This window comes from Phyllopteryx taeniolatus, chromosome 20 (genome assembly GCF_024500385.1).
Source record: "Phyllopteryx taeniolatus isolate TA_2022b chromosome 20, UOR_Ptae_1.2, whole genome shotgun sequence".
Classification (NCBI taxonomy): domain Eukaryota; kingdom Metazoa; phylum Chordata; class Actinopteri; order Syngnathiformes; family Syngnathidae; genus Phyllopteryx; species Phyllopteryx taeniolatus.
Window position 1 is genome coordinate 7,817,425 of NC_084521.1, and position 144,179 is coordinate 7,961,603.

At 39.4% G+C, this 144,179-nt stretch overlaps 1 protein-coding gene and 1 long non-coding RNA gene across 5 annotated transcripts; one reads left to right on the forward strand and one right to left on the reverse strand.

Annotated features, from left to right (window-relative positions):
- The first annotated feature begins 57,689 nt into the window (after window positions 1-57,689).
- On the forward strand, window positions 57,690-67,852 carry LOC133469977 (uncharacterized). The gene is made up of 3 exons (XR_009785827.1): window positions 57,690-57,869; window positions 67,374-67,586; window positions 67,689-67,852. It is a non-coding gene; the product is annotated as an uncharacterized LOC133469977 (long non-coding RNA).
- A 16,931-nt stretch (window positions 67,853-84,783) lies between these two features.
- LOC133470265 (polypyrimidine tract-binding protein 2-like) lies at window positions 84,784-99,012 on the reverse strand. Of its 4 annotated transcripts, none has more exons than XM_061758434.1 (15): window positions 98,853-99,012; window positions 97,538-97,565; window positions 94,235-94,273; window positions 93,350-93,410; window positions 92,829-93,001; window positions 92,088-92,228; window positions 91,790-91,945; window positions 90,946-91,056; window positions 90,648-90,843; window positions 89,863-89,978; window positions 88,356-88,389; window positions 87,753-87,845; window positions 86,394-86,610; window positions 86,147-86,224; window positions 84,784-86,063 (listed from the first exon to the last, which is right to left on the reverse strand). In XM_061758434.1, exons 1-15 carry the CDS (start codon window positions 98,858-98,860, stop codon window positions 85,934-85,936), a joined length of 1,581 nt encoding a protein of 526 aa, XP_061614418.1. In that variant the 5' UTR covers window positions 98,861-99,012; the 3' UTR covers window positions 84,784-85,933. The 4 variants fall into 4 exon arrangements, with proteins under 4 accessions (XP_061614418.1, XP_061614417.1, XP_061614420.1 ...); XM_061758433.1 differs by having other exon boundaries at window positions 90,636-90,843; window positions 98,853-99,011; XM_061758436.1 differs by lacking the exon at window positions 94,235-94,273 and having other exon boundaries at window positions 98,853-99,011.
- Window positions 99,013-144,179: the final 45,167 nt, after the last annotated feature.

The following is a 144,179-nucleotide window of genomic DNA, read 5'->3' on the forward strand; positions in this document are numbered from 1 at the left end:
TACACAACGAATGGATTCGTCGATGGCGTGCTGCGCGTTGCTAAGTGCGGTGCGAAAAGGCCTTCCGGGTGCAACAAAATGATGCACAACAAGTAAGTAAAACATAACTATTTTTATGAAGTATTACCTCCCTGTGATTGGCCAGGGACCAGTTCAGGGTGCACCCCGCCTCTCGCCCAAAGATAGCGAGGATAGGGTCCAGCACGCCCGCAACCTTTGTGAGGATAAAGCGGTACAGAAAATGGATGGATGGATATTACCTCTGAAAAACACTTTCCAGTCTTCTTTTGTTCAATGTTCTCAGTAGTAGTAAACTGCATAATAACTAGTATAATTCCAAATTGGCTACTTTCCCCCCTACGATGTTCACAGTGTGATACGCTGAAAAGACATGCATTTGTGGTCAGAGGTTTGCATACACCCATCACGGGCATGGATGTCATTCGTTTTGGGCTTTTAATTATTTATTTGAACCGTGTGTAAGTGTAAATTAAATTTGGATTTTGTCTAATCAGAACGAAGATGTCAGGTACAGGCTCAAATACATACATCCCCACTGATATTTGGTTAAATGTCTCTCAGCCAGTTTCTACTCGACCAGGTCTTTTTTTTGTGTGTGGTAGCAAGCAAAAAAGCCTCTGGCATAGTTTCGGCTCAACCAGTCCTGTTTATTTCAAATTGGCTGGTTTCCTGGCACGGAGCCAGCTTTTAAGCAGCACCCACAAATGTTCAATAGGGTTGAAGACAGGTTTTGGGAAGAGTTTTACTATATAAATGAAAACTACTTGAGAAGCATCTATGTTGCATATAATCAACCAACTTCTGACACCCTGTCATTCCCGTCCTGGATGATTAAAAAAAAAATACAAAATTCTTTGCATTTATTAAAGACACTAATGTGAAGCCAAATTGATTCATAAAGCACTTTCGACTTTACTTTTTTTTTAATTAAATGATAGTTGTTGAACAAAGTGCTGCACAAAAAGAATAAAACAGATTTCATAAAAGATGAGGCACAAAATCAACCACACTGTAGAACTAAAAACACACACTGACAGACAAGATGATGAAAACCAACAACTAGTGCTAAGTTTGAAAGCCAAAGAATAAAAGTATGTTTTAAGTATTATTTAAAATCATTTATTCTGGAAAAGGGTGGCGTGCCCTCTCCAGGTCGGGATGAGATCCTGCCTCAAGTGGAGGAGTTCAAGTATCTTGGGGTCTTGTTCACAAGTGAGGGAAGAATGGAATGGGAGATCGACAGGCGGATCGGTGCAGCGTCTGCAGTGATCCGGACTTTGTATCGAGTCGTTGTGGTAAAGAAGGAGCTAAGCCGAAAGGCGAAGCTCTCGATTTACCATTCGATCTTCATTCCTACCCTCACCTATGGTCACGAGCTGTGGGTCATGACGGAAAGAACAAGATCCCGGATACGAGCGGCCGAAATGAGTTTCTTCTGCAGGGTGTCCGGGCTCTCCCTTAGAGATAGGGTGAGAAGCTCGGTCATCCGGGAGGATCTCAGAGTAGAGCTGCTGCTCCTCCACATCGACAGGAGCCAGATGAGGTGGCTGGGGCATCTGATTCGGATGCCTTCCGGAAGCCTCCCTGGTGAGGTGTTCCGGGCACGTCCCATCGGGAGGAGACCCCGGGGACGACCCAGGACACGCTGGAGAGACTACGTCCTTCGGCAGGCTTGGGAACGCCTCAGGATCCCCCCGGAAGAGCTGGATGAAGAGGCGTCCCTGGTAAAAAGCTACTGCCCCCACGACCCGACCTCGGATAAGCGGTAGAAAATGGATGGATGGATGGATATTCTGGGAACATTTCCGATGTAAATTGGTAGTTAATTACACAGTTTTGGAGTGGCAATTGAGAAGGCAGAACAACTTCTGAGCTGACGGCAGGCCTTTGGGAGAACTAAAAGCATTTGGTCTACTGACCTGAGCGAACAAGAGCATGAGTGGAGCATGTATGCCATGTAGAGAGTTGCAAAACCAAATGAGGAAACAAAAAGGACGGAAATGACAGGAAGCCAGAACTGGAGGGAACTGTTTTGTTCATAGCTACCTGTTAGAAATTGAATGTACTAGCTGAAGGGCAACCTAGCAATAGTGTTCTTTTTTTCAAAGGCAATTAGGAACCCAAAAGCCAAGTACACAATTACCGAATTAGAACATTTGAGAGACCCCACAAATTAGGGGGTGGGGGGGGGTGGGAGGAGTGTGTGTTCTTCCAGCTCTGGTGTGGTGTGCTCGAGCCACAGGGCAGCTAGACTGCCCAAAAATACCAAGAAATAGTAAGAGCAGTAGAAGAAACCGAAGAAGCTTTGCTAGTTGCTATCTTGTCTGGTAATTACATTGCCATTACAAACTCTATCATTGTGAATGACTTGGGAGATATGTCAGACAAAACACCCAACACAGTTTGTTAATCCTCTATTTGTGTTCAGAAACAGCGCAAGCTTCAAATCTTTTGCGAAAGCATCTGATCAGATGGCAACCCTGCAGTGCTCACAGCCCTTAGGGAGCATGTTTGATAGTACTGACATAATATTCCATGTGCGCTGTTAGTTACAATTTGAATTCATTCATAAAGTAATTTAGCTAACACACCAAAAAATGCTTCAGATCACAGAATATCGGAGTATTGCTACAAGTTGTAAATGTGTGTATATAATAGCCAGTGTTATACTGTAGTTCTGCTGGCTCTCTCCATATCACACATTTCTTTAGAAATTGATTTTTGCCTACTTTTTTTTTTCAACCAGTATTGTTTGGCAGCTTAGTTATGCAGTGTAGTGAATCTGTATGCCTTATCATGCCAGAAAAGGTTTGCTGTGCACCAGGGGAGTTTGATATACTCCCTCTGTTGAAGTTTGTATTGAGATTAATATTTATTGGAAATGCCGTCAACACGACAAGAAACACTATACGAAAGCAATAATGACATTAGACAGACCAATTTAAAATGTTAGTTAACAATACGCTTAAGGACACTGTGGTGGCAGAAAAGTAATTGATTACTGCTAACCTAAACTGAAATACTGAAAAAAAAACAAAAAAAAAAAAACTTGTGTTTGGGGCTGTGCTGCCTGATATACCCCCAAAAATGTTTAGAGTTACTTTTGAGTTTCCTTCATAAAAAATAATATAGCAGAACCTGTGGGTAAGGGGGATAAATCGAATGGATTAGTTATACTGAGAGAACAGAGATCACAAGACAGCCTGTTGGCCACTCCTTGTTGAGGCATACTGCTGATTCATGGACCCCAAAAACAGACTCAATACAAAAGGCAATAGAAATAAAATTTAATGAACTAAGCGAGCACGAAACACATAAAAGACAATCATGATCATGCAACAAAACCAGGTCAACAAAGGGAATAACAAACTAAATAACTAAATACAGAATACGAGTCACAGCAAAAGTATGACGTCTAAACAGAAATGGAACACAGGATCTATTTGATTAGATTAGAAAGACAAAAGACAACGTAACCAAGGTACAGTATTTAGTTTTAGTACAACAAATTATACTAACCGATACAGAAAAACTGGTACATTTTAGTAAACTTGGAAGACAATGGTGGCAAGCAATGAACAAACAGAATAAAGTGGAATACTCTGTCGCTGTCCTCCTGCAACAATTGAGCTTAAATATCCCGCTGTTTGAAACCAGCTGCAGGTGTGTCGTCGGAAACTCCGCCCACCAGCGATTACCATGGAGACTGAGGAAACAGAAAAGGCAACGAAACAGGCAGGCACAAACATAGGAATGTGACATTTCTAAAGGGACAGACTGGGAACCCAATCTCAATCATCAAGTTTGTGGAAGTAAATTTCTCATAGGTATGTATTAAATGTTTGGTTGGGTTGTCTTTGAGTAATCAAGTGAAACATAATCACAGGCCTGAATTCTTTTGGGCCCCTTGGCATTAATTTCATTTGAAAAGAAATGACCATTTTGTTAATCAATGGAGCGCTTGCAGGTATTTTGAGGGCTCTATTTACACTTTGATCATGTTAACTAAGTCTGAACTTCCATTACATCTATTCCTTAATCAACTTGGCAGGCATTTCGTCTCCCTGATTCGAAGCAATTTACCTTATGTAATATCTTCTTTTCGACTGACAACACATTCAAACCACAGTGGTAGAGAAGAAGGCAAAATTATCCTTTGATAATTTACCCTGTTTTCTCAATCACTCTGCCTTGGTCAAATGGCATAGAAGGGTTTGTTTACTAGTGGTGCCATCAGAAATCGTTACGGCAGCCACCCGGAGTTTTGTGCAACATCACAATGAAATGACCGATAGGAGTTTCATTTGATCTCTGTGTGGACTGGGAAGACAGTGCTACACCCTGTGAAGAAGGGACACAACAAGTGTTGTTCAAATTAATTTGAATCCAAATGAGAGGACAGTCAAGCAAGTAAAAGGCATCACAAGGAATCTGTATCGGAGACTGACCCTGTACGGGGCTACCATTTGACGCCATTCCATGTGTCCTGTAGCTTTATGTTTGGTGCAGGGATAATGATTGCCAGTTGGAGATCTGATGATCACAGTAACATGGTGGAAGGTGGTTGGTCATTAGGCTCATGCAGCCTGACTTCAGGGCCTGCAAGGCAAGCTCAGTACCACCGTCCTGACTGTGCCTGCACAGCAACTCTGGATACCTCTTCTGCATGTGTGGCGGTGTTGATTCACTAGCATGTCTCCCCAGACACACGCCTGTGGGATTTAAATGCATGGAGGAGCATCAATAATTAGCTCTCTGAGTCATAATCAAATGAAATGGTGGGGAGGGATTCAAACTCATAATTATTAGAGAACTGGATGCAGGAGTCATGGGCACCAGAAAGAGAAAAGTAGTTTTCCATTTTTCAGATTGGTAAATGTATCAAATTAGTGCGAGAGATTTTAAATATCTTTAAATGTCTTTCAATTTTAAATTTCCTTTTTCGTGTTTCTGTCCTATTTTTAAATTTTTCGGCAAAGTCGCGGTGTTTAAAAGGTCCTCTTTGGTGACCTCAGTAATTAGCCTCTGCTCTTTGCAGATGATGCCAGGAAAGGTCCCTGAACTTGTGTGCGTATTCAAGAATTTCCAGCAGGGCGGAGTTTGCCTTGCTTCATTGCACGGCTTGGTCTCAGGAATTGAAAAAAAAAAAAAAAAAAAAAAAAAAAAAAAAAAAAAGAAAAGAAACGAAAAATCAAGATACTAACACTGTTGACCCTACAGTTCACCTACCATCTTGATAAAGTAGAGGATTACTCGGTAGCCCTGGCCCTGCAGCACACTTTACGACACCTGGCATGCACACTCCACACTCCAGAATACTTTTCCTGGATTGAAGTTCTGTGTTCATCGCCATTCACCAGGTGAATGTGAAGCTGACCTCGACATCCTGACTGCCATCCCATGAATGTTTTCTGTTTTTACTGATAGACCACAGGTAGTGAAGATTGGAGGAAAAGCCTCAGCTGAGCTCACAGTCAGCACCTGCTCATCAAAGGGGTACTGCCTCAGCCCAAACCTCTTCAACCTCTATGCACATTACTGTCTCAACCCGGGATGACACAGTTGTCCTTAAGTACGCTAATAACAAACTGTGTGTGAGGCAGACTGTAGAGGAGAAGACAATGACCTTACAAAACAAGGGAGTTCGTTACAGACTTAAGGAGACCCCTGTCTGCATCCTCTCATCATCGAAGGTATTGAAGTGGAAAGGGTAGACAGCCACAAATTCTTCGGCTGCGTATTGTCACCCAACTGGAGTTGGTCGGCACACAATGCTGCCTTGAGGGAAAAGGCCCAGAGGTGGCATTACTTCAGCAGGTTGCTCAGGAAGGCAGGTCTGAGCTGTAGCCACTCATATTGGTCTATAGGGGATTGGTGAAGAGCATCCTCACTTCTGGAATCCTTGTCTGGTATGAAAACATCACCCAAGCAGAGAGAAAGGCTCTCCAGAGGGTTGTTAATACTGTAGAGAGAATAAACATAGATGATGTTCCTTCCATACACAATTTATAAACAAAGCAATGTAAGAAAATGGACTTCAACATAAATCAAAGACACTAGATCACTTTCTACTCAGGTCCAAACATTCTGAATATAACCTGAGGAAAAAGAGAGCAGACAGCTATCACCATAGGACACTCTTCCAGAACATTTTCTTTTCTGCCTCAATCAGGCTGATGACTAACAACTAAAAAGCAACTGGACTCGTGGAATCATTTCACAGCCACATGTGAAAACAAAAGAAACAACAACAACAAAAAACTATGCATGCGATACTAGTGCCTTAGTCTTTTGGGCAATATATGCTGACCATTCAATTTCTTTCCACATTTTAGTTATTTCATCGGGTACACTTGCTATTTAATTATTTACTGTGTATATGAATAATTTTTTCCACTTTTATATAGTAGACTTCTCCATTCTCCTTGGCTCTTTTAGCTTAGCTAAAAAGACATCCTGTGTACATATGGGAGTAAAGTTATGGTCTTGAGTTCCATGGTCCAATAAGGATTCGATCATCAGATTGATACTATGTGCTGCTGCATAGACAATAAGGAGACTAGTTTCTTGGCCAGATTATTTAACTCTGGTTTTCAGCAAAAGTTAAAAAGAAGGACTTGGAGAGGTCTCTACTTCAAATCAAGGGTAGACATATATAATGGTGGTATCCTATACGAGGACAAACGGCGACGTCGCCATTCTCACCGGGTCATCAGGTAAGTTGACCACCTCTCTTATATTTTTCAATTGATTGTGCATTCCAAAAAATATAACATCAAACTGGTTACATTTCGTCTTTGGGATGAATGTAGTGAGCAGGGGGCATGTCTTTAGGCAGAGATGCGATGGGGCGGGTCTGGGTAGTGAGTTAGGCTACTTTCAAAAATCTTGTTAGCAGTTTGAAAATTTGCAAACTTTACCTTTAACACAGGAGTTTGACATATTCCCCTCTTTCATTATTCGTATTGTGATGGATATTTATTGGTAATGCAGCCTGGCAGAGCAAGGTTTAAGGAGGGAGAGACAGAGAGCAAAGAGAGAACAAAGAAAAACCAACAGACAACAATATCAGCACAACAACAGTATGTGTCATATTACATAAGTGTTAGATTGGATCTGGAAAGGACAGGACAAGTGAGCCAAGCAGTGTGGTGGGAGTGGCAATGCAGTGCCAATACCTCTGTCAAGAATTCGAGTGCAAAGGAGAGGACAGTCCAGGAATAGGCGAACACGCAAAAATGCAGGGGAACACCGTATCCTATAGTTCATCCTGTTTATCTTGTGTGTTTGCTGCTGATTATCCCTCACTCCTCCACTACTGCCAGGAGGGGAGGTAAATTGCCCTGATGCTGCTCTTTTGATGATTATGGTCCACCCAAAACACTGGTTTCTTGGGAAGAATTAATTCAACAGAAAGGACTGTGTCAACTGTGGGTCATATGATCAATATGAGTGAAGCTCTCTTGAAGGCCAGGCACTAATGAGACTACTGGAATAGCAAACTCATCTTTTAGTTGTTTCCTTCTGGAGTCCACTTGACAGTTACTCAAGTACACAATGGCCTGCTCACATGATGAATTCAACACCGTCACCGAACTAGGTAAAGATCAGTGATATTACTGAATATGACAAGAAAAAGAGTAATATAGTCCAATGGTCCCCAACCACTTGTCTCCTGAGAAATTTAACCATACTTTCAAGCCCTTGCAACACATCAGATTACTTTTATTTTGGAAAATGGGTCTCTGTCTAGCCTTACTGATCGTATCGTGGTACATTTGCCTGACGCAGCGTGGGTTCATTTTCCACTCAATGACGGAGTAAATGTGAGCGTGAATAATTGTCTGTCTCTATATGTGCCCTGCGACTGACTGGTGACCACGATGTAATCCGCCTTTTGCTCGAAGTCAACTGGTATAAGCTCCAGCCCCCCGTGACCCTGAGTAGGATAAGCAGGTATAAAAAAACGGATGGATGGCTGTGCGTCCTTTCAGCCCCAGTAAGCTCACAAGCTCAACATACAACAAAAATGACCAAAAACAAATCTTGCTTATGAGCGTCTTTAATAGGGATAGAAAGTAGGTTTTTTGCCTTTCTTAATAATTGGTGCATTTAAAAGGAAAATACCAAGTCCTTATTACAGCCTGAGATTCACCTGTTCCAAGTCTAGCAACGCATATAATACAAACACGGCACAAACGAGCGTTATTGTTTACTATCAGAGATGTAGATCTAGAGATGTTCTGCATTCATATTTGTAATAATTTGATATTTTGAAAATTTCCTTGTCTGTGTAATGGTTACTATTATTCACAGACAGTTCAGTATTCAGTTCTGGACATATTCACTGTCAAAAGGTGTCAATTGTGTTTTATAGTACTTTTTGATCTGATGATTCAAAAATGTTTAATGATAAATAATCACGCAACACTGAACTGTGTCACAATTGTCTTATTGTTGAGTTCCACTATGCTGTACTGGTGTATTGCTAGATAGCTTCAAAGCTGAATAGAGTTGCTGTTTTCTTGTCTTGGTGCCCCCAGTAGAACACTTGTCTGTCATTATCCAGATGCTGAACAGATCTACACCCTCCCATCTCTGTTTTGACACAGTGCCATCATTTCTGTCTCTTTCACCAAACTGTGCCAACTGTTTATAACCATCTGAAATCCACTGAGGTGTTGCCATCTTTTGGTAAAACTATGGTATGAATCCCTTGATCTCTACAACAAACCAGTAAAGCAAGGAGGGATGAATGAGAAATTGATATGGAGACAGCATATAAAGTAGAACTCCCAAATTGAAGAAAACTCTATGGCCGATCTTTGGGTCCCACTTTCTGACACCAAACGTAGACTTTCTGCCAGGAGTGTGACCATGTAAAGGGAAGCTCGATACATAAACTACTGACCACTTGAATACAACTGATGATGTATAGGCAGACTAATGGCCCAGCTGTCCTCTAAGCCCTTTTGTCCGTTGTTCATAACTGAATTTGAAAAACAGCAGCCAAACTTGAAATGAACACAATCAGTCGTCAGCTCTCAAATGGACTTTCCATCAGGTTCGTAACATTTCTTTTTACATTTTTTTTTATTTCATCAGTCCATCAAACATTTTGAGGCTCGTCTCTGTCCTCTCTGTCTTTTCAGGCAAATTCCAGTTTCTGATCAGTAATTATGTCATTAATGAGGAAAACTTTGTAGTTGGGCAATTATGCAGCAAAACGCAAGCTGTGTTCTTGGCAGAGTTGATGGGAGCAGGAGGGGTTATGCAGTCCACATAGATTAGAAATTGCCTGTGAGCATGCAATGTTTGCTGCGATGGTGACATTTTTGCACAGCAGAGGCCCAGTTGGAGAGCACGGTGCAGATCACAAGACCAGAGAAAGCAAGTACGTAACGGCTCACCCTGTGAATATAGCGCTGGAGAAAGAGGGATAGTACACCTCAACATGACATGCACCGTTAGTTTTGGATCATTAGTGGCAGCAGTGGATGCGACAAGCTGATCTGGATTTTCACCGTAAAAACATACTAATATCAAGTTCATTTTAAAATTTTGCTCATAGTTAAATGAAGATCCTTCTCAGTTTATAAGGTTTATAATGTGCCTGGATATTTCAAGTAACTTACTCCTCCTGCTGATGAGCGAGCCAGGTTTTCCTGTCACACCAGTCTGTTTAATGAGTTGGCAGTGTATAGGCTTGCCTACATTTCTATATTTATTTGCGCCAATCCTTGATGTACTCTGTGCACCAGAATTTATTTAACATGGTGCGCTTGTGTTCATGCTGTGACTTTATTCAATTCACTGCGATAGCAGGAGGTCAGGAACTGCAGCGAGTCTGCCTTATACTGAGCAAATACAAAAACAGTTGGTAAGGTGTAGTTTTTCGAATTGAGATTCCGTCCTTTTTTGTCCAACTGTCAGCATTCAATTCAGATGGTTGCTAATAACTTGTGACAGAGGACGGAGTCGTCGCTAAGAATGACTGTAACCAAATTATTTGTATTTATTTATTTGTATAATCATTGTGAGTGGGTTTCCAAGAATGTCCAACATACTCTAGATTGGTGAGATTTATCATTACATGAAAAACAAATAGTTGTTGTTGGTAGATGGTACGGTCCAGTGGAATGTATAAAGTCCAACAGAATCCATTCTGTGACGTTGATCGACTTCGAGTTCTTTTCAATTCACAAAAATGTTTTACCACTGAGATCAATTATGATACAGTATATGCTGAACCCTTTGTTCCAGAATCCAAAGGACTTAAATTTTTTTTTTTTTTTTTAAAGTTTTAATTTAGATCCAATTAAATTTAGGATCATGTTCCCCTTTTGGGAAGCATGGGAAATTATCAAATTTCACTTAATTTGTCAGAAAAGTATTTATCAATTACAAATATATCTTTTGCTGATTATATACAGTATGCTAGCGATGTATATTGACAGGAAGAATAATTAAATGCTCTTCCATGAGATGGCAGAAGATAAAATGTATCTATCCATGTGTTGCCCTTCATAGAACAGAATTAGTCAGCTTTGGTCTTGTTAATTAAAAAACACCCAGATTTCCAACTGAATAAGTCAATTTCTGATTAAATTGAGACGCAGTCGTCGTTGCTTCAGTATTCATAAGTTGTGTGACATTTTTGTTTTTTGTGGTGTACCATGAGAATTTATTTATTTATTTTTTTTAAATCAAAATGGGTGGCTTGGCTCAAATAAGGTTGGGGAAACATTGCTTTTAATGCTAACCAGCAAAGCACGTCATTCGCCCACAATTTATTGATCTGCAGAGATCCCGCAAAATGGCCACATCAGAGCTGTAATACCAACAATACCATTTGCGAAAACAACTGGCAGGCATATTCTATTATCAAGTTAATATTATGAATCTCCATTATAGAATATCAGGATGGTAACCAGGTGACACCCAATCTCACGATTAGGAGTCACAGTGTTTCATCATTTGTACAATTTAGAACTGCAAAATACATTACTATTTTTTTTTTTATAACAAGACCAGACCAGAACCAGCCTTTATCAGGAGCACGTAAGAAACAGACTGGTGGCTAGTAGACTGCAGTATCAGGAGAAGTGTTAATTTTTCGACCACCTGGTGTTTCGCAAATGGGCACTAATGGCTTGATGAGATGAACAACCCCTTTGGTCTGGGTTTTGGGACGCATTTAGGCAATGTTGGCAGTTTCAAGGCTCCCAGAGCTCATTGTAAAGAACTGTTCATTGCGAGAGGGATATACTGTGAGTTTCATGCCCTTTGGTTTCATTTCTTATATTATTCTTTTTCCCTTTTTTCTCTCACAATCTTTATCAGTAAATTCGGTTGCCTGAGTGAATAAATAGAGATACAGTGTAAATAGAGTTATTGTGCCTCATCCATGAACTTTAATTCTAATTTAAGTCAAAATTAATACTACATTTAGATGGAAAGTCTCTGCAGAGAGTTTCTAAGATGAAAGCTGAATTATTCCACATTGAGATGGAGACTTCAATTCTCTTTTGGTGTTTTGTCTTTGTGGCTTTTGATGATAGTCAGTCGGTGCCAAGTGGTAATTTGTGAGCAATGTCCTTGACAGATGCTGCTTTGTTTTTCATATCAACAAAGCAACAATCTCTCCTAGTACATTGCACATTTTCCCCTGTAGTGACTCATTGGAAGACAGGCAAATCTTCGCTGCTTTCAGTTAAAATGTCCCCTACTGGAAATGAGAGGAATAAATCACTGTGCAAGGCTGGCACCAACATGCCTGCTGTGTCACATCAGCTTAAATTTTTTACAACATGGAAGCAGAGCAGCAGGCTCGTTGACACTTTCCAGCCTGGGAGACACTGTTTGTCAACCACTTATATCCATTTTTAATGAGCTCTCAACCATGATAGAGTGTAATTTCACCTCCAGGACCGGGTGATACTATTTACTGTTAACGAGAAACAGCAAAGCAATGGCTAAATTCTTCCTGTTTGGATGGCTTATGAGAGTAAGAGTTTTTTTATGACATGCATTAAGAATTTATACAGAGATAGCTTGATAGACAGATGGATAGATTGATTGCTTGACTGATTCCTGGTACAGTACTTTCTTCTTTTCGAAGGCCTGTTCGCAGCCTATCTTCCTTGGGGCAGACAGTAAATTTGCTGAGAATGAGCTTTACCAATTCAGGCCGTAGTACAACATCCCATCTTAGGGTTGTTGCTGGAACTGCAGTCTTTTTCCAGGTCGACCTTCATATCCCATGATCGGGCCTTTTTGTTGCAGGTTGTTCCGTTTAGTTGTGGCTTTTCTTCTTCCCCAACAAATCATATTAATGGCGTCATTTCCATGTACATGGCTCCTGCTCCCGGGTGTTTGGAAGTGTTAAGAGCACCTTGTCATGTTGCCACCTGTACCTTCCTTGGGTGAATGCTGCTTTGCACCCTGCCAGGATGTGTGCCATGGTGCCCCGTTGCCACATATTTATATCATCCTCTGATAATGCATTATACTCATTATAATCCCTCAAGGGAAAATTCAAACTCACACTCTGCTGTCTATTTTTGTTGTAAACCACACACACAACATATTCACACCATACAGGCATGTGAGAAGAGATGTCAGAGTGAACTGGGCACGCAAACAGTGCTGCACATTTTGAGCTGCGGGGATTGGGGATGGTTTCTTGCTCAGGATTATCAGCAAACGGACTAGCATCTCCAACAACTAGTGGCCAAACCCCACTGAACTGACATGAAAGTGCGCCGTACGGGAGCTAGTTTTCACGAGTCGGTCGCCGACCGTCATGCACTTGTTTTGTCGCCCTTCAAAAAATTGGATCGCGAGTGAACGGCTTCGCAATGTCAAAGATATACAGTGTAAGAGCCAATCAAAAATGTAAAAATACTTCCATTGCAGCGTGACAGTAGACATGTATTGCTCAATTGCTTGACGCGCAGGTGTCGGCAACTTTTCTTTTTTTTTTAAAGATGGTCCACTGTAGTTGTACGAAGACAGAAGAGACTATTACTAAAAAAAAAAAAAAAACACTCCAAAAAAATAATTTGTATTTGGTTACAAACACTTACTAAAACTGCATCAAGCCTGTGGCCAATTGAACAAACTTTTGCATTCTTCTTTTGTGATGTTTTTTTCAGGTTTTTACTGAGAAAGTATAAAATCCCTCTCCTCTGTCACCAGATCAACTCCTTTGTTGATTTAGTGGTGTGTTTTGGGTCAAGTTGTGTATCACATATTAATGCAAATACCTTGAAATAAAATCTTAAATGTTAATCTCTTCTCTCATATGGTAATATCAAGACCCAATGTTTTTGGTCTACAGCAAAATTAAGGAATTGGTCTCACTGTTCCACTACATTAGGAGGGAAGTTTAGATATTGTAAATATATATATATAATGTTTTTTTTTTTTTTTAAACCAAATCTGCTGCAGCTACATGTACATGGTCATGACAAACAGTGCACAGTATGCTGCACTGTGATTGATGAAAGCTTGTCAAATCCTAACTTTGAGGGATATGTGTCTATCCTGGCTAATTCTGGAATTAAGAACACCGATAAACTCTCCAAACCGGCTCTTTTATGTCATCACAAACAAGCCACCTCCTCCTCTCAATGGTGTGGTCTCGTTTTCAAAGTAAACCCTTTGGGGGACTTCTCACCAGGGTGGCTGGTGATCTCGACACCTGCCTTTGCTACTGTTGTTTTTCCCATTCCTCGTTGTGTAGCTTTTCAGTTAGTAAAAGCCTTGACAAGTCTTCGTCCTACGTTTTTTTAGTGGTATAAATACAATCAATTACTTAGTCTCTGTCACTGCCATTAAAGGATGGAAAACAACACTCCCTGGCTCGTGTCCATCAGCAAATTTTGTCACTTGGTGCCATCTGCAGTGTTGTTTTTAGCTGTCACAGCAAAACCAATTATAACCTTCTCCTAACCAGTCTGAAAATGAAAGTGATTAAAAGCAGCTGTTTGCTTGACGAGCACCCCCAGCCCCTGGCAGAGCTGGCAGTAAAGCCCTGCAAACATCACTTTCCACTAATTGACTTTGTTTATAAGGGATGTTAAGTCAGGGAACTTGTAGGTGTAAGTAACCTTCAAAAATACATGCATGCTGCTCGCTATTGTGTGAAGCATCCACACTAATGTGGAATGAGGCAATCTGTGTAAACAGTGGGGAAACTTAAGCGCTAGTACACACACACGCACACACTAACAACACAGACATAATTTCTTGTTAAACTTCTTTTTGAGAACGTCCTTTCAATTTGCACCGTTTCTTGTGCTCTTGTACTTTCTTTTGCCTTTTTATTGGGGACTTTTACATTGTTTAATTCTGCTGTTTTTAGTTTGTATAAATTCATCTTTTTTTTTTCTTTTACACCTGAACCCCTGCCTTGCCTTCTCCTCTCAGCTTTTCAGTCCTAGCGAGCTACGAACCCAGCGAGAAGCACGTGGCATCAGACACCCTAAACCCAACAAAAAACACTTCACTTTTTAATTGCTCAAGGAACTGAATTCGCGGCACGGTGAGCTACTGGTTAGAGCGTCTGCCTCACAGTTCTGAGGACCAGGGTTCAATCCCCGCCCCCGCCTGTGTGGAGTTTGCATGTTCTCCCCGTGCCTGCGTGGGTTTTCTCCGGGCACTCCGGTTTCCTCCCACATCCCCCCCCAAAAAACCATGCATGGTAGGTTAATTGACAACTCTAAATTGCCCGTAGGTGTGAATGTGAGTGTGAATGGTTGTTTGTTTGTATGCGCCCTGCGATTGGCTGGCGACCAGTTCAGGGTGTACCCCGCCTCCTGCCCGATGACAGCTGGGATAGGCTCCAGCACGCCCGCGACCCTAGTGAGGAGAAGCGGCTCAGAAAATGGATGGATGGATATTACCTCTGAAAAACACTTTCCAGTCTTCTTGGGATATCGCACAAGACCTTTGAGTCATAACTTTCCAGAAAATTTGGGCTGAAGTCCACATTGTATTTAATGAAGTCAAAACATGTCATGATATTGAACAGTCCACTGAGTATATGCTCACTTGATTTATACCTTCTTGGCAAAACTAGTTGTTTGGTTTCATTACACACTGTGCACTAATTTGTGATGATAACCATACAGTATAGTATATAGTTATTTTGTGAAAATATTTGCTTAATTAAGTGGTTAAGAAAATTCGACTCTGCCTGCCCTACAAAGAGAAAGTAGAGGCATCGTTAGCTACAGGTTAAACTATTGAGATATCAATTGTGCCCTCTAAAAGGGCACGCCTACATTCCCAAGTCAATCAGTGCAAAGAAATTTATAATGTATCTTCAATTGTAACAATGTGAAAACTTCAAAATCAATATAAATAACAGCTGATGTAAGAGGAGGATAGTTGTGCAGTTAGGGCAAAGATGAAATGTAGTCAAAAACAAACAAAATAATCATAAATAACAGCCATGGATCAGTGGAGCAGATGAGGATAACAATAAGCCAATCAAGCCGCGGCGGCTTGGCAAGCCTGCGGAAACAGGCCTCCTGAACGCTCTGCTTCTCGTTCTTTTTCCTCATCGCGTGCACGAGTGAGTGTGCATCTCACACTCAATTCTCCACCGATGATCAACAACAAAATGTAAAGAGCAGTCGCTGCTTTACATAATAACGGCCACCATTTGATAACTGACATATACTCAAATGTTAGCTTTTGGACGTGGGTGATGTCTGTATTTATGTTTGCCAATGTGTCCGCTGCGTATGCCGCATGCATGGATTGACTTAATGATCATTCGTATCATGAACATTTCTTCAATAAAAGTCATGTTGCTGTTTTTTTGAGAGTATTGCAATCTTTTTTACTGACACCTAAATTGGAACTGCAGATTTAAAGAGAAAACTCTCCTTATCTTTACAGGTGATGAAACTTGGAACAATGTTACATTTACAAAGCTTGAAGGCTAATTGTTTGGCTATTATATCCAGCATAAATCAGGCTCTTGTGATTTTGCTATGATTATAACAGGATATTTATGATCTTGTTTCTGTACTACTTCTAATTAATGTTACATAATTAACAGAGGGATTATTTTTGTGTTTGTTAGCTAATCTGAGTAGCCAGATCATAGTGAACTTGCCCATGCAACACCCCGAGTGGATTATAGAATGCGCAAATTAAAAAAAAAAAAAACTAGTTCCTGATCATGTGGCCACTAACCGCCGCAACACTGTCTTGAACTATGCATGTGATTTTGCTCCATCCTCAGAGACTGCAGCAGCTGTCATTGTTGATAGTTTGTGAATACAACCAGGAGGCTTCGTGGTGGTGCAAGGATCTGAAGTGCCAATTAATTTTGATGAAGAAAAAGCTTGTCTGGGCCTAGTGCAAACCACAGCTACACAAGTATGAGCTGTGTCAGAAAACAACAACAACAACAACAAAAACTGCACCGCTGATAATATTCCAATGTTTTGGAACTGACGTGAGAGGAGGCCAGTCGAGTAGCTCAGACCTCTCTTGGAGTTTTAAACATGATTTTGTTCTCGTTTATCTTTTCTTCTACGAAAGTGTACGGAGCCCCTAAAGGGACATGGAAAAAAAAGAACCAAAAAAAACTCATTCGAACGAGAGAGCTTCTCATTCATTATTTGTTTTCCATGTCCCTCCGTACAAGTGTGTATTATTATTATTATTATTATTAATACTAAGCCACTACCGGTCCCCATGGGAGGGTTGCGTTAGGAAGGGCATCTGCCGTAGAAACTGTGCCAAACAAATCATACGAGTGACGTGCTGTGGCGGCCCCTGATTGGGCAAGCCGAATGTCACAACAACAACAACTTGTCAATGTCCACACTTTCGAGCCATGGTAAGTTTTGGCTCGTTTAACTGGTAACAGCTCAGTCTAGTGACTTCGACGGTGTGAAAGTAAAGAAACGGGATGTTCTGGTGCTTTTTTCAAAATGGTACATTCGGCCCGCCTCTTTGAACGCATGCCACTCGCTCTCAACATAACTGGTGGCATACGCCTGTCTTCTTCCCACTGGTGGTACAACAGCCACAATTGTGCCACTCTTTAATCAGCATATCGAAAGACTTTGATCAGGATACATTGGACAGTACCCTAAATTGACCAGTTTATATGACATTGTCATAAATTAAGGATCCCCTCTTTTATTTTAAGATTTTTATTTCCTAATTTTTTTATATTCTATACAACACAAACAGAAGTAGCATTTTACTGAAACAATACAAAGTACTGCTTTTGTGTAAAGATAAAAAAAAATCAATAGTGAGCACAATAGAGTTCATCTTTAGGGTAGAGCGCCTGACAATAGGTCCAGTTCTCAAGAGGCCAGTTGGGAAAAGTAATTGGCCAACCCTGGCAAAGATCATTAGCCGAGTTTACACTGCCAATACAGCGTAGCAGATTACACGCGAGTGGGTGGCAACAACAAAGTCTGTGGCACATAATAACTTTGTACGAACTGGATCAACAATACGTAGCAAGTTGATGCATTTACAGAGAGAACAAAAGGAAAGAACTGAGCTTACCCTCACAGCGTGAGACATGGGATTAGTCTGTATTATTTCGACCCCAGAAAAAAACATTGTGGTCATTCACATAGTATAACAATAAATGCTATTTCTTAGAATGCAATGTACAATTTAGCCTCACATAATCTTGAATTTTCAAACCTTAATTGGCAAGTTAGTACAGGTTTTACAGTTTTAGCATCCTTTAGAATTGCGTGTTATAACAAAGCAAAACAACAATAACAATGCACAAGAAGACGGGGATCTGCTCACACTAAAGAGTTATCATTACATTTTAAATGTAAAATGTTTTGGACTTTTTGACTCTCCAGTGAAATAGCTTAAAAAGCATATACTCTACTCAGATAGAGTTAGGGATATTTGGCTTTCAGATGAAATTTAATGATGAACCTATAATGCACTAAGTATTAGTGCTGAATTTCATTTGACCTTCTCCAAACTTTCAAATGCATGTCCAAATGTTCATTGTATCAGTACCTTTGCAGTACCAGTACGTCTCTAACAAGGAGTTGAGCGGTAAGATAAACAACAGGTGTTTTGCTTTGCTTTTCATTGGAACTATAAGGTCACGCGACACATTCCTTCAATAATCAGCCAGTCTTTTCAATTAGTATGACGTTTATCACGGCGTTGTGATTGCTTTTGTAATGATGTCACTGGTGCATAATGAGAAACGAGGTGGCATGCCGTGAACAACACCATGTGACAAGCTTGCTGCTTCTCTTTCCTCATTTTTGAAGGGAACCAACAACAATAACAACAAAGAAAATAACAGGCCGTATTAGAAATGGTTGGGGGCCTCTTTTCACCATGACCGAGCTGTCAAAATTGAAATGTTTTCTCTGATCACCTTTTCCTAGCTGTCAACCCCTTACACGTAACATGGCTTGGTTTAAAAAGGGTGTCAGTATAGAATGAGTAATTTCCGTTTCCATGATTACACGCAATATATATATATATATATATGTATATATATATATATATATATATATGAGAGTGATAGATGCAGGTCCTGGAGATGACGCCTTTCGCATGCCTTTTACCATGTATGAAATGTATTTAGCATCTAATCAAGGGGTGTCAACTGATTGTAGTTCAGGGGCTACATACAGATTAATTTGATGTCAAGTGTTCCGGACCATAATTACTTCAAAGTTAGCGTTTTTTCTTTGTTTTAATGCAAAGCAATACAAGCCCATTAGGAACATCTTTATGCTTTTACAAAATTTTAGGAAAATTTGCAGTTTGCTTTGTGCATTACAAAAGATTATAGTGACTGTATATAAAAGCAGAACATTTTAAGTCAGAGGTATTTGGAACAGAAAAATGTAGAATCGCCCTCAAAACCAGATTGACTAGCGGACTGTACAAACTAGTCTGACCAATTTTAAATGTACAAGAAAGAAAGTGATCACCTTTCCTGTAAATGTATAAACGTTATACATTACACGCACATAAAATGTACTCTTCCTCGCTTTCTCAAGCTATCAGAAGTCAGGACTCAGCCTATATACATTCACGGCCTCACAGACAGGTGGAAATTATAGAACTTCAACACACCACCTCGTGTAACTGGTCGGTACAGTATTTTTTAAATTCATCCCGCAAGCCGCATTGAACCCCTAGTGGCCCATATGGTTGACACGAATGCAATGGTGATTCATTTTATGTTGCAAAATGTAAGATGTTGAAGTAAGACATATAATGTGTTGTGTGTGATATGTAACATATTAAAGGTAAGGTACTTAAGTTATTTGTAACATCAACACCAAAATGTATTCTCTGCATTTTTTTTTTTTTTTTCGAACCACCACAGAGGGGCAGAGGGGAGGTTAACTATTTTCTCAGCAAAACATTTGCTTTCCTTTTGCCATCAAGTGCAGTAGTTAGGAAGATAAAATAGTGACAGCAAAGACAATTCATATTTGACCAGAGCAGTCGATTTTAATGATATGATAATTTGACTATGTCAATACAAAGTAACGGTGATTATTAGTGTCCAATGAGACCACAATTTTAATTTGAGTAAGTTAATTTTCAGTCACAATCTAATGAGCACACAGACAGTCAGGATCAAGTTCTGACATGATATTGTCTACACTGTTAAGAACGATTTTAGGATGCTAAAGTTAAAACAAATTCCAGTTGTACATGACGTCGAGGAGTTGCAGACTGTGTCATAGCGTGAGTCATCACACCCCGCGATGCACAATTTGCAAACCTGGAAGACTTCTTTCAGCATGAGAATCAAACATGGCCACCGGCATTCTCTGATGACCTACTCCACCTCAGAGAAAGCCCAAGGTGTAGTTTTTGATAGAGCTGCCATTAATCAGCTAATTAAACCCGGATGAATATGCAAAACGTATTCATTCCACGTGTGTCTTGGCAGGTATTTGGCATATTACGTGTGAATGTCATTTTGGAATACTTACTAAATGATTCTATTAAAGGCACTGCAAGAGCCAAGCGTGGAAAGGGTATATGGGAGAAACAGTGGGCCTCTTTGGAACTTCTAATCTAACTTTATACTTTCTTTATTCAGCCTTTGTGGAAAATGTCATTGGGTTAAAGTGAGCTTAAAAGATGCACTTGTTTTTATAAATGAATTTGACGCACGGAAGACGCCCATGAAGAAGTGTGGCACATGCTGCAAGGCATGGCTTCCACCGCATATTGAGCGGCACAATTCTGTGGGGCAAAACGTAAGCGCTGACCAAGTATCTCATTACCTCGAGGTACAAGGACTCTCTGTTCAATTTCTTTGATATATTCGGTATACTGGAAATTATCTGTCTAACAATGTAACCTGGCAAATGTTTTTTTGCAACAAAATAATGCAATCCAAAAAGGAGGCTGTAGACTGTGAAGGAGAACGAAAGAGAAAATACTTAATAAAGAACTTATGTTTTAATACAGCTTTTCTCACTTTTAATTGTCTGTAAATTATATGTGGCTTTGCAAACATAAAACAGCAGCTGTAGGATAGTCGAAGCATTCCATGCCAGTTACCACTATCATCAGAATAAATATTTCAGTTGGCCAATACCAGATTCACTTAATACCGTCGTATTCGGCAATGAGTGCATCAAGTGTGATGCATTTTTAACTAAATGAAAAATAGTGAAGCAATGCCACACCACTATCTCAAAATTGTAATGTCTTCCGCTACTTTCACCAAAACAAGTGCAGGATGCTAAAGTATGACATTTGACTTCAATACAGCCTTTAACAACATAACAAGACCAAAGGAAAAGATGATTATATTAGTAGGCCAACGTTCCAAATTTTTCACGAAATAAAAAATTAACAATTGTTTTTTTTTTTTTTTTTTTTTTTTTAATAGCTTTGTAGATTCAAATTAAAAGTGTGTTTCTAAAAAAGCAACACATTATCGACAGCCTGGCCTCCTACAGAAGACGTAATTTTGACAAATATTTATACTGTATATATTTTCCATTCCGTATATGGCGCAAAATAAGCGAAGCCACCATTTTGTTGGTCCCCAGCACTTTATGTACGCTTTCTGGGTAATATGGGTATCCCAGTAGCTCATGGTCACCATATGTTATAATGTCAGCATAGGTAGTTTGAAGGCTTGCGCATGTGTAAAGTAGCACATACCAAGTGATTAAACTGAAAGAACACAGTACATGACTAATTAGTGTAATTTCCATTTAAATAAGTCTAATTGCATCAGCAGGTAATTAGGCTTTCAGCTTGCACAGCTGTTGTTGTTTATAAAGTTTCACAGTCGGTAGGAAGATGTACAGGAGTTGAGGACGATAGAGAAGTAAAGTACGGTGGTATGGGGAACATTTGTAAAAATAAAACAAATGTACAAAATGTAAATCACAAACTCTGACTCTGGGAAAAAAATGCTGTTAGTATTTAGAAATACAATTGTATTTCTAAATTTGAAATATTGATATACAGAACATATAACCTAGACACAATTTGAATTCATTATGTGTTGGTTGTATTTGTAGTAGTTTACATTATACACAGCAGGTAGAGTAGATAATGACTAAAAATCTTTCATTCTTTTTCAGCATTTATTTGTTAAACTTTCATCACTTCAGGATTATAGAGTGTACGTAGAAACAATGTGTGCAAATGAATTGGAGTTCACGCTTCTAATTGCTCACGCTGTTAGAGTTTTACTTTCACGCATGCGACGTTTGTTAAAGCGCAACCACAACAACAATAACAGGAACTGGCCTCTCACACTTCAATAACTTCACACACACACAAAAAAACATGTAATGCCTGAATAGAGAGGAGGGGGAAGACAAGTGGTTAAACAGAACCTATTGTTTTGCAAGTAATATGTGATTTTTACTACTATTTACAAATGCAGTTGAGTGAAAGACAGCACTGCTGATGACATAGTCGAATTAACAGCTAAACACTCCTGCTCACTGGCTCACTTATTTAATCCAACACACACTTGTATCATCAGAGTGTATGACATCTTTAACATAAAAAGGAGCTTGAAAGCTTTCTTTTTGAATTTTGATTGGTTGACTGCCGTTTGACTTTCTCACAGTTGAAATCACATTACTTTGGCATTTGAAGCTGGAACTCAACTCAGTTATTTTCTTTCCCTCAAACGTTTGTCACTCCTATCAGAACTTTAAGAAGTTTTCCAAACTTACTATAGTTGCAGTAGGGGTTACAATGTTTTAACTGCGTCAATAGGAACTGAGGTCTTACCCACTTGCCTAACTGGTTTCAGAAGTGCTAAATTGCTAAAACAAAGAAGCAAAGGGCCTTTGTTGTGCACATGCTCCGGGGACAGCATGTGTACACTGAGCTGTAAACAGCTGGATGGTCTGACATTGGATGGATGCACCCAAAGATGCAGCCTAAAGTACCCGAACCCTGTCAGTCCAGAAGTGACAATTTCTTTGAGTTGTTGTTGCACGCTCCCACAGCCCTACTCAGTGGGACCGTAGACCCCAGTGTTGTGGAACAGGTGATCTGCTCATTGTGCTGGTATTCGGAGCTTTGCTCCACAAATTCAAAATGCTCAAAACATTTCTGAATTTGTGTCCATCGGCGTGCTGTTCTGCACTTACTGTTAAACAACAGTAGCGCTAATTAACATAATTTAACTACACACAGTTTCTCAGCCAATGACTTGGCAGCTAGGCCGGCCGAGCAGAGTTATTAGTTTTGTCCATGCAAAAAGGAAACTACACACACAATTAACGACATACAGGAGCAGTGTGCATGATCTTATGCTGGTTGGGTTAAAAGCGCCTGGGGCGATTCATTTTAATTTCATTCTGAACCACTCGGCCACTTGGCCCAATGGAATACAGGTTATCATATAAAATATTTTTTGGGAAGATCAATGTTTGAATAAAAAGCAGATAGCATCTCTACCATGAATGAGGGAATTTTATAATTTATTATTTATTTATTTTGTTATTTTTTTTCATTTGTGCTGTGCGGTACGGTAGACGACCGGTTAGAGCGTCAGCCTCACAGTTCTGAGAACCAGGGTTCAATCCCCGGAACCCGCCTGTGTGAAGTTTGCATGTTCTCCCTGTGCCTGCGGGGGTTTTCTCCGGGCACTCCGGTTTTCCTCACTTTTGTGCCTTAGGCTGCCCACAGTAAAAAGCCACTCAAAAGAATGCAGTTTTGTCGCACAATGAATTCAGAATCCAGCTCACAAAGCTTCTGATACTTAAATAAGATTTTTTTTTCTACCCTAATATAGACAAAGAATCATATTACATTCATATCAACGGGCAATGGAGCTTCTCCAATTATGTGACGATGCATGGTTTAGGATTGTGGGACAAAAGCGTATTTCCCAGAGTAAACCTACGGGCAAGCGTGGTGATAACATGCAAACTCCTGTCGATTATAAGGCTGTATTTTCCTTTTCACTTTATGTGCTTAATCCTACACACAAACGCACATGATGGAAAACATGAACTGTGGTCGAGGTAATTAACGTTATGTAAAGTGGAAACTCCAAAGTCAACAGCAATCTTTATATTTGCCACAAAGACTGACAAGCCTCCTGTCCCCAAGCTAAGTCCTTAAAAGAAACTGCTAACACAGGTGTGTTATACCGGCGCTGATTACTATATTATTATGATATGAGATTATTCATTCATCCTCCGTTCCGCTTATACTCACTTGGATCGCGGGGATATGAGATTATTCTTCTAATATTTTTCTTTCAGATTATGTTAACGTTGACCTGTTAAAAACCTGCAGATGCTGTCAGTTAATTAACAGAATTGCTAATTAGTACTTTCATCGAGCTGAAATGAATGCTTGTGTGTGTGTTGCGTCGATACATACTGTACGTTTGAAACCTGCATGCATTATAGTCGTGTTGGAGTAAGTTTTCATAACTGCATTGCATTTAATCAGGACTGCATTGTGCAACTCTATTCATCCTCGCCCTTTGCTCCAGTGTGTGCTTTCCATGTTCACCAATGTGATGGGGTGAATGCAGAGGACATGTTTCATTCATACGCATGTAAAAAAGTGAATTAATGACAATTAAAAATGATACAGCGGTCACTTTAATAACACATTTGACATTACATTTTGATATGATAACCCTTTTAGGCATTATTAAGGAACAAAACTAACCTAACTAAAAAAAGTGCATAGATTTTTTTCTTTATTATAGCCCCTGTAATGTGCTGTACTCTCGGTCTGAATTCATTCAACTCTGACAAGTGTACAATATATATTGGCAAAAGACAGAGGAAAGACATCTATTCACGGATCTCACTTATACACAAATCCAGAATCCAAATGTCTATTGCTTGTCACTAAAGCCCAGTTTGGTACAATACACAATATTTTGCATTTCCACTGTTGAAAGTTGGAAAGGGTCCCAAAATACCATTTCTACACTCTACTATAATATATCTTTATATAAAATATCTTTCATTGGGGTATCAGCCAAAGTGGTATGGTGTGGTAGTACAGTCCATGATGCAGCTAGCGATATTGCTGTCAATTGATCGGTTGTCAATTTCGTGCTGAGAGGAACAGGAAGGAATGGTAAGAACACAAGCAATACTGGGGGTTGTTATAGATAATGTCCAATTTTTGGAGCTGCGCACATCTGGCATGATATCATACGAAGTACTTTTCTGTTAGAAAATAATACAACTAATGCTTACTTGTTGATTTAAACAGCAACAAGAACAAAATAAAGCACACTTGAGTTATATGCGTACTGCAATGAACTACATTTGGAACTGGGAACATGTTGCATTCCTAATAACTGGAAATAGTCTGTCACATACAGTACATTGCTTCCATCGAAAACAAGAATAGTTTAATTTTGAATAAGCCTTTGTGGATTGTGTGAGTAGAAAATTAAGTTCACTTCAGTTGATCAGGTTTTAGGCGTGTGTATGTGTTGGAAGAGAATGAGTAAATGTTCAGAATGTGACGGGCTATAGGATGCAGTTCCATTTACTCACTTTCTGGTTGGGTGGGTATCCAAGTGATGTGTGAAGAAACGTGTACCAAAGAAGATGCAACGTCGCAAAAGCTTAAAGAAAGTGCACACATTTTAACACAGGCGCAGGCAACAACTTCTAATCCCATGCAAAGCAAGAACAATGAACATACTGAGTTCATATATGACCACTGCTTCGAAAAGAAATGCCAGTTTTAAGGATGACTATTTCAGAAAGGATTGGAAATTAGATACAGTATATAAGAAAGTGGCAAAAGACAGATTTCTTGCAGTTTCATAGAGGAAAACACTTCTTCATGGAATCATCGCATAGGGGCCGGTGAAAGTAAACGTCTTTGCCACCTCGTCGACTTCCCGTCTTCTGATCAAAGTCTGTTCACGGGTGTAAATTAGCTCATCCTCCATTGCCAGCCAACTTATCATTTCCGTTCCCACTCCCTGCCAGACCAACGCTCCTACTCCGGCAGCTCATCACACCTGGTCCACTGTTCCTGTTCCCGTTTGGCGGATGGAATCATGTCAGTCCTTCACAGTCAGGCACGCAAGTGTGACTAGTGTCAGTGTACCGTAATGAGTTCCAATTTGACTTCAGTCATTCTTGGCTCTTTGTCATTCATTTTCTGTCCCCGTGCTGCCATAAGTGTTTCTTTGTTCATGTCAGTTATCTGTACTTCCTGAAGCTTTTTTTGGTTTCCTTTTTGAAAGCTGTCTTTGAACTTTGCCTCTGTCTGCATTTGCGTCCTCCATACCTCAAGGCAACAACTACCATGACACTAACCAGTCGCTTGCAATCAACCGATCAATCTCTACCTCGTCAGAGCATGATTGCAAATGGTCAACAGTACTTTATTACATGCTAGCAATGTGTCACTCAAATTTGCGTGCTGTGCAGCATAAAGGCTATGCTACATTTTCTGGAAGAAGCTGATTTGCCTAGCTGTAAAGATGGCAGCAAATGTCTGGGAATTTTGTCTGCCTTCATTAATCATCTTTTATTGACGAAAAGTCAATTTCGAGCGTCACTACACTAGCAGTCACATTAAGTTTACTGTGCCAAAAGCGCGCCCAGTGTTCCCATAAGATGAATAATTAAAGCTCACCAGCTACTGTTTTACAAGTCAGTGGTTAATTAAGAATATGTCTGAAGCCGAGTTGTCATTTCACATGGTCTATTTAACATCAGCATTGGAGAATTGTGTAAAGAGGCGATTACCTCAACTCTCATTCAGAAGTTAGTTGCCATAACACATGGAGTACAGACTACACTGGATGTGTATTCTGTGTGTATTTCTTACTCGGTGCAGCAAAGAGTGGGGCTAGTAACCAGCACTTTTATAGTCTGACTGACACTTTTCGACTGTATGAGAACCATGAACCTAAATACAATCGTATGGCTGCAGACAGCCATCACACTAAACTGATGGGGGAGGGGTGGGGGGGGGGGGAATGGGCTCAACAGTTTCTATTATTTTAAGGACTATATTTGTAGATTACACAAACAAAGAGACGCTGTACAAACAAATATATATGGGGATTCATAGTGTCCATAATAGCATGTTTTTCCATTTGTAATCAATGATAGATATGACGTTTCTGGTCTGTTAAGATGTTCGGAGTTGAGCAGGTTGTTGAGGTGTGAGAATGCATTGCAGTGGTTCTACCACGTTAATTTGTCACAGGCAGAAGGAAAAACTTTGGGGAAAGACTTGAAGTTGTTGATAAAGAACAGTTGTTTGTTTAGGAGGTATGCCCCTTTAAAGAACAGTGCAGCAGATGTTGAAGTAGAGTTCTAGTAGGAAGAGAGTATCGTGCCGTTGATGGTGAAGCTGCAATGAGGTCGAGGATCGTGTAAGGCAGTCTAGCCAAGACATCCCAAATATATTTTCTCAGACTGACTCAACTGATGTTTTTATGCCTTTCAAACTATGTGGCAATTTCTACCACTGGGATACTACCCAAACTGAACCAACAACCAGGGTGATCGAAGAGAGTTTGTCTCTCAACCCGAACGAGGTGGGTTTGATTCTCTGCAGTCCAGTCTAAATATCCGTGAGTGAGATACTGAACTCCTATCCGCTCCTGCTGCTGCATCATCATCAGATGATTTTTTTATTCGTTCATCTGTCTTTGAGTAGCACCATAACCACAAGAACCATGCAGATCTCTAAATGGATATTTTGTGGCCTTTTTGCTGTAGTACTAATGCAGCTCCGACCGGAAACAAATTCCTTGTCTTTTTAACATACTTGGCCAATGAAGCAGATTCTGAGTTTAAGTGACATGATTATGACCTCACATGTGACCTACTTTGCTTTTAATAATTCGACAAACATCTTTCTAATATTGGCTTAGGTTACAGAGACCCATATAACAAAGCTCTTTCCAGTGTCATCTCTTTCTATTAGCATTTGGTTTTCTGCTCTGAATGTCTGAATAGAGAAATGTGACATGTTTCAGAGAGCCAATTGATTTTTCTCAAGGCTTTCCGCTATTAATGAGCAACAACAAAACAGCAAAACAAAAAATGCCTGTGATATCTTACATTTGCTTGTGCAGTGCCAGTGTTTTATTTGTCAGACTGGAGAGATGAAAGAACTGTGGTTTTCAAATCAGCTTTTCCTTCTTTTCAGTTAGTGTCCCTTATAGTCTTAGTAGAAGTGCCACATAGGGCAGTCCACAAGGGTTCCTTCACGAAGAAATGCATATTAATGAATGGTTACAACAATGCTTATGTATGTGTGTGTGTGTGTGTGTGAGAGAGAGAGTGATACATGAAAATTGTCATGACATGACAATTATCCATTCATCTGTCCAGCCAGCTTGATTTACTAAAGGTTTGCAGGAGCAAAAACATGCGATAACTAGATTGCTCACACAAATACATGTGGAAGCTAACCTATAACTGGGTGCACCCAGGATTGCCTCTGCCAAACGCATTACTGTGAACTGCCTCGCGCAGGTCAGGAGGAGTACACAGAACCAGATTGATTTGGCACGCATAATGTGATTTAGCAAAACAGAGATGAATTGCTATGGCCGATTTTGGGTCTTTAAATACCTCGTCTAAAAGTCAGGTGCAAACGGCATCGCTGGTCATAAGCATGATGAGCGGCAACGGGGGTGAACAGATCTTTTCCGCTTGTGTAAACATTTTTAAAACGCAAGAAGCAAAAATTGCCGTGACATGGTGTCTGTTCAGCAATGCAAAAAATTAGCTTCTGAATAAGCTAAGAGCTGACTTATGACTGACAAAAGTCTTTTCAACTCTGTATTTATTATATCTAAGTCATTTCAGCGCAATAATTGTCAGGTGCAAGCATTTTATTTTATTTTTTTTTGTCAATCAAAACAACAGAAGCACAACATCTGCAAAAAGCAGGGACACAATACTGAGGTCACCAAACTGGACCCATGCAACTTCTTAGCTGCACCTAGAAATTCTGTCCATAAAGATTCTTAACAGAATCGGTGCCAATGGGCAGCCTTGTTGAAGTTCAACACGCACTGGAAACAAATCTGACTTACGGACCAAAATCTTAAACCAGTTTTACAGCGACCGAACGGTCCGTATCGGGGCTCCCCATACTTGTGGAGAACTCCGAAAGAAACCCCCGATGAACACCGTCGAATGCCTCTTCTAAGTCCACCAACCGCATGTACTGGAGTCTGGGCAACTTCTATGCACCCTCCAGGGTGAATGATGCTGAGGGAGTGGCGCTGGTCCAAATCGGAGTAGTGCTTAGTGCAAAGGGAAACTTACACAGAGACTTCTAAGATGTAAAATGATTGCACTCTACTCACACTCGTTAAATAAATTGATTTCACTTCGTTCTCTGGTTTTGCAGAATCGCAAAGATACAATATATGGTTTAAACTCAGTAGAGTTGGCACTTCTCAGTTACAGTCAAATGTATTGCGTGTACATGTGCATTACAATTAGTGTATGTGTGTATTTGTCCGACCCATAGACACTTCCACAAATGAGAGTTTGTGTGACTGCAATTTTGTGGATGTAAAAAAGGCTTGAAGCCTTCCGACCATTAGGCTGTACAGACAGGATTTCCAGATGCTGTCCAGTTATCTCCATGGATACATATCATTAGTGGAAGTCGTTAGGTTCCTGTTAGCCAAGGTCTCTTGGTGGAGATAACAAGATTCAGCCTGAAATGAGACCCTGAATGGTCTAATATACGGTTGTTCGTCTGAAAGCTTGCGCAAAACCTCGGAAAAACACACACAAGGTTTCCAGAATATGAATTTAAAGGTCACCTCTTACTCAAAATCCCCTTAAAATTACAAAATATGGTATATACAAATGCAGCAAGTGAATGAAATGCCACCACCCAATGAAAGGTTAATACAGCAGCTGCCCTAAATTAACAACACTGTACTTACCAAAATATATATATATATTTTTTTGTTTTGTTTCTGTAATGGTTAATATAGAAGCTCTTTAACCAAAATGATGTTTAATGCTAAAATAGAATTACTGTTGTCATTCATGAATTTTGAAATGGACTGTTTTACAAAAAAATAATAATAATAATAATAAAGTCCATTATTATTTCTTAATAAGGATGTCAAATTATAGTTATTTACTTGCTTTTACTGAAGAGAAAAAAGTTTTAGTGGTTGATTGTTATGCTTGATTGTTTCTGACTTCTCAGATTAGCCCAACGAGCCAGCATAAAAAGGTACATTCAGTTTGAAATTGCTCATTCCTGTATGAAATGCCAAAAGCTGAGACCTCATGGAAATTGAAACTGGTTAATGGGGGCGCGAGGTTGCCGCCCCATTACCTTTAATAATACAAAAGCTAAAATAAAAAAAAGAATAATAAGAAAAATATTTCAATATACTGTATATGTACTTTATATCTATTTTTAGATGATGATGATGATCAATATTGTGAAGTCAATGCTGAATAAAATTGAGTGCTGCCTGATTAGTGACGCATTTCTGGTCTGGGGCGCACAAATGTTTACCCATTGACTCTCTTTAAAAGAGACATTCGCAGTGCCGACATTACATCCAACAAAGTACGGCTCAAGCTTTACGCACGCAACACTTTGGCTTGCGTGTTTAGTGGCGTGTCAACCTCCGGTCGAGTCAAGTTCGTCGAAGTTCACTCGCTATGTGCTGGAACTATTTCAAGTTACTGTGAATGACATTTCTAAGAATTGTCTGCAGCACAACTTTTCAAATTAAACATAAAAAGGGTTTCAAGTTTAACATCTCATATCTTTTCAAGTTTGAATGCAAACATTAGTTGTGTGTGTGGATGAATTTGTGTAACTTAAACACGTGGTTTCTTTTCTTGTTTAGGTCATAGTGCAGTACTAAAAAAGCCCATACCTGAAGTACAATTTGAGCATTCAAGCCAGGGTTCAGTAGAATGTGAGCACTTAGATGGTTAGCTTTGGTAAGGTTACGGTACTTTATGTATAGTGTATGTTACAATGTGATTTGTACTTTATTCCACATTATAAGGAATACACGAATGAATGGCGAAAGCTCACAGAAAGAAGATCAGTTTTCGAAATGTATAGAGAACGGAATGAAAGATGAACTGAAACATTATTTTTGACAGCAGGCTCTGCTGCTACAGTGTCAAAGAGGAAATGAGAGTGATTTTACATTATTGAGAGCAATTTGTTCACTGACCGCTGACTCAAATGTCCCCAGCTTACCAGCCATTCTAAATTGTACTGACATTCTTAGAAGTGATTCTAGCAGACACCAGTAAAGTAGAGAGCACTTTTACACATGGTACTTGAGCCCTGTAAAATTTTACATATATACAGCATGAAACCCTTTGGCATTTCCTGGATTTCTGCATAAATTGGTCATAAACAGGTGAAAGGATTTTCATGGAAGTAGTAACAATCCTTTTCTTAATCAATTGTATTTTTACAGAACACACTGTATAACAAATGTGATGTGCATGATGGAAAAAGTATGTGAACCTTTGGATTTATTAACTGGTTGAGCCATTTCCTTTAGTTGCATTTTTGGACCATTTCTTTTGGCAAATGTTTCAATTTTCTTCAGATATCAGGCGTGAATCGCTCTCTTGAGGTCAAAGCACAGCATCTCAGTCGGGTGAGATCAGGACTGGGCCACATCAGAAGGCCTAATTTATTCTGATCCAATGTCCTTTGGGTTTTTGTCCTGTTACATCACCCATCATCTGCTTAGCTTCAATTAGCAGACAGGTGGTCTGACAGTCTACAAAAAGTCCTGATAAACTTGCAAATTCTCTCTTTTATTAATGGCAGAAGTGCTTCCAAGCAGAGAAGTCCCAAACCATGATGCTACCTTTACAATATTTCACAGATTTATATGTTGGTATGCTGTGCTTTTTCCCTCCACACACAGCATTTTGTGTTCCGTCCAAACAAATCAACTTTGATTTCATCTGCCCACACAGTAGTTTGCCAAAGGTACTGTGGAAACTGCAGGTGCTTTTTTTGTTGTTGCAAACTTCAAACTTGTAGTAATGTTTTTGGGACAAAATTGGCTCCCTCCAAAAATGTCAAGCCGCTCGCACAATTGGACAGTGCGTTATGGGCACACTCTAAATCGGGGGGAGCTCTCAGAGTGGGATTGGCCATGTTCACGAATAGCGCAGGCTGCGCTGTATTCCTGTGTGTCACCCACCGAATAGTGCCCCCACTATACATCGCTGGCAAAGCTATATTTGCAATTGATAAAGAAATCATTTTTAAACAAATTAAGAGAAACACGACACCCCTGCAGAGCTTTCAGCACACATTAGGGTGCCGGTTGGGAATCACTGCACTGAAAACCCCAGTTTTTTTGTAGTCAATCCAGACAACAAAAGGTTTTTCCGCACCTTTTTACCAACCAAAACACTCGGAAAGGCCAACTTCACTATTATCAGCTCTGGGTCTCCCAAATCCTAATTTCTTTCTGGGAGACAGAAAAACATAAGATTGCATCAGGTTTCACAATTAACTACTTATTGGGAGAACTGACACGAACATGACCTTTACTTCACTGAAAGCTGTGTCTGCCTCTCGGGACCAACTATAATAATTGCCGTAAGCTTGAGTAGTGTGGCAAAGAAAATAAAAAATAAAACAAATGCTGTGACTTTTGAATGCTGTTACAGTTGTGTCCTTTTTTACCTATTTTTGTGTGAAAAGTACTTTCCTTTTACAATAAACATTTGATGTAAATAAAATGAGGCAGATTTCAACGGATATAGCAGGCAAACACTGACATACCCATAACAAACATTACATACCCTGACACAAGCCCTTTGTGTTTTTGGCCTTGCTTAAAATCATGTCGATATTAAGAAAGAGAGCCAATGTACGTCTTTCTACAGCAGTGTAGCGGTATATTATGTGGTGGAGATGAGTGTGTTGCTCAGGGGGAGAGGGGGGGGGGGAAAGTGGTAAAACAGATAAAAAGAATAATCGTTAAATCAGTTGGGTCTCCCGGCAAATGTACCTGTCTTTGTGAAGTTTTTATTGTTTTAATATTGCTTGCATTGCAACAGATTTGTCCTGATCTTGTGAAATTATAAATATTGATTTTTGCAAAGGGAGCTGGTATTAAACTCATAAAGGGAATTCATCTTTTTTCAATTCTAATGGCTCCTGATATAAAAAGCATTTAACTGTCATGTGGAAAATGACGATCAGTGTTGATATTGAATTATCTACTCAGCTTCTGAAAAGAAAGATGATTGGCTGAGGGTGTTTACAGACTCAGTGTTTATATTTTTCCTTTTTTTTAAAAAAAAATGGAAATGACTTTAAAATCTCGAGCTAATACCCATTTCTGACTTGATTGTGAGTCTTATTCATAGTAATAACAATAGCAGCAATCAAGATTTACAATTGTGGTTCTATGCACATGTACGTAAAAAAAGCATGTACAACACTAACAGACTGAGCATGGATATAAAGACTTCAATTATTTCAACAAAAAGTATCAGAAACATCCAAACACAAGTCACATAAAGAATACCCAGGTATGCTGATCACTCAAATTAAACATGACCAAAAAAAAGACAATATATTGCTAACAATACATAAGGTCAATAATATGCTAATCTAATTCTAATGTGATTTACACATGTAAATACAATTGGTATGTTTTTACATTTAAAAAAAGAAATCTAATTTAATTTTGACATCTATGAAGTACTAAGTAATAATCCAAACTTATTTAAAGGACTTGATTACATTAACATTAAATTAGTTAATTTGGGCACCACCTTGGAACCACAAATAGCCACTGATTGTTGGTTGTTGTCATTCGTATAAATAGGATGTCTCTGTGTCTTGTGTTAGATGGGTTATTGTTTTCTTCTTCTTCTTCATTAATTTCACTGACTTAATTCTGATTGCTCACTGTAGGAACAGCCCCCTGTGACCGTTTGTGAAGATTTTTTTTAAGATGTACTTGTGTTAAAATAAATCAGGTTGTATTTTCCAGACCCACTTCATCTTGTTTTTTTTTGTTTTTTTTAATGTAATACTGGCTGGTTTCTGTGTACATCTGAATCTACGGTGACTCAAAAGCCCCCATAATTGAAACAGTTGGATGTGATCTCAGATTTTGAATGGAGCACATTTGTTTAAATGTTTGCCCAGTGACAAATTGTGTATGGTGTGGCCATGTGGCACTGAGACTGACATGGCTAGAATAAGATATGGCCTTAATTGGAATTTGGATACAGAAAAATGAATGAGGTGGCAACTGGTGAAATAGTTATTAATCAGTCACCAAGCTGATCACAGCCATGGACATTTTGCTGTAGGGGCAGGAGCGACAACAAAGTGGCTGGGTCCATATTTGTTCCAGTGGGGCTTGAAAACCCTCAAGCCTTCCTCCCAGCCTTCAAAAATTCCTCGATGAGGCCCTCCAAAGTGGAAAAACACAATATGCTTCAGATACCTGTACCTCATATCACTAACTGATTGGACAAAAACAGACTGCAATGGAGAGTAGGGATTGTAGATAAAATAAATAAATAAAAAGTGGTCCTCTTATCTTCTCTTGAGAACTTGCACCCTGCAAGAATTGGGAGTAAGCAGGCAAAATTCTGTTGGACTTATCCCACCTTTTCCAACTCCTTCCCTCTGGTAGGCTTGAAAACCGTACACCAAAACCACCAGGAACACAAGCACCATTCTCATGTTTAGGTATTATTTCCTTGTTTTTTTAATCAACAGTAATACATTTTGGCTTCCCAATAACACAATCAGGAGCAGTTTTTAGTTTGTTTGGAACCATAACTGAGGGCCAATTTAGAGCAAAAAAAACAAAAAAAGACTAAACTAAACTAAAACTAAGATATCTGCAATGTGTGATCCATTGAGCTAATGCGGTTTACGCGGCATGAGAAAAAGCACAACTGGGCCTTTCGCGGCCATGCCAAGGCTGTTCGAGAACTGAAAATAGTGTGAGAAATGAGGTCATGTTTTTTCTTCTAAAATGTTATTCAAAACTGGATTATGTGGACTGCGATTGGCTGGCGACCAGTTCGGGATGTACCGCACCGCTCGCCCGAAGACAGCTGGGATGGGCTCCAGCACGCCCGCGACCCTTGCGAGGAAAAGCGGTTGGGAAAACGGATGGATGAAAGTGTAAAGTTGGTAGTTCTAAAACAGAGGTTCCATTGTACATGCATGGATTGGGCAGGTCACATGTGCCATGTGACCTAAGGTGCCCGAGAGGTGGTTGGCATAGGTGGAATAGTGGGCGGAGGCTTGTGGGCCGTTGCCCGGTGGTGCGCTCCCTTCGCCACCTACCTCACTTTTTTTTTTTTTTTTTTCATCATTACCAATAGTATAACTACTGTTATTATTATTCCCACATTACAATTTGGATAATTTTTTTTAAAACTCCACCTCTTCATCTACGTTGATTACTCAGTTGTGTATACACCCACTTACACCCACACACAATCACATTCACAAATGTTTGTGCATTTATTTTCTTGTCGCACTGTTATTACTCCACAATAACAACAACAAAAAAAGAACCTGCTTGGCGAATAAAGATGATTCACATCAGTGTTGTGGAAGTCTCTGTGTGAGCCACACAAGCTTCACTCAACCCATCCAACCATATCTTTTTGAGCTATTGTGTACACTAGGGCACAATCATGTAATCATTTTATTCCACTTGTCCAGTGTATTTCAAATACTCCAATTCTGTGTTCTATCATTCCCAGAGGCCTCCTTGATTCATCGTTAAAGCAAGTGTTTTCGTGGCATCAAATGCAGGTACACTATATCTCGTCGTAGGACTTTATAGCGTCAACATGGACGCCATGCAGTTCACGGTCAGGTAGCAGACTCATTTGAAGCAAAGTACTGGTAATTATTTGTTGATTAATAAGATGGTAATTGGTAGTAATTAGACGTAGGATATGGTAATTCTTAATCGCTTCAATGTATAAAAGCACTATAGTTAAAAGTAATCTTTTAAAAAAAAAAAAAAAGGCTAACTTGTATTGCATCTGTAACTGCTTGCTCTTCAGTTTCAAAATGAACAGAATTGTAAAAAAAACATCTCACTTCACTGTTGACAGTTTGAACTGCGTTGAGGGTGACTGATTTAATTTGACACGGTTGATTTGCCCGTGTACATTGATGTATCTTAATTACAATTGAGGTGCAACCACAAGCATTAATGTGCTTGCATGAGTCTGGGTATGCTTACATTTGTTAGACTGCACCTGCTTTGCTCTGATCCCAGCTCTCTCACTCACGAACAATTTCTCCACAGCCGCACGTGCCCCGCTCACTCTCAGAAATGGAAGCACTTGTGCGTGACATTCTTCCTCTGAGCACTCTGCAGTCAAATCAGAAATGAATCGATCAGCCAAGTGTGGTTCAACATTTCTATCCACCCATATCTTGGGGTTTACTGATAGCACTGTTTCATCCAGCTTCAAATTAACTGAGCTCATCCACTTTAAAGGATGAATTACGCATTTTTTGCACGATTTAAAACAGTTTCCAGTTGTCCTAGTAACATGTATTTTACCAAAAGCCTCCAAGGATGTAGACGTATAGACATGTTTTTACTGGATATTTCTTGCCATGGTATACAGGAAGTCCTCGAGTTACAACATACTCGACCTACGACGTTTCGACTTTACGACGCCCGTGCCTCGTCCGCCATTTTGTCCCAGCACCATAGTGTTTCTGCTTAGCTAGTGTATAGTGCTTGTCTGTGTTTGTGCGCCGGGAGTATTTATGCCTTTTTCACACTCTCAGCAGTAATGGTAAGTATAGCATCTTATTTTTTTATTTTAATGTATTTATACGAAGTGTTAACCTTTCCTGCTATAGTAACGCAGGGGTAAACTCCCTTCTCTCGTTGCACAGCTGAGCTGGGTGGCGGCAACAATAAAGGCACGAAGCACCGATTTGCTGCTTTAATGGCTTTATTAGCTCCTCTGCACATTCAACGTCAACGGGTCCTCCGCTAATCGCTACTCTTACCTGGTCGCCGTCACTACACTTGCTACTGTACACACTCGCACTGACACGCACTCCTTACTCCTTCACAGTCCCGCCGGACGACGCCTGTGCAGTCCCGTCTCACTCACACATCGACGCACACGGCCACACACACTGAGCTTGCTGTCACAATCACGTGGGACAATACCCATAACAGAAGTATTTTGACGTAAATTTCGACTTTAACGGTGAAATCCGACTTACGCGGAAATTCAGGTTACGTCGCCAGCGTAGGAATGGAACTCCTGTATATAAATAAATACATAAATCTCTGTTTCGGCAAATTATTTGAACAATAAACATGAAGATGGGAGTGAGGGATGCAGAGGAGTCCATTGAGCGGACAGTCCAGATGTAGGGGTTGAGCAGGTTGGATTGGTACTGAAGGGGAAGGACACGGTGGGACTTATAGGTGAGGAGGAGAATTCTGTATGTGATGCGGGACTTGGTGGGTGAGGACCGTGGCAGCAGAGCTTTGGACTTATAAGAGCCTGCCCAGGTTATTTTTTTTAGCAGCCCTGTAACAGGACACCGTTGCAGCAGTCTAGATGGGTGGAGATGAAAAAGCATGGATAAGTCTTTCAGCAATTGGGCCAGGGAGTGAGGAGCAGTCTGGCGATGTTTTTGAGATAAAATAAGGTAGACTTGGTGACCGATTTGATCTGGGACTGGACTGAGACCGTGGAGTCCATGATCACTCCCAGGTTGCAGGCCTCAGGGGATGGTGAAATGGTGGACTTGTCGATAGAGAGGAGCGGCTCTCCAACCTTCCCGAGCAATGCCTTGGGGGCGACAACCATAAGCTCTGTTTTATTGCTGTGGCGCTGGAGGGGGTTGTATGTCATGCAGGTTTTTATTTCATATAGGTGGTTGAGGAGAGACTCGGGGAGGGGGGGGGGGAGATGGCTAGAGGTTTGTCTGCTAAGGCTCTGAATTCAGAGAAAATTCAAGAACTGAAAGGACTTGACCCATATCAACACACTGCAACCTATCTACTGCTATATGAATGCTGAATTTTCTGGAAGTGTTTTTGTTTTCCTTAGTCAACATGTCATCTGCCGGATGTTGAAAATGTTACTTGCTCCTCAGAACTATCAAAAGTATCAACAAGTGAATAAAAATGAAAAACAAACGAAACTCCTCGACTCAGGGCATGGCCATGTTTGCCCTTTTACAATGCTGCTGGAACACTGATAGGTTGAAAAAGATAAGAAACATTATGCCAAAAAACAGACAAACATTCAAAGAACTGTAGGCTTTACTGGGCACACAACCATAAAAAAAAAAACACTGGGCAAAAAAGGCATCCATGGGACAGTTCCAAAGTAAAAACTCCTGCTGACCAAAAAGAACCAGTCTCATAAAACATCTTGACGATTCCCAAGACTTTTGGAGACAATTCTGTCTGTCTGACAAGACATAAGACAAAAATGATTTGAAAGGTGAACAGCCTGATACATCTGGCTTAAAAACAGCTCAGCATTTGATAAAAAGAACATCACGCCTACAGTCAAATATGGTGAAGGGAGAGTGATGGTCTAGGGCTGCTTTGCGACTGTAGGACTTGGTCGACATGCTCTGATAATTGCAACACTGAAATCTACTGTCTACCAGAAAATCCTGCAGGTGAATATCCGGCCATCAGATTGTGCCCTTAAGATCAAGCGCACTTGTGGTATGAGGCAGGACAACAACCTGAAACATATCAGCAAATCCACCTCTGAATGGCTCAAACAAACCAAAATGAAGATTTTGCCGTGGCCAAGTCAAAGTCTGAACTCAAATCCATTTGAAATGCTGTGCTATGACTGGGCTGTTGGCAGTTTGAGGCAACTTGTGAATAAACAGCTACCACAACAGGGGACAATCATACCTGGCAGCGTTGGCAGAAATTGCAGACACCTAATCTGTTAGCCAGAAGCTCTTAATAAAGAGCATACCTTCTGGCTGCCTTCTTTCTTCTGTTCTTTTACCCTGCACTCGATCAATTTTTTATGTGCCGTTTATTGCCATTCAAGCAGCCTCACACCAAGCTACCAACAGTTAAATAGTGGGGCTCTGTACCATGTCAACCTTTTATGTTCACTCCTCTGCCAAATCATTTCACTTTGGTAACAGCTATTTCAAATTACAGGAAGTCCTCGAGTTATGACGTACTCGACCTACGATGTTTCGACTTTACGACGCCCGTGCCTCGTCCGCCATTTTGTCCCAGCACCATAGTGTTTCTGCTTAGCTAGTGCATAGTGCTTGTCTGTGTTTGTGCGGCAGGAGTATCTTTGCCTTTTTCGCCCTCCTTTTTTCACACCCTCAGCATTAATGGTAAGTACAGCACCTTATTTTTTTATTTTAATGTATTTTAGTTTCTTTATACGAAGTGTTAACCTTTCCTGCTACGGTCACCTGACGGTGGTCGGGAGACGCAGGGGTTAATTCCCTTCTCTCGTCGCACAGCTGAGCTGGGTGGCGGCAACAATAAAGGCACGAAGCACCGATTTGCTGCTTTAACGGCTTTATTAGCTCCTCTGCACATTCAACGTCAACGGGTCCTCCGCTAATCGCTACTCTTCCTCGGTCGCCGTCACTACACTTGCCACTGTACACACTCGCACCTCCGCGCACTCCTTACTCCTTCACAGTCCCGCCGGACGACGCCTGTGCAGTCCCGTCTCACTCACACATCGACGCACACGCCCACACACATTGAGCTTGTTGTCACAATCACGTGGGACAATACCTGTAACAGAAGTATTTCGACGTAAATTTCGACTAACGGTGAAATCCGACTTACGCGGAAATTCAGGTTACGTCACCAGCGTAGGAACGGAACTCGTTCGTAAATCGAGGACTTCCTGTACGCTTCCTGTAGACTTAAGAAAATACAAAACATTCCTCCATTATACTAACATTTATTTTGTTTTTCTTTTCCTGCTGTGACTTGCTACTCTTTTACATGAACAACCACAACACCAGAAGAATAATCAGTGTTCCTTCTTGGTCCATGTCCACACATACTGTACGAGGATATATTGAAAACTGCAAAGGTTCTATGTGATGTGGTAGAGACATGCAATATGAATCCTCATCCTCATTTATCACTACATTAACATACAGTAGTACCAGCAGCTAAAGTCAGCCAAAACTCACTCAACTCAAAACCCAGACGCTCACACGCAGACGAATTCAACTTGTGCTGTGTTCTTATGTTTAAAATACAAATGCTAAGATTTATCAAACAGAATTATATGGTCTGAATCCTTTTTAGCATCCAACAAAACACAAGCTATTGTGTACCAGCCATTAAGCTTGAACTCAAGGCTGCAGACTCCAGAGGGTGTATTTCACCCTGCTTCGTAATTTTTCTTTCTCACAGCAGTGATACTTATCACAGCTGGTTACTGTATGTTTAAAAAACACAAAACAGCTTTGCAACTTTTTGAGCTAGCCTCAACTCCTGAAAGTCATTATTGACACAAGCCAATTGTGGAAGTAAAGTGTACTATAATATAATAAATATAATGTATAATATATATATAATGTATCCTCCACAATTTAACATAAGGTCTTTTGAGACAATGGTTTCGTCAACAATATTTGTTTCTAATTTGAAAATCATTTTCCCCATTCCTGCGATTGGCTGGCAACCAGTTCAGGGTGTACCCCGCCTCCTGCCTGATGATAGCTGGGATAGACTTCAGCACGCCCGCGACCCTAGTGAGGAGAAGCGGCTCAGAAAATGGATGGATGGATGGATGGATTTTCCCCATTCATATCAATTATATTTGAAATTCACTAATCCCCGCTTATCGGAGTCCGGAATTTGCAGCCCTAGCTACTTGTAAATTTGGAATGGGAACGCATTAATGTTTTTGTTTCGAAAATTCTCCCGCTACATCGTGGCATCCAAAGCATACCATATATTCTTTTTGTCGAACTGTTTTATCAAGATCTGTCAATGATCTGCTTGGTATTACAATGAGCAGAGTTCCCTTTTTATGATCACGGAAATGCAACATGCCCAACAGTCACAACAGTACTCTATATAACACAGTGACACAGGGACGTAGTCACTTCTTTTATTGTTATAATTGCCAATGTTAAATCAGCATCTGAAATTACAGCACAGCAACACTGTAAAATAAGGTTTGTGTTTAGAAATTTTAGCAGTGTATCATCAACATTACAATAACCCTATAGTACCTGGGTTAGGGTTAGTAAGTGTAATTTTTTAGTTAGTCATGAACTGTAACGGAAATACTGTATTTCTACAGTGGCTAATTTGCATTTAGTTGATTGGTGCGTTTTTTTCCTCAAGGTAGACTTCCCCCCCCCCCCCCCAACTTTATAACCGTTCTCAGATGTCTTAATAAAAGGTCTCGGACATTCTTCCTTCAAAATACACATTCATACAGGATAAAAAAGTTACAGCTAATTTAATATCCACTTGTCACACTGTTATTTAAAAGCAAGTAGAGATTTTCTACACTTCCATAGAATAACAGCTCTTGTCAGTTGTATCTAGTGGTCTTACTTTCACTGTGTATGAATGATCTTCCTGGCTTGTTTGAAACAGCAATGTCAATAATTCATAGGCATGCTTGATTTTTCTCAAAATAACTAAGCCGTTGTTCACAATAGGAGGAGCCCAACTACACACCTGATGCATTCCTAATGCTATTCGTGAGGTTTTTGTGACAGCAGTGTCAGTATGGCTCATACACATGGTGTTGACGCAGCCATGGTGTGTGCCATTTAGCCTCTTGGCTTTCAAACCAGGTTGCGCTCCTGCTCTCTCCTACACACCGTGAGTATATTTGAAGGTGGCTGCTCATCAGGGAAGTTGTAAAAGTATAATGCCAGGAGTGAAAAAGGAAAAACACTAGCAGATGCAAGCCAGGAGCAGCGGTTCCATGGTAGACAGATTTCTCTCTCCTTTTCATAGATTTTGAATTTGTTGTTCTTTCCCCACCCAACACTGTTTCTTGGTCTATGTTTGTGGGGTCAGGCGACAGGCCTATCTGTTGCCGTTGGCCAAGCAGCTATAGCAGGGGCTTCTTCTAAAGGGTCTTGTCATTGCACTTCAATCAAAATTCATCAAATGATTGAATCCGCCCACCACTGTCTTGATGGGTGAATCTGACAGATGAATTAATTCAGTGTTGAATTCCACGGCACTTTTCATGAAACTTCTGAATGCGCCAGAGCATCATGAAATAGACGGTCATTAATAAAAGATCATTAATTAATTGAGAGAAGAATTATACACTGTAAATTGGTCGTGTTATATATGTAAATCAGTCATGATATATATAATAAATCAGTAAATATTTTTTTCTGATTATGTTTTATAACTTATTCACATCAATTACGGTACATGATTCATATTTTAACGTTCTTTTCCATTAAGGGAAAAATAGTTATGGGGCACAGTGGTTGGATTTTTGGGGAAAAAAAGAGTGGAACTCAACTTATTAAAGTAATAACTCAACATGAAAGGGGTGGCAGTTTTTCAATGTGGTTCGAATACTTTCTGAATTCACTGCAACAACCTGAATAGAATTAAGTGCAAATGTATGTCACATTTATATTCTCGTTGTTGTCCATGCAACTGGAATCACAAGAAGACATCTTGAGGGTGTTGTTTGACAACCTGCTGTATGAATAAATATAAACTTAAAAGATAACTTTAACCTAAAAAATGAAAGCTCACCAAATGAACATATTTTGGCCTTCAACAATGCTTGTGCAACTATAATTGTCCTGCTGCCAAATATTTTTACATCAATAAACAAGTGTTCCGTGTGAGAAATGGTTATTGTGTTACATGAAGATTCATTTTTTTAAAGAGACAAAAAGGTTACAAGACAATAGAAAATACAAGTACATAACCTGTAAAGCCACAACAAACGTTGATGAAAATGATGATATATATATTGATGACATTGCTTCTTAGAATTTCCAATCAGCTGATCGGTTTTCAACTGCGAGTAACTTTCAAGCATTTCCCTTCTGCACTGATGTTAAGTATATTCTGTAAAGAAAATGTGAACAGGCTTCGTGTCACAAAAATCAATACGTTATTTTCAAGATATCTGATATTCATGTGCAACTGTATTCATCGCATCCCATCCGTGATGCGCATAACGGAATTGAGCAACACATTTCCATGTTGTTTGTAATGAGGAGGCATGTAAAGACAGACTGCTCTGTTTTGTTAACAGTCGAAACAACCACTGTTCTAATTAATGCATTTCTACAGGCCAGATTCTGTTCAGGAATAAATGATTCTTTTTAACCCAGCATGTAGGTTCTGACACTTGGAAAATACAGTCTAGAAATGCAACACAGCTTTGCAAGGGAAAACTATTTGTTGTGACGATCAAAGAATCAGGGAAAGCATTTCCTTGCCCTGTACATGAAAAGCATGATATTGCTTATAACTAATATTTGTTTACCACCATCATATTGGATGTTGCTGCAGTAACTGGTTTATACTGTGTTAGATAGTGCCATGCAAAAGTCTAGTCTTGATTTTTGACCTTTTTCCCAACATTTTGTAACAAATATTTATCACAAAAATATTGAATAGTAGGACATAAAGTGCTTTTCATTCAACTTCGCGGAGGGGCGGCGCATGTGCCAATAAAGAACATGCCACATTTTGATGATTATCTGGAAATGGTACTAATACAACAATGCATTATCACTGTTTAAAGCTATTATGGCACAAATGGGACAGTACACCCTGCAGAAACATAATGACACCGCCCGCCTGTTCGTCAATAATCAGCAGCTAGCCTGCTAATTAACAAACAGATGGACAAAGAAAAAGACAAAAAAGAAAAACACGCACACACACCTGACTCCACAATTGTGGTCTGTTTTGTCAACAGCTTGAGTTGGAGATTTACACGATTACGAGACTCAGAGTGACATTTTAGCTACATATGTTCGTTATAGTGTTGCTGGAAACCAACTCCAATTGCCAAAGACAAGTGCACAGTTCAATAATACATTCAGGGTCTCCCAAAAGATGTCAAATATGTACGGAACAATATAAAATGTATGAAATACACTGTTCGGATCAGTCTTTTTTTTTTTGCCCTTGTGCCACTGTGTTTTTCACTGGCCCTGCTTATTATTTGTGTCCTGTTGTTTTTTTCCCATCTGCCTGTGCTGGGCTCTTAAGACTGGATTTACACTGTTGGTCCAAGTGTGAAAAATCTGATTTAACGCCGATGACCAATTGTTGCTACAGTAAAGTTACGACTATAACCTGGAAATATTTCCCCATCTTTAACCTTTGCGGCTTAAACAACCTTACAGTATTTACTGCATTTTCCTGTTCCAGGTAGCTTTATGTTCATGATTTTATTTTTCTGATTAATTAATTTTTTTGTTTTTAAATAAACCAGCGCACATTCAAATTCAGATCGGTATTTAGATCTGCTATGCTCAAATGCACCATGCAGAAAACATGATGTAACGCCTACCATTTAAAAGAACATAATGTTTCCATTGCTGAATAAAGTTGAATTCTTTCTCTTTGTATCAAATACCACTCAGACAGACGTGAGGCCATCAACATTTGACAGCTAAGGCTTTGCAGTTTTTGTAATCATTCCCTTGCCCATGGCTCACCAATTGACACTGAAGCAATACTGCAAAATTGCAGCATGGCAAGAATTTTTTTTCTGTCCCAGACAGCAGTTTAGTACCCGTTTGAGAAGCTTTATGGCCATCTCTCTGCTCCAATGCGTGGTACCATTAACGCTATCCATGGCAAATTCAAGAAACAAGATCTATTTTTTACTAACCATGCAGGGGAAGGCCTGCGACTGCCAACACTGATGAAAAGAGCAATTTCTTAAAGCAGGGCGTTCATGCAAAGCAAGGGAAATCCTCTGACCATCTCAGGCCAACCCTGGTCCCACGACAGATTTGAACACAGGTCCGCCAAAGTCTTAAAGAATTTACTTACTCGCACAATTGTTGACTGCTCTTCTATGGTCTTGCACTTTGTTGGCCTGCCAAAGCTACCAAGCACTTTTGAGACATCACATTGAATCATTAACCACGTGGTTCAAGAAATCAGTTTTTGTTGTTGCTGTTGCATGTGGCATGCTTTCATGAAATTCGGCAATATTTTATCTGGATTCAATCCTCAAAATAATGGATGCTGAAGTGTAAAGAAGCAGCATTGTTTGGCCTCGTGTTGTGTATGTTTTCCACTGTTGTTTTTTTTTTTTTATTTAAACCTCACTCTGAAAAGTTGTTGCTACCTGAGGGAAATGCAATGGATTGAAAAAAATATATATATGAATCTAATCTGTCAGGCCAGGAGTTTAAAAAAAAAAACCCAAAAAAGCCTAAACGAGTTCAACATAGCCAATTCTAAAAATGTGTTATTTTTGTAGCATTGAATCCATCCACACGAAGCTAAACTGTGCATTGAAGCCAAATGTATCGCCGGAGAAAGCCATGGGTAGAGAGGAAAAAAGGAAGAATGTAAACTCTTTCAGCCATACAAATTAGAGGTTTTTATCGGATCAAAGTCACCCCAGTTTACACAGCGGTATGCATGAACGGTGAGCCTCCCCGTTGTCCCCGTGTCTAGGCTTACAGCAGTAATATGTTAATGCCAAATGAGTAGAGAGACGGAAGGATGAGCTAAAGGAAAAAATTAAGCAAGGCAAGGAGGGAGGGCCATTAGAAGAGTGATAAGCGTGAATAATTCCCTTCTATGCAGTGCTGCACAGATGAAATTGAGTATGTGGGACTTAAAAATGAACTGACTGTATAGGTTGAAACACATTTGAGGAATGACCAGAGAAATGAGGGATGACAGAGGTAGACAGTTGGAAATGAAAACTAACTGTGGCAGGTACTCGGATATGATTTAAAATCTTGAAACTAGGGACTTTACAGCAGTGGTACCGAGCCGCGGGTTATTTGGTACTTAACGGGTTTCACCTATTGCGGGGGTGATCCGGAATCTAACCACCGCGATAAACGAGGGATTACTCCACACGTTTTTCTCATTTCTCAGTGAGTCTCCATTCTGTTTGAGGTTACTTCATGTTGCTGACTGACAACAACCAAACCTTGTGGTGCATAAATCTGTTCAAGAATTGCACCTCGCCCCCCTCCCCCCCAAAAAACAACAACACTCACTGGTCCTTTACGTATTGGCCAGGCAGGTGTGAATGTCAATACGTAAGTGTGAGCATGTGTATCAGTTGCAAGAGTGAAGATGAGTCTATTCTTGGCAGGTCAGTATGTCATGCAGCTCAGATGGGCACTGACAGCTCACCTGTGGTGCAAAGGGCACCGCTGGCCTGCGGGCAGACAGGGAAGCAAGGCAGAAGAATGGGAATGGCGATGACACGAACCCAGTATGACTTGCCCATACACATTCGCGGCAGGGGACAAACAAAATCACATTACTTACTGCTTCGCTGAGGTTGGAGGTGAAGAACAAGTGGTAAGACTCACAGTCAAAATGTATCGCTTCAGATGGAAAAATAACGGAAGGTTGGGAGACCACGGGGGGAGAAAGACCATTTTTCATCATAGGGGATATTCAAGATGATGGGAGATGTGAATGTAATGTGAGTAATAGCTCTATAGCGGTGGTTTCCAAGCAGTCAATTGCAATCGATCAGTAGCTCTCAACCAGGGTTAACATTTGGCTACTATATAGAATGACGCCTCCTTCTCAAATGTGTTTACACTTCAAGATTCCCTGATTGTTTGGCACTACGTTCAGGACCAATACAGTGATATCTTGACTTCCCGGTTGAATTGGTTACGTGACCAAGCTTGGAACTCGTATACTGTAGAGTGTTTCCAAATTATGGTTTGTAACACAAAGCAAATTATCGACCAAGCGATGACTTGTAAACTCGGAAAAACTCCAAATAAGTTCAGGTACCACTGTCCTACAAAACATTTTCACACTGCCTTCATGGCGAATTGCCGCACCAGTTGATGAAAGCCATTCATTCACCTGCCCTTATAAAACAGAACTCGCTGAAGCAGGACATGGCCTGGTGCATTCGCACAACCATTGTGGCTTTGAGCCTATACATAAGGTAATTAAACGAGTGGCAACATCCAAGCAACACCAATAATTTTGTGTCTCCGGCTGCATTCCCCCCCTCCCCCCGTTACGCTGGTAAATTCACAAATTGACTTCCACTGTCTCACATCTGTACTATACACACACACGGCAGCGAGATGGCCACAGACAGGAAGCAGACCAGCATCTCTCCAACAACTCGTTGCCATTTTTCCAATTGATCGGCAGCAAGACTCAAACCGGTTCAAATGCCCAAGTCCATACAGAATGATACACGAGTTTTGACGACTTTTTAACCACTGTAGAGGAGAATAAGGAGGTGAGAACCTAACCGCTTTTCAAGCAGTACGTGCATGTGCAGTGCATGCCGTCAACTCTCTCATTCACAATGTAGTTGCCATAACAACGTATAGAGCACAGGCTATATTAGACATGCACTCTGGATGTAAAATTATATTTTCCTGTGCTGTTAACCTGAAAGGCAGCTATAAAGACATAATAAAATCAAAACACAGGAACCATCTGTCTCCAAGAACTACAATACGACTCTAACTAAAGTGCTTGAACACGTGGCGGCAGACAGCCATGACACTGAGCTGATGGAGAGGTTCACATTCATGCATGTGTTATTGCATTTCTCTTTTATTTTCCATATCTGTGTCTCAGTTATCACAAATTGGGGATAGTGGAAGAAATAAGACCAGTTTGTAAGCAAGGATGTTTTTTAGTGCATCCCACCTGCTTTGGCAATTTTCCTCATTTTATCAATCTTGTCTGATTTCCTAGCTTGTCACTACTGGCAGCGTGAGACTGTAAAGAACAACTATCATACTGTGTATCATAAGTCACAGGTAGTCCAGCTACATAAGAATGTTGCTGTGTCTCCCAGCATGCATCAAAACCATGTACAATCAAATTGTGACTTTGTGACTGTATGCATATTGAGCAACTGGTGTTATGATAATAATGCCAGTTTGAAATGAGTGAACGGGGAACATGATTTTGGTCCCGATAATGAGAATGATTTTTGGTGGGGATTTCCACTAACATCTGCAACATTTGCACAATCAATATTGTCCCAGACTATCTTACTACTTGCTTAAAGTCTCGGCGCCCTTTGCACAATGGTCATTGCACCGGACTATTGTAATATTAGTCATTCGAACTGCTATAAGTGCTAGAGGACTTAGAGCATCTTTTTGCACAATTGTCAAAATAAAAATAAAATAAAAAATGTTTTAAAATGTACCGGCATTACCAGATAACTAGCAACCCTCTATTGCTCAGTGACTGTTTTGCTCAATGTCTTTATGTCTCAAAAGTGTCAATTGACTGTCTGTTGTCATACTAGAGCGGCTCCAATTACCAGAGACAAATTCCTTGTGTGTTTTGTGGACATACTTGGCAAATAAAGAAGATTCTGATTCTGATTTTAGATGAATTTGACTATGTCTCGCAATCGCGAACAGGACCAACAGTCGAGAAAATCTATCGACAGATGGAACTTCTGTGGCTGCTGTCAACACAGACATAAAATCTTTTTTTTAAATGCTCAAAGTCTTATTTTCTGTGAACGCAATATTGAATTATGTCCTCCATGTCAGTTTCCATATTGTTCAATTAATACTGTTAATCACATAAATTACTCCTGTACTTTCAACTAGAGCGAGAGAAAGCGAGAGAGAGATGTCCTCAGAGTCTCGTGAGTCCAGTATAAGTCTATTTAATCAAAGAGCCCATCGAGGTACCTTCAGGAAGCCATGACAAATACTGTACATCTAAGGACTGTGGCCCGGGCTGATCAGTGGAAGGATAAGACCTTCTCCAACCTCAAATTCAGTCAAGCCAATCCCTTTAAGCCCTCTCAAAGATTAGTATGTATTTAGTGTGACACAGAGGGAAATGCCTATTAACACTTATATTCTGGCATGCTTATTATAAGTCGTGACGTAAGAGGATTAGTTGCAGTGCTTACAGAAATAGCCTACTAGTTATTGATTCCCTCCTGCGGCTTTTGAAAAGACGGCCGCTGACTCGTTTGACCTAACATTAGAATATGTTCAAATAAACATGTTAAAACATAGTATTGTAAGATTTAACAGGACCAACCATTGCAATTTGTCTGATAGGCAACAAACTGTTGCATAGCTCATTGTATTATTTATGAAGGCAGATGAACAAGTGGGTGATTAGCCTCCTCCGCAATACCGCTCCGGTGATTTACAGTTTGAGGAAGCAAATAAAACAAACTTAACATCGCAATATCAAAGTGGTAACGTGGTGGTAAAATAAGATATGAATGGTGCACTAGCTTCACTATTGCTACTAACCGGATGGACGGTGGTTTGAGTGGATGATCAACTGAATGCTCATGAAAAGTTAACAGTTGTTTAAATGCTATACAGCACATTCATTTTGATTATTGGGGAGAAAATCATACTTATTTATTCAGGTATGCAAATTTCATAAACATTAACTCGATGCTGTTAAATCAATTCACTGGCTCAGTTTGAACAATAATTGCCAGATTTCGCAGCAATGTTGATATATTTTGCTCAACATTAAGGCTCAGATATCAGAGAACATTAAAGTACCGAAAAGACTCAAACCTTACAAAGGCACACCCTCAAAGGTATACCATATATCCGCTGCCATGGGAATGCTGTATTTTGTGCCAAAGAGCGTTCAAGAGGGAGCTTGAAACAGTCCTGAGAATGCTCAGTGTTTCCCACCACACGTGCATAGATTCCGGCAGAAACATGCACCTGTTGGTCTTCAAAGCGTTATGGGGGAATCGCGAAACAGTGAATGCATTACGCATCATTATATTCATTATATTATATTCATTTAGAAATACATCCTCAGGTCATTGTACCACCTCGATCTCAGTTTGGGGGGAGTTGTCAAACCAAATAGTGTCATCATGTGAGTTTGAAAACGTATTGATGAGGTATTTCTAAAAAGGAGCTAAATTTAGTATAGCTGTCCCCCAGATAAATGAACATGCAGGACGTTTTCAGGCTGGTGACGTTTTCACTTTATTTGCAGCTTGGCACCATTAGACTAAGTACACACGAACATCACAAGATATCAAGATCAAGACAAAATTCAGTGAGTGACGCACACAACTGTTTTTACAAGCACAAGAAAAAATATCTTGTTCCACATGCCAAGAGAGCCAAGGTAAGATTCAAGACTTCAGTTCTGTTTCTTTTTTCTGTAGCTTTGGCCTCTCATGGACATTGCCTTGAGATTCAGGACAGACAATGTATCTTTGATTTGTCATTGACATACTGTATATTCAGGACTTAACGTACGTTTGCTTGGTTTGTGTCCCAAAAGCAGTTTCTCCTTGAGACCCTATAGGTGTGTGTGACATCACCTTGAAAGACATTTGCCTAATAAAGCCTTGCGACATGGAAATGATTGCCTAAGAGTACGTCATTAACATTTCGCGTAAGGATTTCTGTGTATATGTATCCTGATTGCGTTTCTGTATGATTTTGTTAATCAGAGTCTAGAGCAGGGGTCGGCAACCCAAAATGTTGAAAGAACCATATTCGACCAAAACAAAGCAAAAAACAAATCTGTCTGGAGCCGCAAAAAAAAAATTAAAAGCCTTACATAAGCCTTATAATGAAGGCAACACATGCTGCAAGTGTCTATATTAGCCTACTATCCAAAAGACATAATGAGCATTCACGATTGTTTATTTTTCCTGCAACGCATCCTGGAGAGAATGACGCACCACGTGACTACTCTGCTGTACGACGGTGTTTTAAGTTTCACTTCCATTATTGATGTGTTATGTTTCGTTGCATTGAAGTAATTATAGAAATGTAATAAAGAAAACAGATTTTTTTTTAATGTCATTTTTATTTTGAGGATTCAAAACAAACTAAATGGAACATGCCTCCTGTAATTTCAGGAATTAAAATGAAGTCCTCTTCAATCCTCAATAATACAAACAATCATCTTCTCTTTTCCCCTTTATGTGGGCAACAGACAGAGTGTAATAAAACAGCAGCCTTTTGAAAAGGTAAAGTATAGACAATTAAAATAATATAGTTTAAGTTCGATGTCTGTGCATTATCCTCTTCTCTGGAGTGTTCTACAAATGCTAAGTAAGTCAGTGCAAAGTAAAAAAGCAGCATCCTGTTCTCTTTTGACGCACACAATACAACGCAGCCATCCTCGGACCTGAGCAACATAACAACACAATAATATCCCTATGTGTCATTCCAAATATATACTGACAAAAATCAGAAACCACTTTATAAAAACAGACACTTTGTTGCTAAATATGTGCTATGACAGAATTGTGTTCTTACCCGTTTAATGTGACTTCTGTTTTCGGACATCACTGGACAGCTTCTCAACATCGGGCATGTAAGATGAAACTTTAATCTTGGCACATGACTGCAAACTCTCATCTGTGTGGCGGTTGCGGTATTTGGATTTAATGCACTTCATGTTTGAGAATATCTGCTCGCACAGCTATGTTGATCCAAAGATGGATAATACTCCAAATGCATATTTCTTTATGTTCCTATAACTGTGAGGAAGAGCATTCCATGTTTCAAACACAAGCTTCTCGAGTGCTGTGAGGCTTTCAATTTCGCTCCATTCGTGGCTTTGGGCAAGCTGGGCTTTCTGGCGAGTGACATTTTCAAACTCGGCTGTCAGACTTTTGAATTTGGAAACCCATAAATCTTCGTCAGCTATATCGGCCATTTCCATTTCGAGGTCACTCCTCGAAATTTACTCCTGGGAATGTGTTCAACAAGGACAGCTAGCATGCCTTCCCTGGAAATGTCTTTCCACATGACTCTTGTTATTTGACAACTTCTCATTACAAAGCAGACATGTAGGCAAACCTTCCGCGTTGGCAATGAAAGCAAATGATTCGGTCCAAGAACTGTTGAATCATCTGTTTTTCCTCAGCTATCTTGCGATCCATGGCCCATCACACACCCGCCGGTTTGTTTGCGACAGCCACCTGCCACGCCGAGCTCGAAGAAGCGCGCGTCGCAGGCTATGACGCAAATCTTCATTGACAGAAATGTTGAAATTGAATATTTATTCCACACATTTCTACAGCATTGGAAAACGTTAAGAATGTTGGTGTCATGTTTGTCCTCCTACAGAAACCACATTAAAACAAAAAATATATTTTTCTCCCCAATTTTTTCCACTGTCATACATTTTTGAAAAAGCTGCAGGGAGCCACTAGGGCGGCGCTAAAGAGCCGCATGCGGCTCGAGAGCCGCGGGTTGCCGAGCCCCGGTCTAGAGTAATAAGTAGTAAGTCACAGTCTACAGTACTCTCTTTGCATCCAATTATAGGATGTTGGTTAATAATGTGGAGGTGGGCGATCTTCATCCCGGTGAGGGCGGTATCAAAACACTAATTCATTATCAGACACATAACTCACAAGTTTGCAGTGGCTGGAGCTTTTGGGGAAATAGTTTGCAGGACATTGAGCCATGACAGCTCTCTCTTAATGAGAACCTTTCTTACCCTTAATTACTCTCTGGACCCTCTCCCATGGTCTTCTGTCTCTGAGGATTTCTTTCCAGTTTCATCAGTCCACCCCCTTATGGGCTCTGTGGTTTATGATGATGGAGCTCTGTGGGTAATATACATTTTAATGCTCTGTAATGGGAGGGGATGGAGGGATGGCAAGGGAGGGGATAAGGTAAAAAGAAAACAAGAAAATCTGTGGGTGGATTAGAAAGGGCCTCCTCTCTTAATGTCTCAGCTTTAAATTAATGAGGAGGCTGAGCCACCATGATAAATTTAGCTTTTCATGTTTAATTATGCTGTGATTGAGGTGGTTCCATGAGGATAAATCACACAATTATTATGCTTCTCACTCCCCGCCTCTGTTGTTCTCTCCACTCGTCCTGTTTTTCTCCTGCCATCTAGATGTTGTTTACCCATACTCTGCATGTAACAGGAAATACTGTTTAATGTTTCGAAAATAAAATAGAACAAACAAATTGATAAACATGTCAGATTCTGAGGAGGGAAAAAAACAACAGTAAGAGAGTAACAATATCCCGCAGCATTTATTTACTTGGCCAGGAGCAATTTAATGGCACAGAAGGGGAACACATGCAAAGAAATGTGACGTCCTGCAAAACAATTCCAACGTTGAAGCATCCTCAAAAAAAGGTCACACACTTCAAATAAGAGAAATGAATCATTTTACTGTATGTACAGCATTTAAACTGGACAGGGGCCGCCATTGGTGGGGTCCAGTCAATTTAGGCATTGATGAAAAGATCAAATAGAGTTGAAGCAATAAAGTTCTTAGATTAAAAATGGAGTTTTAATATATCTGTATGGAGCTCTTCCTATATTGTTTCCGTTATGAAGCTGTTTGAAGTGTTTATTTTTTTTAAGCCATGCCTTAGTTCTGTTAATTACATTGGGTTACACATACTGAGAGCTGGAAGGAATACAAATGTAACCTTTACCACAAAGGTTGAGAACATAGAAAAAAATTATTCTGCATTCCTCAGCAGGTGAACAAGTGTTTTTTTGCTTCTTGAACTGTAGTTAAATTTATGGGCCAGTGCGGAACTGAATATAATGTTGACCTGTGTGTAACACTAATGTAGTGAAAAGAAATATGGAGATTCCGTACAGGACTCATCATCTTATAAAATGTTCATTATGCAGATGATACAGTCAGCACAATTGGTGTTCACATGGGCAGAGGTGGTAAAGGTACTCACAGATATATGTGTAAGAAAAGATTGGTTAAATTACTGTAGTAGTACTGATTCAACCTCTTCAGTAAAGGTGAAAAAGTACAAACTGAAATGTACAATGTATTGTCAATTATATACATATCAGTTTAAAACAAACCTATTTTTAAAAAGTGAGGAGGGGAAAGTGCAGATATCCGTTTTTAAATATAGGGAGAAAAACTAAAAAGTCGTCAGTAAAATAAATATTCGAGTAAAGTAGAGATACATGAAAAACAGTACAGTACAGTAATGGAGTACTTCATTACTTCCCATTGTTGGACATGTCATTATAGGATCATTTACCTACAGTATAGTAGTTATTATCTATCCATTTTCTATACTATTTATTTCATTCAGGGTCACGGCCAGAGGTGGAAGTTAGTAAGTCTGATTTAAGGCAAAAGGTAGTCGATACGGTGGTGCATAGAAAGGGAACTGACCCTGTGCCACCTGCACAAAGGTCAGCTTTGTGGACCACTACTTCACCAGATTCTAATCATACAATATTTAATACACTAATCCTCTGTCATATGTGAGCGTAAAACTCATCTTATAATACAGTAAATACACATTCCTCAGTTCAGATTGGGGATTCAGATGTGCAACTTTGTGCTCCAATGGTTATTTTGCACTAAATGAATCAAGTTACTGACAGTTCCTTTAATGAAGTACCAGTTTACATACACTGCAGCCTTCCTCAGCCAGCAGTCAGTTCACAGTGTTGCGTGTTTCTCAATTCCGGAGGGCCGTGAAGGCACTGTGTGGGTGATTGGGTGAGAGCCCGGCGGGGGTTAGGTGAAAAACTAGGAACTGCGCGTGTGTCTGTGTGCGTTTGTGTACTGTATGTGTGTGGTACGGGCTTGAAGTAGCGTGAGTGAAGAGTGTAAAAGCTGGAAGCGACATGTGTGAGACAAGGAAATCCACACGAGCACAGGGAGAACATGCAAAATCCACACAGGAGGCCCTGAGTCAAGATCTGAACCCGTGACCTCTCAACTGCATATCTGCTAAACAGTGCTGCCCTGTTATTAAAATGAATGAGCAAAATGTACTAAAAGGGATGATTCGTCATCCAGTTGCAGTCCGTCTGTTTTGATCACAGGCCAGCAGGTAGTTAATGATTCCTGTGAGCCCCTGTGCAGTTAAATAAATGTCCCCTGTAATCTATCACGGCCCTGACAATGAAGAAAACGGGGCCGTGTGCATTTTATCAGCCTGGTAATTGTTCATGTTGACGCACATTGTCTTTAAGAGGATGGGATGGTGAGAGGCAAGCAGCCTTATTAATGATTTGTAATAAAGGCACGCATTCATCAGGCACTATATGGTAATGTCAGGAAAGTCTGGGTTCACACACACACGCGGCGGCAAACATTCTGACACACACCAAGCACATGTTGGGAAATCTTAATTTTCAAACAGAGATGGATGGTGGCGAGGAATGCAAATTATAATGGATTGCATTTTCTTACTCATCTGTTAACGTGTAGTGTGAATGTGAGCGTAAATAGATGTTTGTTTATTCGTCGAACAATCCAGGGTGTACGCTTCCTCTCACCCAAAAACAGAGGATCGGCTCTAGTTCACCCGGAACCCTAATAAGGACAAGCAGTATAGAACATGAGTGGATGTAAGATTTATAATGTATAAAACAGTCTGAATTTTCAATAGTTGCTTTGCCCGATTCATAGTAGTATTAGAGTATCATCCATTGGCTCAGAATATGAACTCTTAATAGGGCAACCATTTAATAACTATTTTGAAAATTCTAGTCCATGACGACTATTTCAATACAATTTAAAGAGGTTTGCATACAGTATCTTGTTTTTTCTTTGTTGAATTAACTGGGCAGTTATGTGCTGTCTTGGTGCTATGCTGTCACTAGTCAGAGCTCATGCAGCTACTATCTTAACATGTAATCAGAGGTAAACAAATGAATTACAAAAGCTCGACTTTTATGACTTACCCATTGTGGTATGTACAGTACTACAATAAAGACGAAAAGTGTGTAGCTCATAACAGATGTTTCTTATCACCTGGTGTTAAGTACATGCCAAAAGGAAAGAACTCTTCTTTTCTTGCTTTCCAATTGTGACAAATATTGCTGTAAAGTCCTTTACAGACACAGACAATGTCCTGCTGAACTTGTATAGTCAGCTAATCATACTCCCAAATATAACTGACAATCTTTCCAACAATAGATACATTACTACATGTGCATATCATCACATTAGAATATTGTGGAGAAGTTTTTTTTTTTCGTATTGCACTTCAACTCCAAAAGGGAAATTCATGTGCCGGCTCTTCCCCGGCACCTCCTCCCGGTGGAAAGTGCCGCGAACATCTCACCAGCCAGACGTCTAGGAAACGGATTCATCCTAATCAGATGCCCGAGCCATTTCATCTGGTGCCTCTCGATGCGGAGGAGCAGCAGCTCGACTCTGAGAATTGAACTAATGCTCAGTGGTACAATGTCCTATAGTTTCAGATGAAAGTAGGCTACATTTTCCCCATCATTTGGGAATCAAGCACCCAGAGTCTGGAGGAAAAGTGGAAATACAAGTTATTTAGTCAAGTGTAAAATGTTTCCACAATCAGTGATAGTGCAGCTTTGCACCTACCCACGCTGCCAAAACTACCAAAAGCTGGTTAAAATGACCATGATATTACTGTACTTGATTGGCCAGCAAACTCGCCAGTCCTGAACCACATGGAAAATTGATGGGGTATTGCCAAGAGGAAAATGAGATGCACCAGACCCAATGGCACAGAACAGCAGAAGGCTGCTATCAAAGCAACCTGGGCTTTGATAACACATCAGTGGTGCCGCAGGCTGATCGCCTCCATACCACACCCCAATGATGGAGTAATTCATGCAAAAAGAGCTCCAACCAAATATTGACTGCATTTGAATGACAATAGAAAACATTTCTATAGTACAATTAATTTAAAATTGGTTCTTATGGAATTTTATAATGGTGAAGTTGGGGTTTTAGTTATCTGTAAACTACAATCAACAAAATTAAGTGAAGTGTATCTAAATGATTCATTTATGATTTAACTTTTGACTGAATTAAATAAAGTTTTGCATTGACTGAGAACGGATCTGTACATGGTTTTACTGCTAACTCTCTTACAGAGCAATGTCAATTATACAACGATTATGTTTAGTGCTTCTCGCCATTTGTCTCGAAGTGACTGATGTGACTTCTGTGTAAATCAACAATATACTGCACTTGTGGATATTGTAATCACAGTCGAGGCTGTCCTGGTGCAGTATTGTTATTTTAAATGTCAGGTTTGACTGCTTCTGCATCATTAGATATGAAGAGTAGTTCTGATTTTACTGATGAACACAGAAAGGTCAAGCGTGACCCCTTTCTTTCTTTCTTACTCTCTCTCTCTCAGGCTATGTTCCATGTCACACTGTGAGGACAAAATGGCAACAGCCAAGGGGCCAAAGCGATTCACTTTGCAGACCAGCTCAGCGGGTACCAGTTACTCGAATGTTGTCTACAAGTTAGTATGCTTTCAGGTTGCCATTTCAGGTTTGTACGGGTATTACACATCGACTTTTCACGGTCTAGTGAGCCACAGTTTTTTGTGCTTTCGTGGAGACACTTTTTTTTACCTTTAAAGTTACTCTAAAGCTTTGGATAAGATGAGTAATAACAACTGCTGTACAAAAACAAATTTGACTTACTGTTGCTCTTGAAAATACTAAATTTATGTGATTCATTGTGCTAATTAACTGATTTAACTCTGATATGCAAGATTATTAATGGCAGAAATTATTTAGATCCTCAAGGTGAAGCTCAGGTATGTACTTGTGTGTTATTTAACACTGTAGTAATTATAAATAAAGAAGAAGGTGTACAGAAAGAAGAAGGCGTGACAGTTTCTCAGTTCTTGGTGGAAAGTGTCTTACAGTGTTACTAATTCCTTCCTCTTAGACAAATATGGCCAAGTGTGAGGTAAGTTAATAGGTTTTTTTGTTTTTAAGTGGTAGGAGGAAAGGCACAAAGGCATTGGGGGAACATGCAAACTCTACACATGAAGAAATGGCCCACGAAGGAATTGATTTAGGGACCTTACTGTGAGGAAGAATATATACTGTATATGATATTTCACCACTAAACGAACGTCATCAACATGCGTGCAAAAGGTGGGGCAGAGCTCAAGAGTGCAAAGAAATGTGCAAATATTTACCACTTCATTCAGTGCAAAAGAGGAATGGATAATTAGAATGACATTTAACATGGCCAATTGTTTCTGGCAGGGTTGTGCAGCACGAACGTTGGCTTTGTTGGCGTTTGGCAGCTCATCATTAAATATCAACATGGCATCAAGTTTGGCGCTGCAGCAATGAACCACGGGCCAGTCAAATGCTCATCGGCGGTTTCATCAGTGGCAGAAACGCTGCGAGTGGGTGGTGTAGCTACGGATTCCTGCATCTCCCAAATGAGGTGAAACTGGTATGTGCCACTAATGCAGAGCAAGTGTGTGTATATATTTGTAGCCTATGTGTAACAGAGTTACAAATACGTTATTGCATTCAGTGTTAAAAGCTGTATCTACCAAATGACTTGCTTCATCAGGGATAAGAAATACTACTAACCCCAACCAACATATTGGCAACATTTTAGCTAAGATAAAAACAGGACATTTAAATTACATGATCACTATCTTTCTTTCTTTCTTTCAGAATTCTTGCCATATACTTGAGTTAATGACTGGGCACATCGGAGAGAGGGAGGTATAGCTCTAGTGCTCTCTCTAGTTAAATTAATCCAACTCCTCTTTCCACACAGGGTTAAGATGGTAATAGAGAGTGATCAAATATTGCAGTGCACATGAGAACAGGGCTTAACATAAGGGGCCTTGCAATTGCTGTGCAAGTCTTCACATTAATGCAAGCAAGCATACGGATCCGGGATTTTGACTCTGGAATGAAGTGAGTCTAAAGAAAGCTCATTAGGCTCTGTGAATTCTTCTGGTTGTTACGATCAACACAAGCCCACTGTGTAAAAAAGCCACAACAGCTCAACGTCGATGTCACAAAAACTGCCTCAAATTCCCCATTTTGAATGATAGGTGTTGCGTAAGAGTGGTGTCCAAAGCGCGCAAATTTAAAAAACTTTCTGTCACTTTCTATCCTCAATGTACAAAAATCCAAATTTTAGAGTGACTAAATCATCATTACCCTTCACCCTCTTCTCTCCGTACGCAAACCTTTAGTGGTAAATCAAATAGGGGTGGAATTATGTCAATTAGTTCTGCTTTATGTCTATTCATTCATTTAACTGACCCACCACTATAACTCAACCATTAAATGTACACGTACAACATTAAGTCGTGACTGGATACTGGCTATAATTCATCTTAAAGCCGCAGTTGCTATAGTGATGCTCCCACATGATCAGATATGATCCTTTGACTTCTTTGCGTTATCACCTCAGCTATTCTGTAAAATTTCCATTACGTTTGATCGTGACAGAAAACTTGTTCTCATGTAGAAGCGATGTTGAAATAGTGCGAGAGCTTTGAAGTAAATTCAAGGAATTTCATTCACGCTTTAGAAACATCACAACACCTCTTTCCTTGTAGACACATGCACACGTGCACGCACACCAAAGGCAATTCTATTGAAGCCAAGCCTCAGTAATCATGACGACAGATTAGCATAATATAAAAAGCAATGACATTCTTTGGCTGCTCGTCAATTCAAAAACATGGCCTCCTATAATTACAAGGTAAGAGGATTCCAAAGACTTTTTTTTCCCAAGGTATTCATGTGTCTGCGTGGATGGCCCTTCACATAGGGGTACAAATGAAATGTGAAATAGCAAAGTTATCTTTGTCAGAAAATGTGAAGGGCTTGTTTGATGGCCAAAGCCTGACTAAAAATCAAATGAAGAAGCCCTTTCTGGTGGAGGATGATGATACTGTTTAGCACTATGTTGAGTATCATTATATAGTATGGCTTCATATGAGTAAAGTAAATATTTCAGAATTGTCCAGTGTTTTGTGTTTAGACATTCATGGGTGGTTTTGGCTCTTTATCCTGTTAGGGCAATGACCTGTGGTTGAGACCAAGCTTCATGGCCACACTATATAGTAGACTTTACACCGATCTGATCGGTGTCAGACGATAGTTTGCATTTTTTGTTGATCAGTTGATCAGCTGTCATAATTCGCCGATCCGATCGCTCCGCAAAAGACATTTACTCCACGTCGCCGTCGTGTACAGTATATTCAAATCCAAAAGCCAGTTTATTTTTAGCCTTGTCACCTGTCTTTTGACGTAGTACTGTAAATATCCGACCACCAATAGTTATTTAAAAAAAAAAAAAACATGTCGAAGGTGTGGGACAGACAACACGTCCGGATCAGACTACAAGACAAATTTGGTCTTTCACAATTGCACTATGTCAGACTACGACAATAAAATCTTGTATTCCGATAGCACCGCATCTTGTTTTTTACGAACACTGGGCTTCATCTTGTCAACTCAAGCGCGACCAGATACACTCGTTACCATGGCGATGACAACAATAATGGACCACGCCGTGTGTTTGCAAGAACAAAATGGGGGAAAACGGTGCTCGGGAGAGGACTTTCATTCAAGGATTGCTTGAGGTTTGTTCACATACTTTTAATACGATACGGCTTGCAAGCAGGCAACAAAACGTTAACAAACGTTAACAAAACGCAGCCTAGCAAGCTAGTGCTACCACTAACGGTTGTAAGCGAACATGGAGGCATTTTGTTGAATCCTACTCTAAAGTTTTGGTGTGTGTGAAGTAATTTAATGACAGTAAGTTAGCACCCATTATTTCTGTCATGTTGTAATGTTGGTTTGACCTGACTGATTAGAATACATGATCTGACTAGAGCAGAGATTTCCAACCTTTATGGAGCCATGGCACATATTTTACAATTGAAAAATCTCACGGCAAACCAACAAACAAAAATGTCACAAAAACTGGATCCATTAATTACTGTATGTACTTCCTGCCATCTAATAGAAGACCATTCATTTGTTCTGTCTGGCACTATGCCTCACTGGCACGAAAAGATGAAAAAGATACATTATTGATTGTAAATATATTTTTTGGAGCAATTCAGTACAGAAGTATATACAGTAAATGAACAAGTCATTTAAATAGACACATTGCTCCATCTTGTGATCGGATCAGTGATCGTTTTTTTTTAACTCGCTGATCGGCTCCAAAATTCCTGATCGTGTCAAGCCTACTCAATAGCCTTGATAAATGACTTCCCCATCACTGCTGACTCAGGACACATCAGCACTGTCATTCTCCAAGACATGGCAGCTGCTTACGACGCTCCCTTCCCATCCTCCTTCGGGCTGTCTGAGCACCTTGGTCTCACCGGTGCAGCTCTTTTCTGGTTCCACTCAAGCCTGTCATCATCTATAGCTCCAGATCCACTCAAGCTCTAGTCACCCAAGGCATACCACAAGACTCTCTACTTGGACCCCTCCTCTTTGCAATCTACATCTTCCGATTTAGCCAGCCAACACAGACTGACCTGTCACTCCGATGCTCTACATCTGCACTCCCCCCCCCGTCCCCCAGCCCACATTCATCAGTAGTCATCTGCCTTCATGAAAACAACCTGGATGACCACAGAGCTACTGAAATTAAACACAGACAAGCAGCAGCTCTGGAAGGTTGGAAACATCTCCATTAACATTAACATGGCTACGCCATCCACCTTCTAAATTCTTTAATTTGGGCCAGGCCTTTTGTCTTTGTCTCTCATCAGTGTCCACTAGTTCTTTCCTGTGTCCAGTGATAGTCTGTCAATTCCTTCCTCCATGTTAGCTCCCCCACCAGACGTTTTGCTAGATTGAGATTTTTCAGACTTCAAAGGATGGCCCTAATGTTATAACTTCCATTCTGTCTCTGATTTTGATTTTCATTTGTCTGTTCCTTGTCAGTTTTTGTCACATTTTCCTCATTTCGATCTGTGAATGCACTAGTCTAATTTTAACATTAACCCAAGTCCATTCTTTTAAAATTATGTAAATTTCACATGATCAGTGCCAATATTGTGCTAGTGCAACAATATTTGGCAGTATAATCAACATGGAGATTATTCCAGGCTCTAGCTGCTTCACAGTTCTTTGCCACTTTCTATGCGGCGTTGCAGATGGTGACTCAAGTTTTGTATGCATTTTTTATTGCTTTCTAGTTAAAAGGGATTGCGAACTAGCAATGTCTTCCCCAGTGCCACCAATGTTGGCTGAGGATACTGTATGTAGCAGGGCCTGTTAGTTTAAATCCTAATCAATTCCTCTCTGATGGCCTCAGAAAAGTACCAAATTGAGTTTATGCTTCGGTAATACAATCAGCCTCTGGGTGGGGAGAGGATGACTGTGCCATCAAGTCCTCTTTAATTTCATTTCACCAGGCAGATGGGTAGGCCAGCACAGTGGGGTTGGTGCTGCAGGGGGGGCTCACTGCCACCAGGCATGACTGGATGAGCCAAATACCAAGGCTGTCAAAGCTTTCACAAAGTAAAGCCACAGGACACAACACTGGGCATGAGGGCCAGTAAAAGACACAAATGAGGTGATACTGGACAGACAGACTGGAGTGTAGGAAGAAGAAAAAGAAGTTGCACCCTTCCGTCAAAGTCTGAAAAAAATTCTGAAAAAATAGGGTTATGATTGGAAAAAAAAAATAATCTGGCATATACAGAACCCTACTCCAGGGGGTCCTCGGTTTTTTCGAGACGTGGCGTAAGGATATGTTGTCCTGCAGCACAAGAAAGCATGCTCAGTTACTGCTGTACGTTTTCATTTGATTGTTTTATATTTATGGTTGAGAAGTGTTCTTCATACAAAGATTTACTGTAATTACTGCTTTAGGGTGGGTTGATGATAGACTACAGTGGCTTCCAACTTATGTACAAATCTGTTTTTTGTCACTGCTGTAAAAAAGGAAGTCTATTGTAAACAGGAGACTTGTAGTTTGACAGTAAGACATACGGGCCAACAGTTACTCAGTACATAAGGACATCTGGGGACGTGGGTTCGCTTCACTCTGAATCGTGTAAGACGGTGTGATTGCTTCTCAATTATTGTAGAAAGCATCTTTTTTTTCAACTTGCTACTGAGTGACTGAACCAGGCTGGAAGGTGAAACATTTAAATACTTCCATTCAAGGTTTCCATACAGCTTCCACACCCGCTTAAGTTGCAGTAGTTATAAGAAGTCGCCCCCATGTGAAATTGGAGTCAACCCACACCTGCCACCATTTAAAGTGCCTCTGAATAACCCCAAATAAAGTTCAGGCGTTCTTCTAGGCTTTTCCTGACAATTGTTTTTTTTTTTTGCTTTCTGGCAGAAAGCAAAAGAACATAAAAAAGAAAATAACATAAACAGCCTAGTTGGAATGGGTGTTGAGAAGAAAGAAAAGGAAATAGTTCAGGTTCGTTCTGAAAGACAGTCCAAAGTTGCTATTAATAAATTAGTGCGAGTTTGAAACAACAAGCAATTCCTTTTTCATTTTTCTGTCAAAAAAGTTCATTGATGTTACTACAACTGAGAGTTGGGAGAGTGAATCAAAAGAATGTTGACTCTTTGTCAGAATAGCCACAGTACTACAAAAATAACTAGTGGTTACTGGCATCAAAACAACTGTCTTCACACCCTACACTAGAGCTTCCACATTTGTTGCACAGAAAAAATATCATCACAGCAATTGTCCTGTTTTTATTTGGTTTTGTTTTTGAAATCATCCTCTCTTTTCTTCTTTCCACCACATCACTGCACTGAACACAGTGACCCAGGTGTACCTGAAGAACTGTTTGGTGTTGCTTAGCCTTGACTTGACATCACACCCAAGGACAACGCGAACGTCCGTATAAATTGTGTCATGTGAATTTGCGACAGGGTGACCGCACTAGGGAGGAGTTTCTGTGCAGCACTTGGTTGTAACACATTTTTCTGCACTTTGCTCCTTGAATAAAGACAACAAAAGACAATCTCTGCTCAAGAAATTATTTCTCCATTCCAGAAATTATACAACACATGTAAAATGATTCCTATTATTTATTAACCCGTGTGTGAATTGTCTATTTTAGTAAGTTGTATACGATGCCAAATGTGGGTGTGAATGTCACTTAAGGTTTTACATTTCTTGTGGCGTGTATTGTATTCCAGTGTATTTTGTAAACTGTACAGCCTAATTTTGTTGTATCTGCACCATACAATAACTACAAAGGCTTTCTATTTTCATCTATTTCTTTGCCCCTCTTATATAAGACCTGGCTCAATATACAATTAAAAAAAAAAAAAAAGATAGTGCTCGAAAGTGAGGCTTGGCTGGAGGTTCTTGAGAATCTGCACAGATTCTATGAATCCATTTTCTATTCATTCTTTTCTGGTTCACGGGTGAGCTGGAGCCTATTCAAGCTGACTTTGGGCGGCATCCCGGATTGGTCGCCAGGCAATAACAGGGAGGATTATTATGATTATTATTATTATTTTAACAACCCCTCACCTTCACTTTAAAGATCAAAGGTTAGAGTCAATCAACCTAACGTTGCATGTTTTTTGGGGAAAAGGCCTCTTTCTGCTTAGGGGTCAGATGAGTCGCAAATCACTACAGTGAGCTGCCTAACCCTTTTGTTGTTGATATTTTTGGCATGGTCAAGGATGACAGTGACCCATGCTGTGGGCATTAACAAAATTGTTGATCGGCCGCCACCTTGTCATCCTTTCAACGTCTGCAATACATAAAAAGACATTGTGGTTGCTTTTTAGCAGCCGCCGTGACTGAACGCCTTTCAGTTTATCCCGCAGCGCCAGCTCTGCTTACAGTTGTGTGAAAAAGAAACCTTACTGTGGTTAGAGCTAAAAAATGTGCAATTAAATGTTAGTCACCAGCTTCACTACAAAAGAGTTTGGTTTTGTAGACTCCTATTGTTCTTACAATGCCATAAAATATACCTTATTTATTTTTATGGATGTTTATACATTTACAAGGCAGGTGATCACTTTCTCTCTTATACATTTAAAATAGTCCGCACTTTAGTTTGTAATTTAGAGTTTGAAAATTATGCACATGACAAAAATTTTGTAAAAATAATTCTGAGATCTTCATAAGTTGGTTTAATTTCAAAGTGTAATGCAATACTTTTCAGTTCAAAATACCTGTGACTTAAAGATGACGTGTTTCCAAATACATCATACATGTTTGAAGACAATTGTTGAAAAGAACAAAGACTGAGAACAATGTAGTACTCAATTATAGACCTATGTTAAACTGTTTTTCACTTCCATTTTCCTGATTTTTTTTCACCCACCCCCACAGCACACTGAGCAACATGGCTGCAAGCGACTGAATAGGACCACCGCAAAAAAATTACAGGCAGCAACCTTTCACAATTAAGTACGTCACGTCGACTGACACGCTGCAACAGAGCGACTGCAACCCTGTATCGGGTTTTGAGGCTCCACATACAATATACTGTGCTGTATTTTATTTTATTTTTTTGAACCACAAAAACATGGCACGATTGCCACTGAAGAAGCAGATGGCCACAAAGAAGAGGAAACGTGCAAAAGAAAGGAGGGAACGTGGATATTTTGAGAGGCTGTTAATGTAATGTTGAGCACCACATTTCACAAACAGAGAATTTGTGCTTTGCTCTCGAGCCACAGGTACACGTGAATGTATAACTATAGTTAATTATTATTGTAAAACACAATACAATACACTGTATGTACTGTATTGATACAGCTGGGTGGCTCAGTGACTTAAAACCCTGAAACATAATTTTCTTGTATGTGAAAGCTTGTGCATTTTTGTTCAGCTGTTGAAATCCGTGTGATGACCCGGTGTATAAATACAGTAGTTCATTAAATATAAGGATTGTCCTAGTGTACTTGAGTTGCTTTGCATTCAAAGGGAAAAGATTTGACATTAAATTAGGCTGTAGGAGGCCAAGCAAAGCTTAGCAAAGCAAGCAAAGCTTAGCTCTTAGATTCCACTGTATTCCATTTCACATGTATCTCATTGACTTCCCCCTACTCGTGTATTCCGTTTGCATGCTCCTTCTTTCCTGTGCTAGTTTTTGCGTGTGTGTATGTGTGTGGGTGTGTGTGTGTGTGTGCATGTGCCTATCGCACAGCAGAAAGCAGGGCTAGTGGTGTGAAGCTTGCCAATGGAGTGTGATGTGATTGCAGTCAATGCTGTGGAGTCAATGACCCCTAAGCTGGAGGGACACCCTGTACCAAAGCTCTGCTGGAGGCAGCGGCCGTTTCACTCCACTTGTCCCGCTCAGCTCCTAAACCTTCTTCTGCCAAACATCAACATCTCTGGTGCTTTTAAGAAAACATTATGGCTTGATTTAGTGCGTGTTAATGTTGGAGCTAATATGTAACCCGTGGATACAAGGATGCAAATTCTAGAGAACCATTGCAATTTACTGCTTTTGTTTAACAAAACACCATACAACAGTAGGAGTAATAAAGAAATTGAGCCATTTTACAACATTTAGATATTTTGGAGCTGAAGATACCACATAGCAATTAGGTGTAATTAGGAGCTCATGTCTGTGCAAGCATTCCGTTGTGCAATTTCCAGTGTTGAGGGCACAAATTGTCACATGAAGGCAATGGAGAGTTGGCTCCGCACAAGCAGTGCAGCAACTGCAACCTGAGCCTACAATGTTTTAGTAAGAAAGTAGCAAAATGACAAGGTTTCCCAAAAATGACTGCCTAGGAAAATGCAGAACACACCAAGAATTTTGTAAATTGTATGATGAATTCCAGAGATAGAGTTTTTTGTGACGTTTTTGCATGATATCCCCTATAGAAAAAGTGATCCAAAAAGGCCTTTAAAATTGGAGTAAAACAGTATAATGTCACTTTTGTTTCGTCTGCTACTCGTTCCTTCGCTGATTGGCTGCCAAGTTTCATTGAAAAATATCCACCTATTTTCGTACGGGCCGAAATTCCGAGGGGTTTCCAGGTCGACGTATCAAAATTACTGATGTTTCAAATGGCGTTACTTGCCCTTAAAAACTCGAATTAAATAGCATAAATGGAACAATATTCATGAGAAGAACAGTGTGGGCAGTAGAACTGTATTTAAATGTAACATGATTAAAGCTCAGATCAAAACAAGATAAATGTGTCAGAAATGCTTACAGCTATTTGCAAAGTCCTCAATAGTGCTAAAGTAAAATGCTGTTCTTTGGAAGGACTTTCCAAGACATAAGACCAGGTTTAAGGGAGCCCCCATGCATCTTCCTAATTTAAATAATTAAACTGAATCAGAATCATCTTTATTTGCCAAGTATTTCCAAAAATCACACAAGGAATTTGTCTCCAGTAGTTGGAGCCGCTCTAGTACGACAAAAGACTTTGAGACATAAAGACATTGAGAAAAATAGTCACTGAGCAATAAAGAGTTGCTAGTTATCTGGTAATGCCGGTACAATTTTTTTATTTATTTTTTTTTTTTTGTGCAATTGTGCAAAAAGATGCAGAGTCCTCTAGCACTTAGAGCAGTTTGAATGACTAATACTTTATGAGTATACATTGGTCACGGTGTGTGGGTGTACCTTCACTATTTTCAGTTTCTGTTCAATCCCTGCTATGTGCTGATGAATTCTGTCTTTCTCACCCTCTTTTATTACCTTAAATTTCAGAAAGGATTCCACACCTGAGCTTCCCAACTAAAGTTTAAACTATGGGACCGCTGTGATTGGATGATGTGTGAAAAGCCAATTCAATGAATTGCAAATTCTGCTGACGATACATACCCACAATGTGCGGAACACAAAATTTGCTGATAATACTGGCACTTAGTTCATTAACTTTACAAATAAATATTTTTCGCTTGTGCCCCTAAAATTTTAAGTAAGGGGCCATTGTGCACATGGAAAAAAAAAAAAAAAGTTAGAGAACAACATTATTTTCTGTTTACCTGCACTAGTGCTTGACTGCGCATCAGTCTGGGCAGCCGTGGCCCAATGGGTAAGATCATCGCCTGCCACTGTGGAAGACCTAGGTTCAAGACCCCGACTGGACCATCCGCCAACATCCCCCGGCCTCACAGCTGTGGTGTCCTTGAGCAAGACACTGATACCCCGAAATGCTCCCCGGGCGCTTCAGCTGCCCCCTACTCCAGTGTGTTCCACTAACATGTGTATGTGTTCACTGTGATGGGTAAAATGCAGAGAACACATTTTGTGTGCATGCATGCATGTTCATGAAAACAAAAGGTGATTTCTATTTCTTCTATTTCTAGATGCTTCACGGGTGATGGCCTCTCCTCGGGGGTTTGTTCGCAGGATCTGTTACAAATTTAATGTTTCAGTCGCACAGATAACAAAAGTCTGCAGAAGCTATCACAGCAGCTCCACAGAATGGAAAGTATCTGTGAGGGGAAAGAAGAGATTAAATCGACGAGGCCACGACAGAAAGAGAGGATATTTAGTTTTCCTGAACATTTAGATAAGACCTATTATTAAAATCCCACTTTCAGTAACTTACAGTATTTGGATGTTTAATTTGTCTTTACTTTGTTTTGGTGTCATTTGGACCTCTCTTCGCTGCCCTTTAACACTATAGTCAAATGTTAATGAGAAATAACCACAATCAGTACATTTGCCCTGTAAGGCACTGTGAACACTACATGTTAATGTAGTACTTTAAAAACAAAAGTACTTCGGGTAAAGTAAAAGTTTCTTCCTGTGCAGTGTGCAAAGTATAACCAATCTGTGTATGCAGTGGTGGTTTCTGATATGTGCACTATGTGGGGCCCACAGGGTGGCATAAAAATGCTATTTGAAATGGTTTTCTATGACCATCAACACATAAATCATTGGAGTTTGTATGGAGAATTTGCATACCGATGGGTATACAGTATCAGAGGTCTTGAAGGATTTTGCTAATTAACGCAGAGTGTTTAATTTGAAGGGCAAACTAACCAGTGTCAGAGATCTTGTTATTGCGTAACAGTCAGCGATTGCAAGTCAGATGTTATTACTTTTGTCTTGTCTCTTGTCTCAAAATGAAATTTTGAAGTCACACCCAAATGTTTTCAGTTTCCAGCCAAAATGGAGTGATTTGCATCACCGCTCTAATACTTTTAGAGGGTAGTGCAAATATGGATAGGAGTTATTTTTATTGATTGTTTTGAATAGACCCATCAACACTTCTCCCCTGAATGCAAATGGCACAATTTCATTCACGCAAAACACAAAAACAATCCCTGACTTCACATAAATTTGTGGAATTTTATTATTTTATATTTTGGCGATGAGCTGTATAAAGCTTAAAGACGATCATGGATATATATTCCTTTAATCACGTAGGACTGGATGAATGTGGTAAAAGTGAAAACGCCTCTGAAAGTAGACAAGTGCTATTTAGTGAAATAAAGCCTATTTATTATCTACTCAACACCCAAATAGTTGAACTACCGTATTTTCACAACCATAGGGCGCACTTAAAAGTCTTAAATTTTCTCCAAAATGGACGGGGCACCTTATAATGCGGCGCACCTTATTTGTGCACCGAGTTCCAAACTCTGTAAATGTTGTTGTGTGACTTTGATGAGCGCTCCGCTTGACTGACTGGGAGCATTTCCTGCCGACACGCTGCTTATATAGAAGAAAGGCGGACGTGACTGAGGACAGCATGCGGACGTTAAAGGGGAAGGGTGCGCGTGAATGAGGACGCTAAAGGCATGCCCCCAGTAGGTATATAGTGCCAGTATGTGCATTGTGCAAAACAACATCGGTTTGGCTAAGGACCCCCGAAAATGGCACCTACGAAGAGACGCCCTTACGAAGCACAGTTTAAACTGCAAGCTATCAGTTACGCGGAGGAACATGGGAGTCGAGCAGCTGCAAAAGAATTCAAGATCAACGAATCCATGGTTCACAAGTGGATGCCTGGGCTAAGGTATCTCCTTTGACGTTTCGCGAAAGCCGGCATCATTGCCGAACAGCCCCCGGCAACAAGACTCCGACAATGACGAGAGGGAACCCGGCACGTTTGATGGCGAAATTGCCCAGCTGTTCATTTCGGATACAGAAGATGAGGACTTTGATGGATTTGTGGATGAGGATTGATCAAAAAATAAAGCGAGTACATTGTTAAATACTTCAACAAAGTACAACCGAACTCACTGTTTACATTGTTAAATACTTCAACAAAGTACAACTGAACTCAGTTTTGCTCCCGCTGCCTTTTTAAACACATAAGCTAGCATGCATGCTAGCGTATGTTTTAGCGTGCATGCATGCTACCGTATGTTTTAAGCTAGCGTATGTTTTACCATGCCTGCGCCCAATAATACGGTGCGCCTTGTGTGTGTGTTAAATACAGAAATAGACCTCGTAACTGAGACTGCGCCTTTTAATACCTTATGGTCGCGAAAATACGGTACATATCAATTGAAGTTTTAAAGTGTTCTTTCCTAGGAATCCTTTGTAACAGTGGAGTTACAACAAGTTATAATTAAAATACTGGTATTTTTAAAAATTCTTCATTCACTAAGTTTTTTTTCTCTTCAATTTCATCAGAAAAACTTGGACAAGTTCTAACAAAAGAAAGTCATTCATTCTCATTTTTCCCCTCATGAGAATAACATATCACAGCTTTAAAACATCCCCTCACTGACATTTTCTCTTTTTACAGAGAGAAATTGGATTTTTTTTTCTTGACATTATTTTGATCATTGACTAATTCGAATGTAGCTGCCAGCTTTTAATAGGATTGACCTTTCTTATATTTAAAAAAAAAAAAAAAAAAAAAAACAGTACTTCCCTGACAGTCGGTTGCTATCTTTTTTTTTCATTGGGTCATCCATACAACGATGGTCTTAGCTTATTGGCTGACGGTGCTTGTCAAACGTCTGACTTATGAATTTAATATTAAGAATGATATGAAATGTTACTAATTCGCCCTCACTTGTTGATGAAACGCAGTTGTAATAAGTAGTTTAATAATGGCATGCACGCTTTTGAAATTAGGTTAGCACTTGCCAACATACGCTTGTATCTAGTAATGCTTCTAAATCATACAAAACCTTTATCCTCCACTCCTCCACTCTTTGTAAAGGTTTTTGTTGTTGTTGTTTTGAGTTGATGATGCTATTCATTTCCACCTTCTCCTTGGACTTCACAGCAATGTCCATGCAAAAAATTAGTACATGAAAAAATGATGATCATATCCTTTCATACATTTTCTGTACCGTTTGTCCTCATTAGGCCTTGACTGCTCGCCAGCCAATCGCAGATCACACACATGCACGCATCCACGCACAAAAACACCCACGTACAAACACAACCGCCTGCGCGCACACACCAAATAGCACTTTTTTTTTTTTTTTTTTGCTTGTCCCTACCTCTTGATGACCAACTTCGACAAAAATCTAACAGATAAAATTTTTTAAAACAGCTTTTGTGGGTGTGATTGTGTTGATATATCTTCCTTGTAATTATTAAAAGATGTTTTTTTTTTGTTTTTCTTTAATCAAAGACATTTTAAATGTTAGTAATTATGCGCTGAAGTTGTGTCTCAACAAACATGCAACCCTATTACTAAAACCTTTTAGGCCATTTGGAGGGAGAGAAAAAAGTTACCTACCCGATTCTATAGAAGGGACATCCTCAAGCTAATTGCTCTGACCAAGTATTCTCTTGTTCATATTTGTTTTCGGTCTTAATAGAGAAAAACAACAACCTTGACACTCATAACAGAAAAAAAAAAAACACGCTTGACCAGTTACCATAGCAGCTAGCTAGCTAACACAGCTAGCACATACAGTAATCTTGAGCAAAACGTTAGCATTGATTTGCACCCCTGTTAATCTTAATGTCATTGGAGAAAAACTAATATTTAATTTGCATTCAAATAAAATGTAACTGTATTTAACTGTCAAGAATGTATTCCGCAATATTGCTGAAAATGTACTGTTGATGGCTGAGCTGGACTAATAAAATGACATGATAGTTTATTACCCGTTTTTCTTGAAAAAACAAAATATAAAATTGTTCTGTTTAAAAAAAAAATGTCTATGTATAATCCATATGTATTTAAATAGCCAACAAAAGAACATGTACTTGTTTTTGTGTAATCAGTATTAGTATAGCTAATGTTGAATTACATATTTAAAAAAGGGGGGGAAAATGTGCAAGAACGTATGTTAAAAAGTGTCGAAATCAAAATCATCAAATGACATGTAGACATGGTTTGCGCTCCAGTTACAGTTCCCAAAGCCTGTGGTGACCACATATTATATTTAGAATGACTGCAGACGATAATGAGCATGTAAATGTTTGGTTTGCTTCCAACACAGCAGAGGGAGTAAAACCACCACCCCCACCCTACACACACACGCGCACACGCACACACACACACACACACACAGATTTCTGTTTAAGTCACCCCAATTAGCCAACAAACCCAGACGGTCTCTCTCGGGAACATGCTCCCAGCAGGAGGGCCAGATTAAATGAATCAGACTGTGTGGCAACAGTTGTGTTCCTTTAAAATACAGCCATTTCTTCTTTTCGCAGTCTTTGATTCAAAACCGACTGATACATATTCAAAGACTGTTTTCCACACCTCTGTGACTAAATAATTCTAATCTTAGCTGGAACATTGAGAACTTCACATTCTACAGACCTCGTGTGTCACGATCTTTTGTAGCCTACTCTTTAATGAGTTTTCCCTCACCAAGTAAAGAATCATGTCGATGTACTCTTCATTCGAGGGTACTCTTTTATCATCTAAAATAAGTGACATTTGGAGAATTGAGGAGTCAACATTATGTTAAATCCCAAAGCACAAAAAGTACCATTGCATTTCATTTCAAAGAACATGGCAAACCTTAGCTCTAGTGACGTTTTCCCCCTTTTTTTCTCTCTTTCTTTCTTTCAAAATGGCTTACCCCTACTGTTAATAGAGAAAAGGTTCATCCTCCTGTTGCAGTTTTAATTTGGTTTTCGGACAGTGTCTGGTTTAGTAGAGACAGGCAATGAGAAAAGAGAGAAAAAGAACTAAAAGCAGAGGGATCACAAGACAAAATGAACATTAACAGCAACAGCAGATGCAACAATTTTAAAAGAAAGCTACATTATATTAGGACCATAAGAACGATAACAGCCACTGTGATATGTGTTTGGAAGTGTGGTTGGCTTTTGATGTGTGTCAGTGTACACTTTGCTAATATGTTGTTGTTTTATTCATTTGCAAATGATTTTATTTTAGTTGTTAGCCTTGACACAGAACTTTTCATTTGGGAACTGCAGAGGTGGCAAAAGCACTCTGAGCAGAAAACAGCTCAGTTTGTCTCAACCTTTTGTTCTCTAACATGATTACACACACAAAACTTTAGTGGTGATTCCGACATTTGATGATGTTGCGCGGGACCTTGATATGTTTACTGTTTATTCATTTTGATATTTTTACTTCTAATACTTGTACAGCTGTTAAGAATGTTTAAAAATGTGACGTCTTTAGTCTGACAGTGAGGTGAACTGCCTTCAGTAATTCTTTCTCTCCTTCCATATTTGCTGCACGTCACATGAATTTCTTGCTTTGTGTTTGCTTTGTGTACAGCAGTGAACTTTATTACACATAATTAAGAATATTGAAATGTTACTGAAAATATTACCTCTATAGGTAATAAATGTTTTATTATTGCAAGGGGCTAAATCCTGGACAACCGTAAATTGAAAATCAAGGCTCGTCAGGCAAGCTGTGTAACCTTTCAGACAACAGACTTTTTTTTGACTAATCTCTGGCTGTAATATTCCCTTTGCTGCTTAATTAGTACACGGTATACTTCGTTTAATTCCTCACAGAAGCCCATGGAGAATATTAGACCCCTCTGAGCTATAACAGAAGCACCCAAGCATGTGCCTAAAATAAACTTATTAACTAGTGCCAATTAGGCAAACATTTTTTATTGGAAATTATTTCCGAGGAGACCTTGTTAAGCCAACGCCATGCGAGCATGGAAACAGAAGGACTTCTGGTTGACAGCTTAGATGAGGAACAAGCCATACATCTAAATGTTTACAAACCAATAATTAGATAACTGTTGCTATTCAGAAGGCACGAGTTTGTATAATTATATATTTAGATTATACAGTATATGATGGACATTTTCGTAGTGAAGCAATGAACTGTACTGCATCTTAAAGGCGAAAAGAACACCCAAACAAAACATTTGGTATGGGAAATATTTTACTTTAAGGCAGCTTAAGACCAACAATATAGACATTAGGAATGGTTGTGAGAGTTGCAATTCCACTTCTCCTCATGACTACCACGGTTCCCTTTAGCAAGCTATCATACCTCAGTGACACGGTACTCGCTGTATCTTCTTCCTTAGTGCACTTCTGTTGATCCAACTGGGGATGTACTCCATGTGTGTTATGTTTATCCAGATCCAAATGAAATGTTTTGGCAGGTTGGTTTAATTTACTAACTGACCAACTGTGTGAGTTTATTATCTGCATGCAATTACAGCCTCATCAAGTATAAATGGTCTGCATTCACATGGCATCTTGGTCACCTTAATTGCCCGACAGCAATGCGTCATTCTCAATCATTCCTCCACACAAGACCTCCATTTATTACTATGGCCCCCTTCAATTAATCATTTTAACAAATCGTACACCAAAGATATACTTTTCTTTGAAATATGCAGTCTTTAAATAAAAAATTCTAAAACATGAATACACTTTTAAAATTAGTCCATAAGAGGAATCCTAAATAAATAGAATGTATAACTCATTTACTCTACTAATTGTCTGAAGAATTTGAAGTGTTTGTGTTAAGTTTAGAAAAGCGTAAAACAAAGTAATAGTGAAGAAACCTGGCGCTTCCTAGCAGTGGCGGTCTTGGCTTGAATGGCATTTAATGCAAATACTAAATATTTAATACATTCTCTGACATATGAGAGTTTATCAAGAATTCCAAGATGGGTGACAGCACCTATTAACCAGTCCTCTCAGTTCATGTGAATATTTGACATCTATAGCCGTCAATGGCAGCGAATGAGTTACATATCAACAGTCAGTAGCTTTGAGGAGTAAGAAATCAGTTGTAGTTCTTGACGGCTCCATTGTTAACCATTCGAAGTTGCTGTTGGTGATATCGGTGGCTGTTTGGTGCATCCTGGGGTCAAGGCCTATGGAAAGCCATTTGAGCATTTATTCAATATCCTTGATCTCAAACATAAAGTCTATGTACTAGTAAGGCAATTCAGTACACTCATTTACCACTCCTCCATGCTCCTTTTGAGTGTTTTCATTTTGCATTTGTATTGGAGCCAATATTTTGCTTGAGCAAGATTTTACTTGAACTTAATTTAAAATGAGCAAATATGCCACCCGGGGGCCAATTTTTCTTGTTCAGACCATAATAAGCCAACACGCGATAAAGTGCGCGCAGCCTCGTGAATGTGCTCAGTTAATTGGAACAGGTGCACTTGTTGGAAGCTAAAGTTTAGACAAGAAACTTTGTCAACCGCACCTGTGGATTTGTTTGTTTGATTTAAGACAGGAGTTTTTCTTTTTTTATTATTAAGAATTATTTTTTATTTTGTCGAACTTACACAACACAACACAAACAATATCACATATACATACACACACTTAAACGCTGAAGAGTACACCCGTGGAAACTGAAGTCATCTAAAAGTAAGTCAAACAAACCTTTTATGTCTATGGAAACGCATTGGCATTGATTTCTGCTAGAATGTTGAATGTGGATATGGTTGGCATTACTGGTTAGGAAGGAAAGGCTACCACAATTTGTGGTTGACTGTTTGTACCGTTCAATAAACTGCTAAAGGTTAGTGGCGATTGTTACTGTCCTTTTTATTGTACTTCACTTGAGTGGCTGAAGATCGGTCAAAACTCTTCGCACCACAAAGCAAAATATTTGATCACGCGTCGGCTCGTATCTAAAAAAAAGTTGGGGCACGTGTAAATCAAGTTACCTTGAACAAAATGGCTGTTGATCTAAATGGAAAATGGAATGGGAAATTTAAAATGTTGTCCTCTTTAAACAAAGCATATTGTCTCTTTGATTTCAAATCCATTTTGGGGATGTATAATATCAAAATGATCAAAAATATATTTTTGGTACCTCTCTCTAATTAACTGTGACTACGATTGTCAAATGCAAGTCCGAGTGGACAACAAAGATTTTTCAGACCTGCTGTTGCTATGCAAATCCTTTTGTTGTCTGCCTAAACAGACGCCACCCCCCAACTGGTAGTGCAGTTTGATGAAGAAAAATATTAAAATGTGATAATATCAGCAATTTCTGTATGGCAGGTGTTTTTTTTATTGCCCTCAGTGGCACCCCTCGACATCAAGGTACATATACTGACTCGAAGAAACAGGAAATTAATCTCATTTTATTTTCCTGATACATCCTAGCAGGAGAAACAGGAGATGAGATTACCTTGGTGAACTCACCTCACTCACTGATCTAAACCCCTGCAGTGTAGACCATCCCTCCGAGGCCACTGTCGGGGCCTCTCTGCCGTAGATCCTTCCTGCCAATAATCACCCCATTAAAATGAAACATTTTGCGCGGACCGTGTACTCTACATAATCGTCAATTAGCCACTGGCGTCGAGATGGCACCTCTGCTAACCTCCAAGAGTCTGATGCTACCTCATTATTCGGAGTGTGACTCACTCATGATCACAGCTAGTCTCAGGACAATAATGGGGTTTGAAACATTTGCTTCATGTTCATGCGGTCCCCACGATGCAAATCAATGAACTGCATGGAGCATTCCTGGCTGTTAATAATGAGTACAGATTCAGATTTTTAATGATACATAAAGAAGGAAGAGGAAAACTAGGAAGACTTGTTTAATAAATGGCATGAACATACAAGTAACGTCCATCCATCCATTCATTTTTGATATCACTTTCCTGTTCATGGTCACAGGTGAGCTGAAGCCTATCCCAGCTGACTTAGGACAAAAGGCAGACGATAGTCAATCGCAGGGCATATACAGTACATAAAAAGACTGTCATTCACACTCACACTGTCATTGAGTGCGACCTGAACCCATGCTGCCTGCATTGAAGTCAGGCTTGTGAACCACAGAACTAGTGAGTGACCTCACAAGAAACATAACCTCAGCTGGAAAACACAGGAACAATTTGCATGTGTTGCCCAGGGCAAGGTGAGGATTGCGCCTAATAACGCAAGGACTATTTGCAATGTCTGTGTCCCTTCATCCAGTCCACGGTCCAAATCGGCCCATGGGGCTTGAACACATTAACTGCAATTTTTCAATGAAAATAACTCGCTGTTGCTATTTTTTCCCACTGGAGGGCGCACTGACAACCATTTAAAATGACCACTTATCAGTGGTAAACCTGCCTACCTGGTGGTAAGCCAACCAGCCTGGTGGGCCCCACCTCCGACAGACGGCTGATATTGGTCCATATCAGTGACACAACTCTAATGTGTCATTGCAATGACACGTTGGGTGTTGGAGGAAATCTGTTAAAGGGGCCCCCTACTGACACTTATGTATCAGGGCACGCAAAAAAAAAAAAAAAAAAAAACAAGTTGAAGAAGGGGGAAAACAAATTGATAGTGGTAAGTGTGAATGTGTATGTTAACATGGGGGAATTCATGCCAGTTTGTTTGTCCCACTGAGCATCACAAAAGTTAACATGATTTCAAATTCATTTTTCTCCAAAACTTGATTAAGGATTAATCATCTATTCATCAATGTCAGACATCTTTTTGCCCTTTTTATTGAAAATATGTCCAGTGCTGATCAAATCAATGCATCCCAATGGCAACAAGTGTCCTCTTGTACAATAACAAATGTAAGAGTAACTTCACAGTCAAATCTGCTGGTGCAGTCATTGCAATCTAAGCACATGCTAAAACGGTCAAAAACACAGCGGTGTTCAACGGGTTGGGCTTTAATGTGAGATGTGACGTGATATTAAACACAAAACATTTGACAAGAAGCAAGCGAGACATGATAAGAAACAAGGGCAAAGGAGAAGGTAGAAAATACGACATTCATGCCTATCGACACAGCCCGAAAGAAGCCTGCTGCACCTCAACCCCGCTATAATTGATAGCAAAAGGAAGGAACAAATATGAGAAACACCCATGGGGGGGTATTCACAAAGGAACGCAATAACATGTGAATGTTGGCTCTTCAAAGTTCTGTACCTGGAGGCTAAGCTATTGGTGTAATTGAATGAAATAAAATCTGGGGAGAGGGGAAAAAAAAAAATTAAATGGGAGAAGAACGAATACTGGGAAGGATCTCAATAGTCTCTTTTATAGCATTATTTCAGACACCTCATTTTCCCAAATAAAGCTCTTACATAAATTATTCAAGCAGGTTGCAGGAAGGGGAGTAATTTGCATATAGATACAAGTCAGTTTAATATTGTAAATTACCTTTTTATACAGCAATCTGGAAGATTTGGTTTTAATATCTCTATAAATGTCTTTCTGTGTTTGTGTAAAGGGGCGCGCAAGGGTGAATATCACAATTTCACTGCCTTGGCTTTAATTAAGAGATGATGTACATATGCACACTTCTGTGAGGGCTTCTCAATTCTACTGCAACCTGCTTTTCTACTTGTAGACCTCCTTTAACCACTTTCTAAAGTGTTTTGTCAAAAGAAATCTTTGATTTACCTTTAGTTTTGTTTTTACTCTGGTCCAAACAAAATAACAATAAAGATTGATTTGAAGTGAACTACATTGGGTACTAATGGAGAAGAATCCCATTTCATATTCCTGTTTTTATTTAATGATACCCACTGGGAATTGCAAACATATTCTTGCCATGAGACCAAAAAAAAAGAATAAATGCCGTTGTTGATGAGTAACCACCTCGTACAGTGTGAACTGTGTCAACAGGTTTAAAAAAAATAATAATCCTCAAGAAATACTCCATTTATTAAAGTGTGATGTCCTCATCTCTGCATTAACAGCTGCTCATCCTTATCTGAAATTCTAAAGGCAGATCGTCTTGTGTTCATCTGTCTCACTATCATCTGCTGTGGGAGTGGGGGAGGTAAAAAAAAATAAAAAATAAAAAAAAAAAAACAGAAAAAAATAATGTACCCGGCAAGATAATGGCTGTACACCTCAGTGATCAATGCAGGTCATAAAAAGCAAAGTGACGTACAACGCATATACATTTCCCAACTCCTCAGTGAAGTAAGACACATAAAAATAGGCGACAGTGGATTTTTATGGCCTTTGCCAAATCCCTCTCTTTACCTCGGGGCCAAAAAATGCAAATAAAATAAAGATTGTAAAGTTGTATGAACTGTCAGCTTTGGAAAATGAAAAAAGAAGAAAGAAAATGAAAATATCACTGGGCCTCTTATTTATTTCCGTCTCCAGCAGCGACACTTCAGATGCATGAGGTAAAAATTCAGGCTCAAATACTGTAGCAATAGAATCTCAATTGCGCCAGAATATGGGGGAAATGACCATTATAGTGTATTTCCCCATCTGTGACAAATCCTATTAGCAATAGGCATGTATAAACGTTTTTGTTTTTATGGGGGGGTGAGAATATAAAAGATATAGCATATCAGTGCTGAAGCACAAAATAAAGATGCAAACAAATTACAACTAAATATCATAGGTCTTAAATGTCTTAAATAAACTAAAATCTAAAAAAATTAAAAAAATAAACATCAGAAATTCCACTTTGGCCAGTAAGAAAAAGCAATTGAACACGGGGCAATATTGTAGAAGTTAAAATACAGTGATTAACTTCGAAAAGGTAGCTCCGTATTCAGTCTCAAATATAAACTAAATTCCATTGGAGAGTAATGCGGAATATAGACCATATTGAAATGCAGGACAAAAATCTCAGTTTACAGACATTCGAGTCGCTGTTGTACTGTCGGAGTTTTCCAAATTTGAATACTTTCTAACTGCAGACATTATCCCAGTCCTGAGACACCAGCTTCACGTTCACGCTATCCACCAGTCACAACAGGCAGAGGCTGGTAGAGTAGCCAAATATTGTACTCAAGTAAGAGTACTGTTACTTTAGAATAATATGACTCAAGTAAAAAGTAGTCCTCCAAATATTTACTTGAGTAAGAGTAAGAAAGTACTCAATGAAAAAACTACTCAAGAGTAACTTGGAAGCAACTTCAGATTTTTTTTTTTTTTTTTTTTTTAAATCAGCGCATGAACATCAAATAATAAAAATAATAATATATAGCAGTCGGCACACACCTGCCACTATTTCAATTTTTAACTGCCCAAAAACCAAGAACACATGCATTGGGCTCCAAAGAAACATCATTTGCTTGATTCACTTCAATGACTTGATGAAGAAGCTGTTTGCTGACCAGACTTAGTGATCGTGTGTGCGTGTACACACACACCATAGGATAGGGCTAATGTTGCCATATCCACGTCCGCAACTTACCGCAAGGTGTTTTCTCAAGTTACAAGTAAGCTGAAACATCCAAGTTTGGCCAGTCACAAGTGAAGAGCTGCATGTCAAAGCTGTTGCTGGGTTTTTTGGGGGGGCGGAGTCTGTAAAGAAAACACCCCAATGAGTCATTTTGATTGGCTTGCGAAGGCTACGTACGCGGTCATGTGACTGCCTTGTGTCGTCTGATTGGTGAATTGGAGTCAAATGACATTGGTGAGCATGTTAGATTGGCGCAACGGACGCCCTATGGCGGAAGTCAAAGATGGAGTCTAAAAATAGACGCGCACAAGCAATAATGGATAACGTAAAGTAGCGAACGACATGTCGATCATTGTAACCGAGTATAAGTATCGCTCCTTCTTCACATAAATACCTAAATAAAAGTAAAAAGTACGGTGTATTTAAAGTACTCTGACAAGTACAGTTTATCAAAAATGAGTACATTTAACGGAGTAAATGTAGCGTGTTACTACCCACCTCTGACAACAGGCCAATCATTCATTATTGTAACAGTGCTTTTGGTCATCAGAATCACAATCACAATCATCTTTATTTTGCCAAGTATGTCCAAAAAAAACCACACACAAGGAATTTGTTTCCGGTAGTTGGAGCTGCTCGAGTATGACAACAGACAGTCAATTAACAGAGAATACTTTTGAGACATAAAGACATGTTGCCTAAGAAACATTGGTTCCACTGCAGTATAATTTGTAGCAAAACCATGGTTGCCCAGATTGGTGAAATATGACATACGGTAAAAGATTAGAGCATCAGAGGAAAATAATGGAAGGTGCATACAAATTCGGCTACTCACTGATTTAGCATCAGAAATGTAGACCCACGTCAAGAGCGAGCCTGAGTATGAGTGCGTGCCTGCGTAAGTAGCCGGTAACAATTGGACACACAGTACACCGCATGTATTTGTCTGGAGAAGAATGATTTCCATTTCAAATCAGTGGATTTCCCTCATCATTGTGGAAATATTGCTACATATATGTACATAAACAAGGATGTTTGCCGCCTTTTTTTCTTCAGTTCAATGGACATTGTCCTGCTCCTTCTGGCGTTCGCGCCTTGGCTACCTGGGGGCTGGCTACCAGGAATAAACACAGTACAATTATATTGTGACTAAAAGGCCTAGCGGCCTGAGAACATGTTTAGGCCAGACTTCACACACTATAGTTTACTGTATGACCCAGGAGTGTGGAAATGTTTAAAATGAAATTGAAATCAGCTCAAAAGAAAAAAAATGTTTCAAATGAAATTGAAATCAGCTCAAAAAAAAAAAAAAAACATTTGGTGTGCTTGGGTTTTCCTAGATTTGTGGCTTCAGGAACACAAGTTCAATATAGTGACCTGGCCTCCAAATTCCTCCAGATCTCGACATAATTGAGCATCTCTCTGGTTTGCTGCACATACAAGTCAGATCCATGATCCATGCAATTTAAAGAACTTAAAGGATCAGCTGCTAACGTCTCTAGGCCTCAACCAGCTTACCTATTGAATATAAGGCGGAGGGAGTTATAATGGTACGGATGATCAGTGCACGCAGGTATCCACGGCTCAATAGAAAGTGAAGTGGTTGAAGCAAGGACAGATGTTAGAACTATATGTTTACAAAAATATAATGATTGTCTCATGATTCTGTTTTCTTGCACAATAGGTTAACAGATTAGAGATGCTACAGTAAATGCTCACAGTATTTATTTATTTATTTTTATTTGCCAGCACTGTACCAGTTGCACTTTTCAGCCAATAGAATATAATATTGCTTACGATGATAAATCCCAATTTTAATGTATTCTTTTTAAGGTCTCTGGGTCATACTGATTAAAATTAATGGCCCGGAAAGGCAAACATGTCCTATGATGTGCTTTAAAATGGATGATATTTAAGTGCATATTGCCCTTTAATTATATCAATGCAAGAAGAACAATCTTAGTGCTGTAACCATCTTTTTTTTTTTTTATGTAATTTGAGTTAACACACCATAAGTAAGACATATCACTACAGAGTCAATATGTTATGAGTGTCTTCTGAAATAAAAAGGCACAGTTCTGTTTCAAATGCATACAGAGCAAGGGAAATGGAAAGGAAAGTTCATTATTTCAAAGAAAAACTGGACTGGACAAAATTGAGGCATTTGCATCTGTATTTTGACCAACCCCTTGTGAGCAAATGGCTCCAGTTGTCTCAAATTTGAAGGTTGCCTGTGTAAGAACTTCATGAACATCATTGAAGTTTTCCACTTCATTAATAAGTACATTTCAATCTAATAAAAAGGTTATCATTTCATATGCAAAAAAATGTAACATCAAGTCAATTCACCACAGAAGAGTCTCGAAAGGCTTCACAAGCCCACAGTTGACAAGGATTGATGATGTAAAATGTAAGACATATCTGTATGTATACTAATACAAGGGAAAGTTTGCAAAACAGTGCCAATGTCAGAATTTAAGGTTTTTCAAATAAAACCTGATTTGTTTCAGGTTCTTGTGTATACATTGCAGATTGTGTTTCACACAAATAATATTTTCCTTCCAATTATAAATTATGGTTACGTTACTATTGATGTGCTCTCAATGACGGAAAATGATAAAGTTGCCTGTTTATTGGGGATTAATGTAACTTTGTAATAACAGTACAGTCCTGTCAGTTTGTTTGATGAAGATGATCACAGCAAGGCCATTGAATCGGGTACATGCCATGAATTTCTTTCAATTGAAGTATTGTCTTTTATTACTTTATGAGGTTCCAATAGAATGGCTTTATCCTGGATCCCACTATCCACACAGATGACATAATGTATCAAGGCACAAGGCCAGAACTAATCAATAGTTCCTCTCGTTAATACATCACAAGGGAAGGAGACTGTGATCCTGTTTTCCATCATTGTGCTCCTATAGTCAACAGGTTTAAGACATATTTCATGTGTCTTATTCCCTTGTAGGACACTTTATGAATGTACCTCATTTTTCCTCCCTCAGACACGGTTTACAAGAGCCCACATCTAGAGCGAGGCCTGGAAGTAGAGCCTGGCCACGCACGGCCCAAAGAGGCAACCTCGGTCCCCATGGGCTCACCACCTGCGGACGGGCCAAGTGGGTGAGCCGGGTGGCGGCCGAAGGCGGGAACCGAGGCTGTCCGATCCCAGGCAACAGAGGCTGGCTCTCTAGGAACGTGGAACGTTACCTCCCATTGTTTTATATAAAAAAAACTGGCATTTTACTGCAATTGGCTGGCAGCCAGTTCATGGTGTACCCCGCCTCCTGCCCGATGATAGCTGGGATAGGCTCCAGCACGCCCGCGGCCCTAGTGAGGAGAAGCGGCTCAGAAAATGGATGGATGGATGGAAACTGGCATTTTAACGGGTGTGTAGACTTTTTACATCCACTGCATGTCAGAACATGTGTTCATACACGTTGTGTGATGGCTGTTAAAATTGGAGCTACGTTGATTTGGCCACGCCTACTTTTCCTGGGGATGTTTCACAGCACACTTGAGCAGTACTAATGTGATTTCATGCATTGAAATGGAAAACTGGCTCATTGGGCTTATTTCTACACCCTGTAGAAAAGCTGAAAACTGCCCATAACGCCAAAGGCTTGTTGCTACGGTAACCACAACAGACACACACACACACACACACAACACACACACGTTGTAATTGTGCATACCATGACGTTAAGAACATGTCTACTTCATAACTGAACTGTGCTATCATCTCTGCGGCAGTGGAACAGCATTATTAATTGCGAGTAAAGTTAAACTCAGCATGTTGTTATTATTATTTTCTTTTAATTTCAAAGCATTTCTGGAACCAAGAGCATGTTAAGACATGGCCAAATTAAATTCTAGTGATAGCTTCTAAACAATTGGTCCATTAAAAAAAAAAATCCACCATATTGTGATTGTATTTTCAATTATTCATGAATTCATTTTCTGTACCATTTATACTGTTCAGGATCATGGGGAAACTGAAGTCTATCCCCAGGTGACCTCAGGTGGGAGGAGGGATAAAAATGTTTTTGACTGCCAGTCAATCACAAGACACGAACATACATAAGGATGGCCAACCATTCACACTTACGGCCAATTTTTGGAGTGTGGGAGGAAATGCGGGTACAGCCAGCTCTTCCCAAACTAAACGAGTATTGGAAGAGGTTGCGAATGCAGTCTATTAATGAAACACAGTTTGTGAGATGTCTAAAAAATAATTTACCAACACCTTATTTGTAAACCGTGCAGGACTGTGTATGTAAATAAAATGTTCCCTGCAGAACAATCAAAATGGATTTATAGTTTTGGAAAACAGCTCCGCAAGTATTTATTCCCAAATCCTTTTAATAGTTACAAAGCAGAATCTTCTTGCCACTGTTTTACCTTGTCTTTGATTTAAAAAAAATCGATTTCATGGAATGTAATGATTAACATTTCAGTTAAAACCAGTATACGGTACATGAATTGTCAATTCTCTAATGCTTTATAATGTCCAATTCAAGATGCAAAATAATGTTTTATTAATAATGTACATAATAGTATTTAATGAAAATAAATTCTACTTTTAAATGTGAACATATAAAACAAAACCACTTTGTAGTATCTGTGATTTCCCATCATGGCTTGAGTACAAAGTTGGCGCTACCATATAGTCTGTCCACATACACACAAAAACTAAGGTCAAAAGCATCATTGTTTCAATGTGAGTGCAAAAAGATGGCAAAAGAAACAAAAGTTGTTACAAAGTGATAATGAAAGAAAACAAATTAGTGGCATCAGCTCATTAGGCCTGTTTCCTAGTTCTTCCAAAATGGAATGTTGGCTTCATTTCTACACTGGCACTGATGGTTATTTTTAAGTAAGCAGAGTTAAGAACAGAAGAGAGACAGAGGTGAATGAAGAACTATTAGAGAAAAGTTTTATTGAGCATGCTACAGAAGAAATGCAGAATAAACTACAATCAAATCAACACTCAAAAACTGAAAATTTCCAAATTAGAAAACAATATATTTTACTTGACAGACCATTACAATATGAAAAACAAAAAATCTGAAGCAAAAATTTGTTTATAATCATTTTTTTAATGTATCATTTCAGACAATAGTTATTGTAATCTTACAAATAATCAGACGAAATTTTGGAACCTCTGAAACTGAAGACATTTTTCTGCAGATTTAGTTTCTTCTTCTTTTTTCTTATTACAGGAATACTTAAGGCACAGAAACTTTGGTCCAACTGAGTAGAATTCTCAAGTAACCTGTTTTGCAACCATTCATCTTTTCAAACCAAATATCAGTGACCATTACATGGAACTCCTATGGACATCAGATGCTTGAAAATAAGCCATAGAAAATAGGAAACTACAAGACACGCTGTGATAGCTCACTTACAGCAAGAACTGAAAATACATTAGTCAGGGAGCGTAGGTACACCGTAACAAGAAAAAAAAAAAGGGAGGAAAATTCTAAGGGACAGAAAATCTGATTATTTATTTCATCAATTATTATTTTTTGCAGTACTGACATGGGGTGGCCAAAGTGATATTTTATTTCACAGGGCATCTTTGTGGAAGAACAATCTCAAACCCAACCAAATTCTCCTGTTGGTTGTGGACTGTCGTTAAAGTAAATTTCAGGAATATTGATCCCTGAATGCGACTCAATATGGAAAATACACAATTCAAACTGTAAAAAAGCTGACTGGTGACAATGCTCGATGGGTGCATGTCTAACAGATACAATATTGTTTGCCGTACATCCATGAGATTAGAAAGCATATGGGGTTTTTTAATAAATGTGTGCGCTGTGGAAAGCTGATATCAAATAAGGCACATGTATATTTTTGTCGAAATTAAGGAATAAATGCTGCTCTACATCAAACTATCATACGGATGACAATAAATGTCAATATTTTCCAGACATATTGAGAACAGCTGGCCAAGTAGGGTCTACTGCAATTTCCCCAATTTTTGAAGAACAGGATGAAGGTCACGTTTCCCTCAAACGACAGGGTCTGACAACCAACTGAATCAATGGTTCTTATGTCACATTGTTAAATGGTGGACTTAGAGAAGGAAACCTTTAGGTGCTGGTTGCATCCCATGTTGTAGTTGTGAAGGTCAATCAAGGCTTGGACAGACTCTTCCACTGTCGACATCTGGATCAAGGCCATTTTACGATCCCTGAAAAATATGAAACAAGTGTTAACAGAAGCGTACTATTTGGCTGTCGGTGACTTCTCGAAGTGTTAGAAATAAGTATGTACTGGAAAAACTTAAATGCTTTCACAGTGCCTCCGGCGTTTGAGAAAAGCAGTCGCAGGTCATCCTCTGAAACATCTTGCCTGGAAAAGAAGATATGAGATGGCAGCAATTGCACTTTTCAACTGATTTTTACATAGACTATACACTGACAGTTTTGCTGTTTGAGGTCAATGGTCATCTGAAACAATTCCAGGTGTCTTTTGGAGCAAGACCAACAGAAGTGATCACAAACTGATCAATGACACTTACGGGATGTTGGAGAGATGGAGAGTGGCAGATGGCGGGAAAATGTTTTGGAAATTCTTGGATCCGGGTTTCTTGAAGCGATGAAGCGGAGAGTTGGCATAGTCCTTGGTCAGGCCCTGGTCGTCCAGGCCATCACGAGGCAGTGCCACGGTCTGGTGTTTCGACAGTGTTGCCCTGATAATTTTCCCATACATCTTTTGGCCATTCAAGTGGCTCATGGCTTTACACAGATCAAGGAAAACAAAGTCACAATGTGAATTTCCGTTGGATCAATCAAGGATCCATCTATTATCCATCCATCAATTCACTGACAGACATAAATGTGAAGCCCTACTCTATCCTGCAATATTTTATTTCAGGACAAAAACCAGCCAATGGAAATTAATAGAAATGTCATTTATGTCCTAGCCTCCCCACATTTTTAAATTTTTAGTTAAGGAAAACTAGCACGCCATAATATTATACTTTATAAAAACAGAGTAAGAACGTAATTTAATAGAATGTAAAAAAAAAATCAAGGATGCTACTACTACTGTAAGTTACTCAGTAAAATACAGTAATATTGGTTATTTTTCATACAGGATAAAGAATATTGCCTGTGAGTATTTTTATATTATCTCTTTATATGTGTTGCTCCAGGGTTTGCAAATGCATTGCTTTTAAAACCGTGACTATCGATGCTCTATCTAAGCACTCTTATCTCAAGCTTGAGCTTGCAAGTCAAAGCAAAAAAATAAAATCAATAAATAAATAAAAAATGGCAGAATGACAAGTTCGTATCTCGAAAAACTCGGGAGTTGGGTCACTCGCATCTCAAGGCACTACGTACTATGAAGTCATTTGCACCCATCACGCCTTGAATAGCCAAACATTAAAATCTGCAGTCACTTGGTCAATTCCAACAAAGTTCCCTGAACACAGATGATATGTGGAGATCTTTATGCGTCTTTTCCAGCAACTAATTTTCCAGTTTCCTCTGTGCCTGCAACAATGATGCGTGTAGGGATTAAACAGTTTACAATAAACCATGTTACAATGTCAGTTGGTAAGAATTACCTTTGCCATTAGGCACATTATCATCTCTTTCGCCAAAACTTATTATCGCTCCTCTAACAGCCTTCCGCACAGAAGCGTGAATACCACAATTAATTTTTTCTTTTTTTTCATCAATCTTAGCAAGTTTGGAAGTTTGATATGTCACGTCCCTCACCCGATAAGTCCGATTTGACAATGTCAAAGGTCAATGTGCTCTACACATCATACACCAACTTTTGAGGGTTATGCAGAGTAATTTTGGGTACTTTATAATTTATTAAACATTACGAATTTAACAAAAGGATTTCAATTTGAATGACTACTCACCTAACTGAGCCTGGTTGGCGTCTGACATCTGAATGAGAGCGCTGTCTTTCTTATTGTAAAGAATTTTCACCCTCTGGACATCACCATAGACTCCTACATGAGAGCCAGGAGAGGTGCAAGTAGACACAAAGCAGACAGTTAGAACACCAAAATAAAAAGAGCAGTGGAGACAAGGATATCTTAGATGAGAATCAAAGAAGAGAGAGCAGAGTAGCACACAGATGGAATTTATCGAAGATTTCAGAGAGAGGTGTGTGGTAAGGATAATTAAAAAGAGAAACAACAGCCTCTTAGACAGGTTATCAGGTTACTGTTGGTCATATGGCAAGAAATAAAAACATGCAAAAAATATTGCTTAACCATGCATTAACTGTTTGCTGTTGTGAAATCGTGACAGTTTATAAACATTAACCCAAACCAATTAACAGGAAAAAATGTTTTGTAGTTACTTAACAAGCTACTGTGCGCAAATAAATACTGAACAATCTTGACATCAAATAGTACTAATAATTGTAATAAGAAATATAAAGATAGAATGAAAATAGAAAAAAAAAAGAGTAGATAGCAGAATAGAGAGGAGAGCAAGAGCCAACGATAACATACCGAAGAGGGTAAACAGACTTTGGGGCGTAACCATCTTTAGAGGGAGAGAAGAGCAACAAGCAGCGTGAGACAGGTAGAGAGGTAGAAGAGTCGGAGCGGAGCGGAGGTAGAGATGGACAGATCGATCCAGAACGGAGGTAGGTAGAAGGAATGGTGTTTTTTGTTCTCCCCCCGGAGAGTGATGGAGATGGCGGTCATGGAGGAGGAGAGAAAAGTCGTGAAGAGGTTTTGAAGGGGACAGTGTAATATTGGAGGAGGTGGTGAAGGAAGAAGTGTTGATTTCAAGGGTTAAACATCCCCCAGCAACACATGAAGTAAGGAAAAGGGGAAAGGAGGGTGGGGAACAGATGGAAAATGAGGGGAGGTAAATGTAAATTGGGGGGGGAAATAAAAAGTGAGGGAGGGACAAAAAATATATAGGTCAGTACACTGGAATGCAGGTCAGCGATCATGGCTTGGATCAATGTTTTCAGCAATATTTGCAACAAAATGTATTTCACCCTAGAAAAGCAAAGGGTAAAAAAATACATTCATGTCAAAAATAAGAATCAAAATTAACAATAGAGTCATGAGCATGGGATAAAAACAACATGCAGCAATCTGAAAAGATACAATTGCACAGTGAGGGAGAAATATTAGTGCAAAGTGCCAACATTTGCATTGCGAGCATGCAATTAAAATTCTGTTTGACGTGCAAGGGTTGATGTGAAGCCCATGTGGGTAAAATTGTGGCATTCACATAAGTCTTGCAGGCTCAAAGAACACTGAAGCACAGTATCATAACTTCAGAAGTTCAGTATGATACTGTTGTAGAAGTAGAATGACACAATCATTCATACCCACAGATGACAGGTTTATGGGCAAGAGAAAGGGCCATATTTGATGTTGATAATCAAGTTACAATTAAAACTATTTTTTAAATTAATGAATGAAACAAAGTTGGGTAAAAGACAGAAAGCATTCCAGTGAGGCAGGTAATTTATCTAACAAGAAATATAGGCTTGAGTACGAGTTCACTGTATTGTATTCTTAATATATCTGCAAAGCCTTGACATTTCTTTAATACCCTCAGTGATCATCAGTGACTGCTAAATAAATGTGAACGTCTTGCTGTTTCTGGCGTCGTACCAGACTCCTCCCCTTTCTTCTCATTGGACTTTTAAAAGAATTGCAATAACTAGAGTTTGTTTTCCCATGCCCCACATTATTCCAAAGTCCCAAATCAACCTCGTTAATGCCACTACTATGTCACCATGCATATGTTAAAGGATCCACAAAGTCATTCCTTTATCCCAATATCCATAAGTAGCTGTCCAAGACAAAAAGATGTTCAGTAGTATATAAAATCGAATTAGTTGAACGCATTGCGGCTGGAAATGTCAACACTCACAGGATAAATAAGATTAACCAACAAACTGCATGGTTGGGTGATGGGGTAAAGGTGGCACTGTTAATACTTAGATCATCCCAATAGCTTGTGTGCGAGTCAGTGTTGTGTGTTACTGACCTCTTCATTCAGATTGCTGACCAAGAGCACCCCACTGGACCCTGTCTGCCCAGCTAGTGCAACCCTTCCTGCAGCAGCAGCAGCTACCGCCGCTGCGCTGAGTGGGTTCAGGGCTCCTGTTATGGAGTTAAAAAAAATAATAATAATTAATCAAATCAAATCAAAAGTGGACCAAGTGAGCTGAATGATATAAATTATAGGGCTGCAGCTATCAATTATTTATGGAATCGCTTATGCTACAGATGTATTTCTACATGGAGAGTTTGCAAGTCTGCTGCAACATTAGTCCACATGGAGAAATGAAGACTGCGAAGCTTCGAAGCAGAGGTTTCGCTTCAACTTTTAATTTGTAATCGAATTATTCTGTAAATTAAAGAAACATGACAAGTAGTGATGTGTTGCAGTATGTAGGCAAAGCTGAATAGTATGAAAAATAACAGAACAGAATGGAGGGGGGAGTTGCTTTTCCAGCAAGGTAAAGTGCTTGCCTTGTAAACATCACAATCTGATGGAGCAAGAAAAAGAAATGACTCCTAATCATATTACAACGCTCTTGTTTTTTTTCTGTTACACTTTTTTAGTGTTGGAATTAAATGTTTTCCTCCTCAATCAAAAAGTTCGAAAACCACAGAATTACTGATTACATTTCCTAATGTTTTAAAGCATTAGCACAATGTACAGTACAGTACAGTAAATACAGTAAATGTTCTGCTTAGTAAAGGTCTCAGAGATAGACAGAAGAGAGGAATTAAAAAAAAAAAAGTTGTATCTACCTGGAATCTTACCAAGGAGGGAGTTGTCTTTGCTGAGAGCAACAGCCACAGCAGGGTCCATGCTGGGTTGGCCATCACCAGCTGGCAGCTCTGGTCGTGTGTAGTCACGACTCTTATCATTGTTATACTTGACATTTAAGTTGACCAGCTTGGAGAAGTCAATCCGCAGTGTGCAGCACGCATTGTAGATATTCTGACCATCAAGTGCCTAACGGGGCAAAGGCTCAATGAATCACATTAATAAAGGCTGAGTGGGCCAAACGAAATATTCATATTTTGAGAGAAGGGCGCTTAAAGTATAATTTATTACCAGTTTGGCCTGCTGTGCATTGACAGGTTCGCTGAACTGCAAAAGAGCCTGGAACTGGTTGTTCTTCGTAAAAGTGATTATCTTCATGACGGTACCAAACTTGGAAAAAATCTAGGAACAAAATCAACTATAAACTTAAACTACGACTGATAGAGATCAGTCAATCATTATTAATGTCATGTCAAACTGAACATTTATCCATTTTCTATCGCTTATCCCATTTAGGGGGAGCTGGAGCATATCCCAGCAGACTGGCCAAGAGGTAGGGTAGATCCTGCGGTTTTTGCCAATCAAATCAGACGGCACATATCAATAGACAACCATTCATACTCTGTTTTTGTTATTTGGTAGGAAACCAGAATAGCTGGAGAAAACCAACGCAAGCAACAACAGAATATACAAACTCTACACAGAACGGTCAGATTCATATGCAGAACATTTGACTAAGAGACAGATGTGCTAGCCACATGTTCTTCCGTGCTGCCTGTAGTCTTTGGGAGAACCTGAGGAACAATAATTGGATAGTTGATGGTTCAGCTCCAGCCCCTGTTGTGACTCTAAACAGTAGAAGCGGTAAAGAAAATGGTATTTTAGATAATCGGAGGTGCGGTGGGCTTTTCAGTTGGGTAGTGAAAGCCTCTGGTCCATTTTTTTTTTTTTGCTCTATGGATAGGTCTGAGGATTTCTCTTTTAGGATAAGGTCAGAGGGCAAACTTAGAGGGAATAAGTACCAGATTTGAGGGAAGTGTTCATGAGTAAAATAGAACCACTGGGGCAATTTTTACAACAGCCCAAATACCACAAGTGGTATATTTTACAATGAAAAGAAAGTATTGATTTATACCTGTTGTAGTACATCCAGTGTTACAGGGTAAAACATATTGTCGATGATGATCCGCAGCACTGGACTAGAGGCGGTGGCAAGTATTTCCTGTACATCTGAGGCAGGTGACCCACCAGACTGAACTGCTGAAACCGCCTGCAACACCGCCTGCGTACGCTGAAGTCAGAGACAAGGTTTCACTCATTTACGTATCAGAGAATGTCCCAGGCAAGAGGTCAAACTATCAATGTACTGAGTGACAAGAACATTTATTTCTTGCTGATTTATTAGTCAAATTAATTATCCCGACACTACTGACCTGATTGCCAGCATCGGTTTTGAGCTCCTTGTGATTTGAGTATTGTATAAAGACAGGGACGTTGCGAATATGAGGAACTACAGTGGTGTAGTAATTAACCAACGTGATGGCAGCATCTTCTGTACCCATTTCCAAAAAAGCCTGAAAGGGTATAAAAATAAAAATAAATCAGTATACTACACCTTCCTATTACTGCAATGGAATTTATACTGCGGTGTTCTGTTTTTGAATTTTTTTATTTCATATTTTACATTGATGTCGCTTGACCAAGTAAGATTTTTCAAATGATATCAAATCTAGTCTAAAGGACTTTACAATAACTTGGCACTATGCATTGAAATAGAACAACACAAGCGCCTCAGATTTCTGCAATTTGTAGTGGTCACCACAGGAGTAGCAGATCAAACTATAATGATATAGTAACGAACCAGAAATTAACAAAGCATCAGTACTTGACAGGGACCTCAGTTAATGGACTTAATTTAAACCAGTTATGTTTCACATGATGTTCATAAGATGCTAAAAGGTATCCAAACTACTTTTCCAGGAAAATGAGAGGTTTGCTCTAGTTTCACAGAAAACTGCAGAAAATCACAAGCACTGTTGTAATATCCTACCCCAGACAAATGTCATATCCAAAAAGAGGGGCCCCACAAAAAATAAAATAAATAAATCTGGTCTTGATCAGCCGAGGCCTATGATTTATTTGGTGTCAAAAATACACTTTTCTCTCCCACTCACTTGGTTCTTTCCCTTAAGTGTAAGGATATTGGTGACTTTTCCAAATGGTAAGCCAAGAGCAATAATTTCTGTCTCTGACGCTTCGTTGGGCAGCTTCCTGATGTGGAGCACACGAGATGGTGGGGCCTCCTCTACCCTCAGCTTTTTACTTTCACTGCCACTGGAACTCCCATCTAAAAAAAGAACATTAGAAATATTATAATTATGTGGGAAAATTGTATATACAATCAAGCTTCAATATGCGATAATTAAATCTATTGAGTGGGTTTTAATTAGACAAATGTAGCTTACATTATGTTTAATAAATAAAGTGTCAAAAATAAATGTAGAATTAATTGCTGTCTAAAATTAGAATTTATGTAGTGTACAAGATGTGTTGCCTTTTATGACCTATTTTGTGGACCACTTGACAAGTCACATGCCTTGTAAATCCTGTTGCACAAAAATTAATACCTGATTATTTCTATAAATTGATGTTTCATTATGCATTCCCTTTTCAGTAGTGGTCAGCAAAAACTCACCACTCATACTGCTCATGCCAGAGTTGGGACTGTTGTACATACGCAGCTCATCTGATCCTCTCTACAGGAAAAAAGACAAAACACAGGCAGTTAGGCCTGTTAATACATGTTATCATTTCATAAAATAACATGTAAAATAATTGTTGGAAAAAAAAAAAGGTCCCCCTCTGTTTTGTATACTAGACCTACAGGTGGGGAGGAGTCAAAGAGCTGAGTTTGGACAGAACACTTCCCCATGGCCTTGAAGACATTCCATCCATCCCATTCTCTTAGCTGCGTATTCCATCCATCCCTCCATTTTCAACACAGCTTATCCTGGTTAGGGTCGCAGGGCTAGAGCCTATTCTAGCTGACTTTGGGCGAAAGGCGGACTACACCCTGAACTGGTCGCCAGCCAATCGCAGGGCACATATAGACACGGACAACCATTCGCACTCACATTCACACCGTCACTGAGCGGGAACTGAACCCACGCTGCCCGCACCAAAGTCAGGCGAGTGTACCGCTACACCATCAGTGACCCCCTAGCTGCTTATTGTTTCTATTTAAAAAAAAAAAAAAAGAAGGTGAACTGTTCCTCAGTTACTAATGTTCTGTTGATTCTTTGTTTGTTGTTGCAGACTCTACTTCAGTGACGTCTCGCAAAGTAAAAAGTGTAATAAAAGTCTGACTTACACAAGCAACAAAAACACAAGAAACTTTTTTTCTCTCAATTGCACCTCAATATTTGGTCTTTAAATGTTGATTATCTTGAAATTCAAGGACTAATATCAGAAGACTGGGTTTTCCCAGCCAGTACAAACTTTAGTTTAGAGGAGGCAGAAATACAGCAGGAATCTGTCTACATACAATCAACTTTGGTAATCTTCAATGACATAAATATACCTTAATTCCTCGTGTATAATGCGCACCCCCAAAGTTGACCTAAATATAAAAAAATAAAATAAAAAAAATCAGGAAAACCCTTCTACCTATGTAAACTGTTCACCATCGATTTGCTGCTATTTATATGCTCAAAACATTATGAATTATCTGTACTTATATTCTAGTATGTTTTTGTCTGTATCACAATTAGTAATAATAATCTGTGTGCATATATATATATATATATTCCATCTGGTGTCGGGACAGGCCTCAGGGCACGCTTGATGTAAAATAATAATAATAATAATAACAAATGTAAAAAGCTTACCGGTCCCTGTAATTGTCAGAACAGAATCCCTCGACCGACTAAAGTAAGTGCTCAATGATGGTATAACATTTTATTAGTACTGTTGATAACACGTACTAGTCTTAAATATTCAATAAACAATTTAACACTGTTTAACTTAAGAAACCTTTGCGCAAGAAACATTTTTTGCATGAAATATTTGTGCATGAAACATTTGTGCATACTGCAGTCTATCCACTCCATTACACATCCTCGGCAAAGCCTTCAAAAGAAGCATCTGACTCATCTCCACTCTGAAAAAGAAGATCCATTGCAGCTACATTTGATTCATCACTGTAGAACTCATCATTGACGACTTGGTCCAGTTTCTCTTGCTCCGGTGCCTCCTGCATTCCATCATGAACAGCGGTCTGATCCTCCTCCCACAGCATGTCATCCTCTGTGCTATCCATGGCGTTTGTGAGGCAACATTTTTTGAATCCCCTTGAAATTATGTCAGGGGAAACCGCATCCCATGCATCTTTTATCCATGCTGTTTGCAGCAGTTGCCACCTGCAGTGAATGTATGAGTCCCCAAAGTCATCCACTCATTCCACTTCTTCCGCATGTGGTTTTTAAAACGGCTATTGCATGATACGTCCATTACCTGCAAGTGCGCAGTCATGCCACCAGGAATGATCACTTGGTCCCCTTTATTCCTCATTATTGTCAGAGATTTGAGATGAAGTTCGACAGTGTTGATAGGTCAGCCACTTGCCCTCCGTTCGGCGACAATCTGCAGCAGCTCTTCCTCCATCTCTGGCAACTGCACGACTTTCCCACATCCCAAAGCTTTTCCATGTGCTTTTTGCTGAATGATTTCCCCCTTCGTCTTCCTCCACAATCTCACGTTCGATTCACCCACTTTGAACTGCCGCGCTGCTTTGCAGTTTCCCACGTATTCGGCAGCGGAGATTACTTTTCTTTTAAAAGCGGCTGCGTAACTAGCCCTTTTAGTCGACATTTTCTATCTTAGTTGAAGTTAAAACAAACTCACGGGTAGCCGTTTCTGCTGTTTAGTCCAGTATCAACAAATATGCTACGCTAACGATCGTAACATGGCCAACTGCCGTGAGCAGGTCAGAATCTCACATTACCGTAATATATATAAATTTGTAACACTAGACATTGCATATCATATTGGAATGTACTTGTACCACCCTTAGGTACCTGTATGTGACTATACAATGTTATTTTCTTTTTTAATGTATACCTATATATAATGCACTCGATTGACTTTTTGAAAATATTTTTGGAAACGTTTGCGCATTATTCACGAGAAATTATGGTACTCGTTGGATTCCAGCTTCTTCAATGCTATGAAAGCTAAAAATAAAACTTGTAGGAAATCGAATAGTACCCATAAATTCCCCATAGTGACATGCATGTGAAAAGCACATAGGTTTGCAGTATCATTGATTGTGTAACAAAAAGTAACATAAATCTGTTCTCAGGCTGAGCTAAACTAAATTGCAAACTATATATCCAACATTTATGAGTGACGTTTCCAGTGCTTCAAAATGTTATCACTTGTACACACTTGAATACACTATAAAAAGGAATGTTGAGTGTTAATCATTTTTCAAATCTTACGTGTGATATCAGTTTTTTTTATTTTTTGCCGATCTAAATGATTTGCAATTGATTAATAAATATCAGTCATTGATTATTAGATAATTAAAATTTTAATAGTAGTTTCAAAAGAATCCAGAATTACATCCAAATAAATGAAGACGTCACTGGCCTCAGTTAAGGTTAGTGATCATAACTCAAATAAATACAGAAAGGCAGACAATGGGCAAAAATGCCACAACCATTGCTGATGAAAAAAAGAACATACAGGCTCATCTCACACTTGCCAAAAACATACTGATGATCCCCAATACTTTTGGAGATATATTCTTTATGACAGGTGTGCGGCCCGTTACGTCTGACTTAAAAAATAAATACATAAATAACGGCATTTGATAAAAAGAAAATCATGCCGTCAGTCAAATATGGTGGTGGCATTGTGATGGTCTGGGGCTGCTTTGGAAAGTCATATGACGCAAAACCCTAACCAACTCAATTTGAAAATATGACAGCATTTATCTGGAGGTCATTCTGTCTGTGCCAGCTCTGAGGAACGTGACCACCTTGCTCATCACGTCATGGAGCAAGAAGGATTGTGCAATCACTTTGTTATTTATGTGAGGGATGTGTAGATTGATTTGTGTGTTTGATAATCTCTCCACCACTGCTGGCTTTTTGAGACGCTAAGAAAAATTGGTTGACAGATGTTTAGGCATCACCTGTATTTTGTTTTAATAAAAGAAAATGCAAGCAAATGTATACAATGGGAGTAAATATATGTAATTTGACAAGAGATTGCCAACCCGAAAACAAAAATAACTATTAAAGGTCGCATAATTTGGCTATTTAGACCTCAATAGAGTGACTCTCTAACATGGACTTAGTATAAAAGTGTCAATTTCATTTAAAAAAAAAAAAAAAAAAAAAAAAAAAAAAAACACCTTGGTTTTGTCATACTACTGTCCAGAAAAGCCTCTCTGACAGCTACTTCTGTTAGACCCAGTTTTGTATCTGCTGACCGCCCCATTTCCTCTGATTGGTTGCCTCCGTGTAGAGCACGTGTTATGTTGACAGCCCTAGACGTAGATAAAGCTTGAGAAATTAAATGACATGATTTCAGGCCTCTCGGCAAAAAAATCTCTATAGCTTAGGAATGTGTGAACGATATTAATTCATAGTTCACATTTGCTGAGGCAACATAGAGCCAATATAACATCCCAAATACTAGAAAAGTTTGGTAAAATGAGACCTTTAAATGGTGCAATGTATTTAGATTTCTCTATTTGTTAAACCTACATATATTTCTAATAATAATGGCAATTAGGTAGTGTTTTAAACATTACATTGTGGATATGGTACAATTCCTGAGGTGCTGTAAATGATGAAAAACTAAGCTGCAAGCTTACCTTCACTCCAACTGCAACATCGCTGATGCTGAAAGAGATAATTTCCCATTAGGTCAAATGACTATTGTTAAACTTATGATACATACTTGATGTACAGTGGAACCTTGGTTCACAAACAAAATTGGTGTACCAACAGGATTATCAAACTAATATTGCTCCGGTTCCTGAATTATGCTTCAGTTCTCGAATAGCTACAGCAGCCGTGCAGAATGCTCAGTTGTGTTTTGTTTCACATAGCGTGAACATCTTTTGCTCCGTGCATTATGTATTTCACATACAGATGCATGTTTGTTTTTTAACTGTACACTAAATACTTTCCCTACATTATATATATATAATATTTAAATGTTATAAGCTAAACGGTTAGGTCAGGCCAACAGTGGTTAAATATCCAAATAGAATTCAATTGATAGGATTAATTGTTAGTTGGATAGGCTACAGGGCCACCACTCAAAAAGGTGAAAAGATTCATGTTGGACCATGGCATGACAATCAAAACAAAGTAGCCCATTACCATCTTTCTAAATACACATACATTCTTTTGTTTTATTTTTTTGTTTCCAGTAAGGTTGCATCAGGAGCATCTTTGCCGTTGTTGAGAGTTTTCATTTTCATTGTTGTCATCAACCTGGGTCATTGCAAAGAATGCAGTACTAATGGCAAAACAGTACATGCAACTGAAACAACCCACTTGAGTAATTCAAGGTTATGATGAAATTAATAGTTAAACGATGCTGAATATATCAATAAGCAAAACGTTGTACATTTAATCATAAATATACTATGTAAAACCTATACATCCTATTAAAAGAAATACAGGTTTTACGTTTCCGTGCAATGAAACTTTCAATAGTGTTATGACACATATCGCCAATGTTTAATGATTGGTTTCCACTTGAAAACGTTTCATTCGCACTCATGATTAAATAATATTGTCACATAACTAAATGAGGTACAGTCAAAGTGAGTCAGGAGGCACTCCAGCCACTGCTAGCTGAGCTAACGTTAGATGCAAGCTAAACACAAAGGCTGACCAATGTAACGTTCCTTTCATTGGCATAAAGGTGCCTCAACGTCACTCAGTTATTATTAGATTCCATTTAATGCTCCCGTAATATACTCATAATTGAACTTAATATCACTAACAAAGCTACTTTACAATTCTGCTATGGTTATAATGGGAGTCACGTCCCCGGTTGGCAGCAAGACAGCGCGTGGCTATGGAAACCCGTTAACGCTGTACACTAACTTATCCAACATGAAATACGCATTCGTCCACGTAATGGCATTCGGTACGTATGTAACAAAACATTACCCGTCCATTTCTGTATTAATAGTGCCTCTGCGTTCTGTCCTGTTGTACCTCCAGTTGACATCAACGATGCACAAACATACACACGAGACCAAAATGGAGGCGGTGTTAGCTCCTTCTGTGACGGAGTTAAGCGGAAATGGGCGAAAATGCACGAAGATTTGGAACAACACGATGAAGCGTGCCCTTTCAAACCGACAACCAGGCAAGCTTTGTAAAAGGGAAATTCATTAAAATAATAATAATAATAATAATAATGATAAATATCTATGAAACTCAGTTGACGTAAAAACTCAAGATTTGATATATCCAGAACATATTCTGTTTGACATGTTTACCCGGAAACTAGATTTCCTTTAATTCAATTGGCTTATCGTGTCACATGGGAGGAGTTACTATGCGCTAGCGCTCTCCCTTTCAAACTAATGCAAGACAGAATTTCATTTCATTTATCCATTCATACAAACGCTCATATATTTGGGATACAAATAGGCACCAAAAACAATGTATGTCACATATATATCACTCTGTTCTTTCTGATGACTTCATTGATTTGAGGACTACAAATAACTGAATAAACACACACACTAACATTGTTTTTACGTTTCCACTCCTACTATGATGCTGGATTGTTAAAAGCTACAATTTCCACTTTGCAGCAGCAATGTCTTTTGTGTCTAGTTTTGTTGCTGGATTCTTGACATTGGAAGTCACAAAGAGGGTCCAAAATGTCACCAAGTAGGCAAAACTACTGAGAGCATTTACTATGGGCCATATATAGCGCTGTTTTTTTTACATGCCTGGCTTGGGCACCGATTTTCCAGGAATGACTTCTGATACGCCGGCACGGTGAGGATTGGTTAGCACATCTGCCTCACAGTTCTGGGGACCGGGGTTCAAATCCCGGCCCTGCCTGTGTGGAGTTTGCAGGTTCTCCCCGTGCCTGGGTGGGTTTCCTCCCACATCCCCAAAACATTTGTGGTAGGTTGATTGAAGACTCTAAATTGGTCGTCGGTGTGAATGTGAGTGTGAATGGTTGTTTGTTTCTATGTGCCCTGCGATTGGCTGGCGACCGGTTCAGGGTGTACCCCGCCTCCTGCCCGCAGTTAGCTGTGATAGGCTCCATCAGCCCGCAACCCTATAAGCAGTAAAGAAAATGGATGGATGGATGGATGGATGGATGGACTTCTGACACATCCGTGGGTACTGAGTAAATATGTATGCAACAGCGCATGAGCCATGACTCATTGAAGTCTGAGGGAGGCTGCAATTCCTCCAAAGTGGAGTTTCCCTGACACATGTAATTGCCATAGAAATCCATTTGGAAAATATGTTACACTTTAAATGTGAAATTAACCCCCGTAGAGGATATGGCAGTTATCCATCGCCAGTGAGAAATGAGCACTGCTCATATAACAGACTACTTTCAAAGAGCATGCATTTTTTTTTTGTATTTTCTATTAAATAAATACTGTACAATAAATTTTATTTATTCAGAAAACTGTATTTATGAATGAAATGAAAACGTGCAATATGATGTTTCACCTTCCCAGGTATTTGGGAGTCTTTGGGAGAATCCATGCTCGACCAGCTATGACAGCGAACGCCCACACTTCAGGGTTATAACTCCACTCAGAATGCGTAAATGGCGAGAAGGTACGTGTATGATAGAATTAAGTGGATGGCAGAATGGGCGCAGTCAGAAACCCACGGAGCTGCGACCTTTTCTGACTTAAGCATACGGGAGAATATGCCCCTATATGAAGTGGAAGCTCTTGAGTTCCTGGAGGGAAAAAGTTTTTTAATGAATGAATGAATGTTCTGTACATATACTGTTACTACAGTATTGGCATTACAAATAATGTCATTTGTGTCATTAGATTACAAATGTGGCCTAGTTTTGTTAGCAAGGAAGCGAGGAACTCCTGTTTACTTGGAAAAGAAAAATGGACAGTTTACGCATGATGATTAATCTTGACAGACAGACGTCATGCTCCTGGGCTCCTGACAACGTCACGCCCTGGGCTAAATTAACGCCCAACTGCTTATCTTAAAGGACCTGGGATTTAATTAAAAATGACATTTCCCTGAAGACTTCAGCTTCTGAGGCTGCCATGTTGAAATTAGCTGATGAGGGGCCCTCTGAGCTAGGGAAATAAGAAAACTGTCAAACACTCTGTCAGACAGCAAATCACTGCCGTTTATCAGTCCTGGTCGCTGTTCAGGAAATAACAGTGGACTGAAACACTGTATGGCATAATGGCATTAATAACAAGAAAACGGGACAAAACAAGCCTGTCAAATGTGATATGCAAACAAACAATGTGGTTGGAATAGGAGGGGGACTATGTTTCAAGAATAAGCTTCTGAGTCACTATAAACAAAAAGTATTTTATAACTGATGAAAAAGCTTTTGATATCCACGGTACTCTGCATACAAGGCACTGCAGAAATCCCATCATCATCACACACTTGACCAAAGTAGTTCTATTCTGTATAGTGTACACATTGCGGTAATGGATTGTATGACGCTACTTGTGCATTGCATTTGAATTCATTTTACCAAAAGAACTGCGGAACTCTGAAGTACAAGGGATAGGGACCGAGCCCCACAGCGCATGGCAAATTTCTGCGAATAACTGATGCTTCCCTAAAATAGCATTTCAAATGCTTGCAAACATCTTCAAACATTGCTGCATCCTTGAAAGTACAATACAGCTAACAGCTTACGGCTAAGCACGCCGATGCACAATGTACATACGGTACGTAAGAAATTCTGATGATGACGATTAACTACTGTTTGGCTCCAGTCGGTGTCTAACAATGACACAATGTTTGACTACACAGTCAAGTGTCACTGAAAAGCCAGTCAATGATGGTACAGTCAAGCTGCAGGAAGGCGGGAGGGACTATGTCAAAAACCCTAGTCACAGAGGCAGGAGCCAACTGAATTAATATTATTGTGGATTATTTTAAAATCCCAGTATAAAGTTTCTTATGTCATGAAAATACAAGCGATGGTCACCACAAGGTTTAAATGCATTTTAACTTGAGTTGCTGTGATTGTTACTGCAAAAAACGACAGTTACTAACTGTCTTACTTCTGTAACAACACATTCTATTGTCTACATAAAATAACATGTTTTGGTCTTCTTAACTCATAAAAATGAATGCAGTCCCCTCATGCAATTAATCCTTGATCTCATAAGGTTGAATTTACGTTAAAGTCACTGATCACACAAAATGTTTGATGGCATGGAGAAGCTTTGAACAATACAGATCGTGTGCAACAGATGTAGCCCGAAAGAAAATACAATAAGGCCTTGTAAATATAGCCACTTTGTTTTCATTTTAAGCTCCCCCATAAATCTGTAGTCAAATACCCGCCTGACATCAAAACTTGATCCCATCTATCTAATAGCATTAGGCCGGACTAAACATTACCAGCAAGACTCCAGTGGTGTCTTTTTCACATTGTGATATAAACCCATTTTCATGTCTACAGACAGCGTAGACATTCTCATGTCTCTCCATGGGAATATAAAGTCTTTAGGATCTTTTTTTCTTTTCTTCTCCTCCCCACCACCCCCCACTCAGTGTTTCACGATGAATGCGATAACTCCCTTCATCTGCTTCCAATTTGGTGATAGACTGGGGACATCATTCTTCAGTTGTGAGTTAGAATGTTAGTCTACTGTATATGCAGGCACAATGCAGGCAACAGTACATGACAGCGCATGTAGGACTCATGTCCACTCCAAGGGCTACACTGCTGGTAAGATTTCTTCTATCTCCAGTGCAAAGCTTCGGAAGATGTACCCCAGAAGACTGGTCCTACATTAAGGCAGGTTGTTTTGCGGTTAGAGGCTCTAGGGACTTAGTCAATATTGCGTCACATGCTCTACGCATTGATCAGCATGCTTTCATTCATTTTTGTTTTGTCAGTTACATACTTTGACATTCTGACATTAATAACATGTTTTATTGCTTGTTAAGTTCAATTCAATACAAAGGAAGCTGTAGACAAGTGACACTTGCATTAAACCTCAATAATAAATGACTGCTGCACTAGTAGCATTATCAAGCCCAACTAGTAGGCATGTTTCACTTCACTAGTACTATGTAGTTGTCCTACTAGTATGTGTTTGATGTTGAATAAATGCACAAATGTCTTTCCATAAAGCTGTTTGTGCATTTTTTTATATCCTTGATATCCAGCTCTAGTAGTCCGCTTTTTAGCATACTAGTTGGACAATTACATGTTACTAGTGAGGCAAAATTGTGCAGTACTTGACAACTGCATGCTACTAGTGACATTATACTGTATAAAGTTTTAATGTCTAGCATTTCACTAGTAGTAATAGTTGCACATAGATTCAATGGAGTCAACGAGTGCACAATTTTGCCTACCTAGTAAAATGTAGTTGTGCTACTAGTATACAGAAATGGCATACAGTTGTGGAAGGTGGTAGGGGGAAAATATTTATTAATAAAACACCGTCACTCTACTAGTTCACCCTTGTCATTCCACTAGTGCGCTGAATTGTCTTACTAATGAGGACAAAGATTGTACTTGTAAACAGTGGACAATCCTTTAAAAAAGAGAGAGAGTGTTGAATTAAAATGTATTAAAGTGAAATACCAATTAGAGTATTATGGTATGGGAAGATATTATCCACACAGTATATTTTCAATGTACGGTATTCTTTTTTCTTCTTTTTTTAAAAAGAAATTCAATAGTGAAGATAAGCAGTATGAAAAATGGATGGATGGATAATACTGACCAAAGTCTTCAGTCAGTTATTTCATTAGTGTTTCTCAACTAACTGATTAAAAAAAAAAAACGCCAGCTAATAGGAATGCTTGGAATCCAATTGAGTTTGAGAAGAGTTCCATGTTTCTAGTGTACATTTAAACAGCTGACATTCTTAAATATTTGGTTATGTGTAACATTGATAGAATAGCAAATTGGCTGTATAGTGACAGCTAATAAACCACCACGATTCAATTTGATCACACTAAACATTCCTCCACCGAAACCATGGGGAATTCTCTTTTGCCAACTCATCAGTCTTAACTATAAGTACTAGTCTGGGGATGAGTTCCTAACCCACCATGATCAACACACACAGAGGCATGCACACACGCAAATACACGCGCACACAAACACATTCATGTTCTCAGAGCTCATTTATAAACATTAAAAGTGTTTCCATGTGCTTTCTTGCGGGTGCCTCCAAATGCCAATTGAGAAATCATCACTGCAACCACTAATTGAAGGTTTGAATTCCGCAGCTTGCAGTGCCATACATTAATGAAATACGAAGGGTAAGCGTTAATAGTGACAAAAATAATTCCAGTGGCATTGGACGAGTGGTGGAGGGAGGCGGGGGAGTTTAAACATTCTCCCCAATACTAAAAATGATTCTTCATTCACTATTTAAAAAAAATGCTTAGACATAATACAATTTAAGAGAAACTGTTATGAAGTCGGCACGGTGGCCGACTGGTTAGAGCGTCAGCCTCACAGTTCTGAGGTGCGGGGTTCAATCCCCGTCCCCGCCTGTGTGGAGTTTGCATGTTCTCCCCGTGCCTGCGTGGGTTTTCTCCGGGCACTCCGGTTTCCTCCCACATCCCAAAAAACATGCATGAATTGGAGACTCTAAATTGCCCGTAGGCATGACTGTGAGTGCGAATGGTTGTTTGTTCCTATGTGCCCTGCGATTGGCTGGCAACCAGTTCAGGGTGTACCCCGCCTCATGCCCGATGACAGCTGGGATAGGCTCCAGCACGCCCGCGACCCTAGTGAGGAGAAGCGGCTCAGAAAATGGATGGATGGATGGATGTTATGAAGTCAGCCTCACACAAAAAGATCATTTGTGCATAGCTGTCGCCTATTGTTTTTCCATCAAGTATCTGAACGGTATCCACTAGATAGAATCGGTCCCTTCAATTGCAAAGCATCTGAGGCGACCCAATTTAATCTACTTTTTTTTCTTCTTTTTGTTACTGAGCCAGGTGTTTTTAGGGATGCTTCATCTGAATCTGACGGAGGCAGGCCTAAATCCCACCACTCGCAAAATGAAGCACCCTTGTGGCACAGTGCCATCAACACGACTGCTGCTCCTCTTGATATTGCCTTGAAATGCACTTAGCAAAGCAAACTTGGACCGAAAACACCTGCAACTCATTACAACAGTAAGTGCGCCCATTGACTATAGAGTTTTGCTTTAAGCTAGTTTAGCGCCACTAAACCTGCAATTGTGAAGTAGTTTGCACCGAGGATGTTGTTTATTGAATTTGGTCGTCTCAAAATTGTTCAAGATGTATTCTGCAGAAATCAAAAGACAAGGTCAGGACAATGAAGACACTAAAAAAAAGTGGGATGAGTTGTTTTAAATTCCTCTTTTAAATGTCCTCAACCTTATTCTACAGAGTAAACCACTGGAGCATTGATTCCTCTCTGGAAAACCAAAACATGACATGCATATACCGTACTGTATTTTCATATCCATTGAGGTGGTGAATGATATGGCATTGTCAGGGCTCATAACTGAAAAATAATTGTGTCAGTATTTGATGTATTGAAGTGGTGGGGCCCAAAGTTACATTGTAATTGCTGTTCTGCTTAATTCTTGTAAATTTCCCTACGAGAATGTATCTTTTGAATTCGACTGTAATTTCAATCTTGGTGAACTCGGAAATTACATCACAATGATACCATCTCAGATGCAGTGGCATACGAGCAGCAAATCTCAGAGAAGCATGTGGTCTACTGACAAACTAAATGAACATGGCTTCAAACTCTCACACTTTTGTTGAAAGACATCTGTTTTCAGGCTTTTTCACAGCATCAAGCTGCCCAGCCCGGCTTTCACTTCTGTCAGGACACACAACACGGTATTCTTGGCCAATGACATTCGCCTGGAAACGTTCACAATGAGCGCGAAAGGAAGGTTTTGCAAAGGGATTTTCCCACTGCTTTACATATACACAATTCATAACAAGCACTGCAAAATCAATTTTTTTTGTCTGGTTTAAATGTGACCAGAGCTGTTGATGTTGTTTAGTAGGATTCATATTTTGCGCCCCCAATATGTTGCAGATTTTTGGTGGTGATGTGGTAAATGTTGCGGTTAAAATGTTGCACACAGAGTGGGTTTGATTCCCAGCCACTGCCCCAATATCCAGGCATGGCTGGTCCCAGGCACCCCCCCCCCCCCCCCCCCCCCTAAAAAAGGGTTTATTGCCTCAGAAAGGGCATCCATCTTATAAACTGTGGCAAAAAAAAATCATGCAAGTGACTCGCTGTATCAAGCCATGATTGGACAAGCCGAAAGTGTGTTAAAGTAGCCGTAACCATAACATATGCATAACTATGCAAATTTTATTTACCGTTTCGCATTATATGTTAGCATTAAGCTATCTGAAATCTGTAAATTTGAATGTTCTGGTGTCTAAATAGACTGTTTAATGCTTGTTTCAGTTTTATGGTAAACTTCAACTGGGAGTGACAAATAAGTTGAAGCAACCATGCTTTGCCTATGTTTGAGAGAACTGTGCAAGAGTCTTCTTTTCTCTTACTTAAAGTGATGTTATAGGATAGTCTCCCATTTCTTGTAAGCGAGTGAGTGAGACCAGGCGGAAAGGAATACTTTTAAAAGTGTCTTATGATAACTGGAATATGTGGAATGGGTAAAGCTATAAAAAATAAATATATATCACCAATTTTCCCATATTGCGGTTGGGTCTGGTATGTATTCCCTGAGATAAACGGGGTCACACTGAGGTGCAACCATCCTGATGGCTATGTCCTACTAATCTTTAACTCAATGGATAAAACTTGAAATTAACAAATCCCACCATCCTTAGGTTTACCAAACATGCTCTTTAATCTGCTGTTGAGTTTCGGGTAAATGAACAGGTGACGTTTCACCTTTTACCGACTGAGAGAGAATGATAGAAAGTTGGATGCAGAGCAGGGATTGAAGAAGCAATCACAAGAAAGAAATGTCATATTTGCATATCTCAAATATATATCACAGGATACCCGGAAACGGGTCTGTGAACACAGTTTTGCATATTGAGAGAAATTTCCATTGCTTTTCAGGAAGTACTGTTTGTGTGCAATTTGAAAAAGGAAGATAAAGGTTATATTGGACTGCAGGGAAATATAACTCTCTTTCTAACTACTCCTCTTACTGAAGGATGGAATCCAAGAAAAGGCTGTTTTTCCTGATAAAAAAAACAAAAACAAAAACAATAAAGCAAAATTACACTGACCCAACTTACACATTCAGAACATGCTGTATGATGTCCCATGTTTGAGGATAGCATGAAGATCTTGGTGTACTATGTGGCCAGAAACATGAGCTTATTGAGCTTTTTGGCTTTATAGCATACTGTCATTTGAGCCAAGTTGGCTTAGTGCTTGTTAGCACTTTCTGGCAACTCCAGAACTAACATCCAATGAAAGTGGAAGCGCCTTTATGCAAAAGCCCACTCTTTGGCGCCAGTGATCTCTTACTTCCTTCAGCCAATCTGCTCAGATGAGACGACTCCAATATCTCAATTAGAGCTTTCCAAGGCAGACCTCATACTGAAGCCATGTAATTTCTCTCATAGCCAAGCAGTCACACTAGTCTCCAAACAATAGGACCAATTTGTTTTGATTTGATTAGAATAGATTAGCCTTCACCAAAGCTGTTGTTTGTGATTAATGGGGCTGCGCTACCTAATCAGCTGGCAGATAGAAAAGCTTCAATGGCTGTCGCTCGAGTGTTTATTACTTGAGTAAACTAAACCTCATTCGACCGTGCTAAGATGCTCTTAGTGCTTCTCGACACTGTCATCGATTGTTGTGAATAGGAAGAATATTTGAGTGAAATGACACACAAACACCAAAACGTTTGTGGAGGATTGAAACGAATTTTAGGGTATGTTTGTCCGAGTACAGTAAAGGCTCTTTGTCAGCTGTCAGATGTGACATATAATGCGGATTAAAGAGCTGGATAATTCATAAGCATGCTTTGGACTCGTCACAATTAAAGGCCGCTTTGAAATGTAAGTTTATCTTAACTCATTCACTGCCATGGCCATTTATATTTGTCAACTGGAATCCACCCGTTTATTGCCACCAACGTGTATATATAGTATTATTCAAGTATGTTTTTCAACCGGTAGGTGTGGAAGAGGGTGTTGTTTGTGAAATTCAGGTTTGTAAACCACTGTAATGACAAATAGAGCCTTCTAGATGGCGACGTTGTATTTGAAATCAGAACAATTTTTTAGTAGAAGATAAAGATTTGGCGGTCAAACTCAGCTTGTCACATGGATTATAAGGGAGAGAAATGCAAACACGTTGGAAGTGAGACAAGTTTAGGCAATTCATACTCAAACAGACTATGTAGATGTATGGTATAAACAGTGTATTTTTAACAATGCATTGTATGCCTGCTTGATGACCAACAAAATAGCTTACAGTAACTGTCTGATAATCGGCAACCAAAAAGGAATTGACTGGCAACTCATTTTGGGAAATCCTGCACAATATAGATTAACCATATTGTAATTAGTACACATACAGGAAGTAAAAATAGAAGGGAATACTGTATAGTATGACAACTAAAAATTATAAAATGTTATTTATAGCATACTTTCATTTCCTTAATACATCTAATTCAATTAATGTAAAATTAGAGCAAAAGCTAAAGTGTTGTGTTTATATTACATTGATGACTTGCCAAGATTTTTTAAACAATATTGTATCTGTACTGCACATGCAGACCTTTTTCATCGTCATACAAATACGGGCTCATATACAGTTAAACCAACAAACTCTTACTTCACCAGAGTGGCCTTTTAGATGGGGCTCAGTGCCCTTTTTTATTTATTTATTTATTTATTTTTACACTTTTATAAAATGTCAGTACTCAATGTATGCTGTTTATCTAACCATCTAATTTCTGTCAGAAAGACAACTGCAGTGAAAGGTTTGAGGTTACCAGCCTCCTTTTTAATAGAACAGTTATGGAGGGATTGGCCTTTCCTGAGGTTTGAACAATGTTCTGTGAGTACGCCGTCATTTCTCTCTTTGTGACTTTTAGGAGCTTATGATGGATGGCTTGCCTCCTACCACCCTTTCCACATTAAACTGTGAATGGTATCACTCAAAGTGGCCCTATAATGCACAAATAACCGGCAGGCATTCTACAATAAATGCATGGATGTGGCAGCAGGATATGCCAGACCTTTGGTTGAACTCCAAATAGAGTTCTGTTTCCCTTTTATCCAATGCATGTGATCAGTCTTATAAAAATATACTTTACCCACTCTGCCCCTTATTTCTTTGTGACGCATTGCATGGGTTATGGGGCTGTAACAGCTAATACGTATAGATAATGGTGGCTATTTATGCAAATCGGATATTGTCCTCTCAGTTATCACCACCTCTCACGCTGAGTATTTTCCATAGTTTTTGAATCCATCAGTGAAATTTGTCACACTTTTTGAACTTCTGCAAACTCAAATATGTAACATTAAAATCAACAAATGTACACTATATATTTAGGAAAAAGGCTACTTACTACGTGTTGTATTTTTCTCATTAATATGAGTTTCACACCACCAGCCTAAGTAGGAGTAATTACAGTACTTTTCTTTAGAATGGAAAGCCTTCGCAGGCCTTCATTTTGTTCCCAGACCACGATTGACCGACTAACCCTCCAGGGTGGACCCAACCTCTCGCTCTAAGTCAGCTGAGCTCCAGCCTGGAGTCAGTCTGTTGGCCATTTACCACAAGGTTAGTTCAGTGTGAACAAGTGTTGGAAAGATTTCTGTGGAAATGTAGTTGGTTACAGTTACAGTTACTTTCTCAAAGTAATATAACTAATTACACTGGATTATATTTTAATTACTTTTCTTAATTTGGTGTTAATGCATCAACAGGACCATTGGATGTTTCCTCTAAAAAGTGTATTAAAAGCATAGACTATTATTTTGGAATTAACCCCTTATTTGTTTTGTTTTTTTACACAAATAATAAACTGATAACAAAACATGATGATGTAAATAAATAACAAAACATTTGTTTGTTCTATTATATGTGCACAGCATGTGGAAAACTTGATACCATGTTGAACTAATGGCAAATGCAAAATTTAGACAATATAGTGCTTCATATGACAACCTAAATAGGTGATGGCATTAATGTTCCATTAAAAAAAGTAAACAATTATAAAGCTGAAACTGTTCAAAAGTCAATGTTCCAAGCTTTTGCGGCAATGTGTCAAACGTAGCAAAAATTTTATCCATCCATCCATCCATCCATTTTCTGAGCGACTTCTCCTCAATAGGGTCGCGGGCGTGCTGGAGCCTATCCCAGCTGTCATCGGGCAGGAGGCGGGGTACACCCTGAACTGGTTGCCAGCCAATTGCAGGGCACATAGAAACAAACAACCATTCGCACTCACAGTCATGCCTACGGGCAATTTAGAGTCTCCAATTAATGCATGTTTTGGGGATGTGGGAGGAAACCGGAGTGCCCGGAGAAAACCCACGCAGGCACGGGGAGAACATGCAAACTCCACACAGGCGGGGCCGGGGATTGAACCCGGGTCCTCAGAACTGTGAGGCTGAGGCTCTAACCAGTCGGCCACCGTGCCGCCGCAAAAATTTTAATCACAGAAATTTCCAAAAGCAACTGTAATTTAATTACATATTTTCTCCCATCCATCCATCCATCCATCCATCCATCCATCCATCTATTTTCTGAACCGCTTCTCCTCACTCGGGTCGCGGGCGTGCTGGAGCCTATCCCAGCTATCATCGGGCAGGAGGCGGGGTACACCCTGAACTGGTTGCCAGCCAATCGCAGGGCACATACAAACAAACAACCATTCGCACTCACATTCACACCTACGGGCAATTTAGAGTCTCCAATTAATGCATGTTTTTGGGATGTGGGAGGAAACCGGAGTGCCCAGAGAAAACCCACACAGGCACGGGGAGAACATGCAAACTCCACAAGGCAGGGCCAGGGATTGAACCCGGGTCCTCAGAACTGTGAGGCTGACGCTCTAACCAGTCGACCACCGTGCCGCCGTGCTGGAGCCTATCCCAGCTATCATCGGGCAGGAGGCGGGGCACACTCTGAACTGGATGCCAGCCAATCGCAGGGCACATAGAAACAAACAACTATTTGCACTGACATTCACACCTATGGGCAATTTAGAGTTGTCAATTAAGGTACCATATATGTTTTTGGGATGTGGGAGGAAACTGGAGTGCCCGGAGAAAACCCACGGGGAGAACATGCAAACTCCACACAGGCGGGGCCGGGGATTGAACCCCGGTCCTCAGAACTGTGAGGCCGACGCTCTAACCAGTCGCCCACCATGCCGCCTATTTTCTCCCAGTAATTATTTAAAATTATGTAAATTTTGTAATTAAATTACAATCTAGTTACATGTAATTAATTACTCCCCAACACTGGTGTCAGCCCATCTCTATGCTCCTTGTGAGTGTTTTCATTTTGTATTGGAGTTTGACTGTTTGGCCTGTCCAATAAACAGCAGAAAGTGCATCAGCAACTGTCCCCCCCCCCCCCCCCGCCCACCATTTTTTTCACTTTACTCAAGCAGCGGCATATTTGAAGCTCGCTTGTAACACAAAGCAAAATAAAATAATCAGCTAAGAGGCAGTTTATATGACTGAGGACTGAAGATGCTGTTCTGAAAGCAGAATCAAAGCCGCAGCATCGGATGCTGGTGGGATTATTTACACAAGGGTGTGCCAGGCTAGGATCCTTTCCATCTCCCAAAACAAACTCCATCCGAAAGAAGGAATTGTACCACCTGAAGGAGGTGAGAAGATCGGTAGAGGAGACGAGAATCTGCAAGGAAGGAGCAACATTCAAAATTAACAAATATAATAGTAATAATTAATAATTATTTAATCTGCACTCAAGGGGAGAAGTGGAGTCACCAGCATCCCTTCTGTGTTCTGAGCGAAGAGCCCTGGAACATGCCCTCATCTCCTCATTGTAGCTGGTAATGTAAACAGTACAATAAGAGATGCAACTTGTGGCTAATACCAAACCAACTGCACTGCAGTCAGTTTTCACAGGCCAGGCGCTCAGCTCGCTTATAGGCAGGGTCTTTGGCTTTTTGAAAGCTCTTCGGGAAAGGCTGTACCAACAATCAAGTACTAAGGTCATCGCAGAAGCCGTCAGCATAGGACTCAAGTCTCCTGGTCATGCAAGTAGACCATCGCCGTAGTGAGAGCTGGAGAGAAGCCAACACCCACAGACAGCGCTCTTGCAGACATCCTGACCCCAGCAACGGCTTGGCAGCTGTTCCGAGACCTCCAACTGCTACAACCCAGCAGCCAGACATCGTGCTTGTGGCAGGGATACCCAAAAAGGTTGTGTTGCTGGAACTGACTGTGGAGCATTAAAGATCTAGACTGCTCTCCAGAGCTCTCGTGCAGTTGCGGCAGGAGGAGAATTAAGAGCCATGGGCGATATCACAGAAGCGACATAAAAAGCCTCAAGATGGCTCTGGCTCAAAAGAGGAGAGCCCTGGAGTCATGAAAGATTCCTCCCAATTGGTCACCTGTGGGAGGATACATGATATTTAAAAGACCTGAAACACGAAAACAGCCGACTTTCAATTGAGTGGCTTCTTGTGTCTATCAGAAGAAATACAGGATCAGATTTCGCTCTACAAAAACAGATGTGTCAAATTGACTGGCTTACTTTACAGTACGTGTTGTCGTCCCCATGGGTATGTATTGTTAGATAACATAAGCAAAACAGTATATGTATAATAAGAGTGGAAACACTGAATTCACCATCACAAGTAAATCTATTTTTTTTTTTTGCATTTAAATTAAACAGCAAGAGCTGGAGAGGATTATTATGCTGTGTAGGGTTTTTCTTACCTACACTATGTTAAACTCCACAAGTAAGGAAACTAATATGCTGCAGGCAACCACCTGCATCCAGTGGCATTAGCAATTTGTCTCTTTCTTTCTTTCCATGTATTCCTGTCTTTTTCCACCCAGCCTTCCGAGAGATCAATGAGTGCAAATGAGAGGGACAACAGCAATTTCCTTCTATCCAGCCCGAGCAACATGTATCAATCACCCAGCAGGAAGCGCACATACCCAGTTTGTCACATTGCATCCATAGAGCAGCCCACTGCCCAATAATAACCTGCAGCAATAACAGCCAGCTTCTACCCTCCAATGGAGATGGATAGAGAGCACTTGCATCCGATTTATGTCTGGTACTTTCAAATTATTAAATGTCTTTCATGAGCAATCTGGTGGACTTAAATAAATTGTCAACGTCCTTGGTTAGGTTGAAATGTTTTGTTTACCACTTACCGAAACAGGGACATTATATAAAATCTCCCACTAGAATGTGTGCACTACACGTATGAAATCTTAATAATCTACACTGAAAAAAAGTGCTTTGTACATTACACGTTTAGACAGCACAGCGAACAAGTGGTTAGCACATCTGCCTCATAGTTCGGAGGTTGGTGGTTCAAATCTGAGAGGCGGCCTTTCTGTGTGGAGTTTACATGTTCTCCCTGTGCTTGCATCGCCTCAGAATTTACCTGCAATCTGGCCTCACTTAAGCAGAAGAAGATGGATACATGCATGGACGATGCAGATAAGTGTAACAGTTACGGTTGATCAGTCGGAATTATTACGCTACAAAAATACCAAGAGCATTTGTTATTGTTTTGATGTACTGTCCTGAAAAAGTTGAATACAAATACAACTAATGAACCGCGACACCCGTAATCAATGAGCTGATGAACGTTTAAAGTTTGAAAATTTAAACCATGAGGACTTTGCATTCGGGGAACTTAATGCCAATGTCTTTCCTTGATATAATATTAATATGGTCTAAATCCACCTATAGAGTACATCCATAAAACTTGCAACATTGCCTCAGTGACACATTGAAGTATGGCATATTATACTCAATAATGATGCTCAACTGGGGATGAAGCAGAATGTTTCCAGTTGCAAGACAGTTTAGCAAATCTGAGAAAATCTGCTCGAGATTTATGGTAAACAAATAACGATGAAATTAGTGTTCCTATGTAATTATAGTCTCTAAAAGGTCAATCTTACCATCAAATCCATTGGTTTTTCATCGATAACTGCACAAGTAATGCCTTTTTTAAATGATGACAACGCATCAGGACTATGAATAAGACAGTCATCAAAGACCTTATATTGTACATTGATTTTTATTTTTTATATTGAAATATCTGTTATGTAAGGGGAATTAATTTGTAAAAACAAGTCATATAATGAATGTACACTGTTGACAGGCATAACAAAACACACATATACTATTTTTGAAATGTTTAGGGTTGTGAAAATGTTCTCTCACAATGTCAAGATAATCTCACTCAAGGGCCTGATTTAGCGTTAAAATATCTCTGTTCATGAGGATTTTTAAGCCAAAAAATGTCAGCGCATGGGTCATAGTGTTGTGGTAGAATGCAAATAATGCAATGCAAATAAAAACAAAATATCCCTCTAGGCTGCAGAGTCTTCTACGTTGCAATATATTACAACATAATACACAACATTATGCATGTATTGCATTGAACTAATATAGATGATGATGATCTATTCACGGATGCCAAACACCAAATTCCGTTTTGGTGAAAAAGAAGAGCACCGTCTATTCATTAGGGCCAATTTTTATCTTGATGGACATGGCTGTATGAAAAAAGAAGAGAACCGTCTATTCATTAGGGCCAATTTTTATCTTGATGGACATGGCTGTATGTAGCCAAGTCTTCTACCTTTAAAGCGCTTTGAAACTTCATTTCAGTCTCAGAGGATGAAACTGGTACAACCAATAGCAACCTAACCAATGATTCAATTTCAATAAAGCACACATTTTAACTGACAGACCAGAACAATAGTCATAGCCTTTGCACCAGGTATGTTCATTTCTAAATATTAATACACCAGGGTCAACATCCCCAGAATCAGTGTGTTTTCTAGTTCTACTTTGTCAACAGTAGCAAGCACTTTATAAAGCTCTTGTAGTAAACCAAGGAAGGCTTCTTTAGGAGGGTTATTACACGCTGTGCACAGCGGTGTCTTCTTTTGGGCGCTTGACCCAAGAAGTAACTCTAAAGGTTGCCGCTCCACCTGGTGGAGCAGCGGACCAACATGTACATTAACACTGGTGTAACAAGTCTTCTTGGTGTTGGTGGTGTTCCAGGCCTGAAACCACTTGCACTTGGGTGGTCATGAAATATTTGGCATTTTAATGGGCTCCAAGTCTAATGAGCTCACAATAATACATGCCTTCTCAAAAAGCATCATTTCTTTTGCCATTCAGGGAAGATTGAAGCCTACAAATAGCAGGCTGCGTGCCATATACTCCGGAGAGAGGTGTTGAGCTACTGTAGCTCTCCAATGACCATGTGTGCCATCAAAAGACCCAATACGGTGTTAACTTTCATAAACTATTGATGCAGGCCATTTGCAGCAGCTGCAGTGGGGGAGTTATTCCCTGTCATGCCACCGCAGTGAGAATGGAGTCATTGATAGAGAACACAATGGCTACAACTCTGTTTAACAGTCAACCTATGTGTTTTATATTTCTAATTTTCAGATTTTCAGGAACACTCAGTGCAGTACGGAGGTTTACCAAAGGGTTGCTAAAGGCAGACATAATAATAACCATGTGGAATGTACTTTTTGAGACCCAAAAAAATAACCTTCAACTGGGATTGGGGATTCATCTGATATGGGATTTCTTTTCTTTTTTTTTTTACTTTTCTTAATGTGCAGATATACTACATTGTCACTGATGACGCATGAGTGAACTTGCTCATTGTGTGAATGCTGAATAGCATTCATATATATTCTACATATAATACTTTTAATATTGGACTGTAATATTACATGCTGTATGTTTGTCGGAATACATTTGAGCCAGTTCACAGCATACCATTCAAGCAATAAAACTAATTGAGCTATTCTCGAATCCAAGGAACTACTTTTGTGATTATATTTTTCAGTAAAGAATCAGGACAATGAAAAACTTCTACATATTGGTGTTAGCCACTACTGAAACATATCAATAATATTTGAAAAAAACAATTTTGTTGATTTGGGGCAGCTGTCGCCTCAACCTGGTGGTCTAAAACATTTCTTAAGCACTGTATGTAGCCACAAGCGTGTTTTGCTTTCTCGTTTGGCTGATGGGGACATTTTTAAAATGACAACGCTGAGAAGGGAAGAATAACCTAATTCGAGAAAATCTAAAGTTGGTTTCTCACCTATAGTTCGCTTTCTCAGGTCCAAATCTGTTGATTGATTTGTAAACATTGTCAGAGTCCGGTTCGGTTTATGCTCACACAGTCAACATTTCAGACTAGAGATTGATAAGCAAATAAAACAGCACAAATAAACTCAAAGAGTAGCAAAACTGGCATTTGTTGACACCCTTAATAATTATCTGGACAATGTAGTGGGCTACATAATACCGATAAAAAGCCGAGTGCACTTAAATAGCACTAACTGAGCACATTATTGTCGTTCGCATGGTGCAAAGATGATGTGCTGCAATCTGATGTTGAAACAAAACCAAGCAGCAAACTTTGAGCGTGTATGTAGGTGCTAACTTCAAACTCGCCAAAGCAAAAACGTGTCATTATGTTAGGGGCGTAATCTGTTTAAATGCAACCTGTAGTTACATTGCCATAATGTGAGCTAGCCTATAATTAACACATCCGTGTATTCCATTAGCTGTCGATGCTATTACTAATGTTGCTGCACTAATGTACGTGTCACAGAATGCAAAGAGGAGCTGGCTACAGAGATGTAGGGGTCACACTTCAGGCCCAACTAGTAGGCATGTGTCTTGTACTAGTAGCTTCATGGACCTTACGAGTAGCCCCCAAATGCCAGTCATTTTTATAGTAGTCTAGTGTGCAAGAATGTTAGTAAAAAGAGCATACTAGCACAACTTGTATATTGACCTGAAGTGGGATATCGAACGAATGCTTTAAGGCCATTTGAGCATTTATACGATAACCTGTTTCAGGACTAGTTTTTTTTTTTTTTTTTTTGTACTAGTACGCTATTTGGCTTCAATAGAAGGAAAACTTTGGCATACTAATAGGACAACTATTACTAGTGATGAAAAACTGTGCACTAGTGGACAAATGCATGTTACTAGTTCAACTAGTGACATAAAAAGTCTTTCAATTAACTTTACTGTAGCGCGTCACCAATATTACTAGTAGCTGGAAGAAGACAACTAATGCGCAGTTTTGCCCCACTATTATCATGTAATTGTCCTACGAGTGTCTAGAAATGTCATACGTCTTTCTACTAGTGGTTCGCTGAATTTCACACAAAAAGTGAGGACAAAGAGCGTACTAGTAAATTAACCTTAGGTTGGATGTCAAGCATATGGAATAAATGCTCCAACTGCTCTCTGTAGGATTTCCTTCACATTACAAGCGAAAGGTGGACTTTCGTTCATTTAGTCATTTGCTGTGCTCCCACCTGTCCGACTGAACCTCACCAGGTCTGCCTTGCACAGAAATAATGTGGTAATGAAGTCTTCAGCACAAGAGAAATAAAGATAAAGACAAATGTGGATGCTTTGTCAGGGACAAGTGGGTATTTGTCTATCTTTGTGGGTGTCATCTTCCAATTAACCTACTGCTTTTCAATGTTTGTTTTTTGCTTACAAAGTAAAATTATGCAGCACATTTGGCACGGCGTATTTGAAAAGAAGCCATGGCCTCTAAAGTATTCACTCTAACAGAAGATAAACGAGACTAAGATAAGAGCATGGAAGAAGTGTCCCATAATTCGCTATGGTGTGACAGCAGGGATCTTGTCTCCTTACAGTTGATCTAACATGGGATGTTAAGCTCTTACTCAGCCTCATTGGTCCAGGCGGGGACTATGAGTCACAAAGGGAAAACGGCACTCAAACCTCTGGATCACATTCTTCACCCGACCTCATCTTTTTCCACCTACACAATCTCCCTAAAGCTCCCCTGTAGAACAGAGGGAGCAATATTTTGTGACAGCATCTTTCAGACTATTAGGCATCCAGAAGCACCTCTGGGAGTCATCTGTTCGCAACTCTCTTCCTCTTCCTCTCCCTATCTCATTCTCAATGTCTCTCTCCTGACATCACAGCTGTTACCTCTTGGAAATGAGCTCTGACTCGCTCTCACATATACACACAAGCTACAAAAAACAAACAAACAAAAAAACTCATGAGAGCTCATGATAAAGAAGCACACAGACAACAAAGTGCAATTTCTCATTACAGACTGAGGTCGTCCACAAATCTTTGCATTACCATCAAGTTTTATTATTGCTATTAATAATTAAAAAAAATAATAATAAACTAGTGGTTTTATAATTATGTAATTCACTAAAGTCTGTTTTATTTGTTAAATGTGTCATGCTTGAGCATAGGCATTGTTAATTGCATTTTCTATACTTACCTATTTTGAGCCATCAGTTTGTTTAGGTGTGCACTTAACATGGGTCGTTGTAAAGAAAGATTTAATTGCACTGATTGGGGCAACATACACAGCAAGCTAATGACCCAGAACACTGTCAAAAATAACGAAGGCGCTTATTTGGGGCAAGAAGTGAAAGGTTTTGATCTAACCGAGTCAATCTCCAGCTTTAAACCCTATAGAGCATGTATTTTACCTGCTGACTTATTGAAGCTAGAAACGAGTTCAACGTATGGCACTTGGATCCAAATGAACTACAAGGATTTTTTTTAAGGGGTGCGGGGGATAATTCTGCAGCATTTGATTGTTTCACTTGCGATGGAACCCCATGAGAATAGTGAGCCCCACTGTTTGATGGAAATGCAGAGGAATATAGCTCTCTGGAATAATGTGATTTCTGTGTGAAATCGTATTACCTTGCACTTGGGGACTGGAGAAATACAAAGTGTTGCTATCACACTTAACCTTAACCTTAACCTAAACTCATTCGAAGTGAGTCTTGTAGTACACTGATTTGGTGGCATAATTAGCATTGGATGAATCAAATTTTAAGCAGAAAGGGTGTCAACAAATCATTTTCCTTACCATGATAAATGGGGATAGGAGGTCAACATTTTTACTCTGAACTGTTTTGAGTATCTATTGGGTACTAATGTTCATGACAGAAACTAAATATCCCCACTTATGGGATGCTATAGCAGTGATGCCAATTTATATCTATGTTAGTAACTATTAATATATATATATATATATATATATATATATATATATATATATATATATATACTTTTCACCCCAAGTTGTCTCATTTTATCTTTGAGGAAAGTGACATCATTGCCTTGCATTCTGCATTCTGTTTGAAGCTGTGAAATGTTGTCAAGCTAACGCCTAGTTATTGCGTTACATTTTTAATAGTTTCAATACTCCTCCGACATGCTTTAAACACATAAACTTTCAAACACTTTTAAGGGTGTTCGCCTGTTCTCGCTCTCTTGCTGTCAGGAAACAAAAAGACTCGTACAGTACTCCAAATGAGCATGCTTGCTTCATGCTGTTTGTTACAGCAGTAGAAAATACTGTAAAATTTGCCAATGAAGCAAAATAATTAAAAATGGTATATTTAAACACCAAAAGGTTCCCACTATAATCTGATCACTTAAATATCTGTAGTAACAGTGGAAAACTGATTTCACAGACGACAAAATACATTTGGCAGTACCATCCATTCATCCATCCATTTTCTGAGCCGCTTCTCTTCGCTAGGGTTGCGGGCATGCTGGAGCCTATCCCAGGTATCATCAGGCAGGAAGCGGGGAGAACATGCAAACTCCACACAGCCGGGGCCGGGATTTGAACCCCGGTCCTCAGAACTGTGAGGCAGACGCTCTAACCAGTCGTCCACCGTGCCGCCATTTGCCATTACCAAAAAAAAAAAAAAAAAAAGAAAATGACTGGTTATTTATCAACATTTTGGTCAGCATGTGATGAGAAACTTTCCATTTCAACCTTGCAGATACTGTAACTAATTTAGTAACAACAATGGATTTTGTTCTCAGTAGCCACAAACACACGTATGGATCAGACAGAATAAATCAGTGTCACTGACCCCAATAAAATCCTCACACCTTCAGGGAAAGAAACGTCAAACTAATTAAGGATGTCCTTAACTTATTTTTTTCTCTCAACAAGTTCTTCTCAGGTTCACCTTTTTATGATGAAATTACACAGACGTCAGGCAGCTTCTTCTTCTCTTCATGGCTTTGTGCACAAGGTTGTTAATTTATTCAAGTGATACGTTGAACTCAAAGGCTTAGTCTTTGTTTGATACTCCACGTAATGATGGCATCTCAGCTGGAGCTCATTTTAAAACACCACAAAAAGTCTCAAACCTAAGTGTTTTTTTTTCCGCCTATTGTTCAACGCAGATTGTATTTTCACTTAAATTCGTCGACAGACAAAATAACTCAGAGCTTGCCATAAATACAATCAAGTGCCATTAAAATAATTTAAAAACAAAGAAAAAAACCAGCGTATAAACATTTAATACAAAGAGAAAAAAATAAAATAAAATAAAAAATACAATAAAACAGCGTATAGTGCAAGAAATATCATTTAAAAGAGGAAATGCACAAGAAAGCATGTGAAAAAAAGAAGAGTTTTTAACCTGGACTTAAAATCATGCACCCTTGGGGCTGACGTCACTTCTGTTGGCAACTTATTCCATTTGTGTGCAGCATAATAGCTAAACGCTGCTTCACCATGTTTGCTTTGGACTCTGCTCCACTATTTGACCTGAGTTTGTCGATCTCAGAGCCCTACTGAGTTTATATCCCATTAGCATTTCATTTATGAATTCAGGATCTAAACCGTTAAGTGATTTATAGAGCAGTAGCAGAACTTTGAAATCTATTCTAAAGCTGACTGGAAGCCAGTGTAAAGACTTTAGAATTGGAGTAATATGCTCTGACCTCTTTGTTCTGGTCAGAACCCGAGCTGCAGCATTCTGAATGAGCTACAGCTGTATGATGCTCTTTTTAGGGAGTCCAGTCAGAAGAAGATGAATCATTTGCAATTACTATTTCCTAATTTGAATCTAGTCTGTTGATCATGTCAGTGATTCTTGCGTTCAGCCACGGTTTTAATTTCAGGCCCAAATGCTACTTGTTATTCAATACACAGAGGTGGGTTGATAACACAGCAACAAAAGCTCCTCTGGGTATTAACTCATTTTTGCATGTTTTATTCACCAATTGTGCCACTTCCCCAGTGGCAGTCAATAAACGATTTTATTTTTTAATATAAGTAAATGTATTTGACATGAATTGTGTGAGAGTGTTATTCATGCTTCTTTTTTTTGTCTTTGTAATTGTGATTTCATTCCTATATCCATCCATCCATTTTCTGAGCCGCTTCTCCTCACTAGGGTCGCGGGCGTGCTGGAGCCTATCCCAGCTATCATCGGGCAGGAGGCGGGGTACCCCCTGAACTGGTTGCCAGCCAATCGCAGGGCACATACAAACAAACAACCGTTCGCACTCACAGTCACACCTACGGGAAATTTAGAGTTGTCAATTAACCTACCATGCATGTTTTTGGGATGTGGGAGGAAACCGGAGTGCCCGGAGAAAACCCATGCAAGCATGGGGAGAACATGCAAACTCCACACAGGCGGGGCCTGGGATTGAACCCGGGTACTCAGAACTGTGAGGCAGACGCTCTAACCAGTCGACCTATGCACTATGCATTCACCTGTATATTCGCTTTTGGTATACATTCTCATTCTTTATTTTTGTCAACGTAATGTTGAGTTAGCCATATTGTGCTGAATAGCCTGAAGAGAGAGCTACTGTACATAACAAATGCCCAGATGTGTGGCTGATTTGATCAAGCTGACTCAGCGCTGCATTCCATAATTGCAGGAAGAAAAATAGGGATATTTTTTACACTGGAAAAGAAATCCTTGAACTTCAAAATCTCGTGACTGTTCATGAAAGAAGACCGTGGTGAAACTGACCGGCTGTTTTACTGTATCACTTTCTCCTGTGGACCATAAACCTTGATGTCCAGACACTCTTGGCAACTACAATACAGTGAAGCTGTGGAACTTGACTTAACAAAGACTTTTCAAGGTGTGTATTAGAACTGACAATAGAGGTGTGGATCCAACCTTGAAGATCTTGTGTATAGAGAGTGACGGCAATCTGTTCACATAGAGCGATGGCAAGATAAACACGGCCTGAGATAAATGGGAAAAAGCTAGAACACAGTATAATGGGTCAAAAAGCAAAACCGAAGTCTACGTAGACAACTGTTAACACGCCTTGTTAGATAGCTAGATAGGTAGGTAGATAGCTAGATAGATACTTTATTAATCCCATTTGAATTGTAACAAAAACGTGTATGATAGAATTATTAGAATTAGAATAGAATTTTGTCTTTATGTCTCCAAAGTGTTCTGTAAATTGACTGTCTGTTGTACTAGAGCGTTTTGGACATACTTGGCAAATAAAGATGATTCTGATTCTGATTCTGATTATTGGAGATGTTTGGTGTGGTTGACTTGCCCTGACCTCAACCCCATCCAACACATTTGTGATGATCATAACAAATGGAGATTTTGATCCACACCCTTAGCGACGTCTGACTTGATGAATGGGCAGAATTTCACACAAGGAGTGTTACTTACTCGCACTCCAGCCACACGTCTACACTGTAAACAAATGTAGAGCCGCTCAACCTCTGGCCAGCGGGACGTCATGGCCCAATACAGTACATGCTTTTGGCAGTTCAAACGTATTACTTATTTAACATGGCATCACACAGACATGAATATCAGTGCAGCTGTGCAAGCAGTTATACATTTGTTTTACATTGTTCACCTGCGACATCACGGTTCGTAGTTTTTTAAGTGATGTTTTTAACGGGTTTTTACAGTGTACAAGTAAGTCAGAATTTGAAGTAATAATCTGTTTAAAGCATGTGGAAGGGGTCAAATGATTCCAATGTTTTTACTACGGTCTCTCGTTCACAGATTTTACACCTTTTGCAGATGGGTCTGGATCGTATGCCCTGCGATGAACCAGGATTCATTCTAAGGGTTGTACACACTACTATTCGATTTGTCGACTTTAGTACTCCACAATGACGTCTGGAGTGTGACTGACGAGTGCCTGATGTCGTGGTTTCACCCTGCTTGGAGGAGGAGGCAGAATGAAAGCGCTGAATGAAATGAGTCCATCACCTTAACTGATTTAAATTGTCTTTTCGTTCTGCATGCACAGCTTTGGTAAGTGAGGACAACCAGTAAATGGGAAAACAAAGCCAGGCTTCAGCAAGGTTTTGGAACAACCTAGCGGCCAGCACTATCAAAGTGAAAGGAGAGTGGGGAATTAGTCAACCTCACGCCAAATGCCAATTGTCCACCATGCAGAACCTGCTACTGTGGTGGGCTCATAACAGGGACAGATTTTCCCATTTGGCCCAATTGCGTAAATGTTAGCTGGCTGTCCCTGTAGCAACCAAACTGAGTAAGAGGATTCTTTTACTGGCTGGAAATACCAACATGCGACAGCAGGCGAGCCTCGTTGATGCTTTTATGTTCTAACATATGTTATGTAAACTATAACAGCTGAGTTGCTGCTTGTTGTTGATGTACTTGCTGTTGTGCGTAAATTCTGTGTGGGAGCTGTCCAGTGTCAGTGAATATCCATTATTGCAAAGCATTCCCTCCTCCTGTGGTTTTTGTTAATTACTGGGGGGAAGAAAAAAAAAAAAGAAAAGACGTTGACATCTACTTGACTTTCATCACATTAGTATCGACTTTAAAAAACTTCAAAAAAATTCAAAATTCAGTTATCTCTTGTTTATCATGGGGTTAGGTTACGGACCACCCCCTGCATCTTCCCCACATTCCTATTAACCACTACCATACTCTTATAAACATTTTCTACACCTTTTCAACTCTTACATACAACATACAATAACACACAGTAGTACTGTACACTACGTACAGTTTATTTCTTCTAATGTGTTTTCATGAATTTTCTTTTGTTGGTTTTTTTTCCCCTACAGTTTTAATATTTCAGGCTATGAAGTGTTTGTTACCACAAAAAATTTCAGCATACACTCAAAATCCCGCCATATGGTGAATTATGTGCGATATGAATATGAAAAGAAATCCCCAATGCTCTGAATCCACAATAGGTAAACCGCGATGTAGCCAGGAAACACAGTATATTAAATTTTAGTTTGTTATTTTGAAGTATACATTAATTTATTTTCAAATTTGACATTTATTGGATAATACACTTTTAGAGTTTGTAGCGTTTAGTTTATAATGTAGTTCAAATCTCTTAAATGGAAAAGATTCATGTCGCCATTTTATGTTTTGCACTTTGTTCCCTGATCACACCTTTTATGAATTTAACTGTGACCTTAAAACTAAAAAACCCTAAAACTCACCGTTTCTTTTTTTTTTTTTGTATTCCGAAATTATTTTAAGCATAACATGTTCACCTCTTTTATTGTACGATAAACTGAACTGTAACCAAAAACAAAGTCCACAGTTAAGTACTGTTCAGCTAAAATTGCACAGTACGGTTGATGTGAAAATATTGCTCAACTGGTGCACTGACAGAGGATTGTGCATTTGGCTGACACCAATCAGCTTGCTCCCCTGCAGTCTAATAAGATTGATCCTTCTTGCTGCTCAGTTTCAGCCTCCTAGCCTTTATATGACACTTCACTTATGACATATCTGCTTTAAAAGTGTTTTGTTATCGTTCTCGCAGCACTTGTCTGATCCTTATCTGATCAGACTTTTGAAAAACTGAGCATTAAGCACTCTGTACTGATTGGCCTGATGGAGTGCGGCATTCAATTTGTGTAATTAATTCAGAGCTAATTCAAACTTGTATTACATGGATTGATCTCCAATTATCTGCAGTATACATTAATTAATAACATTTGTGATTGGAGAAACAATTATTATAATGCTTTTAATTTGATATATGGAGTGAAAACAGGAAAGTACAGTGTCCTCCATTAGGTTTGATATTTTGATGCAATTTTCATTCAGTCATTTTGTCATGTTTGAAACAAGATTTTATTTATTTTGTGTCGTTTTAGTTGATTTTTTTGGGTGGTGGGTGAGGGAGCTCTTTATTATTTCTACATTGGTTTTGCAGGTAATTGTACAAGTGAATGTTTTGGTATTTTGTGCTCTAAGGCTCCATAGAGATACTTTGATTCCTGTGTGCTGTTGATTTAGAAATGATCCACAATAGGTCACTCTCACCATCTGCTCTGCCTTTGTAGAACAACCGCTCTTTTCACGGTTTAATCTCGATTACACACAACCACGTCATAATAATAAAAGGAGCCAAAAGAACAAAGCACGGCTCGTATGTGAGATGTTTTATGAGGTTAACAATTGACTTTCATGGTCACTGGTGAGCAGCTTTCGAGAAGTCTTGTTGTCACGGTGAGGTTGCCTGGCAACCAGCAGATGCTGCAGGTAATAAGTGTTCCTGGTGATGTTTACTTTTACTTCACTAACCAGATTACATTTGCCATTTTCGTGTATGATGGTGTTATCCAGAGTAAAAGAAAAAGGTAGATTCTCAAGGTGAATTTGTCACAGTAGAATGTCAATAACAATGTATCAATAGGTACAGGTATGTGCAGGACATGGCATGGGTTGTAATCTTGTATACAGTACTGCAGCAGCATTCATGCCAGGTGCCTCTTCATTCCCATGAGTTTACATTCGAGACAGCTTCGCATCTGGCAACATTATTATTTACTTGATAAAAGCCAGGGCTGCGTGTGGGTGTGTACAGTATGTGCATGGTTAATGAGTGTGTAGAGTGCCGACATTTCCCAAACGTCTGTGTTTATTTGTACAAGCATTACAATGTGCATCTGCATTGTTAAAAGTGGCTTTTTATCCAAGGCTGACAAGTGTGATTGAAAATCACACATAATTCCTGTGGTGTTAATTGTTGAAGGTTCACTTGATTAATTTCTGACTTCTCAGTGAAGCCCGGTGAGTCGGCTTAAAATCGGGTCTAAAAAGATGAATTGAGTCCAGAAACTTATCACCCCTGTTCAAAATGGTAAAATGGCGAGAGTTGACTGAATTTGAAAATGAGAATTTAGTCACTTGGTGATGTTGGCTGGTCTCCGACACCCATAGGTGGTGGTCTAATAAATGTGTCAATTTAGGAGAACCTGTTCAGAATTCTATAAGGTGAGAATGGGCCCTACTCCTTGCATACTGTTCATTTTCCGGTGCACACAGTTATGCGTTAAGGGTACTTTTTTTTTACCCAGACCAAGAATAAGCTAATAATAATTGTTTATCATTTCCAAATGTATTGATGACCAGCCTCACAGTAATAAATGTATGATTAATCCTTCATCAATGTTTCAGAGGAAAAAGAAAAGTGTATCTTTATTTGCTACAGTACATTGCAGGTATTTTTTCATCGGCGCAGATTATACCTGTGTCAAGGCACCCGCTGAGCTCTGTACAAGTTCCGTTCCTAATGTTTAGTATGTTTGATCATTGTTACGTAGGTTTTCCTTACACTGTTTCGAGTTTCCCCCATCACCGATCAAAGAACAACAGGTGCATGTTTCTGCAGGAAACTGAGCAAAGCTGGTTTCCATTCTGTAGAAAGCAGATCCAATTTGATTACTTAGTCTACACAACCATTGGAGTACCTGTACAAAAGAACGACATTCTCAAATATTTTCATTTGTGTGCATTTTGGGTCGCTTTATGAAAAGTCATCTAATTTCAGGGTGAAATAATGACAATTAGGATATTTTTTTATTAATGTCAAATGTCAAAACGGTTGACATTTTTCCTGAACAGTATGAAATTATTTTTTATATTCATCTCATCATGTATTCGTCTTCATATCTTGGTTTTGGTCATGATAATCAAACGCATGGACACACACTGTCATTATAAAAAAAATTAAAATATAAAAACAATACAAATATATCCTGGGAGTTTAAATGTGTACAGTGTGTATGTGTATTTTTTTTATTTTGGTCTTCCTTTCCTCCACACTTCTTTTTGGCTGCCTCCGCCCCTCCTCTCCGGTGGACATCTGTCTGCAGCTTGTTATCCGTTTGCGTGAGGCGGAGTGTGACAGTGTGATAATCCATGCCGATGTGTGCCGTTGACCCTGTGATGTGCTGGAAGACCTTTGCTGCCACTGTGTGTGTGTGTGTGTGTAAGACTTTTTTTTTTTTCCACTTTCCATTTTGAACATATTTTCCTCTTCCTTTACATGTTCCCTTTGTGTTTGTATAGACACGCTCACACCGATGCGTACAGTAAGTGTGAATTGTTATTGACAGCCTTGTCTTGTTTATTTTTTTTATTTTTTTTATTAGATTGCTTGTCAGGGGCATGAGGCTAAGCATATGCTGCTTCAATCATGCAAGATATTACCAAGCTTTATGTCTCGTATCCGGTAGAAGCAATGTGAGAAAAACTAGTACAATGAACCAGTTTTTGGATGAGGGGTACATTCCAGACCCACCCGCTACAGGTGGAAAGCCATGATACGGAATGAAAAACGTTTTTGTTGTTGTTGTCCTGAAAACTTGAAACATACCTATATTTAAACCCATTAAAACACACAAAACTTATTCAACCACTTTTTAAAGTCTTCCTTAGCGCCTGTTCTCACTCTTTCGCTGCCAGGAAATGGAAGACGATCGCATCCCATCACTTTTGAAGAAACGAAGACTTGCTTACACAGTGTCCAAAGAGGCAAAGCATGCTCGCTTCAAGCTGTTTGTCACTCCGAGTAGAAATCTACTTTAAAAGTTACCCACAAAACAAAAGAGAATTAAACACTACGTATTTGAACACCAGAATGTTCAACCAAATCATATACGTACTGTAATAACAGAAGTCTTAATCCTACCAATATCATGTGAAGCATCATAAACGGCCTAGCAGATATGAGTATAGATGTTGATTGCAAACTTTCAAACAACTGCTAAGTTAACACACACTGTGCAACAAAACATACAAACAGAGCATACAGCAATACTCACAGGCATACAGTCTCTCTGCTCTGTGGGAACAACGGTGACTATTACTGGAGTTTAGTTGGGGATTTACCCAGGGCGCGAAAAATGAACCGCAATATAGCGGGCTTCATTCTATATAAAAATTCATTTATCCTTCACTATAAAAAACAGGACATTTTTTCAAACTGATAGTTCCGAAAATGCACAAACATAAATTGATTATGATTCAGTTACTGGTGTGTTCCGTAACATCCCAGAAAATTGGCAAAAATGTTGATAACTGTTTTCCAAAGTAAAAGATGATGTTTGCAAATGTCTAATTTTGATTAAACAAAGATAATCAGTCTGCTTTCGTGGAGGACTACAGAAATCTGAGAATATTTATTGTTGAGAGGCTGAAATCAGAGGATCTGGATAATTTTAAGTCCATGGCTCCAAACGATTAATCGACTATCAAAGTACAGTTGTCGATTTGGACAAGTTAAACAAGGTCTCTAAACGATTACCAAAAGTCGTTAGATTATTTTGCTAATAGATTAGTTAGATTAATCGTTCACCCTCTACAATCTTTAATAAATATCAAACGCAAATGTGAATACTTTGTTTTCAAAGTAGCTATTTTTTTCTTCTTAACAAAATGGGTAAAAGCCACGCATATTGTATTATCTATAATTGTGATTTACTGTTTATGTGAGAAGAAACATCCCCTTATTCTGGCAAGCATATGCCTCAAGTGACAGTGCATTCCTATTTGATGCATTTTATGACTTCAAACAAGCCTTCCGGGTTAAAACACACAAGGGCAGTGGTAGATGCTCAGACTACCACGTCGCGTGCACAAAATACAAGATATAATTTTTTTTACCCGTATCGCACAGCGTACAGAGCATAAAATTATACTTCATCGCCCAACTTTATTTGCACTAATGGGTATAACCTTGTATGAATATAAGAACACATGCAGGGAAATCTAAGCGGAATGGTGATGGTTATTATCGTCATGGAAACTGGCTGAAGTATAAAGCAAGCTCTCTCTCTCATAAACACACGCACACGCGCGCACGCACGCACACACACACACACACACACACACACACGCATACACACACAGACACACAAACACACACAGTTCCAAGTCAAGATTTCCATATAGTCACGCACACGTGAGCGTTCACACATGCTTGCTGGTTGCAGGTTCAGACAATTAAATTTGCAGAAATGCACCACTGGAGCGCCAGCTGTTGCTACAGTCAGAGCTCCCTCTACTGCAGTTAGGTGTAACTGCAGCAAGATAAACCGGCGGTGGCAAGAGAAACCCGTCGTGAAGGAAGTACTGATTCAACTCATTTTGTTGAAGTAAAAAAGTATAGACTTGGCAAAATGAAAAGAAAAAAAAAAACCTGCATGATTCCCTCGTGTTAACTTGCATCATGCTCAAAGTGAGAAGAAAAATATCACTGGACACGCTATCAAAACATAGTTTTGCTAAAGTTGTAAACTGACGAACAAAAAAAAAAGCCAAATAAATAAATAAATAATACATCGTAATTTAGTGGGATTTTTTTCTAATTAGACAGATAATTATTTTTGAACACCAGGAGCTTGTGGTTTTCGGCTGTTTCAAGACAATGCATTAGCCACAAATCATTCTTGTAGCTGCAGCAAGAAAAAAAAAAAAAAAAAAAATGATCTTGAATGGGGAATATCTTGCTTCTCTGAATCTGTTTCTGGAATCCTTAATGCTCCCTGGTTCACGTTCCTCTCTGGTGCTGCTATCTCTGTTTCCTTTCTGCTTTTTAAGTCCCCACGATCTAGATCAATCAATCAATATTTCAACTGCAAGTTGACTTTACCTATTTACATCATCTTCATCCGAGTTTGAAAACATTAACTAGCCTAATTCTCACTGTCTCACTTGCACGGTTCTCCAATTAAGAAGCGAAGAGTGCTTGCTTCAAGTAGTTTGTCACTCTTGAAGTTGAAGTTTAGTGTAAAACTGAAATATAAAAGAAAAGAGAATTAAACGTATATTGAATCACTACATGTGGTCTAACAGGTTTGGAGTGCTTGTTGGTCTGAGGTACATCTGGTCACCCCATTATGCAGGTGGCTCTGTTTTAGCAGTTACATCTTTGTAGTATTTTTCCGGCACGAGAGCTGAAAGGGAAACCAATCATTAAGCTGAACGTTGTCTACTTCATTGAAGCACCTGCAGTAATAGGATAATGATGACACTCTTGGAGGCGAGGTTGCTCCCCTGCCTCCAACATGAAATGCATCTTTCAGTGCAGCATTATGTGGCGGAAAAACGGTTAGAATGGAGAATCCCCAGACATTCTAAACAAATATAAGAGAGGTGGTGTTATGAATGGGGCTGGGGAGTTAGACACTTTCACAACATGCAGGGTCTTATGAATCCTGCTTCTGAAATGGATCATGTGGTACCAAGGCTTGACTCACATTTGGGACTTTGGGACTGAGGGTTTGGAGGAATCCTTTTTTTCTAGCGACGATCGTCAATCAGCTTGGTGCAAAAGGTTTGTGTAGGGCGGGGTGATAGAACTTGGTCCGTTTGACTACTCCAAACTGCAAAGAAAGACTTGTTCAAAACAACGACTAGCAAATTAAAAGCTAAAACTGTCATTGTCACTGTATTTCGACCTTTGAAGGTACATGGGGTCATTCCAGAATTGGAGGCAATTTTCTTTCTATGCACCAAATACAGAAACATGCACTTGTTGTGTAAATCCTAGTTGTCCTGAGACAAAATGTAACTGTTGTCAAAGTGATTCTTAAATATCATTTAGTACCTAAAATGGTCTTTTTTCTTGACCCTCCCTCTTGATAACCAATTTAGATATCAATAATAACAAATAATAAATCAGCTATTTTGGTGTAACTTTGACATCTTCCTTGTAAATGTTAAAACATTTCGTTTTATCACAGACTTTTCAAATAGTATTAATTATGCTCTAGTTGTGTCTCTCAATATACATGCAACTAAAACATTTTATGTCTTTAGAGGAAGCAAAAAGTGAGGTAAATAAATAGCATCAAGTTATTTGATTTGATCATGGGTAGACCTAAGGTAAGTCCTCACCTCTGCTTTTTACACATTTTCAATGCTTTCAGTTGTAAAGGAGTGGTCAAGCCTGGAACTCATATTATCATAAAATACATTAATATCAATGTTTTTCTTATTTCTTATAATATGGCTTTGGCTACCCCACTTATCCTGTTCAGGTTTGCCGGGAACTGGAACTAATCCCGACTGATTTGAAGGCTAAAAAGCAAGTGAACGACTACACCATCAGTGACAAGTTCATAACTTATTTTTCTAATTGTCCAATCAATATGTCCAACATATGACATAAAGATCCTCCTTATGATATTTTAGTTGCATCTTTGCTTCTAATCACAACTCCTTTTCACATCTCGTGCCTTTAACATTCAAAAAAGTCTATCTATCTATCTATCTATCTATCTATCTATCTATCTATCTATCTATCTATCTATCTATCTATCTATGTTTTTCTCGCTGAGTCAAGTTATCTAAACAGGTGTTGTACTGTATAACTGACAGTAAAAATAAATGTTTACTTCTGCAATCAAGTACATTTCAGAGTTTCCAGTACTTTATTTGAGTCAATGAACTAAATCAGTACTTCTACTTTTACCACAGCTTTTTAAAATTATTATTATTTTTTATTTTTTTTTAACGAGTATCTGCATTTCTACTACAGTACAGAGTGTGAGTACTCTTTCACAAAGTACTTGGACAAAACTAATAATATTGTAGTTTCCTAATTAAAACCCGTGTTCAATAAGTGGCAAAATAAATACTACCACTAATGATCTTTATCCCTCTCTTTAAACAGTCATGTATTATCTACTTGCGTAATTCTAAACTCATTAACTTCAACCTTATTTATTTAGCATTCAAATTAATGACACAATTATGAAATAAGGTTTGCACACTAACTGCACCTTCTCAAGCAGATTTGTCCCAGAGGGCTTGTATGTCCAAAAGAGATCAAATAAAACTAATTCAGGTAGCCAGTATCACGACGACATAAATAAACTAGCTGTACAAATTAGAGACCTCCTGATTAAATCTGAAGTTGAAGTTGAAATATAGATCATTTTTACATGCAGGTTAATGACAAATACTGAACCAAAAAAAACAACTAAACCTTGTTATCACTCCCATTTTTCACATTTTAGACATATGTCTCTCAATACTGACCACAAATCTTGTTGAATCTGTGTTATTGTGCACGTCTCCTTTTTCCGAAATAATCCATCCACTTTACAGGTGTGGCATTATGAAAATCCTGATTAGACAGCATGATTAAAGACTGCAAAGGTGTGCCTTAGGCCTGGTATACGCAAGGATTTTTAAAATCTTCAATAATTGTTTTTTTCTGATACAGACTCCACATATGAACACTGACAAAAAATCTGGCATTTAATAGTTTTGTCAGTACTGTGTATTGTGTGCTCCGATAATCTCAATACAGAACACCACACACAAAGATTTTGTTCAAAACTGATCTAGAAAGTACTCCAAGGCAGAAATCTCGCGTGATCGATCACACGTGAGGTAACAAAAAACGAAAAAGAAAAAAAACCACAGCCCGATATGTTGCACTGATGTTTCCCAAATGTTGCCGAAGCTACGGGAGGCAGGAGTGTTTCTTTAGAATATACTTCTTGCCATAAGGGAAACCCACATTTACACACACAAAAAAGACAACAACAACAAAAAAAGACATTGTGTAGAACATGCTTGTCTATTTTTTTTTCCTCACTCGGGGCACTTCTTTGATTGGCTACATTCTATTCCACGTCAGTATTCGGGAGTAGTCATCTTCCCCACACGCATGAATATGTTTGGTTGTAAATATTTAAGAAAAAACATTTACGATTTAAGATCCAAACTCACTCTTACCACACGTCAGACCACGGGATAATCTTACAAGACAATATAGTCTGGCGTTTGACGTCCTTGCTCGGGAAAAAAGAAAACCAGGACAAAAACTGCCCGATTATCCTTGTGTACCGCGCATTAAGGCTGCCCATAAAAAAAGTACAGTATAGCTGCACATTTTAGAGTGACTTTTTATTGTGGGCAGTCAAAGGCATATTTTGGTGAGTTTTGCTCATGAAAAATGGGAGGAGAAACAAAAGTGTTGCATTTATATTTTTGTTGAGTATACGTATCTCGCCAGTTTTTCCGCACTTGTCTGTGGAGTCCCAAATTACAAGCATTGCGTGTAATTATATCTTTTGGCGGCTATAATGCAGTTGGAGAATCACATCTTAAAATCTGGATTCTTAATGTAAAGTTAAGTTGGACATTTTTCCGCCACGGAGCCGGCTCCAATAGTCAAACAATGTAAGCGTGACAGGAAATTGGGTTTCCTTCGACTAGTTTTCATGAGTTAATGTGACTTTGAAAAAGTCGAACACAGAATGAGTTTTAAAATGAATTTTAAAAGTGTGGTGTCAATTTATTTATTGTAATAGTTTTTCTTTGGTGCTGATGGGCATGAGTAAATAATATAGAAAAAAAAGAAAAGAGACTGTGACATTCGGCAGATGGAGAGGTAGAACAAGTGAGAGGAGGTAACTAAAAGATCAGTCAGATTAATAGCAGTGTGAAGGTGGGATAGATAGCTTTTTGACCTGGTGGGCTGCTGAAATTCACCGAGGAGCCCTTTATGCTCCGCAAGAGAAAATGAGGTGACTCTCCCACACCTTTCCATCAAAGCCATTTAGTGGTTCATCATGGCCTGTAATTTGTCCTATGTGCGTGTACGCGCTCATGTGAACATTAGACAATTACAGCCCCCTGTCTTAATGGGTGCCAGTGAGTTTTATCATGGTGGGTGTCAGGATGTGAGGTGAAAGGTGGTGACTCACTGTGAGGGTGAAGCAGGCAAGCCACTTCAAGCAGTTCCACTCAGTTAGGATAGTTATGCTGCTGTTAGTATTTGTGAACCACAGCATTAATAACTGAAATTATGGGCAGGAGTTGTTTACAGGTTGACAAGGAAAAAGGGTACTATCACTGCGATAATAAACTGAATTTTAATACATTTATTCATGGTAGCTCAACAATATTCTTAAGTGTTTGCTGTAGTGTATGTACGCTATACACGATTTTACCCTAAAGGTAGCTTTCTATCCACACATACACTGACAGGCCAGAACTTTCTGAACATTTGTATAATGTATTTTGAATTATCACAAAGCCGTACAAAAAAGTGTATCCAGGTGATGTGTGGCCTCAATTGCTGTACACTAAATAAGGTTAGTTGTGCATTGGGCTCAGGGATTGTGTATTAAATATGGTTGTTTTGACCAAGATAATGCCACAGCCACCCAGCAAATTTCCAGGTTTATTTCTGTTACCCATAGGATGACACGCTGTGGCGACCCCTAACGGGACAAGCCGAAAGGAAAAGAAGAAGATTTCTGTTACCCATAGAGCGATTCCAATTCCATGAACTTTGCAAATGATCTCTAAAAAACTGTGTTTAATGTAGTTTCGGTTGCTTTGTGATGACATTGGGTGAGAGGCCGTAGACACCCTGGACATATCAGCAGTCACAATCACAGATGCAACACACGTCCAGATTACAACTACACCATACATAAATTGGATTACTGTATTTCCACGACCATAAGGCGCACTTAAAAGTCTTAAATTTTCTCCAAAATGGACGGGGCGCCTTATAATGTGGCGCGCCTTATGTGTGCACCGAGTTCCAAAATCTGTAAATGTTGTTGTGTGACTTTGATGAGCACTCCGCTTGACTGACTGGGAGCATTTCCTGCCGACACGCTGCTTATATAGAGGAAAAGCGGGCGTGACGGAGGACAGCATGCGGACGTTAAAGGAGGAAGGGTGCGCGTGAAGGAGGACGAGAAAGGCACGCCCCCAGTAGGTATATAGCTCCCACTCAATCACGGTGTGAATGCGACTGTAAATGCTTGTCCGTCTCTATCAGGCCTGTGATTGACTGATGACCAGTCCAGGGTGTACTCTGCCTTTTGCCCAAAGTTAGCTGGGATAGGCTCCACCTCCCCACGACCATTAACAGGATAGGTAAGCGGTTATGGAAAATGCATGGATGAAGGTGTTGTTGCTTGTGCTTACTGGCATGTTGAACGATATGATTTACACATTTACAAGTGTTCGGCCCATGTGAAATAAACATTTCAGACATTTTTGAGTCAGTGCCATGTATTTTTCGATCTGGTAATTGATTATTATGAGAGAAATTGCACAATGTAGCTGCTTCTCCTTTTCAAGATGACAAGATGAGTCCCACCACCCTGCCAATTGTCTGGAGCGCAATCGTCCTGTCCTTCTAAAGCTAAAAATGTAATCAACCCAACCTATCCTTAATGCAATCAAATCTATTAAAATCTAATCCTATTTCATTCTCTTAATTGGATCTGATAGATCATTTTACACTTTCCAACTGTTGCCATGGTGATGGGTTGTAGATTCCTCCAGGCCTTGTGGGGCTGAACAAGCCATAACGTGTTTATATCATTGGCTATAAAGACAACATGCTCTTTAATCAGCCTGAAGACATTTCTGCTTCTACATGAAGGACACCAATTAGTTACAACAGGTAAAAAAAAATGTTTTTATGTTAAATAGATGAACTAACATAATGATCCAGTCAGTGATTTCATACTAATTGACAGTATGGAAACCATGTCACGCTTCCCAAAAGAGTTTAAAATTGTAGTCTGGTTTTCTGGATATTCGTGGATTGCTGTAGTTTGTAGTTTCTCCCCGTCCTTGAAGAGATTTCCTCCAGCTACTCCGTTTTGTTTTTCCACATTCCAAAAACAGTTCCAGTAATCTTGTGCTATATCAGTGATTTCTTTTGGTCTCTCTTTTTCTTTTTTTTCTTTTTTTACAGAACTGCATTTATGTGTTTGTGTCTAGAATGTGTTTAAAGAGTGTTCAAGGGTCATTTTGGATTTGCAGACTTTCGCTTTTCATAACAGTATTTGGGCTGCAACCAAAAGACAAGTAACTCCTGTACCAGTGACCCTAATAATGTCAAGCAGTAATGAAAATGCATGAATTTCTCAACATGTTAGTCTGTGTTAGTGTACATGCAGTGTAATATTGTTATCATAATGCTCTGAATCAGTTTGGTTAATATTAAATGTACCATAGTTCACCTCACCACCTTGCATTTCTTTCAGTGCATCTCTTCTTGTCCTGAATGTGAAACTTCATCCCAGGCCTTGTAAATAATTCAAGTTTCAATATGATGTATTTAATTTTACTCAGTAAGGGATGTGAAAATGTAATAACATTTGCATAATTGAGCATTAATTATACATTCAATGGTTTTTAATGAGTTAAGCAGACTTTTGGAGGCAGCACATGCTGGCTACATTGTAAGGCGAGGTCAAGCTAATAGATCAGCTAAAATTGGAGAATGGGCCCTGTATGAATCTAAACTGCCAAAGTCCACGAGAACCATAAAGTCAGCAGCTAGGACTTTCGGCTAATGAAATAATATATTTTCATTAGCCTTGAAAATATTTTTTAAAGGGAGTAGATTATGGAAGAGTGACTTTTTGATTGCTTGTATACAAGTATTTGGAATGCCTGCCTATCAATCAGGTGTGAACCTACACAAATACATTTTCTGTAAGCTGCCTATGTCAGAAAAGATTTCTGGAAGCAAGATTTTTGCATACAAGTGTGACATCACAGAGACATTTGCTTTTATTTTTGTGTGAAAATGAAATTTTGACTATGAGCCACCCACTAGCTCTCATTAGGACCGGCACCCCAAAAACGATTGATTTCAAGATGACTGCTCAACGAGGAGGATGAGCGTACCATAATTCTAGATTCCCATTTTGACTGTGTCAGAGGTATTTTATTAAATTGGACATATCATGGAAAATGTACTTTTTTTTGGTTTGCATACAAATACTTTGATCTCAGGGGTGCCTGGCCACCCATCAAGTGTGAAATTAAACAACTCCATAAATCTTTTGTTATCGGCCTATTTCTGAAAATGTGTCTATGAGCGCGCTGTTCGGCACCGCTATGCAACATTGGGGCAGAAATGTAGAACACCTAATTTACATAATAACCACCCCCACATTGACTTTCTCAGCCAATAACTTGGCAACCTAGGCTGAAAGAAGTTTCAGAGCAAAAGAACCAATTTGAAGCGATGGAAGACATCTCAAAGCCAAACAATATGCAAAGCTCAAGTAGGCTAAAGTACTCATCCCGAGTTAAAAACCTGGCAGCAGAGTTCTAGATTAGTTGGAGTCTGTGAAGGTTAAGTTTACAAATACCAGCATAGAGTGCATTACAAGTCGAGTCTGGAAATGATAAAAGCGTGGATGACCTTTTCCAAATCTACAGGGGAGGGAAATGATCTGATAATCATTAGCTGTCTGAGGTGTACAAAGAAGGACTGCATCACTTTGGTCACTTGAGGATCAAATGTCAGCTCTGAGTTGAAAGTGACTCCCAGGTTCTGTTTTTCCGCCTTCACATTTATTGATAAGACACCTATACTAGAAGAGTTACTTATACTGCTGGGAGTATGGCCAGAGGGTATAATTATAATAACCTCAGACATGGAGTCGTTTAGCTTTAAAAGGTTTTGGGACATCCAGTGACATATTGCTAGAGTCAGGATTCAGTGGGACATACAGTTGGGTATCATCCACATAGGTTTTCCAATTTACGCTTTATAGTAAATAGGAGGTGGCCCAAAATTGATCCTTGAGGGACCCCACAAACAAGAGGCGCAAAGAAGGAGGAGGCTTCTCCAATCATGACAAGAAAGCTTCTATTTTCTAAATATGAGGTAAACCAGTCCAACACCATACTACTGATGCCAACAATATTCTATTAGGTTTTGATCCATCTCTCATGAGCAAAAGATGCTTTTTATTCCTTAGAAAACAAGCTAGCATTCTTATTATTTAGAAATTAGACTACCTTATGCTAAGAAATACAAACTACAAATGTGTATGAAACTGACAGCTCACCAGGCAATGGAATAATATTAGGGCACGATGTGTGTTCTGTGTGAAATATGGAAGAAAAGGTGAAAGTGCAGCAGCGAAAGGCATGGCCTTAATGTATGATGATTGTTTTGTGTACTTGTAAGCATTGTGTGCAAAGATGTACTTGTAGTCAACTTGCCCTCTCTTGTGGGTTGGATAAGTGGCTTCTAGGCGTAGAAAACCTAACTAAATTTTTCTGTCAAATGCACTACAATCACAAATCACAGTAGAGCAAATAACTTTCCTTAGATTCACATGTTGTCTAGCCACCACAATGAGGTAAGGAGAACAGAGGTTTAAAACAAAAAATCCACAGGGGTTTGGTAATACCGTCAGGGTGAAGGGTAGGCCATGATAAGACGCATGAACCAATATGTCCTCAAGCACAATTGCTCTTAAATTATTCAGCAACACATTAGCTACATTTCCCTGGGACGGCATTGTAAAACAGAGTTGGCAGCAAAAGAATCGCAATTACAACGACAGTTGCTTCCGCTCTGCTTTTTTTTCTTTTTTCTTTTCCTTGCTCTAGCCATCAGGATTTACTTCTATCCACTTCTCCTCCATATTTTACCTAAAAGATGATAAAAAGCTTTAGGTTACATGTGTATTAATATTTCTGGCATTTTATTGTGTTTTTGGGGGGCAGCAGGCTAACGGTTTCAGTTTTTTTTACCTCGCAGCAGTGTAATACACAAACATTATGTATTCATAGTGCCACGAACTTGAGATTGGACAAACATGCAATTGATGCCTATACCTTAAGAATGTAATAGCCAAACAAAGAAGGGTTAACATGTCTCTGACATAGATGGCGCAGATTACAAACCTAATCTTCTTTCTTAATCTTGGGTATCTTTGTACAATGTCTCTAGGTCTGGGTCACATACAACGGAAAATTCTTTGACTATTTTCACACCAACTATAGATAACATTCATTGAATTGCAAGATATCAGTTAAAAATGTCGGACTGAATGACACAACACATGGCCATAGAGATATACCTGGATTAAGAGGCCTCTGGCTGTTTGTCCAAGGGGTTTCTGGTAATGAGCCAATAGGATTTTCAAGTTGCATTGACTAACAACAGCATTTACTTTTACACATATACACTGCTGTGGACAGATAAAACCAAAATTCAGTTGTTTTGGAATGAACACACAACATATATATACAGGAACACCACCATCAAAACCTATGGGGGAGGTGGCATCAATGGTTTGGGACTATCACTATCATTCACAGAAAACTTAATTCCCAAGTTTACCAAGGCATTTCATAGGAGGACTTGCCAACTGAAGCGCAACAGAGGGTGAGTGATGCAACGGGACAATGACCCTAAGGGCAGAAGAAAATCAACAACAGAATGTCATCAATGGAAAAAAAAAAAAAAGTCTTCTGCAGTGGCCCAGTCAAAGTTTTGACCTCAACCTGATTGAGATGCTGTGGCATGCCCTCGAGAGAGCGATTCACACCAGACATTCAAAGAATATTGCTCAACGGAAGGAGGAATGTTCCAAAATTCCCCCTGACCATTGTGCAGGTCTGATACGCAACTGCGGGAAATGTTTGGTTGAAATGATTGCTGCCAAAGGAGGGTCAACCAAAGATTAAATCTAAAAGGTTCACATGCTGTACTTTTTCCACCCTGCACTGTGATGTTATGTTGTGTTCAGTAAAGGTTTGGAAACATTAGTGTTGTGTGCTATTATATTAAGAAAACGGTTTGCCTACTGTATTGTTGTCACTCAGGTGAAGAATCAATACATTTTTGCAGAAATCCAGATAATTCCAACGGGTTCACATACTTTTTTTTTACAAATGTGAAAGACAAACTACTGCGGAAACTGGTGAATGTTTATTTTCTGTCCATAGAATACAATAAAAAGACTGTACTTGAATATATTGCTTAGAGTAACAAAAGCTTTGAGTCACCATCACTCTCTGACAACAATCATCACTTCCAAACATCCTTTAGCTTGTGCAAATCCAGCTGCACCAATAAAGCGACCATTTCCGGTATAACATGTATATGACAGAGATTTCAGTTTGATTGATGAAATCAAAAGGTCGTATTATTATGTCAGTATATTGCTGGTTTTTATTGGTGTCATAACCTTCAGCTATTGTGTTGGTGTTTTCAACTGTACAGATTTCCAACATATAGAGGGAGGATTCCGTTCCTTTTCACAGTCACATCTGATGCAAATTAAATACCTTCAGACACAGTAAAAAGCAAGCAAAAGCAATTATAACCACCTAATTGGCTTGAGTGCTATGTGGTAATTACAGCATTTTGAAGCAACAATTTACAACTCCTCTGCCTTGATTGGGTTCATTTAGAAGCTTCATTTATTGTACTTACTTTAAGAGTAATTGAGTATCTAAAGCTGTTGTTGTTGTTCAAATTGTTATATTTGAACAGTAAAATTGTACAGAGAGCTGTCTGGCAACGCTCTCTGTACAATTTTACAGTCCAATCTCTCTCAGGTTGCGTTGCCTACTTAGAATATATTGTAGCCCATCGGTGTTCCTCTCTCTTTCAGAAATAAAGTGTTCACCGTAGCCATTTTCCTTCATCTTTACAAAATGCAACCACCATCTGTCCTTCCAGAATTCCTGTCCTAAAAAACAAATCTGGCCATCACCTTCTCATCACCTCTTTTCTCTTTACCAACATGTCCACTGAGTTCTCCTCCAATCAGCACTCTTCCCTTTATGAATACTCTGAATAACCACATCCAAACTCCTCCCTCAAGAACTTGTCGTTCTCTTCCAACTCATATCCCACCTGTGGGGCATGACCACTGACAACATGCATCATCACTCCTTCAATTTCTAGCTTTGCAGTCAACACTGACTCTTGCCATAATACATCATGTGCATACTCTTTCTTCAGAATAAAAAAAGAATTTCCTTTTAATTATTGTTTTTAATCATTATTATTATTTTTGTTTTCAATATTTGCTAATGGCCTGCATAATTATGGCTGGGTTAAATTTCATGAAACAGCACAGTCGTGTTACTCTAACTGTGACTGAGTGCAGAGTACTTAAAGGCCACAGGGTAGCAGGTGAGACATGACCTTTGTGAAGATTTACACAGCCAATCAGCTATTAATCAGAGTCATCAATCAGAGTGACTGTCCTTTTTTATTTATCAGATTCAGTTAATATACGCGGGAACGCTGTAATTTCCCCTCACGTGATCAATCCATCTACAGTTAAAATGATGTCAGAGTAGATTCTCAGTCATTCCGGTCATGGTAATCCATAAAAGTTTAATCAAGTCCAGTGGACTGTTCTTGTGTTTTGAAGACTTTTCACCTTGAATTCAAAAGGCTTCTTCAGTTCAACATTTTAGGTTTATGCCTTGGTGGGTGTGTTCCCTGGTGGAAAACAATGGTGTGTTGTTATTGTTGTTGCCCGGTGTGGTCAGTGAGCGTTTTTATTCCGGTTTGTCTGCCCATTTGCTTGATAGTTAACTAACAAACTACCCTCCGAATTAGGAGGCTAGTTCCTGGTTAAAGGCCGATGAGGAGTTATGATTAGAGACATGGTCGGACCCCAAAGCAGACACAGAATGTTGAAGGAATAACACATGAATTCGGCCCCTTGAATTGTCACCACTTTCCTCTCGGCCTGAGGCATCTTCCGCTTCCAACTACAAAATGGGGAAATGACTTCTCTGCCATTCAACTCTAAATGTTGGACCCAAATCAATATTTACAACTAATACAATATAAGATAATCCACAACAAACACACAACTCTAAAGGAAAATGCTTAAAATGGGATCAGTTGACACAGACAATGTTCCTTAAGCGGAACAGATGATCTCCGAGCAATTTGGATTTGCCAAACTGTCCACTCCTTCTGGACAGCAATAAGCCATCCAAGCTTGCAAAATCCAATTCCCACCAAATCGTTGCTTAACTAGAGAAGCACCCTACTCATTTCTTTAACTATCGCCAACAAGCCTATCCTTCATAACTACAAAATCTTGCCACATCCCTCGCTGGAAGAATTTACTTACAGAATACATAGCAACACAAAGATTTGCAATACTATACAGTCTTTGATGAAACCTGGAACGTATTTATGATCCATGTATCTCCCGACTATAATCAGACACAAAATGAAACTCATTCGTATTTGCAGCCACGACTGCTGTATGTATGTACTATATCTGCGGACTCTTGGCTTTCCTATTGGCAAGGGATGCATGTCGCATTAATCAATCTACTGCCTATAGTGTATCAGTGCTATATTGATGAGATTTTAGCTTTAAATAACTTCTTTAATTTTTTTGTTTTAGTTTCAAGGAGAGTAGGAGTAGGTCACCACGCTCACACAGATATTAAAATTGTCTGCCGCAAGATAAAAATGCATCTTCTGAGTTACTTCAATATTTTTTAACTACTTGTCACAAAGTATATACTGTACTATATGAACGATGGCAACAAAAAAAGGACAAAAAATCAATACAAACTGGTCTGTTTTGTCAAACAACTTTTATAGCATGTATAATTAATCAAACTTTGCGTTGGTCATCCAAGCTTAGTAGAATTTTTATTTTATAGTCATCTTCCACAAAGGGTGCTTGAAAGGGAGATCTTAACATTGAAATTGAAGGTTTTCGTGAGATGACCCGAGGTTGGACCAAAAAGAAATAAGGGGTAGGGGTACATATATACTTTTCTCATTCATTTGCCACTTTGTTGAATCAGATCCATTTGTGTGTTCTTAGTCAAGATGTCAAGGGAAGGTGAAACCTTTTCCAAATAGAAAATGATAGATGCTGTGACCCAAAGCCCCTTTTCTATTTGGTTAGAGGTGACCAGAACGCCACCACAGCCTACAGCCTTTAATGGATTTGGCTGGCAAATAAGAGTAGTGAGGATTAGTATGTCGCTCACAATGTATAGCCTAATGGTGTACTGTACTCTTCATATTTTATTGAAGCCATCATTGGAGCTGAGTAAACATATTAGAGTCCGTCTACATTATTAATTCCAATTTCTCTTTCAGTCTGATCACTCTAGGCCCTGAATAACTGAGGTCAAGTAAACACTACCATCTTCATTCTCCTTCATTTCAGTTTGAATGGATGTGTGGTCAGAGAGACAAAAGTAGGGCCGGGGTGGAAGAAGGTTAAACTGTCATTTTATTTCATGTCCACATCCATCTTTGGCCATCTTTATGTAGAGCAACAATTTCTTTTCAGAGCCAGGGAGCTCTGACATGCCATATTTTGAGCACAACCGCCCACCTCCCACCCACAAATCAAACAGATACTGCAATATGTATGGTATTTTTTATGCTTGCATTTTTGGTGTTAAAATCCAGTTACAATGTCTTTAAAGTGTCTTTGAATAAGATTTTTCTTTTTTAAATGCGTCTCTACATTGCAGTTTCACCTTCTGCGCATGTGTCCGGACCACATACCCCACTGTACTTGCAGTACAGAAGGCTTCCATACCTTGTGAAATATCCTGTTTTTTGTGGAATCGTCTTTGACTGTGTGATGGTTAAGCTAATCCTCACGCCATCCCCCAGCTTTCTGCTCAGCTGTTTTCTCTTTCTCTATATGGCAACTCTCTGCGGTGAGTCCCAAATGAATCACTAATAGGTAATTAAGTCCTTCTGCCACCAACCAGGGGCCATGTCTAACTGCAGTAGGTCTAGTGTCTTGCAGTGATGCCGGATCCACTATGTCCTGCCCAGAGGGGGGTGGGGTTTGTTCCTTTCAACTGACACCCCCACCCCTTCCTAAGCCCAGCAGTAGTACTGCTGTTAAGACAAGATAACAGATGATAACGTGGCTGATGCACCGGCCAACACCTGCTGGGAATACCTGCTGTTTGATGGACAGATACCAGAGGCCCTTTCAAGCCTCTGCATGTTTCTCTTTTTCATAATTTTCTCTCTCGTGGTAAATTAGGGGTGGTCTAAGACCAAATTCCCCAAAAAGCAACAATATGCCCATTTTTTTGGTATGAGAGTTGTGACAGGTAGACAATAACATGGGGAGGTCTGACGATAGGGACATTCAGAAGGATTTGAAAAGATATGAGAGTAATTACACAGTAGTGCAGTTATTCAACAGCTCCCTGTTGAGTGTACATTTGTACAAGATACATTAGGGG

What these genes read in the sequence shown, in the direction of transcription:
- LOC133470265 (XM_061758433.1), bottom strand. An exon ending in ATTATACACGAGGAATTAAG is followed by an intron (nt 93,411 to 94,234) that starts GTATATTTATGT and finishes TTTTTCCTGTAG; the next exon opens with AGAGGATCAGATGAGCTGCG. An exon ending in AAACCGATGCTGGCAATCAG is followed by an intron (nt 91,946 to 92,087) that starts GTCAGTAGTGTC and finishes CTCTGACTTCAG; the next exon opens with CGTACGCAGGCGGTGTTGCA.